The following is a 144179-nucleotide window of genomic DNA, read 5'->3' on the forward strand; positions in this document are numbered from 1 at the left end:
AAGAATCACAGTCTGCCTTCCCAGGAACTACCTCTGTGCTTTTGCTTCATGGTCTGTATTCTCCAAACTGCCTAATTTAGTTTTCCTGTCTTGAATTCCCAGGTAGCTGGATCTTACATTGTGTACAGAGATTGTATTTGTACAAAGTAGCAGCCAAGGTTTAACATACAGTGTGATTACCTGTATGCAAAACTATATGTAGTTACATATAGTACGCTTTAAAAAGACTGTAAAGCCCAAATTATCACCACTATTACTGGGGACTAGCAGGATTATAGTTTCCCCCTGTTTTCTATTTACTAAATGTTTTGTAGCACACCTTCCTCAACTGCTTCCAAATCTCTGATTAGCTGAGCCCTTTCTGAAGGAGCATGTCGTTTCCAACCACTGGAAACCATTAAACCCAGTTAGAACTGCTTTGAGCTGCAAGAAATGGAAATCACCAAGGCAGTGCTTCAAACAATAATGAAGGATATTTTCTCACATAATGAAAAACCGTCCCCGAGAAAGTCACGGCAGGGCTGGTTGACTTTATACCATCGCCTGATACCCTTCGGCTGCGCTTTGGGTTCAGGTTCTTTCTCTTCATGTTAACACAATGGCTGCCGTCGTTCCAAATAGAACTTCCAGACACCACAACACCTAGTGGCTGAGAACAGCTATCTCTTTCTTTGTAATCCTTAATGTTCCGTGGCTGGAGTATGGTTTCTTTTCTGCTGTGTGATACATGGTGTCCATTCTGAAAGTCATCCATGGACCACAATAATTGCTCTACCCCCAGCTATCACGTCCACATTCCAGGAAGCAAAATGAGAAAAGAAGAAGCAGGCGAAGAGCATGAGTCAGCTATCCCTGGCGAGCTTTACACACCACATCTGCCTTTACTGCAGGGGCCGGAACATGTAAGTGAGCTGAGAAGTGCATTGTGTTCTCGGTGCCCCTGTGCTCCTGTGACTTCATTGTAGTGGGCAGCAACCAGTAGTTACATCATATTGATGTGCCTCTCGATCACCTGGAAGCCACTAGCAGATTCCTCTTACACATCATTGCATGTGCAGACACACACACACACACACACACACACACACACACACACGCCTAAAGGAAGAGCACCATGGAAACAGCTCATGTTCATGTTACAGAGTTGGGCTAACCTCTTCTAAAGGACATGGTTTCCAGCAATAGGTCAGATGCTGAATGAGAGCAGAATTCTTAGGAAGGAGGGAGACACAGCGATGACAGGGACCCACAGGTGTTTGCCAACTGTATTCCCATTATACAGAAAACAGCCGTCCAGGTCCCTGACCCCATCAGGTGTAAATGTTTATCTGTGACATTCTTCATGTGGTGTCGTTTCTCTCCAGGTGCTATGACCAATGTGGATTTCCTGGGTCTGTGTGAGAGGGGTCAGAGAGAAGGAGTTGGAATCCTCACCTCAAATCTATGTACTGCTCCCACTCATTCAGCCTCTCCTACTTCACTCAACCCATTATCCGTGGGCAAAATCATTAAAGTGATGCATATTCCAGCAAAAACATAGCTGTCCCTCACTGGGGTTGACTAAGAAGAGGGTGACAGAGAAACAAGCCAGACTTTAGGATTTAGAATGTTTTATTTAGTTACTAGTATGCTTTTTGTGGCCTACATCTTTTTCAAGAGTGGAAATGAAGCATATAAGAAAAAAAAAAAAACGAAACAAACCCAAACAGATTCAGGGAACAGTGGTGAGTGGAAGAAGCAGAGAAGGGTGTGTGTGGCCCAAGGTAGGAGCGCTTGGGTCACTATTGTGCTGCTATGGTAACAAAACAAAACTGGGCTGCTCTAACTCTATGGATTTACTAGAAACAAAGGGCCAACTATGTGCAAGCCAGATGACAAGAGGAATCTATAGTGAACCAAAGGGACAGTCTGTTTAGACTGTCAACTGAAACCTCATTACCATCTCTGTAAGACTTCCTGACATGGGGCCATCTGCTAAAGAAGACTCCAGAGATACATACAGTAATTTTGATATTTCTTCCCATGAATTGATAATGAATGAAAACTTCACAATTATGAAGTGCATGGTCCACAAACAAAACAAAACAGCACACACACACACACACACACACACACACACACACACAGAGCCAGATTTTATGGAGGCATTTTCTCAATTGAGGTTCCCTCCTTTCAGATGACTAGAGTATGTCAAGTTGACATAAAACAAGCCAGCTCAAATCTAAAGCAGCATAAAGCATATTTTGGAGTCTAATTTTTGAACTCCAGTGTCCCCAAGTCAGAATACCTGTAAATGCCTCCATAATTAATTTAATTAATTTCATTAATTTCTCATTAATCACTGCTGGAATGCCTCACCTTTTCCCAGCCAGCCTGGCTTGTCAGCAGCACTGGCCACCTAAGTCTGATATTCCAGAAGTCCTATACACTGCCATGTGTCACACCCCCAACACAGTCACTGACCTCTTGTTTTTTACTGTGCATTTCATAGTTCTCTCTGCACTACTGTGACTTTTGTGCAAATCTAGATCACAAGATCTTCCTTGATCTTGTCAGCCTCCAGGCTCTTCTGTCCATTCTTCTCCACCTCCCTCCCAACCCTCTGGATAGGAGATTTGTTTCCCTTCAACTGTTCAAACACCCACAGTTTGCACCTGCTCTTGCTCTCTCTGCAGCCACTCTCTGACACACTCCTGACTCACTGGGAACACTCCTGCCTCTGGTAGCCATGCTGAACTATTTGCCAGGATCCCTTTCCTCCAAGAGTCCTTGGTGATGGCTGCCACTCTTCCTCCCCTGCCTGAGATCTTCTGGACAGAATCATCAGGATGACAGAGCACCTGCAGCCCTTTCTTGTGAATGGCTACCAGTCTTGTTTCACCATTGCAAACTCGTAGTGGGAGAGATCTGAATTGGATTCCAATTTGCATCCCATCCCCTGCTTTGAACCGGACATACAGTAGACCCTGATCAATACCACTGAAGGACAAAGGAAAGGATAAACAAGTCTGGAGAGCATACCTCACTGACTAGACTCTCAATGCTGTGAGCCTGCTCCCATCTTGCGGAATGGTCATTGTCTGAAGCACTCTCTTAGACTCTATCTTGTGAAAACATTACAAAGTTCTCATAAAAATGTGTTTACCACCAAAGATTCTGCTAAAAACAAAAAAACAAACTGTCCAATGTTTTCCTTTTGAAAGATGAAGAAACTCAGACCCAGCGGTTAAGTGGCTCACAGGCTCACACAGGTTCGATTTGATCTTGGGGCAGCTGGGATATAATCTAGGGCTTTTCCCTGGTGACGGGCCAGCCCATAACTGTATAAAGATTTGACTCAGTTTCCATGAGAAGTGACTAGTGTCTCTGAAGACACCTCCAACTGTATGTTTCACCTCTGTATAAAATGACTTTACTGTGTATTTCATTCAAGCACTGGGACTACAAATTTTGACTTTCCCTGGCCTTTCTTTTTCATATGCTTCAAAACCTCTCAGGAAGACAGGAGCCAGCTTCTCCTCTCCTCTTAGGGAGAGCGAGCACAGCCTTTGAGAAGAGATTCACTTGCTTGGGTCATGTTCCTTCCTAGAGGGTTTTAACAAGACCTGGTCACATGGACTACACAATACCTCAGTGTTGGATATTGAAGGTGGTACTGTAGATGCAGAGGTGGGGAATGGAAAACAGTGCTAAGTGCTAAGTTCTCCTTTCGACTATTTTCAAACTGAGCTTGGTTTTCACACTTTGCTTCCATTTCATCTTTCCATGTCTCATCGGCTTTTACCTGCAAAGTTTTCTTTCAGTGTATTTCCCTCATTAGTGTGCTTTCTGCTCGGAGATATTTATGTACACTTAGCAAGTTAGCTTGACCTGGGCTTTGTTTAGTAGTGGATATCAGCCAATTTATTAGATATTTGATTATTTCTGAATCATTGCCTCTAAAATACAATTTGGCTTTTATGTGGATCTTTAAGTGTTTTAACAGCCAATCTGTTTATCAAAATCTTCACCTTTTATAAGCTCTGAAGTTTTAATATCTTTTCTTGTGACGGTGAAGGGTGTTTTTCTGCTTAAAGAGTAACAACTAAAGTCATAAACCTGCACTTGGCAGGGAGCGAGTTAGCTCAGAGACGGAGATTTTCATCTTATTTAAGCTTTGAGGCTACAAGGTTTCACTGTGAGCCACGTCATGTCACCCTCGTGTGTAAGATGTGTGAATATGTGTATTTAAAGGTATGAATATCATTATGATTGCTGTATGAGCCCTCTGCAGCACCTTGTTAACAGAACTCTAACCAAGTTCATTACATAACCAGCTATTGCTTTCTTATGTCAGGCATTTTCACATATTTACACTGAGTAAAGAGGTACTCCAACTATATCTTAGTCAAGCCTACTGGGTATAGCTTGGTTGGTAGAAGAATTGCCTAACATGCACAAAGAAGTGGAATCAATTCCCAGATCCCACCCAGGCAGGCATTACACTCCTGTAATCCTAGCACTTTGAACGTAGATGCAGGAGGAAGGTCAAGACCATTCTCAAGTACCTAGCAAGTTTGTCAACAGTCCACCCTCAAAAGGTAAATAAAATATTAAGGCTGAGTCAAGTCTTGCACAGTTATGGTAAAGAATATTAAAATCGCCAGGCGATGAACCTGGCTTTTATAAAGACACAGAGGAAAGAAATGTTTCCAGCACTGGTATCCTTGAGCTCCCTGATGTACAGCAGAGATCTGAATGTCCTTATGATTCCCTTTCCTGTGTTCACACAACCAATCCCTTTCTGTAGGCGCTCAGGATGCCTGTCCAGGCAACCTCAAAATTCCAGTAGGGGGCACTGTTGTCTAACACAAAGTCTATTGTTTCGTTTGTTTTGTTTTTTTTTTTAATTTTTTATTGAGTTCTTTCTAAGCTTTACCCTTTCCCAAGATTTAATTTGTTTAAATTTATAGTGGTTATTTGCTCTTAAGTTCACTCTGAATTTGACTTCACATTTAGTACACTGAAGGCTATGCGATTTTTTTCCTACACTGATTAAGATAACTTTCCCCAAAATGTGATCTGACTAGGAAGCAATCTTGTTCAGAAACATGAATAATAATTTCATTGTTTTAAAAACAAGGACATATTTGATAATTTTAAAAAATATATGAAGTGAATTTTGATGAGGTTGGTTCTGGAATTAATCTGGGACTTTTGGAGAAATTGAATATACAAATTCTGCCTGAAAATTTATTTATTTTCTTTTTTAGCTGGGAGATATTCTATTTGCATTTTTGAGCCTGAATAATTTTAATTCCATATTTATTGTACGAGGCCAAGAGGAACATTTACTTTGTTTTCCCTGATTACTTATACAATTAATTCTTTTCGGCTACCACATGAGCCATGAACCATAATATTATATTCCTTGCTAATACATTTTGGCAAGAGCATTAGTATTTAAAGTATTTATATGAAAACACAATACATTAATGTAATAACTTTCTCAACTGCGTACCTTGTTTCCACAAAGCAATTGCCTTTATTTTAATACAAGTAAAATTCATTAAATGTTTCTCACTTAGCTGAGCAACTTTTCCAAATGAACTAGCAAAGAAAACCACTGCTTGTTCGACTCAAGGCAGCGGAGTTGCCTGCTGGAGAAGAGAAGAAGGCTTTAATCTTTATAGATGTGCTGCTGACTCCTAGGGATCGGGTGGAGTCCTGATACACTCAATGTCTCTTTAGTTCATTCCTAAGTGATGTTACATTGGAAAACAAAAACCTTGAAAGCAAAGGTTTGTGCTCAAGATGTTCTCGTGTTAAAACTGGAATTTGGATGCCCAGCTGAGTGAATCCTTTGAGTTACGAACTTGAACACAACAATATTTTATTTTTCTCCCTCATTAAAATTTTACTTCCCATTGTAAATTTAGGACCACATGAATTGAATTGAGTCCCATATTTCTAGGTGCAGATTAAATGTAGTGTTGTGGGAAAAATAGATAAAATTAACTTTGAATTCATATTTATGTAGCATAAATATCATATGGGTTTAACTTCTTTCTGAGTTCTACTATTGGCTAATACTAAAGGTGCAAATATATTTTTTAAGATTAAAAATGAGAATGCCCATGCGTACACTGAAAGACTTGATGTTCTTGATAATAGACTAAACCTGTTAATTATTTTACATATGTTGATGGGGCCCCTGATACCAAGGTGTTTAATATCACTGACTGTGTCCCTTAGAATATGTATTTAGCATTTTAGGTAGCTTATGTATGGTTACTTACTATTCCTAAGAGTATTGTGGTGTGTGTGTGTGTGTGTGATATGTTAGGTATATATTGCATATATATGGAACTCTAAATGTATTTTTATAACACTCTTTCATTCTACAGTTATTCTAAAAATAATTTACATTTCAGCAAGGATATTTAATGCCAGGTCTGTTTCACAGTTCTGATAGATTTCAGGAACTGGGGGACAGGGGTGCATGCATCATTGTGAAAACAGTTATGCCGCATGTGAGGCTTGCCATCTTCATGGATTTTGTTGATGGGGCACTGGCTGGGTTTGAAGACATCCGTGTTTGTGTTTGAAGCTGATCTTCATATGAAGGACGTGCATAAGCTGGTGAGCATAGGCTGGTCTTCATTACCTTTTCTATTGCTCTGATAAAATACCATGGATGAGGCCGTTTATAGAAGACAGAATTTATTTGGGCTATGACACCACAGTGATAAGAGTCCACAGTGGGAGAGCAGAGGCATGCTGGTTGGAGCTGGAAGCTGAGATCTTACGTTTTGAACCACAAGCAGGAAGTAGAGAGATCACACTGACGGTGGCACCTGGCCTTGAAACCTCGAAGCCCAACCCCAGTGACATTCAGCAGGGCTACACTTCCAAATCCTCTGAAAACAGCACCACTAACTAGGTACCAAGTATTCAAATGCCCAAGACTATTGGGGACATTGTCACTCAAACCACTACAGGCTGGAACTGTGGAGATATGTACGTGTGTGTGTGTGTGTGTGTGTGTGTGTGTGTGTGGTGTGTAACGTGTAACTCTGGTCATCAGGCTTGGTGTCTAGGCTCCTGAGCCATCTCACCAGCCCCTATTCTCTGACAATTTCATACATGTATACAACATAGATGTTCACTTCCCACCCCCAGGCACTCCCAACACATCTCCCACATTCATGACCTCTTCTTTTTCCGCATAACCCACTGATTCCAATAGTGCAAGTGTGTGTGGTATGGAGCCATTACCAACATTACCATTACCTGTAGCAGCTATACCCCAAAAGGAAAAAAAAACAAAACAAAACGATACCCTCTTACAGTGACCACCAATTGACAATGGCTCCTCAGCTAGGGATGAGGGCTCATGAGCCTCTCCCCTGACCACAATGGAATGTTGACTACCTTAATCCTGTGTGGCTTACCACAGCCACTGCGAGGTCATGTCCAGATCCAGGATTTCATCTCTCCCACCCCCATCCTCCAACTCTTACCTTCTTACGTTCTTTCTGCATCCTCTTCCAAGATGTCAGGATAGTGGTTTTGACATGACCTAGTGTGACATCATCTTTAAGTATTGTTGTTCTGGGATTCCTCTTGCCTTCTGAGTGTGTGCAATATTGTCCAATGGATTCTGAGTTTTCATCATCAGCTTCCCTTTCTGCTTTTCATGGGTGAAGGACTTTCTGCACTGGTTTCATAAAGACTGACACATATGAGCAAATCTGGGGGAACTTGAACCTCGACATAGGTAACTTAAGTGATATTTCGACTGAAGTCAGGACTCTAGAATTCCAGTTATCTTCTCTCACACTTTTCTGGCTTCCTGTGTTCCCCTTACCCCCAAGAAATGTGAGGTAGTTTGAAGATTTGGGTGTTTATATCTAGCCTATTTTGCTTCTTTGAAAAATTATAGATCTTTCCATTGTTTTCCAAAATGACATGTTTATGAGCCTGTTGTATTTTATTTGTTATGTTGGACATTGCAAGGGCCTTTAGAATGTGAAAACTCTTCACTTAGTTTCGAATTTTTAAAAGAATGTTTTATATATATATTTCAGACTTGCCTGGAACCCTCTATGTAGCCGAGGTTGGCTAGAAGTCATGACTGACCTGCCTGTACCTCCTCAGGTGTTCCACTCACTGCTCGAATGAGTGCTTTTCCTATTGGTAGTCACCCCTCCATTCCTCTGTCATGCTATAATTCTGACATCGGATCGTCTGTCTTCCCTCTATACTGTTTTGTGATTACTATCCCCAGCCTCTTTCTTGTTTCTGACATTATCTGGCTATGTGGTCTATATTGGTGTTGAGTTTTCAGTCCTTCGGCCTCTACTTTCACAAGAGCTGGGACCAGGGAGGCACAGACTAATGGGGGCTCCCCAGTGCACTGATTTTAGAAGAGTTCCTCATGTTTTCTTTACTGTACTTCTTGGGCTTTTCTCTTAGACTCTTAATCTTTTTTTTATTTTTTACAGTTTTCTGAATGCCCATGTTAATTAGACTTCCCATTTCAGGAACTTTGGGACAAGCAGGTTTTTGTTCGTTTTTTTGTTTGTTTGGTTTTGGTTTTCTTTGTTTATTTGTTTTTGTTTTTTGAGACAGGGTTTCTCTGTATAGCATTGGCTGCCCTGGAACTCACTCTGTAGACCAGGCTGGCCTTGAACTCAGAAATCTGCCTGCCTCTGCCTCCCAAGTGCTGGGATTAAAGGCGTGCGCCACCACTGCCCCACTAACACAGGTTTTCTGAGAAATAATTCCATTTCTCCTTTCTTATCACCTCCCATGTTGAAACTTGTTGTTTGTTTGTTTGTTTTGAGGTGGCTTTTCTTTTTTAATGCTTTTTGGGGACTGCGTTGGAAGTTTTTCTCAGACACTTAAGATCTCTTGGTGTCTTGTCTGTTTTAGAGTAGTTCACTTAAAAGCTTGGAAGATTAATGCTCCGCACGAGGAGCTGGTTACTGTCTGCCCATCTCACTACAGAGTGGCTGGCCTGGTCTTACTGTGGGGACTCAGATTCCTAGGTGTTTCCTATAGGTTGCTTTAGATTGTCAAAGAAGCAACTTTGTAGCTTCTGAGTGGTGTAGATGTCACTGTCTGCTTCCAGGAGCCAAACACAAGAAGGAAGATGGTAAGTGCTGACAGGAAGGTGAGCATGCTTCACCAGTCTTCTCTTCAAGAGAGTGTCCATTCCACTAACAGTTCCTAGAGCTATCTCAAGTCCACCCATCCATCCATTCCAAACACCCCCTTTCCCTCTTTTTATGGGAATTGGGCTCAGTTTCCCACAAGCTAAGAGAGATTGGAGTTAATGAGTTCCAAGTACACCCTAAGTAATTTTTCTAATGTTCCTCTTGGTTTCAGCTTCCTCTTCATATACATTTTCATAAGTACTGGGGTCATCAACCCGAGAGTCTTCGGGGACATGATTTCTGAGAACTGTGCTTCTCATCATGCTGCCGCCTCTCTACCCCTACCGATCTACTGGTGAGATGGACCAGCAGCCATTTCCTTACTTTAGTTTCCTTACCACTGTCCTTGAGCTGAGGAATAGTTTTAAAAGTATAGCTATTTTTTTACTTATCATTTATTGCGGTTCTAGGTATCAAACCAAAGGTGCTGAGCATGCTGGGAAAGCACGCCCTCTAATCCATAATCTAATCCTCTGTCGCCCCAACAAAACAACAACAACAACAACAACAACAAACCCACCGCAGTGATTACAGCCTCAAAACAAAATGAAACATTTCCTGCTGCTTCTGTGTTTGGATAATGTACTTAGGAGAAATTTGCATATCTAACTACTTATCTGCTCTTTCAGGGAAGGTAATCGGATAATAGGACTGAGATGCTCTCTTGGGTCATATAATTGAACCACCAGCCAGCTGCCTATTTCCTATAAATTAAAGCTGAATAATTGTTGTAATAATTTTGTCAGAATATCAAAACTCCTCTTATAAATACTGTATGTACTAAGATTTCTTTAAAAATATTTTAAATGGGCAACGATGATGATGGTGATAGATATGCACGAGCGTGTACACACGCGCGCGCGCACGCGCGCACACACACACACACATGCCACAGCATGGGTGAGAAGGTCAGAGGGCAACTTCCAGGAGTCAGTTCTCTCCTGACTTAGGGATGAACTTATGGAGTCTTGCTTGTCCTGCTATTATTGTTAGGTCTCCTTGGTAAATCTATAGTGAGGTCTTGTGATTGGCCTTCAACCTTTTAGTGTCTGACACGAGCAATCCAAGCAGCCAAGAAAAATTAAAACATATTGATATGAAATTATACAGCAAGATATTAAAACACTAAGGTGAAGAAGCAAGGCTGCCCTATCTAGGGATCCATCCCATCTGCAGACACCAAACCCAGACAATACTGCAGATGCCAAGAAGTGCTTGAAGAAAGGAGCCTGGTATAGCTGTCCTCTGAGAGACTCTGCTAGAGCCTGACCAATACAGACGCCGATGCTCACAGTCAACCATCAGACTGAGCACAGGGACCCTAATGGAGGAGTTAGGGGAAGGATAGAAGGAGCTGAAGGAGTTTCCAACCCCATAGGAAGAGCAACAAAATATCAACCAACCAGACCCCCACAGAGCTCTCAGGGACTAAACCATCAACCAAAGAGTACACATGGAGCTATCCATGGCTCCAGCTGGATATGTAGCAGAGGATGGCCTCGTCAGGCATTGATGGGAGGTTGGTCTTGTGGAGACTCGATGCCCCAAGGTAGAGGAATGCTGGGGTGGTGAGGCAGGAGTGGGTGGGAGGGTGGGGGAGCTCCCTCATAGAAGCAGGTGGGGAGGGGAAACTGGGAAGGGTGATAATATTTGAAATGTAAATAAATAAAATAACCAATTAAATTTTTTTAAATATTGGAAAGTAGCTGAAAATTTAACATACTGTTTGGATCAAGGAAAATATATTTGTGAACCCAGATTGAGTTGTAGTGTATTTGCCTTGGGTTCATATTTCAAGATCATATTGAGTTATTCTTAACTGTCATGGCTAACGAATAGAGAGAGAGAGAGGGAGGAGGAGTGGAAGGAGGGAAGGGGAGAGAGGGAGAGGGAGAGGAAGAGGGAGAGGGAGAGGGAGAAGCATATGCCTGCTCTTAGAAGGTGGAGGAGAGTGGATCTGGCACTTAAGGTCATCTTCCAATACATAAGGTATTTATTGCCAGTCTGGGCCATATGAAAGCTTATTAAAGAAAACATTACCATCAATAGATGCAAAACTTAAGTAAATTTAGATCTACTAATCATCCTTTTCATGGGGCAAAACAATTTTCTCCAGACTTGCTTCAGGTTCCTAAAGCCAACTTGTTTTTTTCCCAAAGTTGTGATTATAATGGATTCTGTAGCTACAAGGTTCTGGTCAGAATCCTGTAGTGCTCTGTAGCTCTACAAGGGCATGAGGAAGCTTCTACTATCGAGAAAGGATGTACAATGTTTGCTGTTCAAAAAAACATCAAGGCAAAGGACCGTATGTTTAATATGCTACCTTTGATGTAAAGGCGGGGGAAGGAATAGAGATATACCTTTATATATATTTATATGTGTATGAAGGATATTTTATAAGGTTACATTTTTAAAAGTTAAAGATGAGCTGTGAGGTGGGAACTTGGCAGATGAAACTCTGGGGAAACATTTTTGCTATATACATTCTTCTTATGATAGTTTTTACAAGAAAAGTTAAATTAGAAAATATTCAACTATACAAATCCAGATCAAACTAAACTGGATCTGCAAGAGTGTTTTGTTGTTGTTTGTTCATTTGTGGTTTTTTTTGTTTTGTGTTCAAAGTCCAGGCTCAGGACCAGCTGAGTAAGATGTGGCGAATGATATCTGAATTTTCATGTGCTCTGTTCATTTGTATCACCTATTCTCAGCTCTCTCCTGCATTCTGTCATGGAGCACATGGCTGATCTCTGAGGCTCTGGAGAAATGGCCATTAGATCCAATGGATCCAGGTTTACATTGTACTTATCTCTCCCCAGAGAGGAAGAGAAACCTTCTTTTCTTCTTCGGCAATAAAGTCTCAAGAAGGTTCTTACACCATCTAGGGTCACATGCTTAACTCATCCTTGATTCATGAACCAAACTGTGGTCAGGAAGCAGCACACTGTGACCACAGAGAGGCATAGGTCACATACAGATGTTATGGCTGTTTGAACTTTTGCCATGTAGGAAGGGGAAAGGTAGTCTCTCAAGCTAGGGCTGATGGGTAAAGATTCACATCTACTATAGAACCACAGTGCATACCAACTTTGAATGAACCATCTATATCCCTGACATCCATGGAACTCAACTTTTATTTTTATTTTTCCCAAGACAGGGTTTCTCTGTAGAGCCCTGACTGTCCTGGAACCCTATTTGTAGATCAGCTTGGCCTTGGACTCACAGGTATCTGTCTGCCTCTGCCTCCCAAGTGCTGGGATTACTAATCTAGACCTGCTGAGAAAACACTGAACTGCTGCTAGATGCCAGAGACACGTGAAGTGGTCACCCACTAAGACTGTGCTGTTTATTTATTTGGGCCTGAAAATTGAAAGAAAAGTATGACATCTTATTTTTTGACTCTAAAAGTTGTAATATATAGATCTAGAAACCCATTAAACCCCTTCTCTGAAACCACTGTTTATTCCTTCTGGGTATAAATAGTGTGAGAGGCTAGTCTACAACAAGGAGACAAAGGAAAATTAGTATCAAAAGAAAGCATAAGACACAAAGCTCTGACTTCAGACATGCTGAACTATTAATAACCTTGTGGGTTCTTTTGCTTTGGTTAGTTTTTCTGGTGCTTGCATGGAACCCGGGACCTCTTACATGCTGGGCACATTCGACACCACCACACTACATGTCTAGATCTAATTGAACACAATTTTAGAAAATGAAAAACTTATCTAAGTTTATTAACAAGTTATCTGTTGAAGACAGCAGGTTGAATCTTAAGAGGGACAGCTAACATTGCGTTTTGTAGCCTTTTCAAAGCCTGCAGAGCATCCATATTTTTCAAAAGACAGTTCAGATACACTCAAAGACAGCCATCCCTCTGCATGGCAGAGGCAGAAAGGTGAACCAAACCATTTGGACACCTTTAAATATACCTTTCCCCATCACCAAGATGGTGGCTTTGCTTTGCAAAGTGGCTGGAAGCTATGTTAGCATTTGCCATAGACAGAAGGTAGATGTTCCTCCCCAGAGTCATGTATTAGAAACTTTGAGAAGTGTGGACTTTAGGTGATATAGAGGCTGTGAAGACATACCACCGTGAATGGAAGTAATTGTTCTTCAGGCGAGGGCCCAGAGAGTTCTTTCTCTTTCTAATTATATGAGGTAGGTTGTTTTGTTTTTGCTATTGTGCCAAAATGACAGAAAATCAACTATAGGAGGAGAAAGTTTATCTTGGTGGTTAATGGTCACTTGGAACCATTGTTTCTGGACCATGGAAAGAGAGAACATCACAGTGCACATAGAAAGAAAGGTTTTTCTCTTCACGGTGACCTCAAAGCAAGGGCAGACTATAGACAAAACACCGCCTGAGGGCACACATCTTCTTACTTCTTCCAAGTAGGCCCCATTTCCTATAGTCTCTACTAACTCCCAGAAGTCAATGCACTTATGACTCCATCTGAGGATGAATTCATTGATGAGATCAGAGCCCCTGAGATCTAATTACTTCCCCACAGTCCCACCCATAAACACTGCCACACTGAAGCCAATCCTGAATTCAACACATATGCCTTTGGAAGACATTTCAGATCCAAACCGTATGTGAGGTTACAATGAAAAGCCAGTTCAGGTCAACACATTAGGAAACAGGTCCCCAGAAGACACTAGTGTTGATTTTCCATCTTAGGATTCCTAATTTAATGACATCTGCAAGGTCCTTGCCATCTAAGAGAACATAATCACAGGTTGTGGGTTTTAGAACATGCACATTTTGGGAGGCAATTATTCCGCCCACCACAGAAGTATAAAATGAAATATTCATGAAGACTCTAAGCATTGTGCTTTCTGATTTCTTGGACACCTGATAAATGTTAATATATAGTTTATTAGTTTTAAACATTCATATATACTGTATTTTAAACATGGACTCATGTTTAAAATGCTAAGTCCCCATCTTATACTATTTTACAATCCTGTAGAAGGTAGGGTGGGACCTGCCTGGCAAAAATAGATCACAAGAGGGCATTCCTTTGATGGTTATACCCTCCCCTGGTTCCAACTTGCTTCTTTGCTTCCTGGTTGCCACAACCCAACACCACAGATTAAGCCACTCTTCCGTCTTTTCCCCACTTAAGGGACTGACTGCAACTGTGAGTCAAACGAACCTTTCTTCTTTTAAGTCACTCCTGGAGAGGATTTGGTCACGGTGTCACAAAAATAAAGTAGAATGAGGTAGAATAGGCCAATTAATTAGATACTGATTTGTAGATTTATTTAGTGATTTACTTAAAGCACTGCCTGTACTGCCTGTTTGCCAAGCATGCGGTCACTTGCTACCTCAGAATGGCCTGGAAAAATGGCTGAAGCAATGGTCATTGCCCCTAACAATCTGCTGCTGACTGCCACGTAAAATTTCTCTAAAGTCTTGCTTGTTTCCCTTGATACTCTAACCCACCTTGTGATTTTAGAGTATACAAACCAGACCCAGTACCAAAGCCTCTCAAGAACTCTTCTGGCTTCAGCCCAACAGTGATGACACCTCTTCTGCTCTCCTCGGTGCAGGAATACTTATTATTCCAGGAAGATCCTACAACAAAACCAATACACATACTATCCATCATCAGTGTCCAGGTTGAGGCAGGAACACAATGGTACAGTTTCGTGGGTGCCAAGGAAAGGTTTTATACCTGTGGGCTTTGTGTATGTAGCTCAGAAGAAATGTTCTTGTCCAAAATTAAAAGACAATACACAAATGGTAATTACTTTAACCAGAAAAATCTTCAACATGTAAGTTGTCTTCATCTAACACAGACCAAATATAACACATATGGATTGCGGAAAGTTTTTAGAAAATATTCAATGCTCTGAAAAAACAAAACACTGCAGCTTGTCAATGGTGGTACATGGATTCGTTCAACAAGAAACATTGAAATGCTAGTGTTTGCACTTCTGTACCTTTCGGGGAAGGGCTTGCTGGTTCCAGCCTGTACTCAGCACAAGGCAGCATCCCAGGCCAGGGAGTGGAGGCTGATGATGTTTTTTTTTTTTCCCCCTGTTTACAATACTCCAACCCATTCAATGGCTAAATACAACTCCCATCACTTGGAGGGAGGTGTGTGATAACTATAGACAGCCTCTCAAAATGGTTGACGAAGCTTAGCTTTCACCTCTAAATAAGGGTACAGATTAAGGCTTTAGAAGTTCTAGTGAAAAAGAAAAAAGAAAAACCAACCCATGATACCTAGAAGGGTCAATCCCTGCAGGAAGGGAGTTTATATTTGGTATGGTGGGCCATCCCTGGTGGGTCAATCCCTGCAGGAAGGGAGTTTATATTTGGTGTGGTGGGCCATCCCTGGTAGGTGTTCTTTTCAGCTAATAACAGTCTTTGTTGAGTAGTCGCTTTCCTGGGAGGGAGTGCTAATGCAGAACTCACTGAGTTTTCTGCTGCTGGCTGGGAATTATCAATAGGTCATAAATAAACTACAACCACACAGAAAAGACAATAAGATTATAGGTCCTCCCACCACCTCCAATTACAGTAAGAGCAACAATTATAAGGCTGTACTCCTACAGCCGCCCTGGGGAGAAAATGAGAGGAAAATGTTCCATTAGCTTAATGAAGAGAGCGGCAGAGTTGCAGTCAGATTTCCTCACTATTAGCACCTATGGTGTGCCCAGCACATGAGAAACCTGGAGTTGCAGAGTAACAATTAAACTTTCTGACAATTAACCTCTACAACCCACAGCCCCTGTCCCCGAGGGAGACATTTCAAAGACTCACATTTACGTTGGTCTCACCAACATAAATCGACTTTGAAATTTGAGTGAATAATTTTGTTGTTGTTTGTGGGACTCAAGGTGACTAAGAGGCATCCTTGTCAGGGTTGCTTGGAAGCACACAATGGTGGGATGCTACCGACTGGGAAAGGTAGGGAGGGTGAAGGAGGAAAGATGGAAAGCTATGGCCACATTTCCTCACTAGAGCAAAGATGGCTGCAGACCAATGGGGGCAACGTGGTTCAGTGTCCTGTGTATTAGGAGGGTCACCCAGGGAAAGAGTAGATGTGAGGCTTCGCTTTGCAAATACCAGTGAGCTAGGTTTGTCTGCTTGTTAGGTGTTGTGTCAGATGCAGAAGAAAGGTGGCTCCCAACGCAGGTACAGAGGTTAGTTGTAGCATTTACCCTTCCCCAGCCCCACGGTTTCTCTTTTGTACAATGGCATTCCTGAAAGAATAAACTTTTTCGGGTGTTATTTGAGGATTAAGAAGACAGTACATAGGATTAGCCATAGGAACGGCTGAGCTGTCTATGGTACCCACCTCTTTTAGCTCTCTAGGCACAGAACTACCCCAACACACTGCATTTGTGTGGCATACATTAAACACTAGTTTAATGATTAGCAAGATGTCCTTCTGGAGACCAGGACTTAAAACTTTGAGTGGCATTGAATATGTAACTTACTTGGTTTCCACTTAATTTCAAGAGCAATGAGTGGGGGCTGAGGAGCTGGCTCAGTGGTTAAGAGCACTTGTTGCTCTTACTGAGAACCTGGGTTCAGTTCCCAGAACCAACGACATGGCAGTTTGCAAATCACGTGACTTTGACACCTTCTTCTGACTTCCAAGGATACCAGGCACACACGGTGCACATACATGCATGCTGATAAACACTTGTACAGATAAAAATAATAAAAATAAATCTTTAAAGAGAAGTAAAGGATATTATACTATTTGAGCATGTTACGTGTGTGAACTGCTGTACAGAGTATCAATACATATTCATATAAATATGGGAAAATAATGCATACACACACTCCCAGCATTCTATTATCTAAGCTCAAGAAACTTCTGACTCTGCTTCTTTACCCACATGACCAGAATCCTTATGGTTTTCTTCATTCATTACTGCTGTTATCTCTCATGGCTGAGCTGAGGGGCTGTTTGAAAGTGCATGTTCTGCTTACCCACGTGGACAATGTGATTCTTAGGCATAGCCTAGTGGGGCTGGTGAGATGGCTCAGCAGATGATGATGCTTGCTGACAAGCTGAGTACTTGGATTTGATTCCCTGGACCCACATTGTGAATGGAAAGAACCAATTACTCCTGCTGGTAGTGTCTGTGACGTCTGTATGATCATTGTTGCACGTGCATATACATAAACACACACATACAAACATACATGCATACAAACACACATAAAACCACACATACAAACATGTGCACACATACAAACATATGCACAATCATGTAAACACGAACACATATACAAACATGTACACACACATACACAACAAGTACAAACGTCGTTTGCTTGGTTTTTAAAGAAGCAGCCCAATGCTGCCACCTAATGCATAGCTCTTTCCATTTTGTACCCCATACCCTGCAGGGTGACAATTGACCTCAGTAACTCAGGATCAGGGCTGGTCCATGTGTCAGTACCTCATAGAATCAAAAACACTCTCACAGTTTCCTGAAGGCCTTCTCCAAGGCAGTTCATGGCTATAAATTTCCAATTTCTGACTTCCAGCCATACTAAATGACTGCTGAAGGAAACGGAAAACTAACCCGAGCAGGACTTTAACCTGTTGAGAAGTGGTCTTACCCAAAGTGCACTGCTTCAAGTACCATTATCCTTTAGCCCTGTGGACTTTCCCATTTCAGAAGGTAGGTTCGCTAGTGAAATTTAGGATTTCTGGTGTTTTGTAAAATTACAGCAGTTGTTTTAAAGTATGTTTGATTTTATCAGGCGAAGGATGGCTAGCTGCTCTTCCAGAGGTCCTGAGTTCAATTTGCAGCAACCACTTGCCAGTTCACAGCCATCCATTAATGTGATCGGATGCACTCTTCTGGCATATGCAGGCTGATGCGGAGGCCACGGAGGGGCGCTGCTTACTGGCTTGCTCACCCTGGCTTGCTCAACCTGCTTTCTTATAGAACCCAGGACCACCAGCCCAGGGATGGCACCACCCACAATGGGCTGGACTTCTCTCCACTCATCACTAATTGAGAAAATGTCTTACAGCTGGATCTTACAGAGACATTTCCTCAACTGAGTCAACTGAGTCTCCTTCCTCTCCAATGACTCTAGCTTGTGTCAAGTTGACACAAAAACAGCCAGGACAGTCAGTAAAGCTGTGATAACAAGCCCAGTGACAAACCTTTTGAGAATAAGGGTGTTCTATATTGGGGTGGGAGTGTTCTATCCTGGGATCTAGGGTCTCCATGACTTCTGCACACCACATCTCTGACCCCTGTCCATCCTGCTCCTATGGCCCATCCTGATAAGGGAACGATGGATGTTATTTCTTATAATTACAGATGGGGAATGAGGCCTCATGAGTTTAAGGGAGCTTCTGTCTGGATGAGCATAGACTATCGCATCTTTTTAAGGAATGGCAGGTTCTCTATCTAGAACTAAAACACAAAACCCCAGATTCAAACAATGAAAGAAACTGTAAAACTACATCACCTATGTAAATTCCCATACCTGAAGCAAATGGGAATGGGAGAAATGACTGTGTTCTCCCCATACACACCTGTGTGTGTGTGTGTGCATGTAGACGAAAGCATGTGTACATGCCACAGGACATGCGTGGAGATCAGAAGCCAGCATGTGCAAGCATGCATGTAAACAGAGTACTCATATATAAAATACATAAATAATAAAAAAAGATTCAAAGTATGTTGGCTTTTATCAAGACATTGGGTTTGAGAAGCAGAAATCATTATATTATTGTCAGTTGTGCTGGAGGACCGTGGTCTGGGTAGCAGGCAGGCAGGCGGGCGGGCGGGCAGGCGGGCGGGCAGGTGGGTGGGCAGGCTCTGACTAGCTCATTCCTTAGTGGCATCCGAAGGTGCTGTTTTACACCATGTTCAGCTCCTTTCTTGATGGCTATGTGGTCCCCTTTTGCCTCCTGTCACATCCCTCCATTGCTATGACCATGATTCATTATGTTGTAAAAACTACACCCACCTCCATGCCAAATTCTTCAGTCTTCTTTCTTTGTTAAGCCCAAAGAATTTATAAAGATAGTTCCAATTTGTCCTTTATTTATTTATGTCTTAATTTTGTATCTTCTACTGTAACCAAACTCCATGAAAACAGGAGGCTTTATTCTACCCTCCTTCCCCCAAGCCTAAAACAATGCCTGGCACTAGTAGGTGATAACATACTGTTATCACTTGTTAAATGTTTTGTGACTTACAATGTATGGGAGGGATTTCTGTGACTATCTTTTTCTTTCTGTTGTAACCTGTCCATAATCATACCACTGCTGCTTCTCCTGTATTAGTAATAACTTCACTCTTTTGCAAAACTATACAATTTGATACCTACATTGACAACAAAAGATATGATTTTAAGATGGTAAGAGAACCAGTGAGGTGGGTCTATAGGTGAAAGTACTTGCTGCCAAACCTGACATGAGTTCCATCCCCAGGACTTATATGGGAGAAGGCAAGAATTGCCTTCTACATGTTATCTTCTGCTCTCCACACATGTGCTGTAGCATATATGCATGCATTCGTCTACATGAAATGCTATGTGTAGGGAGAACCTAATCATTTCTCCCTTCCCCATTTGCTATAGGTATGAGAATTGTCATAGGTGATGTACCTTCTCTTGTTATTTGAATTTGGGGTTTTGTGTTTTAGTTCTAGATAGAGAACCTGCCATTCCTTAAAAAGATGCGATAGTCTATGCTCATCCAGACAGAAGCTCCCTTAAACTCATGAGGTCTCATTCCCCATCTGTAATTATAAGAAATAACATCCATCGTTCCCTTATCAGGATGGGCCATAGGAGCAGGATGGACAGGGGTCAGAGATGTGGTGTGCAGAAGTCATGGAGACCCTAGATCCCAGGATAGAACACTCCCACCCCTGTGGGGCTGTGGAACCCTGGAGTGTTTGGCCACGCCCCCAGAGACCTGACAGGAGATCTCCACATAACTTAAGGCCCAGGTAGAGGGCGGGGGGAAACAGGTCTCTGCCTCAAGATTTACCTAAAGGCCTTGGCCCTGCCCCTCTCCTGCTTTTAATATAAGGAGACCTCTCTTGGCATTTTTTGGGAGAGCTCATCACTATCCTAACCCACCACCATGTCAATAAATCTACATGTCTTAAATCTCCACATGTCTCTTGAAATCCTGGACTCATTGTGTAAGTCAAAACCTGCACAGCGGAGCGGGGGAAGGAGAGAAGCCTTTTCCGTCCACCCTTGTGCTCTTTTTACTCTAGCGGCCTGCAGGACACCTTCTCTTGACAACAGCGGCCTGTGCGCCGTGTACCACTGGATGCAGTGTCATGCTGGGTGCGCAGAGTCCTGGCATCTCTGCTCTCGAGACTCTGTGGTCACTGGCAGCGTATACACTATTCAAACCCCACCACGCGAACGAACGGCCTCGGAGCCTGCGCCCTGCGCCCCGGGTCTGCTCTTGCTCATGCCCAAGCCGCTGCCCGCGACCCCCGGGTGGAGCATTGCCCAACACACCCCAATATAGAACACCCTATTCTCAAAAGGTTTGTCACTGGGCTTGTTATCACAGCTTTACTGACTGTCCTGGCTGTTTTTGTGTCAACTTGACACAAGCTAGAGTCATTGGAGAGGAAGGAGACTCAGTTGACTCAGTTGAGGAAATGTCTCTATAAGATCCAGCTGTAAGACATTTTCTCAATTAGTGATGAATGGAGAGAAGTCCAGCCCATTGTGGGTGGTGTCATCCCTGGGCTGGTGGTCCTGGGTTCTATAAGAAAGCAGGTTGAGCAAGCCAGGGTGAACAAGCCAGTAAGCAGCACCCCTCCATGGCCTCTGCATCAGCTCCTGCCTCCAGGTTCCTGCCCTGTCTGAGTTATTGTCTTCACTTTCTTTGGTGATGAACAGCAATGTGGAATAAACCTTTTCATCCTCAACTAGTTTTTTTTTTTGGTCATGGTGTTTCATTGGAGCAATAGAAACCCTAAGACACCCACTCTATAATCCTATTTACAAAGCAAATCCATATGATGGACGTGAAAGGTTCCTGATTCTTTACTTGGGACACAAACTTTGGTGGCATCCCAGAAATTCTGGAGTACAGAACTGCTGAGAGCCCTGGGGAAAGAGAAGACTGGATATTAAGACTGAACTAATGCTGAGGGTCACTTAAGGACAGCTGAGTTTTCTCTGCATTAGATGAGTAAACAAGTCCCTGTAGTATTAGTGAGATTCAACTTGCAGCTAACCGGGCTGCATAACAGCAGTGGGAAGCATCTTGACCATGCACCGTGATCGGGCAATTGTTACTTTAGTGATTGGAACACCCTTGGATCTGCTTCGCACCCAGTGGATGCTGGTGAACACACAAAGATGGGGATGAGTCCAGCATACTTCTGTTTTTGCTGGTGGATGTACCTGGCACCAAACTATACTATACAAGGCATGTTTGGGGGCACAGATGAAAGTCAGTGATGTGTGGACACAGGGCAATCCCTTCCTGATGTAGAGGACACATCTGCCAGGAAGTTAACACAATACTCAAATGGTCATAAGTTGGCAGCTTTTTCTTCCTGCCTGCTGGCCTCCTTTTCCCCCTTCCCTTCCTTTCTTCTTCCTTTTCTCCACTTCCTTCCTTCCCTTTTTTGCTTTCCCCTTCCTTTCTTTTCTGTTTCAAAACAGTTTCTCACTGTACAGCCATAGCTGGCCTTTCACTCAGTCTCTATGTACACAAGGCTGACATCAAACTCACCGAGAGCTTCTGCCTCCCAAGTGTTGGGTATAAAGGCAAGTACTGCTATGCCCAGGTAGTTGGCTGCTTTTTGCTATGCCAGAAGTTATAAACAATGCCAGTAGAAAAACAATCCTCCTCCAAACTACCTCCAACTTAACCAATTCTAATCATTTACCCTTCAGTAAGCACTGTATCCTGCACATGTGGTAGCTTGGAGAATTACCAGTGGACTCTCCACACAGACTCTGCTGTGACACTCCTTTTAGGAGACGTTAGGCCGGGCGGTGGTGGCGCACACCTTTAGTCCCAGCGCTTGGGAGGCAGAGGCAGGTGGATTTCTGAGTTTGAGGCCAGCCTGGTCTACAGAGTGAGTTCTAGAATAGCCAGGGCTGTACAGAGAAACCCTGTCTCAAAAAAAAGAAAGAAAAGAAAAAGGAGACATTAACATCTGAGCAGCGTTGAAGGTTGTTTCCTGGGTTTTTATCTCCAAACTGCGATATTTCACCTTTAAAAAGCATATTTGACACAACAGTTTAGGTAGTGTCTAATTTTAAAGATGAGGAAGCAGAACCAGAGTTTCTTCTAGGTTACTGTATGCAGCTGACATGACAATGATGAGACAATCCATCACAGGAGGTGCAATGCCTTCGAGAAGTGAGAGTTTATCCCAGACACCAGGTCTCCTACTATCGTTGAAGAGTGCAGCAGGCAAACATAACCATTTGTTTTAAACGAAAACATAGCCCAGGAGAACACTGTTTCATCAGTGCTGTTGTTCAGGTATCTAAGTGGTCCTGATGTCCTGCAAGATGGTTTGATTTTATTAAAATTCTCATAACTGGTTATTATATTTTATTATAATGGGTTAATATTAGGTATAAATCCTCCTGTTGCCAAGACACATTTATGTGAATTACAAAGGCTGGCATATTTCCTTATTCTACAGTACACATTCCCTATTGGTACTAGCGTAGTTTGGGTTTTGTTTTGGTTGGTGGTAGGATCTTGTTTTGTAGCCAAGGCTATCTCGAAACTCACTACCTGAGGCTGGCTTTGAGTTTTTGGCAATCCTGCTTTACTATCTTGAGTGGTGGGGATGGCATGTGTGCCAGCACACATGGCTGGTAGCAGTATAGTCACCATAAACACCACAACAGACACATTTAACAAAAGACAGTCTTTGTTCTCCTCAATCCTTTTCTGGCTTTCAGTCTTGTCTCTTTAGCCATTAACTACTAAGAAACCTTTCGTTCTGTGGAGGTGATGACCATTATCTACCATAGGCATGCCACTAGTGTATGCTCATTGCTAGTACTGAATTCTAGACTCTATTCATGAGAGATGGATATTTATTAACTAGTCGCTATTTAGCAAATATGCTCTACACCTTGATTTTATGTGACTACTAAGTCATTGAGTTACATAAGACCAATTTCACTTCCATTTTTTAACTCCATTAAAAGATAATTCTTATTATTGTAATTACTTTGGCTTTACTGGTTAAATGGTAGTGTATGTAAGAGGATCTATTAGAGTTGTTCACAGGCTGTGGTCCAGTTAGTCCAACAATGGCTGTCTCCTCATGAAAGGGCTGGCTGTCTCAGCTGCTCTTCAGTAAACACTGGAATCCTGAACAAACAGTTTCTACTGCCAGGGAATGAATGCCTCAGTAGTAGGATAGATGAACTTGCCAACGAGGGTAGGCAAAAAGCAAAAGTTTCCATCTTCCATGTTCTTTATATAGGCTGCCACCAGAATCTGGGTGTGGTCCAGATTTAAGGTGGGTCTTCCCACCTCAAAGGATCCAGTCAAGAAAAATTCTTCACTAGTGTGCCTGGCTGCTTGGGCTTTACTTAATTCCAGATATAGTCGAGGTGACAGACAAGAACAAACATACCAGTAATGCACAATATTAATTTTCCTTCTGTGTGCTCAAACTAGTCTTGTCACAGAAGCAGCAGTCTAGCACAAAAAGCAATACAGCAAACAGGGAAATGCACACCTCTTGTGAGTCAAGACGGTAGCTATGTCAGCCTGACCTCATTTGTGGGTGAACAGCCAAAAATAATTGAAGAAGCCAGGAAACATTTCACATGAAATACAAATATCCACAGGATTTTTTGTAAGAATGGGCCATAAAACATAATGATGCTTAGTTTCTCTTGATAGAGTATTCTAATCAGAATACGAAAACATATGTGAAAATACTCTTTATTTTCTCTTGTTTCACATAGTCTCACCTCTCAGTTATACACTCCAGGTACAATTGCTGTAATTTTCCTGGCAAAATAGTTTGTTTAAAAGATCCCCAAATTACTATTTTCATTTTTAGAATTTATCTTTATGTTCTGTTAAACAGAACCTAAGACTCTGATACTGAAAATATTTTGGCTTCTAGTAACATATGGGATTATTGTGTACCAGGTGCGCTTATTGTTGAGATTCATTTAAAGCCAACCAACCAAGGCTGGCTGAAGGGCTCAGTGGGTAAAGATGCTTGTCACCAAGTCAGACAATCCGAGTTCGACTCCCAGGACCAATATAATAGGAGAGAAATGACCACTACAAGCCGCCCTCCGACCTCACATGTGTACACGGCTTCACAAAATAAATATTTTTAAAAAAGAAGAAGTTATAAGGCTCACTTTCTCCATATGGCTTCCAAAGTAGCTTCAAAGGCTTGTGCAGAAGAGTCCCCTAAACACTTTTATGGGAACCTCATCGGAATTACATCTACAGAAGACAAATCTGAAAGACATGTGTTTGAAAACATACAACTTTCAGTTGTTACTGTTTTTTTTGGTGGGGGGAGAAGGGGAACGGGTTTCCCTATATAACTCTGGCTGTCCTAGAACTCACTCTGTAGACCAAGCTGGCCTAGCATTCAGAGATCTGCCTGCCTCTGTCTCCCAAATGCTGGGATTGAAGATGTGTACCACCATCCCCCCAACTCTTAGTTTTTTTGCATGTATGAACTTGTCCTATTATGTGGAGACCTCAGGAGGCCAGCAAATTGCAGGGCACGTGAGTGTGAGTCACCACATCTGAGTTTATGTCATGTAGGTGCTGGAGATGGAACCCAGGTCTCCCCAGTCACTCTGTCTTTTAATAGTCCGACAGATTCTAGTGACATCTGACATGAAGGCCTGATTGATGGATAACGTATGTGTTTGGGCAAGAATGAAACAAAATCAGATATCTGACGGGAAACTTCATGACAAAATCGTATTTTGAATTTCTCTATGTCTTCTCTCTTAACTTGTGCCTAGCTCTTTAGTGAGCGGTGGATTCATGCCATTATTTGCAACAGTTATGGGACCAGGACAAGAGTGTAGCACAACAGAACACAATGGGACAAAATATATCAAGACAGACAGATGAGAAGTCAGAATAGTACAATGAAAACAATTTTTGCTGGGTGGTGGTGGCGCACGCCTTGTATCCCAGCACTTGGGAGGCAGAGGCAGATGGATTTCTGAGTTCGAGGCCAGCCTGGTCTATAGAGTGAGTTCCAGGACAGCCAGGGCTACACAGAGAAACCCTGTCTCGAAAAACCAAAAAAAAAAAAAAGAAAGAAAGAAAAAGAAAACAGTTTCTAAAAGCTGTTAACTGCATTCAGAGAGAGAGGACTCTTCACACCCTTAATAAAGGCTAGAATTTCAGCTCTCAACTTCCTAGTTAGCAAAACAGAGAGATTTATCAGTTATGAGGATACACATGTCGCTCCTTTCTCCCCACACCCTCTCCTTCACTTTCCCTTCCATCTTATTTTTGTGAGGTAGGATCTTGCTGTGTAGTCCAGAGTACTTTTGCACCTGTTATGTAGCCCTGGCTAGCCCTAAACTCATTTCCCCTGCTTTAACCTTCCAAGAGCTTTGACTATACAAAAGTCACTGCAACCAACCTGGGTTCATTTTCTGTGTCTGTGATTATATTAGTTAGCTTATTTGCCATTGATATAAATTCTACGTGTGGCAATATAGATTTGACATTTGGCCTTTCCCTAGTTTACTAGAACATTATCAAAAAAATATGTGGAATGTAAAAATGATGTGACCTATTTGCAGCTCAGGCTATGAACAGTGCAATCTCATTTCATCTGTACACATGTTACGACATATACTATTAGGAAACCCAGGACTGTAGACCCAAGGTCTGCTCGAAGAAAAACGGTGTTTTGAACTGTGCTCAGCCTAACTTATCAGAGTACATCCTTCACTATGATGCTCATTAGCTCTTCAAGTTTCACTGTAAATCTTAGGCAGCATGGTAGTTCCTTCTATTATAAATTCCCTAAGCATCAGTCTTTGAGTTCTATGAAGGCCCTAGGTTACATTTTTGTATTCTGAGTTTCAACATCTATATTAGATATATAAGACCTGAATAGTTATTATTCAACAGTTTTCTTTTTTTTTTTTTAAGAATTATTTATTTTATATGCATACACTGAAGCTATCTTCAGACCCACCAGAAGAGGGCATCAGATCCCATTACAGACGGTTGTGAGCCACCATGTGGTTTCTGGGAATTAAACTCAGGACCTTTGGAAGAGCAGTTAGTGCTCTTAACCACTGAGCCATCTCTCTAGCCCCAACATTTTTCTTTCTATGAATTTATTTTTTTAAAATTAGCAGAAGTATTTTTTTAGAATTGGATGTACCAGAGTGTCTGGCTGGGATAACCATGACAAAAAAATACACTGGTGGTAGTGGTGTAGATCTCTGTGAGTTCTAGTCCAGCCTGGTCTGCATAGTGAATTCCAGGAAAGCCAGAGCTACATAGTGAATCCCTGTCTCAAAAGAAAGCCAAAACGAGCAAACAAAAACACAAAACTCAAAACCACAAATAAACAAAGAAAGAGAAATAACTACCAAAAAATGTATGCACATTTCTTGGGCACTGACAACTGGCATGCATACCTCCGTTATGGGCACAGGGCTCTCCTGGGCAAGACCTGACGTTCAAAGCAGCCTGACAGGACTGAGGTGGTCTGCAGAAGTTCCTGACAGCCTGCCTGAGCCTCAGCGTCCGGTTGTTCCCTTTCCCACTTTCTGAAGTCAGTTGAGTCTGACACTGAGATAGAGATACTGTTGTACATACAGGATTGTGTCTTCTGCCACCAAAATCTGTGGCTTCACAGCACAGCGTAGAGCTCATGTGGGCAAAAGGGTTGACAGAATTAGGGGAAAGAAAATTTCCTTTATTTGGGATTTTCCTTGATTAGGGATTGTTTTAAAAAATTATTAGAATACATTCACTGTACAAAACAATGGATTTTTCATAGGACATTTTCAAGCACATATTGTGCACTCCAATCAACCCCTCATTTGCCTCACCCTCCTTCCACTGGTGTCTTTCCTCTTCCCAAGGAGATCCTCGTTTTCTTTTGTGTCTTGTATAAATTAAAATCTCTCTTTTAAAAATCTCACTTATTTGTTGTCATTTGGGTGCTTTGCCTGCGTGTCTGTGTACCGTGAGCATACCTGATACCTTTGGAAGCCAGAAGAAAGAGGCAGATCCCCTGGAACTGGAGCTACAGTTGGTTGTGAGCTGCCCCATGGGTGCTGGGAACTGAACCTGGATCCTTTAGAAGAACAGTCAATTCTCTTAACCACTGAGACATCTCTCTAACCTCAATCTCTTTTCTATGATTACTATTTTCTCTTTAGCATAAACACCCTTGTTCTGAAACATACATACATACATGCATACATACATACATACACACACACACACATACACACACACATACATACATACATACATACATACAGGGTTTTGGAGGCTAATTTTATAACTCAAGCAGTGACTCATTAAATCTAACAGGCATCTGACAAACATTTGTCAATTAAGTCTCTTTAAACATTTACATTATCAAAGATGCAAGAGGCAATAATTGGCACATTTAAGCATTGTAGATTGTGAGAAAGCAAGCCTTTAGCCTAATACTATTTTTTTTCCTTGGGCACAGGATGGCATAATAAATATGACAGAATATTCACAATATAGTCATCTCTACTAGAGAGCCAATTCACATTTAATCAGTGATTCATCTTATCACAGTGACTTCCACTCCTAAGAATTTATTATGAATGACACTTTAGTATAAACCTGTAAAGCGCTCCAGAAATCAACTGAGCTCATGGCTCCATGAGCAGACATGGCTTATGTCTGAATCTGTTCAGTGTTCCTGTGGGCAAATTTTACTTTTACTCAACCTTGCTTTTCATAAAATATTTTTCTTATATGTGAATTTTGAGCAAAAGTTGTTCTATGATTCATGATGAAATTTTCTAAAACTTTCACATCCACTGTTTTACAGTGGTTCTCTTGACTCTAAGGCCCTGACTAGACGCAACTGACTAGGTATTCCTGCAACATAACATACAGCTGCACATTCAAAACCATGGGCATTTAAAAACAGACAGGACCACGGAAAGGCTGTTACAAATCTTTAGAAAGGAATGGGCGTTGAATACTTATGCACCTCGAATTTGGTGTCATTCAGTGTTCACAGTAACCTCAAGAAACAAGAAACCAAAGACCACAAAGGTTAAATAACTTTTCCAGGACCACCCAGCTTGTAAAGAGCAGCATTAGGATTTGAAACCAAGCCTTTGTGACTTCAAGGACTATTCTCTCTTTACCACCCTGGTCTTATGGTTAAAAGAAATGTTTAAAATATCAGTGGAGGCCGGGAATAGTAGAATACTGGCTTAGCATATGAGCAAGGCTCTGTATTCCATCTTTAGCAACACACACACACACACACACACACACACACACACACACACACGGGCAGGGGGAGAGAATAATCACATAAACCAGCATCTCAGTTTCTTCATCACTATACAGGGTTGAATGAAAGCTGTGGCTTGATGGAAGGGTGACTCCCTGATCATATTTTAGCAAATCAAATCAGGTTTGCCTCTGGGAAACAGTGATCAGCCTACAAAGCTGTTTCTTGTAGAGTTAAGTTCCAGAATGGAATTTCTGAGGTTCACTGAAGCAAAGCCAGCACTGTTGAAGGGCTGCAGCCTTAACTAAACTTAAGTCTTAGCAAAAGCTGTGTTAGAGGACTGAAACCTGCTTTATTTTAGATTTATAAAAATTACAGAAAAATGATTTTTACTGATTCCAAACCCTGAAATAATAAATGTAGGATGTTCCATGTGTTACAAAAATAGTGAATGAAATAAGACACTGACAATCTGTCCTGACGAATCTAAGAGTCCATCAGAATTTAGTCAATTATTATATAACGAACTTGCAATCAACACCACCTAAAAGTGCTTTAATTTTGTGGGTGTGCGCATGCACACATTTGTTCATGTGCTGTTCTTCAGGAGCCATCTACCTGGTTTTCTGACTCTTTGCTGGGATGTGGGACTTCCTACTCAGGTTGGCTAATGTGCTCCAGCGATCTGCCTGTCTCTGCCTCTCTGGCCCTGGGATTATGAGCGCGAGCCATCACTCCTTAGCTTGTCTTGTGGGTACTGGGGATTCTATTTAGGTCCTCAAGCTTGTGCAGCAGGCAATTTTCACTGATTGAGCAATCTCAGACCCCAACCCCGTTAATCCTAATGAAATATTATACTATTTTTACAATCAAAAAGTAATTTATATTGCTTATATTAGAAAAAAATCAGTAATGTTGGGCAGCAGTGGTGTTGCAAGCCTTTAATCCCAGCACTTGGGAGGCAGAGACAGGCGGATCTCTGAGTTTGAAGCCAGCTTGGTCTCCAGAGTAAGTTCCAGAACACCCAATGCTACAGAGAAGCGCTGTCTCAAAAACTGACAGAAAAGATTAACTGAACTTGCTGTATTTTTTATCAACTTTCCCATTTTACTGTTACAAATACTATTATTAGAGTTTCAAGCATCAGGTTGGCATGTTATACAGTGTCTCTTCCATTCTTAACTTCATTTGTATGAGGGAGAGCAAGATAAATGTAGCCCCCAAGAGTCCCACACTAATCTGGAGGTAGCTGTCCAGAACACACTCAACTGGACAGCATGTCAGTAATTTCAAAATCACTTACTATTTTGGTCTACAGAGTGAGTTCCAGGACAGCCAGGGCTATACAGAGAAACCCTGTATCAAAAAAAAGGAAACAAAACAAAACAAACAAACAAAAGAAATAAAATAATTAGTTAAGCATCTAGTTTGTGAGAGGACAGTCACATAAAAAGGACTTGGAAGTACACAGATTGTGTATGAGTAAACGAAGGTCCCTCACCCTGAATGGGATACACTTTTGAAGCAATCTCCCCAAAAACAAGCAAAAATACTATTCTGTTTAAAAGCCATCTGTCTGCACAATGTAGTTTTCACTATCAGCCATGCAGTTTTAATCCTCCGAAGAGCAGCAGGCTGCTTGGAGAGGCAACACATATACTTTGAACACTTCAATAAACACAATGTAAACGTTCACTTTGATGATGCTTCCTTTGTCAACCCCAAGCAGTGTGTGTTTCCCTTGCCTCTGAGCCCAGACTGGCAGAGTAGCAACAGCAGAGCGCTGGAAGAATTTTCAATACTCATCTGCCTGTTGTAATTTACTTTTCAAGGTGGATAATCAGAATCATTACACTCCTTGAGCACCCCCCCCCAACCTGTTTCAATGAATTTCAGTGAGTCATTTCTCTTGTTCAGCTTCACCAGCAGCTTGGCTAAGTTCATTGAACCAGAAGGGCCAGTAGCACCCCAACTACACATTGTCACACACAGATGGACTATATGGGAGAGCTGACTCTGCCAGTCCAAAAGAAGGAAAGTATAGACTAACGTGAGGGACTGGCATATTCCACACGGTGTCTACTTCAGCCCTCAGAGGGGAAATGTTGCCGTCAATTAAAAATACTTTTATTAGTTGAAAAACCTATAGAATAAACAATACCAAAACAAGGTCTACTGGGTTCTTTTACAAATTGACCCTTAAAATGACATCACCCCCAACTAGATCACTTGTATGACTTTTAATTTAGTCATCATTTAAACTTTATTATTTAATGGTTGTAAATCCTAAAATTCATGTAATCTTAACACAAACTGAAAAATCAAGGCTTGATATTTCAAATGTATGCTTATAAAGAGATTAATGGGAAAATAGAGCTCTTCTCAAAGTATTTGAGATATATTTAAATCCTCCCCATATTTTCTTTCAGTAAGGAAATGTGTACTAATATAGGTCTAGAGTCCTAGAAAAAAATTCTGCCAAGTTCACTGGTGTGAAATTCCTTGTATTAAACTCAACAATGAAAGGAATCTCACACTTTAATCACTGATAATTAATAGTTAACAATATAAACAGAATCAGCTTTTTTGGTTGAGATTTGAAGTAAGCAGGTGATGCTTTTAAAATAGAGAAAAACCAAGGTTTGAAATTACAGTCATTAATTATCTACTTATAACCTGCAGAGGGCACTCAAGTCCCTTGAAGAAAAGGTTAAAAATTTTAAGGATTAACAATTTTTGATTTTTAAAATCATCATCTTCATTACCAGTATTTATCAAAAACAATTTTCTTTTTGAGAAAAAACTATCATCTAAAAAAAGGACATTTAAAGGAAATATATAGTTTTCATAATTTTACTTCCTAATAGAAAAACCTATCTTTCCATTCCTGGGCATTCGGCATCTGTTAAGGCTGGAGCATCATATACTAACACACACTGATGTCAATTACACAAAATATCCAGGATCTACAAAAAATCAACCCAGACCTCAGAGTATCATACTTCTGAGATGGGAAGCTAGTGAATAAGTTATGCCACAGTCCTTATCCAGGATACCAACGGACAATGTGTTACATCAATAAAGTAGGTGGTGAAGAGAAAGAAAGGCCGGTAGAAAGCCAGCAGCTCTTGTCTAAGACAAATCTCATGGGACTTTTTTAGCAATTTTCATTTTAATGAATTTCTTCATTATTATGAACTAACAAGACATGTAGACATATCTGAAGAGATGTCACAATATTTTTCTTCCCCTGAAACAATGCTGGAATGACTCACAGGTAAACTCAGCTGAACAGGCATGGAATACACTTCAGAAACACACAGATACCTATGTTGCATCTATGCATATTCCATGATGGCATATTTTTAAATAGTGAATATTTTATTGCCTAGTTATTACATGGGGAAAGTAACTACTAAAAACATGTTTCTTGGCAACATAACCATGGACTCTTGCCCTTTAACAGTATCTTCTACATTTTTTCTGATCCCCCAAAGTATCTGAAAACTGATGGTTAAATTAGGACTATAGGAGGCTACTATGTCACAAATTTATGTATGTGTTTCTTTGAGTTATTTTTATTTATAAATTAATTACAAAATTGCAAAAGATTTGAGTAAAAAAAGCATAAGAAATCATTTAAACATTAGGTTTTATTGTAGATTGCTACTAGAATAATGAATAATTACATAACATTTTATGTTTCTTCCTATTTATAAAGTGAATCATTAATAAAAATCTGATAATTAAAAACAAATTGTTCCAAATAATTGTGTGTATATTATGTATCTTTATATTTTAAAGGTCATGAAGTATACTTGAATAAATCTTTGACATCTTGCAAAATAAATACTAATATTGATAATAGTTTTAAAAAGTGAATTCTTTGAAAAATAGTATGAAACATACCTGAATCCTGATTTTCTTTTCTTAAACTGCACAGACTATTTCAAAATTTAAATATATGAGAGAAAAGATAAAACAAAAGGCAGAAATAGTTAACAGAATGATTATCGAGTATGGGAAATGAATGCAGTTATTATTTAATGAGACTATGAGGCACTACTTCTTCAAGGAAAGAAAAGCTAATAAGATTGCGTGTTGCATGTTTCCCTAACTGGAATTCTGTGCTATGCAACGTGTTTTCCAGTTCTGCTGGGGATGTCTGGGGAGACAAGAAGACACTGCAGTCTCATGAAACACAAGTGTTTTCTTGGCATAACTGTAGCCACTCCTTTGATTCTTGGGTTATCTGGGGGCAGTAAACACGCACAGGAAACAAAACACGAAGTTGTATTTGGAAGATAGCCTTTGTTTTTTCTCTTTTCAAAGCCCATGATTCTTAATATCATTGTTATGCAGTGCAAAGAAGAAATGTTTGTTCTTTTACGTAAGAAATACACTTCATTCGGTATTCAATTGACTTTCTAACTTAGCAGACAAGACTTTACATCTTCAAAAACTGAGACTAAATTGCATTCTTGGCCCTTGCTTTAAAAGGTTATAGAGAATAGACACACAGGCTGGGAGTGTTCTAGTGATCTCCCTAATCTCAGTTGCACTTTGTCAGAACGAGGTAACTGGTGGTTAAGGGAAATACCCTAGATCAAAGGGGGATTAATCAGCGACCGAATCCTTGCTGAATCAACCTGTCATTCAAGAAAATTATTTCCACGGAACTTAGCAGAGGATTGAAGGTATTTGCATAACAGCAACCAACATACTTCAGCCAGGTTAAAAGGTTCAGAATTCATCCCATGTTTAGCTTTTTGCCTCCTTTTCCTTTCAGCAGCCTGGTACAATGGTTTCTAATCTGATAATACAGCTAACTATCTCAACGATGTCAGAACAGGAAAGTATTCCAAAGTTTGGATGAGGGATGGATCAATTTCACTTTCAGCAGCTCCTAAATCTGATTTGTTGGAATTTAAGATGTAATCCTAAAAAGTCCCTTAAACCTGAGGGCTATTTATTAACATCCCTTTTTGACCTTTGTCTTAGAGACAACTTCTGTGAGGGGCAGTCCAGGCAGAGGTTTTGGGTGGCAAACCCACCTATCCACCTCCCAGGGGTAATGTAAGAATCTATGAATGATTGTTAAGGTTTTTAAATATGGTAACAACAACAATAACAACAACAACAACAACGACAACAAAATTAGCAATGGTTACTATGCCCAGAATGTCTGCTGTTAACACAGCACAAGAGATCTAAGACCACAATATTTTAACGTAGAAATACTGAGATGGCATGAAAGAAAATGATTCTGAGATGGGCTAAGGTTTAAATAAAATTAACTGCTCCAAGAATGCCCAAGAAGCCTATTTGCTTTCGAGTTGACAGGCTCCATTATTTAATTGTATAAAACATCCCCAATGACTAGCTGCTATAGTGTGCGTTTTAAAACAGTGCTTAGCAAAAAAGTGGAGAACAGGCTTTACTCAAATCATGACCCATCTTTTCTAGAGTTCATTCTCAGATATTTGAACAATTTTTTAACCCTTTGGGTTGAGTAAGAATACTTACAACACAGGTATCAGATTTTATAATCATATTGTGTCACTAAACGTGAATTTAGCACTACTGCGTCTAGAGCAGGTCTCACAATGTCCAAAGCGCTCACTGGAAGTCGACACTCATATTCACTGCACATGCAAAACACCTTTCAAGTTAAAAAAATGCAAAGAATAGCTATCAAAGAAAATGAATAAAATCCATAGTGAGATAATTTTTTAGAAAATGATTGAAGTTTTAACCAAAGAAAGGACTCTTAGAGTGTCTTATAGCTTAGAATAAGAACTTGTCAATCACGATTAAGCTTCTGGAATCGGAATCCCTTTGAAATGCAGCTGTTTCTTCTTTAATTGTGGCAGTGGACTCTGAAGAAAAGAAAGGTCCAGCCTTAAAGATGAGTAAGGAATACAAAATAGCTCAGGATTAGTTGTGGAGTTCAAAGGTCGCTAATTACACTAAGGAGTTCCCAGACACAGGGAAAACATTAAACAGGTCACCTACCAAACCGGGAACAAGCTTTGTCTTCAGAAATTATCCTGAAGTGACAGGTTTCTAGACAAAATCAGAAGCATCAGTGTGGCCAGCTGATCTCAATGGATGAAAATGTGGGCTGGCTTTGAGTTCCACAGTGTAGTGTTAGAACGGAATGGCAACAGATGGCATTGGTTCCCCATCACCCCCATGCTTTTCTAGTAACCCCTAGATTTTCCCCAGGTTTCTAGAAATGTCAAATTAGAGGTCACTGGTTTTTCTAATTTGTTTATGAAGAGTTTGCCTCAAGGATTACACATTGAATCTTTCCTGCTCATTCGATAAGTGTGTCTTGTCTACCATAGCCCGATTTGTTAAGCATTTGTACAATCAAAATTTCCAAACAGGCCCATTAATAAATTAAAGTGAAATGTTAAGCTTTGAGTTGAAGAGTGATAAAAATCCATTACAGAACAGTGTTTTCTGACAAAAGAAGTTTTCATCACGCCCTCCCTCTGGGTAGGTCAGGGTAGCTAAGTCCTGGTCAGACAGCTACTCTCTTCCCTTTACTCTGGAAGACCCTGAAATAATAAGCTTCAACAGAGTAAAATAAGTGTTAATATTTCAAAGTTATTACGATGAGGCTTATTATTTATTCTAGGATAATGTTTTGAAGGCAATAAAGGTTTAGAATGAGTAGGAATGACTGTAAAAATTGTATTTCAAGTCCTAAGTTTATATACTTTCCCTTCAACGACTAACTTTACTTCTAAGAATTAGCAGCTTCTTCTAAGCCTTTAAAAAAAAAAAAGACTCAAGAGAAAAAAAAAGACAAAAAGAAACAGAACCCAGAATAAGTTTAATTAAATATTATTCTGTAATTCATATTTTTTCAGGCTTCTAAATTTGGCATCAGTTAAATTCCTAGGATCTTTAGATTTTTTTTTTTAAATAGTCACTTAAAGTTTAATTTGATGACAGTATGCTGCTCTGAAAAAAGAATATGACATGTAATTGTCAAAATGGGAGAAGATAAGGAGCACAGCTAGACAGTTTGGAAGGAGGCAAGAAAACAGTAAAAAGAAAATCATAGGGACAGACTTAAAGAAAAAAAGATTGCTATATTAAATAAGTCTAAATGATAGCCTGAGTTCATTCATTAACAGATTTTAATTAAACAAATGCCATAATACCTGAAATTATTTTTAAAGCCTTATCCAAGGGCACTAAATGATCATAGATCATTAGGCTTATCTTCTGAAGTTACTGCAGCCTGACATCTACTGGCATCCCAAACACAGGCATTCTGGCATATTATTAAGTTTGTTACAGCAGCCCTAGAGGGGTTAGGGTCATAGCTCAGCTGGTAGGGTGTTTGCCTGGCAAGCATGAAGCCCTGAGTTCAATCCCTAGAAGGGCACAGGATAGGGTAGTACAACACTGTAATCCTAGCACTTAACAGGGATCATCCTTAGCTACACAGTGAGACCCATGCCAGCCTGGGATTCGTGAGACTCTGTCTCAGAAAGTCAGTAACTCTAGACCATCAAATAGAATTATGGAGGTTTATTAGCTAGCAGGAGAGATATGATAAAGAACAGGTTACTATTTGAACATTATCTCATTATTTCCTACTGGATGCTTTGAAAGAAACAATTCATGATAATTTTAACCAGACCATGGGTATTCAGTAATAGCACGCTGTTCATACTGAGGTTTGGACAAGCACACAGTTTTCTTGTAAATCAACTACAACCCATAGGATGGCTGCCTAAACCTGCACTAGGAGAATGCTGAACTCTTAATTGAAGGGGGTCTGGTTGATGTACTGTCTTGCCATGGGACAGGAAGAACGTGTGGCACAGAGACCCAAGACTAGTCTTAAGCAAAGCCAATCACTGCTTTTATATATTCTGAGTCATACTGGCATGAAATCAGAGGATAACAACAACAAAAAAGGAAACGTTAGCCTTAAAAATATTCTTTCACTGTATTAGACTAAAAACATAAGATACGAATGTTTTCATAAAGAAATAAGTAATATTTTAGTCACAGGTTATGTGAATACATGCAAAAAATTAAAATACTATGATTCTACTAGAGAATGTGACCATCATATGAATCCTTTCGAATATGAAAAAAAAAATCATGGTAACAGTGATACATATGTTACTGGAGCAGGTGCTTTAGAATTCCAGATGTAATAATCAGAAGAAACGAGTTTCCGATCTACAAAAGGAAAAAGAAAAGAAATTAATGATAAAAATGTTTAACCTTAGCAAAAACCCAATAAGAGAACAAAGCCATTAGTTTTTTAATTTGTAGAGTGCAGTCATGATGTCATAATAACTTTGAAATATTAACACTTATTTTACTATGTTGAGGCTTTATTCTCTTTGAACCAAAGTTTTATAAGCTATAAAACTAATACAATTATGCTTACTTGGAAACATACACATTTTTATTACTGTATATTATTGACTATATAATTTAGCTTTTTAAACCTTTCTTCATGCTTTTCAAAAAGTACACAATATAGGCTATATTATGCTCTTTTTTCTGTTTTGATAATATTGGGAGGCAGCACAGAATACTGATAAAAGAACAGGCTCTGGTGGCCAGCCACCTGTGTTGGAATCTCAGCAATGACAATTGCTACCTCGATGGTTATCATCTTGTCTCTGTTCCATCGGTATCTCTAGTCATAAAACAGAGTTATCAACACTTAAGGTGCTGTGAGGCTTGATGACTTAAGATGCATAAAACAAATAGAAATTATACCTGGCACACCATAGGTGAAAAATGCTACTATTAAAACAAACATTTTCACTAAACTATTGCAGAACCAACCCATATATTCAGTGTGAGGCAAGATGGAGATTTGAAGGGATGAAAGGACAGGCAGCGGTTCATCTGAAATGAACTCTTCATTCAGTATTTGTATATAAAGGACAAGCAGAAGCTGTGTACGGCAGCATGAACCTATCATCCTCAGTACTTGAGCATCTGAGGCAAGAATCTGGTGAGTTGGAGGCCATCCTGGACTATACTGGTGAGACTCTGTCTAAATGAACAAATAAATAAATAAATAAATAAATAAGTAAATAGGGTATATTACTAATGTATTAGACAAAAGAAACTTTCTAGTCTTAACTATGCTTTCTAAAATTATATTCGGAAAATACTAATAAAATACTTAAATATATTTTAGTTATTATCTAAAGAGATAACATTTCTCATACGAAAATATTCATTTGTTTGTATTTAGACACTATAATGATTGTTTAATATTACACTTTCATAAAAGCACATACATGCTATGAACATGCCTTCATCAGTTTCAGCACATATACACTATGGACATGCCTTCATCAATTCATCTCAAAACAGCAGAAAAACGCCAGAGAAAACACAGGAACGACATGGAGGTAAAGAATACTGGATTATTCTGATTCCATTCCACAGAATTGCTGCCATTTAGAGACTGCTTACAGTTCTGTAGTTCAGAGTTTTCTATTTCTTCTGAGGCATTCAGGTATAATTATGGTCTTGTCCTAGCCTTCCAATTTTTAGGGACTTTAATCTTTAGCTTTAGAAATCTCAGTCTGAAACCACGCTGTAGCTCAGTGATAGAGCACCTGCCTACCATGCATGAGGCTTGAGTTGCAACTCAAGCACTGCCCAAACCAAACAACAAACAAATGTACCTAACTAGAAGAAGTTTTGTAAGTTGGATTATTCCTGTATAGATTTAAGACATTCTTCTCTCTGTAAGGGGGACACACCCCCTACTTTCTCTAGCTACTTCATTCTAGCTGCTTTTCTGTGCCACCTGAATGTACTTAATCTAAATTAAATAATTTTAAGTTCTGTTTTTCACCGAGTGATATATTTGTCTAAAAATATATACATATTTTTACATAAAGTAGTTGGTACATACAAGTGTACTTTACCGTCAAGGTCAGTGAAGGCAGAAAATCATCTCCTATTGTCTGCCCATTAGTGAAATAGAGAAGGCCGGGCGGTGGTGGCGCATGCCTTATATCCCAGCACTTGGGAGGTAGAGGCAGGCGGATTTCTGAGTTCGAGAGTTCGAGGCTAGCCTGGTCTACAGAGTGAGTTCCAGGACAGCCAGGGCTACACAGAGAAACCCTGTCTCGAAAAACCAAACCAAAAAAAAAAAAAAGAAAAAAAAAAGGAAATAGAGAAGATGCTAAATAATGTCTACTGGCTATGACATTTACTAAATATAACTGAAAATAGACATATATTTTCAAACCTATATATTAAGCTAAATGCTCAATAAATACAATTATTTATAAAAATCATAAGGTACATAATATTGCCATTTCTACTTCATTAACTTTTTTATTACATATAAAAAGGGTGCATGTGTTCATGAGTGTCACAGGACAACGTTTAGGAGTAAGTCTCTCCTTCCACTGTGTGGGTCCCAGAGATAGAACTCAGGTCATCAGGCTTGGCGTCTTTATCCACTGGGCCATCTGGCTGGTCTGCTGGAACATGGTCTAAGAGTGGAGTTGTATGGAACTTTGAGTGCATGTGAAAAAACCGCAAGAGAGCAAGACAAAAGTCTTGTGATCTCAGTTTCTTCAAAAAGATGGAATTGTTGTTGGAATGTGCTTTCATGTCCTTCCCAGGAGTAGCAAAATAGGAGTGACTTTACTTTAGATTGTTCATTACAACTGGATATTGTTATTGTTTATATACCTCTATGAAAATACATGTTTTTGCCATGTGTGGCTTGACTACCACACGCAGCTTGCCCTTGTGATTGTCACTTCATTCATGTGACTCCTCTTAACACTCAGAGTAAAAACTGTCCGATGCTTTGGATAAAGCCAGCTACTGCATGAAAGTTTAGTCAACCTCATGTTTAGGCTCCATTCCCCCAGGTCTCATGGCCTTTAGAGCAGTAAATAGTTCTCTATCACTTTTCCTTTATAAGTTAAGAGACTAAAACTTTAAGAAGTTCATTAGCTTTTCAAAAGATACACAGAATAAGACATTGAAGCCAGATAAGAGTTTAATATAACCAGAGCAAGGCAAATCCACATATACTTTATATACTAAAGCCCACACCAATTGGACTCTGCTCACCCAGACTGTATTCAAACAGAAGACAGGTAGCAAGACAAAGTTCACAAAGGGTAATGCGGGAGTGGATCAAGTCACAGAAACTTTTATAAACCATGATTATTCTCCTATCTCCAAGTTTCATTACACGTTAATCTTACCTTAGGCGGTGACAACATATCCCCATTTTAATTCTTTAGTTTGAATCTATATGACTTACATGCACTTATTTTTGGTTTTCCTGATGCAAAAACTTGAACTGAATGCTGATCTGCATAACATCCAGTGAGTGTATAATCTGCAATCCTAAAATTAAGCTGGGGAGATTAGAGAAATATTCAGTTGAAGTGATATCATGTCCATATTTTTTCTTTCACCACTTTTAAAGCTTCACCTGATAGTTCACAAAGTTTATACACAAATATTAAACTACAATCATGAGAACACATAATAAATGTGTGCATTCCCCCTCTGTACTAGCTCTGTTCTTTCTAAGTGCTTAACACATACCAAGTACTCCACCAATGTGAACCGTGGGCGCACAGTGAAATATGTTGAATTATCAGTACTCAGTATGGTGCAGTAGAGCTGGCATCTGAACTAAGAACTGCTCTTTCTGCTGTACTGTCTGATATATTGCATAGTCTTTTCTCCCTAGCAGGCTATCAGTGATAAATTCAGATCATACTTTTAAAATTAATTAATCAAATTCTATGTGTATAGGTGATTTGCCTGCATTCATGTCTGTATCTGATGCCCTCAGAGGTCAGAAGAGGGAGCTAGATCCCCTGAAACTGGAGGTACAGATGCCTGTGAGCCACCATGTGGGTGCTGGGTATCAAACCTGAGTCTTCTGGAAGAGCACTCTCAGCAAGTGTTCTTAGCCACTGAGCTATGTCACAAGTCCCAATCATATTCCTTAAATGGCGGAATGTATACGCTCTTTAAGAAAACACAGAAATGCAATCACAACAAGAAGCAGCAGTTTACCTCACGCTTGGGGAAGTGGCCTGCTGTTCTTAATTTCTTTTTTTTTTTCTTTTTTTTTGTTTGGTTTTTCGAGACAGGGTTTCTCTGTGTAGTCCTGGCTGTCCTGGAACTCACTCTGTAGACCAGTCTGGCCTCGAACTCAGAAATCCGCCTGCCTCTGCCTCCCAAGTGCTGGGATACAAGGCATGCGCCACCACCACCCGGCTGTACTTAATTTCTTGATAACCAAAGTCTAACTTTTATAGACTTGTTACCAAGTTATCCCTGCCCTCATCTAGAAAACCCTTCTAAAATGAAACTTACAGCTCTGGGGTCCATTGGTGATGTGAGGTCCCCATGGTATACACCAGGTATTCAGCTGAGCTGTAAGAGCTGACACATTTTTTTGTGTGTGCATGTGAGTGTACTAATTTTTAGACCTCAAGAATCTCTTATAGCAATTTATTAAGAACAAAGAACTTGTGCTTGCTTCAGTGTTATAATTTTCAGTGCTGGAGTTTATGTAGACAAGGCTCATTTCCATATTTACTATATGATTTTAATCAGATTGGAACTGGTTAAGTAAAATAAAATGAGAAAATTTTTGAAAAACTATCTGTGGTGCGCATACAATGTAGTAACATTTCACATTTTTTTCTAGGAAAAAAAGTAGGAATTTTAATAATCCTTAAAACAAAATAGTACACAAAGTCATAGCACACAGAGGCAAGACGAGCTCTCAGCAGTATACAGGAGAGAGACCCCACTACTGCTGCCTTTGTGGATCTCCCATTACTGGCTTCCCTGAGAGTACAGTGTTGTGTTTTCCTGTAGCCTTCCTGGTTACTCCTGCAATTTTCGTTATTAATGCCTCTGAATTTTCCCTTATTCTGTTTTATTTATTCTGATCTTATTCATTTCCTTGCCTCAACCTTTTCTTTTCCAAGGGTACTCCTAAGTCCTTATATTTGGCTGCTCTCTCAAGTGAATCAAGTTCTATGGTTTTAGCTGCCTATTAGACACTTACATTAAGATATGCTGGTATTATCAGATATACACAATACATATATCGATACACACATTCAGCAAATATTTATGTACAACAAATATTTATGTACTAGGCACTGGACTAGATGTTGAGAATAAAACAAATAATAGTAAGACTCACACAGCCTCGGTCCCCATGTACTTTCCCCTCATCCACTGCAGACTAACACTTATAAGGGAACCATTCTGAAAAACTAAAACACCTACCAATGGAATAAAAGATGCATATCCTCTCTGTTCCAACCTGAATTACCTGCCCTTTCTATGTAGAACTTATATTTCTAGCACAGGCTTCTGAAACCTTGACTTCTCTTCACTCTCTTAAGTCACTTTAGAAAATATGTATTATGTTTATGTAAGCATGTGTACTATGTGTGTTGTTGTGAGTGTGTAAATACAGGCATATGTGTACTATGTGTGGATGGCGAGGTCAGAGGACAATGTTTGAGAGTTGGTACTTTCTACCCTGAGTTTTGACCCACTGGGCATCTTACTGTCCCTTAACTTTCTTTTCAGATGAAGGCATTAGTCAACTTTCATGCGTCTCTTGTCCTCAGACCTGCTTTGGCCAAAGGGACCCGTGCTTTCTCTGAGACACCAAAAGCAATTAGTACTAATACGTCACTAAACCACACTGTTGGAAACGTCCTAGAAACCAAGGGCTCTATCTTATTTTTGAACACAAATCCAATTTGACAACTAAGAGTTGGGTAGTTTAAACTGTAATGTTAAGTTATTCTTAACTACTTCTCTTAAAATTTAAGTATTTAGTGAAACATAAAAATGACTGCTACTGGCCAAGTGTGCTGATTCGTGTTTATAATCCCAGTGTTGAGGACAGGCTGAAGCAGGAGGCTACCCAAGCTTGGGCTATGGTAGACACCCTGTCTAACAGCAAAAATAGAAGAAAGAAAAAAAAAACCAAAACAAACACCACAGAACTAACACAACCTCCACAAATGTTTCTTGAAAAAGACTTAGCTACACAAAAAGCACAAAAAATTTTTAAATTTCTGGAAAACAGTAAAACTCAAATATATATGCAGTTTAGAAAGAAAGGTCATGGTTCCAACACACTGTTTTGGTTTTTTCTTTTTTTTCTTTTTTTCTTTTTTTTGTTTTTTTCAGACAGGGTTTCTCTGTATAGTCCTGGCTGTCCTGGAACTCACTCAGGCTGGCCTGGAACTCAGAAATCCACCTGCATCTGCCTCCCAAGTGCTGGGATTAAAGGCGTGCGCCACCACTGCCTGGCCCAACACACTGTTTTACATATTTACCTTTATATATGCTGTATTTCCAATACATATGTGATCAAACGGCTGCTTGTTATGGCCCTTAACTCCAAAAGTTACAGTTCCTGAAAGACTAATTTCCATTGATTTGGGGAACTTCTGGCCTAAAACCACAAATGCACTAATCAGTTATTCTAAAACAAAAAATTCTACAGGAAATGAGAAAAAAATTAGTAAACAAAACCTTGCTCACCAATAATCCAGACCAATAAGCTTTTTTCTCGAAATACCTCAAGTTGACCAAAACTAGCTTTGTATTCCAAATGGGTAATTGGACCTCTTTAAAACAAAACAAAAAACAAAACAAAACAGAAAAAAAAATCTCAGACAAGGTTTTAAATAGATGAGTCAAAGCTTATTACTATATTTACATCATAAAAGCAGATCTGTATTCTAATTGTAGAAAAGAATGAATAAATGCAGATCTTAGAAAACAGCAGAAATCACATGAACATTCACAGTAACTGTATATTTTACATTAGTATTTCTAGAGACAACTATAAAATGATATGGATTACATTCATATCACATGCATGGGTGCAGCATTAAAATTATGATTTTATTATTTAAGTACACTTTGTAAAGAGCTAGTCTGTAGACTCCACTTTAAAAGTAGAATGGATCGATGTTATAACTGGCTAATTTGCCAGGTTGTTGTTGGTTAAGACTGATTTATATGTACAGTTTGGAGAAACTGAGAGGACAGCAATTATAGTGTCACATTATTTATTGCTACCTGTTGTAAAAAGGTATGTGAGCTTCACAGATTTCAAAATTATTTCTCACACTTTCATGTAGTTTTAAATTAACTGTTATTTTTAGTTGTAATCCTTCTTCATTCATGTGGTAAGCACCCAATATTGGTGGGACAGGAACCTGAAAACAGACAATCATTACAGTCAGGTATGGCTTTAGTAGGTAGAGGGCTGTTCTACACTGCTTTCACAACAATGGTGGATCTACACACATCCTGAAGGTGGAATCTTCTGCCTCTCTGAACAGATATGAGAAAGGTTATCTTACACACTTGCTTCTGCTCTTGCTCGTCATGATCTCAGAACTGCAGCACAGGTCATACTCCACAAACACTAACTGTTCTACCCACAGTTCTAGCTGCTCCTCTCCTACCCTGTGACTGCTGTTTCTCCTCTCCAACCCCTCCTCAGGAATGGCTTAAATGGTCAGTAATGATTGAAGAGGAAACTGTCTGCGTGCTGGTGTGAGTTGTTTGGATGTTGCTATTTGGTTTTTGGAGACAGAGTTTCTCTGCATAGTTTCAGCTGTCCTGGAACTTGATTTGTGGATCAAGCTGGCCTTGAATTCATAGAGATTCGCCTGCCTCTGCCTCCTGAGAGCTGGGATTAGAAGCTTGCTCTACTTACTGGTGCTTTTGAAGCAAGACACAGGGAGGCTCTCCTGTATATGCAGGTCCTAGAGCTGCAAGAGCATGTATAAGCAGAGAAACCCAACAGACAGACAGACAGAAGCACAGACGAGATAGCAGAGATTGTCAGAAGAGAAGGATTTGACTTTGGTTCTAATTCTCAGGTAGCCTAAATCTATTTCTTCTCTTGAATGATAATGAGAATTCCTGTTAGCCTCTCAAAATAAATGACTTCTAGTCAATCTACCTTGAATAAGATTTCCTAATATGCTGGTTGATAATTAGGACAAGAGACAAATGACACAATATAGTAGGAAACATGTTAGGCTTTGAGGGATCTGGCTTCAAACCCAGGCTTTGCCACTATCAGTCAGAGGACTCTGTGTGGGTCATTCCGCTTCTCTAAGATTTTCCTCATATAAAAGAGAGGTAACATCTACTTTAAGATTTGTTGAAACTACTAGAAAAAGTTACACAAAGAGCCTAGGACGGTTTACCTGAGAAGTGTAGTGGCATAAGTTGAACGACTCTAAAGGGGGAGTGAATGGAAATTTATATGGCCCACTAAATGCATAATCGTCCATTGTGTCAATGCTACTAGAGGTCAGAATGGCAGAATCCAGAGAAGTCACACAAGGATGAACAATAATATCTTGAAGTGGAGACCCATTGGTGGGGAGATTCAAGCTGATGGTAACATTTGGCATGATTCCTTCCAAGTCACACTGTAACACAAGAAACAAGTATTACCAAGATCTTAAAACGAGGCAGTTTCTCTGAGGGCTTACTGAATTCAAGTCACTCCTCTTAATTTAACTTCTCTCTCTAGGCATTCTTCTGTCTTCTGATTAACAATTTGATATCCTGTTAATCAAGCCAGTGGTCAGAGACCCTTCACAGACCCCTTGGCTCACCTTTTAGCTCCTATAAAAGCTAGTTTTCTCTGGTTTCTCTCAGGCTCCTTTGCAATCTTATTTACACAGGCCCTCCCAACTTTTCAGCTCAGTAGCTGTATCTAGATTTGCTTTCTCCTAGTCCATCCAATCTTCATCAGTGCCAAGCACACTGATAAATTGTAATTCAACTTCTGTTATACTGAATCTGCATCCAGATAATTCACTGGTTCCTTCCAGTGTTTGGTTCCCATCTAACTCTCATCTTCTACCCCTTGACTTAAATATACAGAAATATACAGGATATTTCTGTATATTTACAAATTCTATTACAAATATACAGAAACCTTCCATTTTTCCTGAATAAACCATACTGTTTTGTACTTCCACATACACCGTAACACCTGCCAGTTCTTGTATTTTTCCCCCTTAATAGCATTTTGCTAGTCTGGTGTAACAGCTTTGTGGGTAAAAGCACTTGTAGCATAAACAATCCAAGCAGTCTGAGTTTGATTCCGGGACTCACCCGATAGGAGAGAACCACAACTCCTCCAAGTTGTCCTCTGATCTGCACATGTGCATTGTGGCACCGTGCACCGACACTCACCAAATAAACATTTATAAGAAACCCTTGCACTCTTTACACCTAGCTCACTTCGTGATGTGTAAGCCTTACACTGTGCTGTCTTACTGATGGTATACTTTTGCATGTAGACACTCCCCTGTGTGAGTTAGGTTAGTTTGATAATGGTAGGGTAAGCATGAGGGATTTCATTATTCTTGGGAGGTCACGGAAGGCAGGTAAGACAGCTCCAAAGGTCTTTCCATGAGTTCCTGTTATGGCTACCAGGGCCAGACAGGGTACTTTCACAGTCCTTGCCTTAAATTCCTGCTTTGAGGTTCAAGAGGCTGAAATGACAGTTCTCAGACTTCTCTGTGAACTCTGATTTCTCTACCTATTCCAGGCTCCAGAATGAAGTATTGAGTGACTTGTTTCTGAAACCAGAAGAAAAGAGTTATTCCCCAACTCCTCTGGTACTTGAGGTTTACCATCTTTACCTCATAAATGACACCAGCAAATCATACTAGTGTAAAATGTGGGTGCAGGGAGAGGGGTATAGTCAGGATCTTCCTTTGTACCTTAATTCTAACTTGACATTTACTTCCTATTTTACTTTTAATTATGTTTATGTGTTCTGTGGGCAGATATGTACAATGAGTACAGAGTCTGTGGAAGCCAGGACCAGAAGACAATGAATCCCCTGGAGCTGGAGTTACATGCAAGTTAGTAGTGAGCTGCCTGGCATGGGTACTGAAAACCCAACTTGGGTCTTCTGCAAGAGCAGCAAGCACTATTATTCACTGAGCTACCTCTCCAGCCTTGATTTACTCTGTAAAGTACTGGATCCAACCAGCCAACTGATCCATAAAAGTGGTATTGTTTGATTAGACACGGCATTTAACAGCAGGCAAATACTTAGTCTGGTTGCTATATAGTCCTCCCCATGCACGGACTACGTGTCGCCAGCATGTAACAGCAGGCAAATACTTAGTCTGGTTGCTATATAGTCCTCCCCATGCACGGACTACGTGTCGCCAGCATGTAACTGCTCATGCTTCTGTTTGTGTCCCTCTTGTAGCTTCTGTGCTTCTTCATAAATCCACTGTTATTCATAGGGGAATCCTAAAAAGGTTTGCAGTTTATACCCTTTTCTAATTTCTTATTTTCCCCAATATTAATATAAAATCTTTCACTTTGTGATGTTTTAAATGTCTGTTTAATTTTATGTCATGTGTGATTGCCTGAGTGTATGTATGCACATCACATGATGTACCTACCCATAGGAGGTCAGAAGAGGTGGCAGATCCCCCGGAACTAAAATTATAGTTGTGAGCCATGATGTGGGTACAGGGAATCAAACCCTGGTCCTCTTCAAGACTAGTGCTCTTAACCACTAAGCCATCTCACTTTGTAAAGTCTGATGTACAATTTAACAAGTATGAATTCATTAGTGTTTCTGTTTCATATTTAAGTACTTCAATAGTACTGAACTGTGCTGGGGTACAGGTAGTAGCTTAGGAAGGTCTTTTTTTCTTCTTCTTGTAACAATTACAAAAATATCAAACTTCAAATTTGAAAGGTAAAATGACAACTATTCTTACTAGAATTTTAAAATATGTGCTTTGTTTGTATATTAGTAAGAATCTAGGTGTGCTTTTGTTATTTATGAGGGAATATACAAATATTTCATAGTAAAGGATATTAAAATTTAAAACACTATTATGTTCATCAAAATTTTCCCTAGCAATGTATCATTCACAATGAGATTAAAAATGGTACCATTACAGAAATTCTCAATAAATTTCCCTCTATCTAGTCACTTAAAAACTATAAGTACAGGATGAGGACTGCCAAGCTAGACAGAATCTGCGTACTCTTTTTAAAAACCGTTTGGCATATACAAATCTGAACCTCAGAATTAGGAACTACAAGAGCAGAAGGCAAAGAAAAGGTTATTTTATTTAAAAATGATAAAAGATTTGCAAAATTATTTGACTTTGGAAAACCACAGAACATTTAGAGGCAAAAGACAACATGAGCAAAATATTTAGTGTTAGGTTGAGGTATACTGCATTCTCCCTCCCCACTTTAAAACATATTTTAGAAAATTACATAAATTTATTTCAGTGTGTGTGAGGATGTATGTATGCACGTGTATAAGCATGTATGCTACAGCACACATGTGGAGGTCAGAGGATAACTTGTGAGAGTCAGTTCTCTCACCATGTGGGCAGCCTTGGTGCAAGTGCCTTTACTGGCTGAGCCATCTTGCCAGTCCCTCCTTCTTTATTTAAAAAAGATTTCCATTGTGGTAATTTGAGCCAGAACTAAGGATAAGAATCATCTACACTTCCAATAAAAACAACCCCCCCCAGTCAACTTATCAGTAAACAGAGAAATGTAAACACCATGCTAATCACAACACATCCATGATGAAAAAAACATGACCTTCTCTCATTATTTCACTGTGCTCATGAGAAAGAGACTCAGATACTTTAAGAGTGATGAATTAGATAGTTTATGATTTTCAAACTTCTTAAAGTAGTTCTTCCTAGTAAGATGGATAATTTGAAAGCAGTTTTGAGCATGGCAGAAATTTTTAGCATACACAAAACTTTTAGGTTACTTTAATTCAAAAAAGTCAATTCCCTGTCTAATTCTGTTCTTAAAATTTATTTTATTCATAGGACTTAAAGTGATTAAACATTGAAGTTACCAAATATATATAAAAAACAAAAAAAGATTTTTGAGAATACTATTAACACATACATGTAGCGTTTAATTGGAGGACTTTGATTTTTGATCATTATTCAACCTGACATTAATCATTGTTATCTGTATTGAAGTTTCCAACTGTTTTCTTACATTTTCTAACTTTAAGACAGATGATGACTCTACTATTGAGTTATTTAAATAAACAAGAACCCTTCTTGGTACTTGATGTAAAGTCAGAGAACTTGTCAACTTCATCTCCTAGAAAATGCAAATTAGATGAATTCACAAGTCCTCTGAAACAACTCATGTTTCATAGTGGACCCGATCCCCTGTCCTGATCTGAAGAAGCCAATCATCAAGCTGTCAGGACATTTCAGCAGCGGGTAGAGACGGGAATAAGAGTGGAACCAAGGTCCCATCAGCCAGCACTGACTTATCACTCATGTGAGTGAGTCATGTTGCAAGCTGATATTCCAACCCAAGTCATACCTTCAGATAGATGACAATGGCCCAAATCAGCACCTTGACTATGGGGGCTCATGAGATTCTACACTGGAGGTTCCAGCTAAGCTGCTCCTAAAGTTTGGACGCACATAACCCTGAAGATAATGTCTATTTTAGGGCAATGGAAGGATTCATTACATAGTAGTCATTAGGTAAACAATTTGCAAGAAATACAGAAAGATAACATAAAATGTCATGGCTGTTGCTAAGGATAACAAGCATATAATTTAAAAATGTAAAGTGCAAGTTGCAAAATGTACTGTTCTTCAGTGTTAAATGGTAAAAAACAAAACACATCCTGGAGAAAACCTCACCTTGCAAGTGACTGTTCCAACAACTTGCCATGTGTCTGCTATATCCTGTTTACCATATTGCATGCATTTTACTTTTTCAGTGATAGAAATAGAAATTTGTGCTTTTCCTTTGTATGTTCCAACTTTCCAGGCTGGCTGTTTTTGCGGCTGAGTCACAGATACAAAATTAATGCTATTCAGTGAATTCTGCAAGTTAGCATCCAATAAAGTACCCAAAGGACAAGCTTGTAGAAGCAAGTCAGGCAACTGACTCAACTTTGTGTTTAGGTCAGTGTCATTTTTCTGACTGGAGTAAAGAAAATCCTGTACCCCCAAAAGCAGTTCCAAGCCTTGTGAAACCCCACTAATACTAATTAGAGGTGGGCGAGGGGTCAGAGCTTGTTCAACTAATGGAACACTTGCAAATATCATGTCATTCCTCAGGAAAGCAATGACTGGCCAGAGCTCTTCACCTCCTACTGAAAGCCCATAGATGGATGTTTTATTGATATGTGAACAGCCATCACGCCTCTCCACGAAGTCCTTATCATCATCCAATAATCTAAGATGAAAGAGTAATGCTTTAAGAAAGGGACCATCTTCAGGTACAGGAACATAATTCATTCCATTGAAGACTTTGGCTCGCTTTTCAACAGTTGGATATCGTCTGCATTAGGGGAACAAAAACATCACAAATGATTTTTTCAAGTAAAATCAAAACGGGAGAATTAAAAGGATTTAAAACACAAGGCAAACAGTCATGACAGTAAGACATAAAGCAACAAATAAATAATACACACTATCAAAGAAAATAACCTGAATCATTAAACCTGTTCCCTTCTGACTGGAGCCAAGTACTTCATGTTTAGTGTGTTATCTCAAATGATAAAATGTACTACATACTACTGAAAATTACTGACTCGATTTATTTAGTTTTTTAAAATAGGTGGAACACATGATTCTAATTCAAAACCTTTGGATTTCAGATACTCAGATTCCTTCTTGGTTGATGTCATGGTTAATCTTGATGGTCAACCCAATGGGATTTAGTCTGTAGAGAAACAGATCTCAGGGTATGTCTGTGGGGCTTTCTGGATTAGGGTGAGGTTGGAAGCCCCACCCTAAATGTGGATGGAATAAAATGGAAAGAGAGAGTGGGCAGTAGCACTCATTGCTCTCTGATTTCTGACTGCAGAAGCAATGGAATCAGCTGCCTCAGGCTCCTGGACTATGACTTCATTCTAAGAGACTGTACCCTCAAACTTTGAGTTAATATAAAGTCCTTTTTTCTTTTAGGTATCTATAATAAGCTTAAAAAAATCCATCCTAGTAGATTAGTCACAAAGAATCGGTTATATTTAACCCTCTAAATTTTTAGATTCATTTATTGAGATGATACTAAGTTTATATAATGAAATAACAGATGTCCTGAAGTTCTTACCAATTCTTGAAAAAATATGAAAGATCATTTTAGTAACAATGGCTTATCTCTCTAGCCCTGGAAGATATTTTGAGATAAATAAAAAAGAAAATCAAATTAATCCTTTATGGTTTAAATGTTCTGGGTAGAATGTAAATTTACTAATTTATCTTCCCCACCACAATACAGAATATGCTTAGGCGCGTTCAGTCATAAGGATCTGTTAGTGACATTGCATTTCCCTGACCCCAAGGTCTTAGCAAGCTCTCTACCACTGACCTAAATCACCAGCTCTTAAATACAGTTTTTCACTTCCAACAAATATATTTTTCTTTATTCCTTTCTATGTTTAAGGTCCAGAATAAAGTTACCCACTAACTACTCAGTTTTTGAGTATATAAATTAACTCTCTGTGATGGCTATTCTTGGTTATCAACTTGACTACATCTGGAATTAACTAAAACCCAGGTGGCTGGATATACCTGTTAGGGACTGTTTTGTTTGTTTCTTAATTAAACCATTTCAAGTGAGAAGACCCATTTCTAATCCAGCTTTTTGAGGTGGGAAGATCCAATTTTCATCTGGGCCACACCTTCTGCTGGCATTCAACACAATGAACATGGAAAGAGGAAGCTTGCTTTTTTTCTTAGTCTGCTTTCCTTCACTCCCACTGGCAACTTCATGCCTGCACTGGCATTAGGAACCTACATCTAGGGGATTCCAGTGTATATAAACACCAGCTGAGAAATCCACCTTCATGGACTGAACAACTGATTCTAGGACTTTCCATTGCTAGACAGCCATTGTTGGGCTAGCAGGACCACAGCCTATAAGCCACTTTAATAAATCCCCCCCCCTTCTCTCTCTCTCTCCACATACACACACACACACACACACACACACACACACACACACACTCACTCACTCACTCACTTAAGCCCATTTTCTTATTTGTGAAACAAATGGTAGGTCAAGGGGTAAATCACAGTAGAAGAGTATGTATTTAGCATGCATGAAACATTGGGTTGAATTTCCAGCATCAAAACAAACAAAAGCCTAGCAAATGGATAGTAACTATAATGTAATTTTTAAAATAATGTTCATAACAATATTATTTAAGATATAAGAAGGAAAATGATCTTAATACAACTATCTTGATTATAATATCAGCTTAAGTACAGCTCAGGTTGGTATTATACCCCATAGCTATAGGGACACTTAAGGCATAAATCCTGTCTTGAAACAAAACCTAGATTAGTTTTCTCTAATAAGATGCTAATGTTTGATAATAATTCAAAATAATGTACTATAATGATTAGATTCTTATGTATTTTTCTGATTGAATAGGGGAAAAATTAGGTAGTACACCATTAGTGACTTCTATTTTTATAGTTACCTGGAGGATAAAATTCTTAAGCATAAAACCCTCTTTTGCCATCTTATATTTTAAATGATAGCCACTATTCTTTGGCATGTATATAGAGAATATACAGTAGTGTGGCTGTTTTGTTACAGGGTATTTGATTACTGTACATACCAATTGTTAGCAAAATATAAAAGCTTAGATACTGTGTTTGACAGATGCAGTTAGCTGTGTCCTAAAGAGACACAATTTGGCAGCAGAGTGGCCTTGAGCTACCCTACCTTAAAGGTGAAATGGTTCAGCCCCTATTGTCTTGGCTTGGAGGTCCCCACCCAACCCATTATGGTGACCTGATTCAGCAAGCCAAGGGTGTAGGGGAGGAGCTAGAGACTTCTTTTATAAGGGACGGACCTTTGATCGAGAGCCAGCTTGCTTTCACTCTGTCTCACTCTCTCTTAGCTTGAAGAATCTTTATGGAAGGAGCTCTGGTAAGAGATAGGGATTTTCTCTTTGGGCTTGCAGGAACAACAAAGAAGCAGCTGGCTGGACACAGGTAAAACAGGATTCTAGGAAAGAGATCTCAGGAGATCTCTTGGGTTTAGAGGAGCTCAAGAGTAACGTGGACTAGCTTGGTAGTATGACACAGATCTCTAAAGACCTAGCAGTTTTGTTGTAAGGAACAGGCTTTTAAATAGATATTTTGTATTTAGTTAGGAAAATAAAGTTACCTTCCCTAGCTAGCAGGTTTTTTCCTCAGTTTAGGTCTCCTGCCTCCCATGTCTTTATTGGTTTAAATATTAGATCATTTCAACGGTTACATTGTTTGCTCAGTGTTGAGGAGAGTAACTGTGATGGTTTGAATATTGGGAGTAGCACTATTAGGAGGTGTGCCTAGTTGGAGGAAATGTGTCACTGTGGGGGTGGGCTTTAAGACCCTCCACCTAGCTGCCTGGAAGACAGTCTGTCCTACCTGCAGTCTGATCAAGATGTAGAATTCTCAGCTCCTTCTCCAGCACTGTGTCTGGCTGGATGATGCCATGCTTCCTGCCATGATGTTAATGGACTGAACTTCTAAAACTGTAAGCCAGCCCCAGTTAAATGTTGTCCTTTATAAGAGTTAGTTGCCTTGGTCATGGTGTCTGTTCACAGCAATGAAACTGTGACTAAGACAGAAGATATTAGCCAGCTGAGACCCTGAAAGAACCTCTCCAGGCCTTCTCTCCTCAAAACATCAACTACTACCATATAACAGGTGAACAACTGACTCAGGTGACTTTGGAGGTGTATGTCTTCTTGTGAGTCATTCATGCTCCTGTAAGTAACCCCAGTAACTACATTGGTTTGCCAAGCTCAACTTGAATAGATTCCTTTGGTCTGTTGCTGTCCTTTAGATCTAGGGCTATCATACATTTCTTTACTTCTTTTTATAAAAGGTTATAGAACATGTGTTAATTCATATCTATTAGCCTTAACATCAGCTCCAAGTGGTCAGAATCTGAAAATGTAGAACTTCACAAAACTAGGAATTCATTCAATACAGAATTAAAGTGACACAGAGATGAATTATGTGGCCCCAACTTGCTACCTCCATAAGACATAGTGAAGTTCACCTAAATATATCTGAATGTATCTTCTAAAGTATATCATATGCATAACCAGGAAAGCATTAAAACTAATGACTTGTCTTTTAAAATATTTTTGTTATTTTTCAATTATGTTTATATATGTGGAGAGGTGGGGGTGGGTATGTGCATTTGATTACAGATGGCTTTGGAGTCCAGAAAAGGATGTTGGGTCTACTAGGGCTACAGTTAATGGCGGCTGGTGAGCTGTCTCACATGGGTACCGGGAATAGGACATGTTCTTAATTACTGAGCATCTCTTCAGCCCTGCATGACTTCTTCAGAGAACTTACTTTTTCAATTAACAAAAAGTCTCACTTCTATTACAATGTTAAGATACAAATACATGCACATAAAATCAGAACACTGGCACAAAAAAAGAAAGTAATAGAACAGAGACAGACCAATGTTTATATGAAGAAATATAGCAAACATCAATAATGCGTCAATGAGGGAGAGTTTACATATGTCAGGAAAACTCAAATAGTATAAAGAAAAAGTGAAATTCCTACTTAACACCATATTCAAAGGCATACTTCAAATGGACTTAGATCTAACAGATAAAATTATACAGAATGGATAAAATGGTATCTTTGGAAAGTAAAGGTAATTCACAGAAAAGGTATTCCAAGAGTATAATGAATATTGTTACAGAAATGTATACAAATAGACATTGGATCTCTTTTATTGGTAAAATTAGAATAAGAGTCAGGGAAGTACAGAAATTCACTGATTTCTAATGAATGTGTTAGCATTCAGGGAAGTTATTTGTCAGTATTTTGTCAAATCAGTACAGACATGTCCTCAGGCCCTATTTGAGGATGTCTCCTATAGATAGCACTGTTCTGAATGGGAGAGGCAATTTGGATCTATCATTAAGGAATGTAAATAAAGAAAACCATGTATTCACACAGATCAAGTGTCTAGACCTGCACTGTCCAATATGGTAGATAGTAGGTACATGTGCTATTTAAACTTAAGCAGAACTAACAACCAATGTGGGTCATGGTGGTTGCATCCCTTTAATCTCAGTACTTGGTAAGCAGAGGCAGGAAGATATTTATGAGTTTGTGGTTAGCCCGGTCTACATAGTGAATTCCATCCAGGTCAGCCCGTGCTACACAGTGATTCTCTGTCTCACAGCAACAAAAACCTAATAACTGAGTTCCCCAGTTATACCACCAATATGCTTACTGGTTTACGTTCTCAGAGATTTAAAATTGGTCCCTTTTTCTATTACGCAGGAAGTTGTATTGTATGTTGCTGCTTTCCAAGATCACACAGCTACTCACTAACACTGAGGCTTCTCAAAAATACTGCTGAGAACAGGAAACAACCTCAAGAACTGACAAATGGGATCACATGAAATTAAAACATTTCTGCAAAGCCAATAAAACTACAAGGAAAGTGTCAAGCAGCAGCCCATAGATTGGGGAGGGGGAGAACTTAGCCACCTATACTTTATAAAGGGGTTAATATCTAGTATAAAGAACTGCATAGTCCTCTCCATAGAATTATTTTGCTAAGATATGGCAAATTCTAAAAGTGGGACCAAATCACATATGTCACCTAGAAAAAGAGTGATTGAAGTTTAATTTTTCATATTTCCTTTTATTTTGCTCACCCACTAGAAGCTGCAAACTATAACGATTTTTAGGAATCATTTTTGTACCAATCTTAAACAGATGGAATTCATTTTAAAGACACAATAATATTGCCGGATATCGTGGCCCACACTTTTAATCCCAGCACTCTGGAGGCAGACACACAGGTATCTGTAAATTCAAGGCCAGCCTGATCTACATATCAAGTTCTAGGATAGCCAGGTATATATGAATCTTGTCTCCAAAGAAATAAATAAAAATAAGAGATACAATACAATAACAGTAACATTAGAAAACAAGTAGCAACATGTGTCAAGCAACTCATTCTTCTCAACAATGTGAGAGAAACGTAGAAAGCTTAACTTGCCCAAGAGCACTCAGCTAGCTGTTCCTGGTGGGAGAGCTGAGATTTAAGGCACCCCAACTCCTGCATAGATCCATCCTTGGACCCATCATGTGTGAGGATCCAGACTTCAATTACCTGGAGAATCTGACGGTGCCACCAAGTGGAGTTCCTGGTTCGTGACGTATGAGCCACACTGCCCGCAGAGCCATGGTTAAACCACCGAAGTATCAGAGCAGTATAGAAACTAAGGTCGCCATCCAGCCAGAGTAGACTCCGCCTTCTGGATGACTATACCAGGCAACGTCGGGGTTCTCCTTGAGCCCCAAAAGCTCACCGGAGATGCTCGCTCTTCCCGGTGAGGTGACTCAAGGCTCCTGGTTCCTCCAGCAGGTTAAAACACACCTCAGAAGGTCTTAAGAACCAGCACCCTGAATCTCAAAAGACTGGAATACTCTTATCGTCCACTTCCGGGATGGCGGCCCGCGAGGCTCAAGGCGCGTCACTCGCTCGCAAACGAGCGCCTCCGCGGCCCGCCAGCCGCACGCTCCTCTCGCCCGCCCCGCGAAGTCCGCCGGGCGCGCGCAGCTCCACTTCCGGCGTGCGAGGCGGTGACAATGGGAGCGGCGCGGGCGGCGCCGGGAGGCAGCTGACAGGCGTCTGCGGCTCCGCTTCATGGCCGCTCTCCCGCGCTGCCTTCGCTGTGCGAGGACCGGGGCAACCCGCAGCTGTGCGAAGCCGGGGCCGGAGGCGGTAGGCCGAGTTGGGACCGGTGAGCGGCGCCGCTAAGGCGCAGCATGTGAAGCGGAGACGGCCTCGAGCGCGGGGCGAGCCTCTCAGCCGGCCGGCATGGCCACGACGGCCGAGCTCTTCGAGGTGGGTCCCGGGGCTCCGCGGGCGGTAGCGGGGGAGGGGCGGGAGCGGTGTGGGTGTTGGTGGGACCCTCGGCCGGCTCGGGTGGCAGGCCGGCCTGTCGTTCTGGCCACGGGACGGACAGTGGGCAGGGCTGACTCGGGAGCTCAGGTCGTGCGAGCCGGGTCTTGCTGTGCGGATCCTCTTGGACGGTGCTGCGGTGGGGTCCTGAATTGAGACTCTGAGGAGCTTCTCCCGGCCAGCGTTCCAACAAGCTTAGAAGCGGCATTGGGGTGCCTGCCGGCTCACCTTACAGTGGAAAAGACTGGCAGGATTCTTTTTAGGACAATAAAGGCCTACTTAGCCTTACCACCGAAGGGAAGCGACACATCTTACTGACTGCATTTAATTGCTCTGGAACCATCCCACTGCTAGTTAGAGGATCCTTGGGGCTGTGGGGGCGTTCACGTGCATTTCTTGAGTGTTTCAATATTTAAACTTGACAGTTGGATTTTGTGGCGTGTCAGTGTCCAAAGCTGTGAGGTTTGAGATAATGGAATGGGATTACAAGACAATGAAACAGTATCTCCTATGTGAAAAAAAAAATAGAAGTAGAGATATGAAGAGAAATGCAGGATACACCATCTCCCCCTTTGGGGCGTGATTACTTCATAGCAACAGAAGTGTAAGTTGTAGAGAACACTGCAGTTCACAGTTAAGAATTTCACCATAGGTGAAAATTGTATCCATTTGGTTTGAGTATTAGCATATTCTGTGGCTTGAATTTTTAAATGCCATAGTTTCCATAAAAATATGTAACTTTTCACTGTTACTTTTTTTTGTTACTGAACCTTGACTTGCAGTCATCCATAGCATAGATACTGCATTTGTTCAGAGAAATAGCATGCTTAAATTGTAAATTGTAATGAAAGTGATTTGACTAAAGGGTTATAATTACACCTAAGAAAATTTTTTTGCTGTTCCTCAGATGTAAATGTCTGGAGGTATATAACATTAGCTTCTCTAATCATAAAATTCTGCTATCTGTTCATGTACACTAGGTCAAGGAAACAGTCTTAATACTCTGAACATTTATTGTGTATCCTTGGTCAAGATACTAGGTAATTCTGTAATTCCTTGTTTCAATTTTTACATCTTACAGGTTTTGGGATCTTTAAATACATTTCATGATAAGCTACTTATTAACAGATAAAACATATTATCCTACTGTTATAATGAGTTCTTTAACATTCACAATTTTCTCTTAGATCATATTATATTTTCTTCTTTAAACATATGTCCAAGATGTGTTCAGTAACTTATTTGAAAATGTATTTTCTTTCCCAGGGATGAAGAAGGGGGAGGGGTGAAGAAATTTCTGTTTTCTTCTCTAGGTCTTGTCATTTAGTGTGTTGTTAAAGTTGTTTAGCTTAGTGACAGCAGTTTTGTAGGAGAGAAAGCCAATGATGGTACAGTAATTGGAAGATTAGTAGAACACACAGCATATTGATAGGTCTCATAACTGTAGTGATCCCACCCCTGTCATTTTGTAGTTGTTTCATCAAAATTAGAAACATAATAGTTACAATGAAATAGTACCAGTTATGTATAATTCTGTTTGTCTTTCCCTGGATGGCTGTGAGTCTAACCCTGCAGTAGGCTCTGCTTGTGAATAAACTTTCATTCTCCAAGTGAAAAGTTGACTTTTTTACTATAGAGAGGAGAGAAAGAAAAAGGCCCCCAGTGTCTGCTGCCATTTCCTGCAGCTGCTGCCAGAAATGTGGGCTGCAGATGAAGTCAGGCAGCCTTTCTCTCCTACTTCCCATTCCAAGTCACAGCTGGAGAACTGGGGAAACGAGCAGGATGTACTCAAGGATATTTTGTTTTTATGCATCCTGGTTTTCATGCCCTTCTAAATAGAATTGTACCTTCATTTTCCACATTAGAGAAATTAAGTGGAAACAAAGTTGAGTTTTGAATCTTATGAAATTTCATTGCTAACTCTGCTTTTTATAAAATCTTATTACTGGTTTGGTGACTCATCTTTTTTTAACAGACAACTTCTGACAATAAAATAAAACTGTAAATCTTTCCTCAGTTGACAGAATGATTTATTAATAGGTGACTCAGTTATTACAATAATGTATATCCTGGAAGTTGCCCAGAATACCTTCTTAGTTTCATTCATTGCTGACAGGTCTTTCTGAAGGAATCTGTCTGTGATGTTTTTAAGTAATAAACTCAGGCTGGCCTATCTGAACTGAGATTCTTCAGTGGTTTGGATTAGTGACATATTTTATTCAGCATATTAAAACATGGCTTGGGTGGTAAATTCTTCGGTTGCTGCCTACATTGCTCTTTTCTACGTACTACTGAAGATACTTCCCTCTCCTTTGTTGACTGTCTCTCCTGTCATTCTTACTGATTCTTCAAATTTCTTTTGGCAGGTTACATTCTATAGGAGAGTTCTTTGTTAAAAACTAGGGCCAGTTATTCATTCAATAAATATTTTTGAGTATCTGTCAACTTCAAGATAAAGTGCTAAAATTAACAACACTGAAGGTCTCATTAGACATGCCACAGAAAAGTCTATTCGTTGGTTAAAAAAAGATCTTGAAGTGAAAAATGATAGGGTAGACAGATGAGTTAACTGGTGGACATGGTGCAGAGGAAGGTCAGACTCTTTCTCCTGGAGTAATTAGGGAAAGTTTCACATACTAATAGTATTGTGAGTTAGCTGTTAATAGATGAGTAGAAACTTCAAGCAGGAGAGTAACTGCAGCTTATAAGGGGAAGGGTATTTAAGAAATACTGAGAAGAGAGTACAGTGTGTGTATGTGTATGTGTGTGTGTGTGTGTGTGTGTGTGTGTGTGTGTGCGCGAGAGCATGTGTAGAAAGTAGTGGCTCAGGACAAGTTTTTGACATGAGAGTAGAATTTGAGGAAGTTTTAAGAAAGCTTTTGTAGATCATGTATAAAGGAGCTGTTGACTTTTTTCTAGTAGGCTCAAGTGAATCATATGATTTTAAAGTTAGTGTGAAGAAGGACTTTCAGTAAGGATTATTGATAGTCTGTCATTGTTACTAATATCTGTTCTTGTCATTTGGCAATCCTTCCAAAATGTCTGTTTTTGATTGTTTAACCTAGAACGTAAAATTCTTAAACTAATTTAGTAGAGACAGAAAAATCAGGATTTGGGAAGGCATTTTGGAAAAGAATGAGGAGAATTTGGTTACCGAGAAGTTTGTGTGTGTGAAGTTGGGAAAGGAGGTGGTTGATGATATCTTAACCACAGCAAAGAAGACTCGTAGGACTCTTTCAGGGAGAAAAAAATGATATGACAATTTTAAGTGTGTGTTAAGGAGAGAAGGAATATGTTTTGTTTTGTTGTTTTAAGTATATGTTAGGCTGGATCTAGTGGGTGGTCTGTAATCCCAGTTAATTTAGAGACCACTGCAGGATTGCTAGTTCAAGACCATATGGGACAACTTAGTTTCTTGTCTCAAAATGAAAAGCAAAAAAGACTGAGGTTATAGCTGAGTTCTTGACTAGCTCATAGAAGGCACTGAGTTAAATCCCCAGTGTTGCAAAAAGGAGGGAAAAATCTATAGATTAAAGCCAGGTGTTGTAACACATACCTGAAATCCCAGGCTTGGGAAGTGGGCAGGAGAATTAGGGGTTCAATATACACTTGGCTAGAGTGAGACCCGTTTTCAAAAACCTAAAAATAAAACTACCCAACTAGTTTTAGCAGTTTTGAAATTACTACTTTATATGGATAATAATTTAGACTTGGGAATGGATGGCATCTCTCACTATGTGTCTCAGTAGCTGTATGGTCTGAGCAAATTACCTATTTTCTTTGTCCTTGTGTTCTCTAATCTGTAGAATGGCCGAGAGAATAATTGTTTCTACTTCAGGAGAAGATTTTGAAGATTACTTTATGTTTCTACCTAAGGGTAGAGAGAATGAAGATTTATCTTAAATTTGACAAACTACTTAGAAGAATACAGTTAAAAGAATGGTAGCCACTTTGAATTTAAGTGGATTAATAGGAAGGAGGGACCTGGCAGGGTAGCACATACTTGTGACTCTGGAATTGAGGTTGCAGAACAGGAAGAGTGTGAGTTTGAAATCAGCTTGAGCTATGTGGGGAGTTGTTTAAAAAAAAAAAAAAAAGAATGAGATTGAGGGTCTCTCAGCTTTTCAGAGGAGAACAAGAAGTCATCCTAGAGAGAGTGGTAGCCAACTACAGTGAGAGAGAATTGCAGAAAATGACTGGAAGGTTATAGACATGGTGTCTACAAGAAGATCTTTCACACCCTACAACACTTTTCCTTATGGATCTGTGCCTTTTCATGAACTTGAAAGTTGAAGACATGAATTTCTTGGGTGAGAGGAAGCACACACATGGCAACAAACACAGAGAAAAAGACTTCTCAAAGCAAAGGCAGGACTCAGAAAGCCAAACCTCCTCCAAGATGTTTTCAAGCTCAGTAATAAAACAAACTTGGAGCTAATTTCTCTGATGTTCTCATTTTTTGGAATTGAAATAAGATGAGATGAAAGAGTGGAACTAGGGTGATATTTAAAGAATATTCTTGCTTTAAAAATTTAAACCAAAAAAAAATTTAAAAACGAATTCTGTGATTCTCTTCAGTCATGTAAAAGATACCATTAGATTCTTTATTATTATTATTGGAACTTGAAATATCAGATACTTTTCAGAAATAAAGCACATCCTCTCATGGGAAAGAGATTTTACTTAATGTAAAAAATTGATACATTTTAACTACCACTGTTGAGTCGTTTAAAACATTGACACCTTCTTAAAGATTGAATCTTGTATAGGTAGTTTCCAAAAAACGTTTTGAAGTTTGTCTTGATTTTGTATATTAATGTACTTTATTTTTCTGCCTTACCATATTAGTTTGAGATCCATTTTTGTAGTCTGAGAAGGATTTTATAGTGCTTTTCAAATAACCAGTAATTAATAGACTTTATTAATTTATAGAAAATATATAAAGAATATCATTAAAATCAAATGGAAATAGGACAAAATCATTCACTTATAGTGTTATTGTTGATTAGGCTCATATTTCTAATATATCTTGTATATTATAGATTGTATATTATAGCATATATATATATACATATACGTACGTGCGTGTGTGTGTGTGTGTGTGTGTGTGTGTGTGTGTATAGGTATGTATCTCAGGATGACAGGGTTATTTTTCAGGAGCCTTTCAAGGGGATTTGCATATACCCCAAGTAGCTAGTATTTTGATTTGTTCAGCATTGTTCTGTTGTACCACAGCTGGAGATCAAGAACAGCAACAGAGCTTGCCTTTGCTTTCAGTTATAATATGAAGAAAAGAGTAAAATAAATAGGAAAAAGGGTGTTCTAAAACAGTAAGTGAGACTGAGCCTTGTGTCACAGGACTGTGATCCCAAGCTACTTAAGAGACATGATCAGGAAGATTCCAAGTTCACTGCCTGGTTGGACTACAGAGTGAGTCCAGGGCCAGCCTGAGCAACCTAATGAGGTATTGTCTCAGGGTAAGAGAAGGGCTGGTAGCACAGTTCTGTGGAGAGGGCTTATCTAATGTGTTTGGATCCCTGCATTCAGTTTCATTAAAAGGACACAAAACAAAAAGGAGTAAATGACAATAAATTGCATTTTGAAGGGGCGTAAGAATGAAGAAATGGTGGTGATCCTGTGGAGAAGAAGTAGAACCCTTCAGAGATCTGAGCTAGGCTTTGAATCATTGTATATTATCTTTCTCCTTTTTGTTTGCTTAGTTTTTGGGTTTGTTGTTGTTGCTACTGCTTTAACAGCAGACTGCCTAATTTTAAAAGAAATTCATTTTTATCATTGCTTGGAATTGTAATATCAAGGTGTTGACATCTGGAGAAGGCCTTTTACTTTATCCACAGTAGAAGGCAAAAAAGGAGACAGAAGAGAGACTGGAGTAAGCATGTAATATTTAGTTAATGAACTCACAGCCTCAAGCTCCTTTATAACTGGAATGAAGGTAGTTTTCATGATCTAAACACATTCTATTATAACTCATCCCACAGTACTACTTCATAGGGGATTACATTTCCAACACATTGGGAAACATTCAAAGCTAGAAGTTGTGTTAATAGGAAGAAGGCATCTTGTAGAATAAGAAACATGACCTTAAGTTAGGTAGCTGGAGTGGCATGAGTTGGAGTCGGCTGAAAGGGCGATGGGAGTGTGGCTATTTGTTTGGGGAAACAGAAGTCAGGGTAAGTGGCTCAAGATGAGCTCTAAAACTCACAGAGAATATGAACTCAATTAGGGAAGTTTCTGAATAAAAAGCACTGTTTTAATGGTTTCTTGGCAGAAATAAGCATTGTAAATATAAGAGAAATAGACAACAGGTAGTAGTTGACTTTACAGTTTTTTTGGCCTAAAAGAATACAGAAATATTTGACTGAAATTTTTTCTACTCTTTCACCTAAATTGTGGGGGAATTACTCTAGTTTCTTTGAGTTTGTGGGTCATTTGCACACATTATATTGATCTATTTTGGGGGCAGTAGTATAGGAAAATTAGAGTTGGTTAGACTTGTTTCAGTGGATTTATATTCTTAATTAGAAGAAATAATTTCCAAAAGGTTTTCAGTAGGGATGAGCAAAATTGCCTTGCTTTATTTTATCTTTTAGTTGCTAGTATTTAGAGAATGTGAAACCAGTTTACACAGTAGCCAGTTATGTGGAATTAAATGTAACATGATATGGTGCTTTGACTTTTGTTGGAGATTTGCTGAATCAAAAAAAAATTACTATGACCAAACAAAGGATGTAATATAAACCTTTATTATGCTTATGAAATTCTAAAAGGTTGTTTGCTTGTTCGTTTGGTTTTGTGAAGAAGCCTTTTGAGAAGACTTGGCCTGTTCTTTCTCTACAATACCAACCTGTCTTTTTAACTACATGCTTTATATTTTACTCTGACACCTAATGCATGTCTGTAGTATGATACATGCAGAACAAAACTCTTGTTTTCTTACTCCCTTACCTGTATGTAACAGCCCGTTCTGCCCCACGTTTAGGGGCCTCTTTGTCCGGGCCCGAGCTGCTGCTCCGGTCCAAGGGTCAGGGTCTAGCAAGAGAGAGAGTGGGGACGGAAGGGCAAGAGACTCGAAGAATGAAGACAAGACAGAGAATCTATTCAAGTCTTCCTTTATTGAAAGAAAATCATGGGTATATATAAGCACAAGCAGGGGAACACAGCTGAAGACGCTTTACCACGTGTGCCTTGCAGCTGAGGGCACTAAACAAAACAAGATATGGGAGAAAAACAAGATGTTTATCAGAGTGTGCTCAGCTGTTGTGAGCTGTTGAAAACAAGTCTCTTGTCAGGGTATATGGCTCGAGATGGCTGCAAAGATGATAGCCGCTTTCTGCTAGGAGTCGGCTCCCAACACTTACCCATCTCCTTCTCTGGTCTTTAACAACTCAATAAAAAGTACCTGCATAGTTGTTCAGGCCATTAAGCCTTTAAGAAAATTCTATTTCCCTTTTCCTCCTTTCTCTTTACTTCCATCCCTTCAGCAGTATATAAATGCCTTTCTTAAAATTACAGGAAGCCATTTCTCAGAACCTGCTTTCTGCCGCTTTCATCTTTTGGCAGTATTGTTGGTTGCATCCTCTTAAAAGCAAATACTGAGACATTTATTATGCAGCACATTTATTTGGAGGTGTCCTTGAGATAAAGACGTAGGGTGAGGAAGTAAGGTAGGACATATGGAGAAGTGAACATCTGTGGCAGTGTGCTGTATTGGTAACACCTGTGTGAGAAGTTACAAAATTAAAATGACCTGTGACTCTGTCTGGTTTTGACCAGGCAGTCCATGCCTTTATCTGCCTTTCTCAGTAATTGGAATCATATTACAGTAAGAAAAGTATATATTTAGTGAAATGGCCCTTAGCAGCTGAGGGAATCTCTGAGACCACCACCGGGTAAAAAGTACTTCTACCAGCTCAAGCAAGTCCCTTTTTTTCAGGGAGAGCTGGAGGACAGACACATTATTGTCCACAATAGGCCACTCTTGTGTTACTAGATTCTATACCATATTCATTTAATTAACAGATCCTCCAGCATTCTAATTCTGTCTCATTATGGAGGAAAACTACAAGATTATTAATAGAACAAATTTCGGGTCTCCTTGTAGGTAGGTGGCTTCAAATTACATCTGAGCCTATATCTTTTCTCTGTGATCATTCTAATTCCATCTTACTTTTAGACAATATTTATACTAGTTTTACTGTCTAAACTAGTTGATATAGTCTTAGGCTATTGTGACATTTATTGATTGAGGGAATTGATCTTCCCTACAGAACTGTTTCTGTGACACATAAGATACTACTAGTCTCTGCCTTAGTGTAATAGAACCTCTGCTTCCTTTTGAGTGCCATGATGATTGCCCCTGCCATGGAGGCTGGAAGGGATCGTCAGATGGCTTGGAACTAGAGTTACAGGCAGTTAGTTGTGAGATCCCTGATACAGAGTCTAAACTGAACTCAAGTCCTCCGGAAGAACAGTAAGCACTCTTAACTGCTGAGCTGTCTTTCCAGCACATATAATGCAGTTCCTACTTCCTTTTTTGCTTAGGGAAAAGCATTCTTCCTTTGGTACCATGATCTCTTTCACTTCAGACATGAGACATGAACAAATTAGCAGATAGAGTAGGCAGGACAGTTTGTACTTTATTCCTAATCCTAAAAATTAGGTCAGCATTAAAGCTTTGTTTGTTTGTTTTGTTTTTTTTTTGTTTTTTTGAGACAGGGTTTCTCTGTGTAGTCCTGGTTGTCCTGGAACTTACTCTGTAGACCAGGCTGGCCTGGAAGTCAGAAATCCACCTGCCTCTGCCTCCCAAGTGCTGGGATTAAAGGCCTGTGCCACCACTGCCCGGCGCATTAAAGGTTTTTAATTTGAAATATATCCTGCAACTTAAGAGACAGAGTACCACCTCTAAACTGGTGCTTCTGTTACACCTGCAGTGTAGGTCATCTATTATAATAAATCTAAGTCCTCTGTTCCCTTGTTTATCTTATCTCTTATCTGGCCATTATTGAGAGAATATAATACAACACATTAAAGATAAACCTCAGAAGCTGTGTGGATGTTTTATTAAGGAATAAAAATAGCACCTTCTTCTTAATTTGACCAAGAGTGAGCCCAAATTTCAGTTCTCTGCTTTTCTCCCTGTGACTGTAGTCTGGTTACTGGCCTACCTATCTGTAACCTTTCTGTCACTGTTACTTGTAAGTTGTGCCTTGTGACTGTTTTGTCCCCGAATCTGCCTTTCCCTAACAAGGGGCTTTATTCTGTATTTATTGAAAAGCACAGAAAACATGGCATGTGAGCAGAATTAGAGATACTTTTACAGAATAACAGTTTCACAAGAGAAGTTATTTTACCGGCCCCAGCTGACTCTTGAATAGCAAACACTACTGCAAACAGACATCATCAAGCTATATCCAGATTGCTTCCAACATTTATGGTGATTATTGGATGCTTCCAACCTCTTAGCTGCTTTCAGCAAATGATTTCCACAACACACATGCACAAATATATCACTTTGGGTCAGGGTAGTATACTTCATAATTTAAGATTAAAACTATGTTTGACTTAGATTGTAAAATCTGATTGCATGGGTAATCCAAGGCAAATTCTTAAATGATCTCAAGGTCTTTACTGCTTTGTTTTGAGGGCTGCCAAAAGTTAAGCCTTTTTGAGTTGAGATATTTTCATAAAAATATATCACTACAAAGTCAGTGTTGCTCATATATTTATATGTGTTTTCTTATTAGGTACTAAATGTTTATAATTGTTGTATCTTCTTGGTAACTGGAACCTTTATAGTATAATTGTCTCTTGTAACCTGTTTTAAATTCCAAGTTCTCTTTTTTGATTAAGATTGTATTTATATGGAATAGCAGTTCTCGTCCCTTCACTGTGAGTCTATTTTAAACAGTGTGTAGTTAGGTCATATTTTTGGTCCTCTACCAATCTCTGGAAAGTTACACTTACACTTAAAGTAGCTGCTAATGAAAAAGAACTTCTATAATTTGCTGTTTGCTTTCTGTATAACCATATAGCTTTTGCCCTTCATTTCTGGCCTATCTTAGTTGAGTTAATAATTTGTTGTGAAACATTTAAATTCTTCATTTATTTTTGTGTGTATTCTATAGAATTTTGTTTTTACTATGTGAGGCTTGTGTTTGAGTTCTTATCACACTGTAGTTTGAGTTTATATCATCTTAAACTCAATAAATTACTAACAGTGTTCTACATTCATCTCATTTATTGTTGATATCACAAAATTACCTTTACATATTGTATGCCCCAAATGTAAGCTTATAACCTTTGAAATATATTAATTTCTTAACTTTTGTATAAAACAAAATATCAAGTTGTACCCAGAGTTATTATTGTTTAGAGTACCTACCTGTTAACTTACCTTTATTAGAACTTTATTTCATGTGATTTTAGGCTATTAGTGCCTATTCATTTCCCTTATATTCTGGTCTGGTCTGGTGGTAATACAATATCTATCTATCTATCCATCCATCCATCCATCCATCTACCTATCTATTATCTACATATCTATCTATCTATCTCTATCTATTAAATCTAGGAACATTTTTTAAAAGATTTATTTATGTGTTTGAGTACACTGTAGCTGTCTTCAGACACACCAGAAGAAGGCATCAGATCCCATTACAGATGGTTGTGAGCCACCATGTGGTTGCTGGGAATTGAATTCAGGACCTCTGGGAGAGCAGCCAGTGCTTTTAACTGCTGAGCCATCTCTCCAGCCCTTAAATCTAGAAACATTTTAATTTCTCCTTGCTTTTGAATGCTGATGCAGCTGGGTATAGGTTTCTTTGACAATTTTTTGTTTAGCACTTTGAACTGATTGGCATCCACTTGCAGTGTGATAACAAACCCTGCTAATAGTCTTAGAAGACTTCGTGGCCTCGTTCTTTCATGCTGCTTTCACAAGTCCTTGCCCTTCAGAGTTTGAAAGTGCTGGGACTGCAGGTGTGCATCATTGCCTAACATGCATATTGATTAGTTTGATTGGATCTTCTACTTCAGTAACTTAAGCAGTTGTAATATAATAATGCTTTTGCTGAGAAAATTTATATGCTTATCATCAGTATATACATATTTTCTCCTTTCATTGAATGTTGCTTTATGAGAGTTTTTAATAGAACATAGCTTCTCATCTAAGTTTACCTACTTTGTTAAGTACAGTTTCATTAAATATTTATGTAAATTGTTTTCAGTAGTACACACAATGCATAGTTACCCCAGAATCTTTTGTTTATATATGCATTTCCTTCCAATTTTATTTTATTTTTAATTTTTGTTTTAACATTTTGAGACAGGGATTGCTATGCAGCCAAGACTGGCCTTGAATTTGTTATGCTACCTCAATCTCCAAGTGAGTGGAGAATAAAATTATGAGATTAAATCTCTGAGCGTTTGATTTTACCAAAAGAGCTGCCAGCTGTCTTCTTAAAAGGTTATATCTGTTAACATTTTTGACAGTAATGAAAGTGCAAATTTCAGTTACTTTCTTTTTGCCACATTGAACTCTGTAGTTAAAATATATTTCCTGCTTCTTAGGTTAAAAAGATAACAACTTGCTGGATGTCATGTGGCATGGGTCTTTAATCCCACCAGCACTTGGCACAGCAAAGACAGGAGTATCTCTGCGAGTTTAAGGTCAACCTAATCATCATGACAAGTTTCAGACCAACCAAGGCTACAAAGAGATATGCTATATCCCCCTCATCTCTGCTTCTTCTTCCCCCACCCCGCCCTTGCCCCCTTCATTGGTTTTGTTTTTTAATAAATTACCATCTGTTTTCCTCATTTTCTATTTGGTTCCTCCAACTAGTCAGTAATGCTGTTCTAGTATTTTAGTATCCTATTTTTCTTTAAACAATTGGCTTTATTTATTGAAGTTTTTAAACAATAACAAAATCCTTTTAAAAATATGTTTATTCTGTGAACCAGGAGCCTTTTGTGGCTGATGAATACATTGAACGTCTCGTGTGGAGAACCCCAGGAGGTGGTTCTAGGGGTGGACCTGAAGCTTTTGATCCTAAAAGGTAAACTTAAAAAAAAAATTCATAGTCCTAATATAGTACTACAAATTGTGTTTAGAATAATATTGGGATTCCTTTGAGTATTCATATAAAATGACTTTAATTAACAGTTTGTTCCTGCCTCAAAAATTTTTCTTAGCAGCATTAGAAGTCTGAGATTGTGTTTTTCCTTAAGCACTTTAGCTGATTAGATAAAAGGATTTTATCCTTTATTAAAAATTTAATTTTTCCATTTAAATTAGCATTATATTAGAAAAGGCTGGTTATGCTTCTGGAGATACAACATGACTGGGTATGGTATTATATACCTGTAATCACAGTACTCTAGAGGCTGAGGCTGGGTTATGAGTTGGAGGTTAGCCTAGAACACATAGCAAAACCCTGACTCTGAATAAGCAAATTAATAACTATGTTCTTTTAAATTTAATAGCTATAAATCAGAAATAGAGTCATTAAAATCTATAATGTGTACAATTTTTGTTGTACATTTGTGTTCTTGAATTTTAAACAAAGTAGAGCTTGTTTGGATATTTAATGGGGATTTATTGAGGTTTTTATTTACCTTAGAGATAATCCATTGCACAGTCAATAACAACTGGCTGTATTTCAAAATGCTATGTATTGTTGAGTCATGTGACCTGTTCAAAGTGAAAAGAAAGTTATGACATTAAAGAAATTGCAGCAAGATGCTATAAAGAAAATGAATATGCGGATCCCTATCTCAGAGGACCCTTGTTAAAACCTTTGTAAAGCTGGTCTGTTCCTCATGGTTAATAGTAGGCAAACCGATTGTACTGTTACTTTCCTCTACTAGGTTACTAGAAGAATTTGTGAATCATATTCAAGAACTACAGATAATGGATGAAAGGATTCAAAAGAAAGTGGAGAAATTAGAACAGCAGTGTCAGAAGGAAGCTAAGGAGTTTGCTAAGAAGGTACAAGAGCTCCAGAAAAGCAACCAGGTACATAGTTAGCTAAGAAATGAGTAGTTTATATAGACTATAATAACATTTTCCTTTTTCTTAGAGTATAGTACCTTCATTTTTTTTTTAACTTTAGGCCTTTCATTAGTCATGTTAAATTTTATTAACTTCTAACTCTCTGGTCCTGTGGAAGAACATATTAATGTCTTGTTACTGTTTACTGTCAGCATTGTCGTTGGCGTTGGCATGCTACTAGATGGGTTCAGAATCCCAGCACTACCCTTCTCAGGTTAGGATGTTAGATGCTTGAGAGTGACCCTTGTTTCAATTCTTAATGGAGTAACCTTTCACAAGACTGGCTAGTTCATAGCCCTGCATTTTGAGAAATACCTTATTAGTATGGATATTTAAATAGTCATTTTAATTCTATTTAATCATAAATAAGACCAGAACTGGATTACATTATTCCCTAGAGTAGTAGTTTTTAACCTTCCTAATGCTGTGACCCTTTAATGCTGTTCTGACCTCCAACCATAAAATTATTTTGTTGCTACTTTATAGCTGTAATGTGGCTATTGTTAAGAATCATAACGTAAATATTTGATATGTCAGATATCTGATACATGATCCCCAAAGGGGTTGCAAACTGCAAGTTGAAAACCACTGCCCTCAAGAAATCTGGCATGAGTAGTTTCACAAAAGTCATTAGGATATGCCTCAGTGAAGATTCTACTTTAACGGTGAGAAAAACAGGTGTACAGTTCTCCTCAGTCCACTTTCCAGTAACACCAAACCACTAGTCTGCCCCAGGGATATGCTTGCCAGACCTCTTAGCTCTTCTTAGGTCCTAAAGTTCACCTGAATGTCAGAATCTCTTTGACTGTCTTGGTTTAATTTGGAATTTATCTTTGTTAAGTGTAGTTTAAAGAACATTGTTGAACTTTGTTTACTCTCAGGGGCTGTTTTTCAAATTCTTTGGAATTAGCAAACTCGTTTCTGCTAAAACGTCATTTTATGTATTTGGTTAAAGAAGTCAGTAATTTATGTATGTTAAGTGTGTTTTTGAATAACCATGGTGACAGTTTCCATATACTTCTAATAAAGCTTTGCCTTGAGTAATAAAAAAACAACATTAATAGTTGAGGTTACAAACTGGAGCTAGTCTGCGTGAGTTTGAATTGTAACCTGTCCACTAAGCTAATTGTATAATTTCAAGTAATTTGACATCTCCAAGCTTTGTGTTTTTATGTGTAAAATGGATTGTGATAACTAAAGAAGTAAATATATTAGTAGCAATATATAATTGATAAGTGATATATTTAGAATAGTATCTAATGCAAAGCAAGTCCTCAATAAATGTTTCATCTTTGCTCCTTTAAGAGTAGAACAAAAGGTGCTCTCTTCGTCAGCGCATATACTAAAGTTGGAACAATACAGAGAAGATTAGCATGGCCCCTGTGCAAGGATCGCATGCAAATTTGTGAAGTGTTCCATATTTTCAAGTGATTATGGGACTCTATTTATTGTTCTACTTGTTCTTTGACTGTCTGGGTTTATTGTCTTGCTTGTTCCTTGAGTATTTGCATCTATTGTATTGCTAGTTCCTCAACCTAGAACTGATCTTAATACTTGCATGTAATTTAAATGGCATAAAAGCAGAAAGGAGGAGGAGGGATGGGATAGAGGATAATGGGGAGGAGGAATAGGGAAGAGGGATAACATCTGAAATGTAATAAAATAAAATATCAAATAAAAAAAGAGTGGAACAAGAGAATCCTATTGAATTTTCAGCAGTTATCAATTGTCCTGCTATTGGCAAGTCTGAGGAATTCATTGCATTGTTTTTAATGTGTTGTAGGACAAAGGAAAGAAAATGCTGAAAGTAATACAATTTTGCTTTAGTAAGACAATTGCTATAGCCTATTCTGTTTTCAAAACTTGGAAAGAACAATTTTATCGTCACTGCGTTTGGAAGGAAGTATTAAGACAGAGTCTTGCTGTGTAGCTCACAGTGGCCACTCCCTTGCATTGTTTTCCTATCTCGATGTCCCATGTGCTGAAGTCATATCACGTACCAACACACCCAGCTTAGCATTGCTTTTTAGATACCTTCAATATTAATTTTTTTAATCAATATACCGTTTAAGCTTCTGATACATTTTTAAAGATCTTTCCAGTGTGGTAGCAAGTGTTCTTTAAAAGTAATTCCATGAGCTAGAGAGGTGGCTCTTGGGTAAAGTACTTGCCATGCAAGCATGAGAACCTGAGTTCCTAAAAAGCTGGGTTCAGTGTCTGCATGTATCTGTAACCCCAGCAACGAACAGGGATGAGATGAAGAGGTGGAAAAAACAGACAAGATTTCTTTGAGCTTGCATGTTGGAATGGCAGCAAGCGCTCTAATTTCAGAGAGTTCCTGTCTCTCGGTATAACGTGGATCAATAGAGGAAGGCTCCTGATGTTGACCTCTGACCTTTACACTGCATTGCATAGGCACGTGTACCTCCTGACATGCATATTTGCCCTCCTCCAGAACTAGTCCTTGGAGGTTTAATTGTTTTCACAACCATTTAGGGCTTTTGGGTGCCTGCAGTATAAAAGTTAAGACTTTTTAGATTGTGTCATGCTAGTGAGTATGAATTGTTTTATGGTCGTCTTATATAAGTTTTGGTGAGGTTGGTATGTGATCTACCATTAATGTCCTGATCTGGTAGTTTACTTTTAATAGGTATTATATTGCAAACTTAATTCTCTGACTGTATTGTCTCTGTGCACAAATTCCTAGGTTGCTTTCCAACATTTTCAAGAACTAGATGAGCACATTAGCTATGTAGCTACCAAAGTGTGTCACCTTGGAGACCAGTTGGAAGGGGTAAACACACCTAGGCAACGTGCAGTGGAGGCACAGAAATTGATGAAATACTTTAATGAGTTTCTAGATGGAGAATTGAAATCTGATGTTTTTACTAATTCTGAAAAGGTAAGTATTGTCAAAAGAAATAATCAAATTTTAATTGGTTTGCCTTGTATTTTTAAAAAGATCTATTTATATGTGGGGGATGCATACACCTGTGCACAGTTGCCTTGCATTTTCATGAAGTTACAAATAGTTTATAAATGCTGAGGTAACTGTATTTTTAAGTATTTCTTTATTTAACTATTAATAAAATGTATATAGTCTTTAATAGTTCTATATTATTAGGTGATAGATCTGACCAAAAGTGGTGATGAGTTGAAATGGCTTTCTGTAAAGGAATTTACAAGCCCTTGCTTTTATTTACTTGAATAAAGATCCCTTATAAAGAACTAAAGCAGCTTAGATCATGATCATTGAAAACTCTGAATGGTTGTTATTCTCATAACATAGTCACCTAATTGTCATCTAAAGATATATAGTGTTGGTTGTTCTACAATCTTGAGAGAAGGCAACTTGGCTTGCTTTCCTCCCTTTAGAGGGAAAACTCAAACTGTATGAGTAAAAAAGGTATCCTCATGAATCATGTATCCTCCTTGTACTTTTACCCACTCATGTGTTGAATACAGTCTTACAGATTTATTCCAAATTTACTGTATAGAACATCAGATTTTAAGATGTTAAAAGCTAATTATTAAAGACCTTTGCTTTGAATTAAGCAACATATTCTTATGAGTAGGACTCTATAAAGCCAAAGGATTTATAATTTTTAGATGTAAAAAAAAATGGTTACATGTCTGTAGATAATCCCTCTAAAGAAAAGATAGCATTTAAAAGATTGAATTTCAAGAATTATAGAATAGTCCTGATTATATCATTAAAGTGTGATGCTTAAGGATTTGTTAAATACTGGTAGTATTGTTTTATATTTATTCAAGGGTATATATGGACTTGAACAGTAAATTGCATGTCAGGATAGGTCTGTAATTTTAAAGCTTTTTTTCCTAAATATTAATAAGTATAGCATGAAAGGGGCCTGACCTTAAGAATGGTGTATATACCCAGTGAGACTCCATTAGAGAAAGGTAATTTTTCATTTGTAAGCAATTATCAATTGAGGATAGCTTCTGAGTTAGGAATCCCATCAGACCCAGACCTGTGTAGGCCTTGTATGTGCTATCACAGTTTCTGTGAGCTCACATGTAGATTAGTCCTGCTATGTTTAGAAGGCCATGTTTCCTTGATGTCTCCCATCCTCTCTTGTTCCTACAATCTTTCTGCCTCTCCTGCAGGGTTCCCTGAGCCTTAAGAGGAGAGAAATGATGGAGACATCCATTTAGGGCAGTTCTCCAAGGTCTTTGTGGGTATTAGTTGTCATCTAGTGTAGGAGAAAGCATCCAGCATGATGGCTGAGTGAGGCGCTGTTCTACTGTTTTAGCTGAACATCATTAGGCACCATTTCATTGCTATGTTCCTTTTGAAGTTCAGGATGGTAATTTAGAAACTTAGAAAGAAGTATCTATATTTAGATTGACTGATTTTTAAAAGCTGGATTTATACTTACTTGAATGTTTACTCTTTAAACTTTAAAAATTTTAAATTACCTTCAACTAATCACATAGCTTTTGATGTTACTGTTGTCTACTAATCTCTTTAGGTTTTAGTTGAAAGAAAATAGCCTTTACATTGTTAGTATCTTTCTTGATTACTAAGTGGTCTGTAATTGGAGACTCACAGTATTAAGTCAATTTTTCTCCTTTGCTTCACTCTCATTTGTATCCTGGTTTCTGTTGTTGTTTATCTAGTGTGCTCTATATTTTATTCTGCTTTTCCCACTTGCCTTGTTTTCTTTGTCTCTTGGTTACTGTTTAATAATGAAGAGTCATCAGTTTTTGGCTTGGAACTGTAACAGCTAGCATATGTTAAGAATGTATATGTGGGGTTGTGAGAGTTGCCTTAGTGGTTAAGAGAGCACATAGTTTATCTTGCAGAAGACAAAGGTTCTGTTCCCAGAATCCACATGGGTAGTTGACAACTATTCATATTTCCAGTTCCAGGGAGTCCAACACCCTTTTCTGACCTCTGTGGCCACCAAGCGTACATGTAGTACACATACATACATGCAAGCAAAGGACACACACATAAAATTAAGTAAATAAATAAATTTCTAATTCATGGTGATGTTAGATTGAAAATTATCAAGTAAATTTCTGGCTATCTCAGTTTTAGGATTTTTGCCAGCCATTTTCCCAATGGAGAGAAAAGGAAGTCGCCCACATAGCTCTAGGAGGTTTGACTGTAGGAGGGATTAGAAGTGGATGAAATGTCAAGCACATCATACTACTTTTTTCCTTCTTGTCTTCGTGTGTGTGTGTGTGTGTGTGTGTGTGTGTGTCCCTTCCTTATTCTTACTGCATACATTAAACAAAGTGTGCAGTCTTGTAAGGACATTGTCATTTTTGCTCTAAAAAAACTGTTTTATGTTTATTTCTATCTTTACATGTGTGTATACACGTATGTATGTTTCCTTTTCCTTTCTTAAGACAGGTTCTCCTGTAGTGCAGGCTGTCCTCAAGTTCTATACATAGCCAAAGATGACTTTGAGTTTCTGATCTTCCTTCATCTCTTAGGTGCTGGGTACAGGTGTGCATCAGCACACTGGTTTTTATAGGATGCTGGGGGTAGAACTCAGGGCTTGTGCATGCTAGGCAAACACTCTACAGACTGAGCTGCACTTTATTCTTACACTAGTATCTTAGTGCTTTTTTGTGTATAAGACCTGATAAATATTGTAAACTGTTTTAAACTGCTTAAATGCAAACTGTTTATGAGGTGTTGTTTTGGTACCTTTTTGTATTTATTGATGCATATTTTAAGTGATATTGAAATCTCAAGGGCTATATATACTTTAAACAATTCTTACCAAACAATTAGCTCTGAGGATTCAATAAAAATACCTTTTAAAAAACAGAAGTGTGGTTCTTCTACTACTACATCAAGCAAATTTCCGAACAGCATACTTCCTGAAAGAAGTAAGAACAAACAAAACCCTGATGAAAGCAGAGCTGGGTATTAGCTGTGTTCTGAAGAGGAGGCTGCTGAGGAAAAGTGATGTGCGTCACTAGTCAGACTGCATGGCATGGAGGATAGTGAGACTGGAGGACACCTGTACTCACCTGTTAGGGTGACATTGAGTGACCTGCTGAGTCAGACAGGGAGAGGTCTGAAGCAGGAATACCACTGTGCACTGTCATATGGAATGAATGGAATAAGCAAGAGCGAGCCCTGCTGCTCTCCCTTGCCAGGGATAGCATGAGCATGTGGAGAAGTCTGTACTAATGTTCTTAGCCCTTATTTCTTGGTTATGTGACTCTTCTTTTTATCTGTAAGAATATGAATCATCACAAAGAGTTATTAAATTGTGCCAAAATAAAAGTACTAAACTGCAAGTTAAAGGAAGAAGTAGCTCCTATATGACTTCCCTGTACTGTTTCATAAATAAGCATAAATGTCTACACTTAAAGAATTTTAGAAACCTTGCCTAAGTTCCTTTGTTCAACTTGAAAATGAATACTTGAAATTGTATTCACATTTCTGTACTATATTTCACTCAAGATACTATATTAGACTGCTGTCTTTGCTTTTTTGTGCATGTGTTATAAGTTCATATGGGTAGTAACCAATTTGTTATCATTATGTTCATTCAGCTTAATATATGGAGCAGCATAGTCTAGATCTTAAGTTTGCCTATTCTGTTTTTCTGTTTGACCTCATAAACTTAGTCAAAGTTTGCTTTCGACAAACAAGGATTTTTAATTTGTTCAGAGTAAAATTGAACTGCAGATTTTGTTGGGAAGAATTATGATATCAAATTTTTAAAAATCACAATGTCTTAAGTACCAAAAGGATGCATGCTTAGGTTTTGTGTTGTTATGGTATTACTCACAAAGTTTTAAAGGAAATTGTTTGGGCCCAATGTTATGATTGTATGTAGGAAGGTATTAATCTTTTCAGCTATACTATTAAATTTTGAAATGTAAGAGATTTTTTTTATTGTTCCTTTTACTTATTTTTAATAGATAAAGGAAGCAGCAGACGTCATTCAAAAACTACATCTGATTGCCCAGGAGTTACCTTTCGATAGGCAAGTTTATATCTCAAGAGCTTACTTGTAAATATGATTTATGGGATAAAATTGTATTTTGCCTGCTCATTGAGGCAACAAGAATTTATTGAGCACCTCAGTTGTACAAGATACAATGTAATGATAAACCTTGAAGCAAAAGCATTTCTTTGCTTTTTGAAAAAAAAAAATGATGGAAATCTTTTAAATTGACAAAGTGAGATTTTGATTTTCCTGTTTGGAACTTTAAGAACCTGGCTGTACTTGGCTATCCAACTCCATTTTTGTTTTTCCTATTACTAAACCAGGGTTAAATTAAGGGATTCTGATCATCTTTGAAAAGCTTGTGAAAACTGTATAGTTTTGTCAAAAAATTAAGATGTGTACAGATTGTTGTATATAATTGTATAGAGTTTTAGAGTACCCATAGAACCTATCCTAGAGAATTTAAGTTAAGAACACTCTTTTAAATGCAAGGTCCTGGGGCCATCACTAGATTTTACCCTAAAATAAAACTGTCCACTGAGAAAGAAATGTTCTTCATGATTTTATCTAGTCATGGAATGCTGAACTCTTTTAGTGAAATCTTAGAAGAACCAGTCTCTTCAGGTGGTAGTCTGAAAGAAATCCAGCTTTCCACATAACAGAGGGCATGGTTTTCTGTTGATACTTAAAGGTCTTCAGATACAGCTACAATATGACTATATGTTGTTATACTTAAAACTTGACTGTTTTTCCTAGCATACAGTTAACTACCTCCCATATATTTATTTTACTCTCAACCCTGTACCATAACAGATGAGCAGTAATCACCCAAGAGTTGGACCATTGCTTAAATAGATAAAGTGTCTAGGTCAAGATTAGGTGGATATTAATAATTGGCTGTATTCTCTAGTCTGCCTTACATTTTGGTTTTCCCCACTAGACTGTGACTGTCGTGCCTGTGTTTATCTTGTTTATTCCATGTGTGTGTGTGTGTGTGTGTGTGTGTGTGAGAGAGAGAGAGAGAGAGAGAGAGAGAGGGAGAGGGAGAGGGAGAGGGAGAGGGAGAGGGAGAGGGAGAGAGAGAGAGAGAGACAGAGAGACAGAGACAGAGACAGAGACAGAGACAGAGACAGAGACACAGACATCTGAATGCTGGTGAATCAGTCCAGACTCTCACACATGTTAGACATGCCTCTCTGCCAAGCCTTAGAGGGGTGTGTGTGTGTGTGTGTGTGTGTGTGTGTGTGTCCTAATCAGATCTAATGTATTCATATAGATAATGTAGCCTTTCTGCCCTTTCTGTTGTCTACCTTGACTCTGGTTATAACATTTTCATATAGCACTATAAAAGTTTTTTTTTCCTCACCTGCTTTTAGAATCTCCTGTCCTCAAATGATGAATTTATATTATATCTTTGAAACACACTTTTCTTTGATGCTTAATATTAGAAATGTTTTAGTGTATGTTATGACGTTCAGTTTGTAAAAATTGATGGTTATTCTCATAGGCTCATCACTGAATTCTTTTATGGTCTCTTTCATTTTCCTAGTTTTAAAATAATTTATTTCTGGTTTTTATCATTTGTGATTACTGAATTATCATATATGATCATTTTTAACAATAGCCAAGTGAATTTAAAACAAGTAAGGCAAAATCGAGCATTGAGATTGGCTGAATTGTTAGTGCCTCAAGTGGAACTGTTCCTTTAACAAAGGAGTTGGTTATTCCATGTAAATTTCCTAAATGAGAAATAGCGATTTCATTTGACCTGCCTAATTTCAGTACCTAGCATGTTTCCTTCAATATTCTCTTCCACAGCTTTATATTTTCTTTTATAATGACAATTATAAAAGAAATTATTATGATAAAAGATTATTATTATGATAGTCTTGTATTTAAGAAAAGTTAGAAAGCTAATACAGAGTCCCCATATATCCCTGCCCTAAGTTTCTCTCCACTTTGTATGTCTTCCTCATCATTGATTTTCTGCTTTTCAGGTTTTCAGAAGTGAAATCCAAAATTGCAAGTAAGTGCAGTATATTTATTTAGCACTTACTTTAAAAGAAGCGAGGATGACACGGTTGATTCTTCCCATCCTAGAGTTTGTGTCCTTTTCCCTCAAAACACCCAACTTCTGCTGTATTCTTCCAGGACCTTGTGTGTGTTGATGTAGTTTTCTATATTTTAAATAATTGGGAACAGGTAGCTTTAGAGTTTCTTTCTTTCTTTTTTTTTTTTTTTGTTTTTTTTCGAGACAGGGTTTCTCTGTGTAGCCTAGGCTGCCCTGAAACTCACTCTGTAGACCAGGCTAGCCTCGAATTCAGAAATCCACCTGCCTCTGCCTCCCAAGTGCTGGGATTAAAGGCGTGCGCCACCACCGCCCGGCTGCTTTAGAGTTTCTATATTTAGCTTAACTATGTATTTTTAGAGATAGTGTTCAGTTATATATCTCTGAAAAAGGTTTTTATTTTTTTTTAATTGCAGAGATAGGAGCATTTAATTCTTATTCAGCTATTTGACTCCTTACATGTTTATAGTTTGTATTTTCTGGTTTGTTTTCTTGAGACAGGGTCTCACTGTATTTCTCTGGCTATCCTGGAACATACTATGTAAACCATAGTATGGAACTCGCAGAGATCTGTCTGCCTCTGCCTCCTGAGTGCTGGTGGGATTATGTCAATCTTTGGGTTGTGTTTTAAGCTATATCCATGCTTCTGAGAAAAAAAAAATCACTATAATTTTACTAGGCTACACCTGTGTTAACTGGCAAGCCATTTTGCAAAAAGCCAACCACGTGTGTTTTCAAGTCTTAGAATAAGGACACGTATAGGTATTTGAATTCTCTAAGAATATTTTTAATCACTGTAAATTAATGCAAAGTTCAAATAGTAAATAAGAATTTTTTTTTTTTTGGTTTTTTTTTGAGACATGGTTTCTCTGAGTAGTCCTGGATGTCTTGGAACTCACTCTGTAGACCAGGCTGGCCTCGAACTCAGAAATCCACCTGCCTCTGCCTCCCAAGTGCTGGGATTAAAGGCGTGCACCACCACCACCAGGCCAAGAAGTTAATCTTTGTTTTTTTGTTTTTTGTTTTTTTTTTTGAAATAAGAACTTTTAATAGCCTTGAGAATATGGTTTTAAATCAAGGACCACATACTATGGTAGGACAAAATTTGATAGTGAATTAGCTGTTATTCACAAGAGAAGTAAGTACCTGAGTTCTAGTAAAAGCTTTTCTAGTTCTTATTACTTTCCAGAACTTTAGATTAAAGATTAAAGAATTTTTTCCCTATATTTATTGACATATCCTTTTTCTTTCATTTAAATATGTAGTCACCTTTTGGTTTAAGTAATAATTATAAATGGCCATAATAATCTGAAGAGTTTGTCAGCTCTTACCAGTTTAAATACAGATTTGTGTACATTAGTATATTGTATGAGCTAGAGTCACTGTTTATAATCTCATGTTTTTGGAATTCTTCCAAAAGAAGATTGCCCCATAACTACTATGAATTTGTGTAATCTTTGTAGACTTAGATAGCTGTGTATAAGTTGTATACTTAGATTGTCTTGATGCAGTTGGATGTTTTTCTTTTTAGGTAAATACCACGACTTGGAATGCCAGCTGATTCAGGAGTTTACCAGTGCCCAGAGAAGAGGGGAGGTCTCCCGGATGAGGGAGGTGGCAGCAGTCCTGCTTCATTTTAAGGTAAATGGTTAAGATTTTTAACTCAGGATCGGCTTCAAGGTTCTGAAGATTTCATATTCTATGTCCCTCAATTTCCCTTAATTATCGTATAACTATGTTATTTAATATTTAAGGATTTTTATGGTGATCTTAATGTTATATTAAGGAATTTAAAATAGTTGGGGAAAGGAAATCATGTCATCTGCCTTCTTGCTTTTTAATGTATTGTTCTCAGTCTGAAATACTTGTAAGTAAAAAGAAAACCTGACTAAGTATCAGGTGGAAGATAAGAACCAAAGACTAGCTGCACTGTGAGTAGGAATCTGCGAGATCTCAGGTGTGGAAGACAAATACGTGGATTATGGAGCTGTCTTCCTGGAATCTGCTCTGGAAAGAAAAATCTCATTGAAAATTCCTATCAATTTAATCATGGAAAATCGGACAAGATACCTATGTTAAGTTACTAGATTGCTCTGTAGCATTAATTTTATTTATGTCTGATGATTGTTGATCATTCACTGGGATACCAGGCATAGTTTAATTACATATAGCACTTTTGTTGAGATTGTTATTATAATAGAACCAAACAATGATAACATTGTTTCTTCTTTATAGGGTTATTCCCATTGTATTGATGTTTATATAAAGCAGTGCCAGGAGGTAATTTTATAGTATACTTTATTACATTTTATTTTATACTAATTTGTATTTTGAAGCCATTTAAAAATAACATTAACAATGTAAAATAACTCTGGTGTTTAGGGTGCTTACTTGAGAAATGATATATTTGAAGATGCAGCAATACTCTGTCAGCGAGTGAACAAGCAAGTTGGAGATATCTTTAGTAATCCAGAAGCAGTACTGGCTAAGCTTATTCAGAATGTGTTTGAAATCAAACTACAGGTAACTTTAAACACTAATGAATTAAATAGTTCTTAGGGTGTATGTGTTCCTACAAGATTTTAAAATTTATTTTTATTATTTTTAATTGTTTTTGTGTATGTGTTCATGCATGATGAGTGCAGGCACTCATGGAAACCAGAGGTGTTAGATCCCCTTCAAGCTGATTGTGATCCACCTGATGTGGTGCCGGGGATTGACCTTGGGACCCACCACTGAACCAGCTCTGCAACCCCTCTACAGGATTTCTTTTTTAATTAAGCTTTAGGTTAGCATATCAAGAAATGGGTTGCATTATGGCAACTTCATATCATATGTGCCATTCTACTTCTCCTTTGTTCTTCTGCCAGTGCACCACCCTGTGCCCCTTCCTCTTCATATAAGCCCTCTGCTTTCATGCCACATGGATTCTGTCACCTTTTCCATTTCTCACCTCCCCTAAGATCTCGTCCCCTCTATCTTCCTGCTAGTGTTATGACGTACACACAACATACTCTTGTAAACTTAACTCCAGACTTCACAGACAAGAGAGATTGTGCTATTTGTGATGTTTCATTTGTTTAACATAATGATCCTGAGAAATTATACAATTTAATATTTGCTTAACCGAATGTTTTTATCTTTTTAAGAGTTTTGTGAAGGATCAGTTAGAAGAATGTAGGAAATCGGATGCTGAGCAGTATCTTAAAAGTCTCTATGATCTGTATACAAGGTATATTGTTATCTCATTACTTTTCTGGAGACAGAGTCTCACTGTACCTAGCTAGCCTGAAGCACACTGTAGATCAGGCTGACTTGAAGCTCACTAAGTGGCTCACCTGCCTCTTCCTCATGAATGCTAGGTTTGCACAGCTCAAACAACCGTGTCTTCTTAAGGTATATTTTTAATTACTAAACAATAACAATATAGTTCAGATTTTTTTCTCTCTTTTTTTAATTAAAATGGAAAATGGGAAGTATTCAAGTACTTTGTCAGATAGCAGTATTTCTTTTAGCATTAAATGCTTCCTTGAATAGATTGGAGTTGCACACGAACAGAATTCTTACTGAACTGACCTTGCTTAAACTGACTTAAGAATTTTGTTTCTAATTTGTGAGCTAGCTTTTGTAAGGGTTTTGGTGGTGGTGTTTAAGAATTAGGACAGTTATATTTATCTGCAGCCACTTTGTTTTGGGAGAAGTTCATCGTAATAACAGCATCAACACTGTCTTCAACAGTGCGAAGTAAAAACTTAGAGTTCGATCCTCACTGACAAAGACAGAAATGATGAACAGACAGAAGAATTCATAGTACCATTGGGGACCTTGTAGATGAAGGCTTTAGAGCATACATTAGGCTGCTCTCCACTCTTGCCATTTCTACATTGCTTCACAGTCTTTTTTCCTAGGTCATCTCTACTATTTAATGACAATTCTATAGGCTATAATGTTATTTGTATTTTCTATTGTTTCATATATAGATTTATAAGCTGTTCTCTATATCCTAAGTAGTCTCCCAACATTTAAGAAATGATTATTTGATTTAAACAAAAGTTTGATATAAACCATTAAAGTCTCTTTTTAAATATATATGATCTTTAACATTATTGTTGTATCCAAAATACATATTCATCGTTTTCTCTCTTTTTTCCATGAAAAGAACAACCGGTCTTTCCAGCAAATTGATGGAGTTTAACTTAGGTACTGATAAACAGACTTTCTTGTCTAAGCTTATCAAATTCATTTTCATTTCCTATCTGGAGAACTATATTGAAGTGGAGATTGGATATTTGAAAAGCAGAAGTGCTATGATCCTACAGCGCTATTATGATTCAAAAAACCACCAAAAGAGATCCATTGGCACAGGAGGGTAGGTTTCTATAAATTAAATATAGTTGAAAATGTTAACAACATTCAGTTTGGACAAATGTAGTACATATTAGCTGTCATTAAGATTTCCTGTGAAGAGCTCTTCATATTATATGTGCTATTGACCAAACCCTCTCTTGAATCACATGTGGAAATGACCTAAAAAACATGATTAAAATATAAATCAAATGCTTCTCAATCAAAAAAAAATAAAGATAATACTTGTAATATAAAGAATTCTGTAGTTTCAGTTTCTTCACCGAGTAAATTATTCTGAGTTATTAACTAAGATTTACATCATTTGTATTGAAACTGTAAAGAGCAGCTCGTTTACATTTTAGGCAGCACTGAGTTGAGCTTTTTTTTGTCATTTTACATAAAACTATTAAATTTATGCTTTAAAGGCTCAGATAATTTGCTTATGAGAAGAAAAGAGTTTGCTGTAAAGTTGGTGACATTTAGTTATCCAGATTGTCTCCCGATTGGGACCCAGTAGATCCGAGGAGGAAGACTAGCTTCTATGGTGCCTTGCGGACAGTAGAGTCCACATTTGCACACCAAGGTCTTTCTTGTTATGATTAGAGGATGGAATAATAAATAAAGGTAAGATCTTAATGGCATTGAAAATCTTAAGCTGGTGACATGGCTCAGCTGGTAAAACTACTTCCTATGTGAGGCTTGATAATCCAGGTTCCATTTCCAGAATCCACGGTAGGAGAATTGACTCCTAAAAGCTGCCCCCTGACCCTTGTGCACCTGCATGCATGCACATATCTAATAAATATACATACTTAATAAATTTTTAAAAATCCTCGAGTTGTTCTTATGCCAGATCAAAATCTTTTTATTTCAAAAAGCTAAAACCTAAAGAATAATCATAAGGCTTAAAACAAGGAGTTCATAGTAGCCTGAGCTATATGTTCTAGTAGTAAAATAGTTTAACCAAGCGATAGCTACATAATAAATGTTCCAAGTGATCCTTAGTTACTAAGAAAAGCTCGGGAATACTTAATAAATCTAGTTTAATAGGGTGAAGGCATGAACAATGTATTTAAATGGTTGTGTTTTTAAAAGCACTGAAATTTTTAAGTTTTTATGCAAGACTACTTTTTAGTAAGTAGTTTTGTAGTTATTTGTTATGTAGAATAGCTTTTAAGCTGAAATTCTCAAGCTGCAAAATGACTTTAAAGACCATAACTTTAGAGGCTGGAGACATAGTTCAGTGAGTAAGAGTGCTATTCAATCTTAAGAACTTGAGTCCAAATCCTTAGCACCTGTATAATAATGTGAGCACTGGAGGAGGGAGCAGGAGCAGGAAGAAGGATCTGTAGGGTGCTAGCTAGCTCTCATGCAATTAGAGACCCTGGTGAAGAATGACCAAGCAAGATTTTCTAACATCATCATCTGGCCTTTTGGGAGCAAACAGGCGTGTGCACTCAGACACGCTTGTGCACATACTCACCAAAGATGAGCACTTCAAATTTACCCTTTTTTGATGAAAGTCATTTAAAAACTAATACTTGTAATTAGAATTTCAGTCTCTTGGTTATTGGTTCATTTGGGGTTTTTCGTTGTTGTTGTTGTTGATATATGCTAAGATTGAGAGTATTTGCAGTTAAAATCTAAATATAGTAACCTCTGTTTTTCATTTGTCTTTATGGTGTACTAGTATTCAAGATTTGAAAGAAAGGATTAGACAACGTACCAACTTACCACTGGGGCCAAGTATTGATACACATGGGGAAACTTTTCTCTCTCAAGAAGTGGTAGTTAATCTTTTACAAGAAACCAAACAAGCCTTTGAAAGATGTCATAGGGTAAGAATAATAAATTAATTTTGAAGATATAGTGGTATAGTTCAAGTTTTACCTCATTTATGGAAAAAATGTACTTACTGGTTAGGATCAACTAATTTTTTAATACTAATTTTTAATTAATACAGTTTATACAAATTACATATACTTATAGTTACCATATGAAGTTTTGATAAAATTATACATCAAGTAGTATTCTGATCAGAATGAGCATTTGTATTCTCAAACATTCATCATTTCTTTGCGGTAAAAACATTTAAAATCTATTCTAACATTTAAAAGGATTTGTAGTGTTTAAAAGTATATAGAACATTGTTAATCTGTTGTCATCCTACTGGTGCAGTAAAACACCAAAGTCATCTCTTCCCTAATTCACAGTACTGTTCAGCAGCCTTTTTTCATTCTCTCTACCTCATCTCACTCCCTCCTCAACCGCTACTGACTGTATTCTACTGACCATGAAATTCCCTTCTTTAGATTCGGTATATGAGCAAGCAGTATTTGTTGTTCTGAGATTGGCTTATCTCACTTAATATGTCTTCCAGTTCCTTCCCATTGTGCAAACAACAGGATTTTAATGGCTTTTTATGACTGAAAGCTGTTCATTTGTGTGTGTGTGTATATACCATATTTTCTTTATCCACTATTTAATGGATACTTAAGCTGATTCTATCTTTTGGCTGTTGTGAATATTGTTATAATAAAATTGGAATGCAGAACCCTCTTTTTTAAAGAAGCAGATTTCTTTTCCTGTTTTGTATACCAAGTAGCAGGACTATTGGCTCCTTTTTGAGGAGCCTCTACACCATTTTTCATAACAGCTGTTTATATTCTCACCAACAGTGTAGAAATGTTCCCTTTTTTCCATATCCTCACCAGTGTGTTACCTTTTATCTTTTTGCCTTCCTAACTGAAGTAAGATGATGTTTTCACTCTTAGTCCCTTATATGTTCTCCATATGAACCTATAATAGATTGTATAACTGCACATATTTTCTCCTTATTCTGTAAATTTTCTTTCATCCTTTGCTGTTTCCTATACTGTGTAGAAGCTTTATAGTTGAATGTAATCTTGTCTGTTTTTACTTTTGTTTCCTTTGCTTTGGGAGTCTCATTCAAGAAACTTTTATTCATTCCAATGTTATGAAGTATTTTAACTGTCTTTTTTGTATTTTCATAATATTAGTAGTTACATTTTTTTTTATTCTAATCTTCATTGTTTTTTATTGGATATTTTATTTATTTACATTTCAGATGTCATCCCCTTTCCCCATTCCTCCCCCAGGAACCCCCTATCCTATCCCTCTTCCTCCTTCTTGCTTTTTTTTTCTTTATTAGTATTTTAAGTTAACATACAAAGTACTGGGTTTTATTACAGCATCCTCATACATGTGTCATTAGAGTTCTGATTTACTTCCCTCTGCCCCTTCCTTTTCTTCCTCCAGCTAGTTTCCTCATCTGATTTCCTGTCACATATATTCCATCACCCTCCCTCCTCATACTTTTTTTTACTTAGTAACTTTTTTTAAATATTAATCAAAGGCTTTATAGATTTGGTAATGCTCAATAACAAGATGCCCATACAATCAGAAGTGTAACCCAATACCCAACCTAGATATACCAACTACCTTTGACTGGCGGAGACACGCAAACATCCGCCTCCATGTTCCCCCCACCCCCGCCCCTCTTTCACTCTCATCTCCTAGCTCCTCCTCTCATTCTCCTTTTTCTCTCATTACGCCTCCTCTTCTCCTTACTCTTCCCACCTTAGCTCCTCCTTCATATCACCCTTCCTGTTAAAATAAGACTTTTCTCTCAAAATACAATTAGAGCATAACTATACCAATTTGTATCAGTAAGGTGCAAGATAGACCTAGGTGCAAGATAGACCTAATATCCAGTCCAATATTTTGTTGACTAACCAGAACCTCTGTCATCTCTCCTAACTAAAAAGCTTAGTTCTGAACCTGGCTTTTTCCTTGGCTTTAGAATGAATGTCAGCTGAAAATCATCCTCTCAAATCTTTTCTCTCAAAGAAAATAGCCGGGATTGGCTATGAGACTATAAGTCTTCAACCCTGTCAGAAATCCAGAATGACTGAATTAACTGAAATTATGGGAAGCACAAAGCATAGCTTCTAAAACTTAGCCAATTTATAGAGACCACTGAACACCTGGACAGTCCCTATACTACAAAACGTTGGACCATCTGATCTTCAGCCTTCTGGCCCAGGATCATCTGACAGACCTAGTGATGCAGAATTATTAAGGGCTGATTACTCTGTCTTGGCCGATATAATCAGTCGACTATTCCGCAAGTGTGTCCTTTTCAGGACAGTAATTTGTCTGTAGATGAAAAGAGGCAATTCTTGCCTAGTGGCTGTCTCACCACAACTGGAGTAACTCCAAAGACGCTTGATTTCTTCTTAGAATCCAAGACAGGAAGCTGTCAGGAGCAGACAGGTCTCTAATCAAAATGAACATTAATACAGAAGTGTTTGTAACATCAAGTATGTGGACTTCTGACGTTTTGAAAACAAACTATCCATGTAAGGCAATCTGGACTGTTGTCTGTTAACTCCTCTCAGCTATTTCTAAATAAAGTATAGAAAACACCCTGTCAATAAACTCAGAGCCATGAATTTGTTATAGGCCCTTAACGCACAGACTAACCATCTTGACTCAGTTAAAATAGTTAAAGAAGGACTGGGTCTAAGCCTTGTATTCCTAAATGTGTTATATAGGCACAGTGCCTATGAGTGTAACAATATTAATCTCACTTTCATATCAATTAGAAACGTTTAAGGCTTTAATCTAATTTGAGTTTATTTGTGTTTATGATTAGAAATAGTAGGTACCTGCATACTATCCCACATCATCTGAACACAGTCTTTCTCTAATTTGTATTAACATTTTTGTCAGATCAAAAAGAAACTTCTTGTAGCCAAGCTTGGGGCAACACTAATCTATGTATATAATGTAACTCTTTAAGGGGTAGTTTAATAATGTGTTTATTTAGCCACATAGAAGGAGTAGGTTCACCACTAGGGTCTGTTACCTTGGCCATGGGCCTTTGACCAAGTTCAAAGTACTAGGCCCGAACTGACTCATGTAAAACAAGCTTCAGATCCCATTAGAACCTAGTTGGTTGCTTCCATAACAGTCATACCACTGTTCTACCAGCTTATTATTCATTCCTGATCAGTTTAGGTTTTCTGCTCCTTTATGATAAGATATGTCCGAGAATTTACCCATTTCTTCTAGACTATCAAATTTGATGACATACCTTTATTCATGATAATCTGTAATCCTTTTCATTTTTATAGTTTCCATTATAATGTATACTTTTTTATCTTTGATTACTTATATAGAAATTTTTGTTTTTCTTTTTTCTGAAGGGTCTTATTCTGTAGCCCTGGTTGACCTGGAATTCACTATGTCACTATGTTGACCAAGCTGGCCTGGAATTTACAAAGACCCTCTGCCTCCTGAGTGTTGGGATTAACACTGTTCATGACCATACCTAGCTCTTAGTCTATTTGTTTTCATTGTTCTTCTATTTATTTTGAGATTATAGTGTAATTACATTGTTCCCCATCCCCTTTCCTCACCCTTCTTTACTCTTTTAAATTTATAGCCTCTTATTATTATATTCTTAAATTCATGAGTACAACCTTCTCAGTCTGTATAATGTTACTCGTATGTATATTTTCATAATCAAATTGACATGCCATTCCCTGGGGAAAGCTGTCCCACCTGTCGTCCTCAGCATTCCTTAGTTGCCTGTAGTCTTTTGTATGGGGCTGAAGCCTCCAGTTCTCCCCCAATCCCATGTTACCATATATATTGTTGTCCTTTTTCAGCTCATGTGTTGTTGTGGATTTTATGAATGTAGCTTCTGACATTTCTAGGAGACATACTCTCATAGCAAACTTGAAATCTAAAAATCAAAAGTAGTAATAACTAAATGTGAACTGGTACATTTTTAAAAGTCCATGTTCCTCTGGCTCTTATAATCTCTTGCCCTCTTCCATAACCATCCTGAGCCTAAGGTGCTTAATTAGAACCTAGGTGGTTGCTTCCATAACAGTCATACCACTGTTCTACCAGCTTAACGCACAGACTAACCATCTTGACTCAGTTAAAATAGTTAAAGAAGGACTGGATCTAAGCCTTGTATTCCTAAATGTGTTATATAGGAACAATGCCTATGAGTGTAACAATATTAATCTCACTTTCATATCAATTAGAAACATTTAAGGCTAATGAAACATTAGCCTTAAAACATATCTTTCCCTTTAAACTTGTTAATATTTGCATATTTGATTGTTCTAATATTGGGTATTTTCAGTTGTTAATTCCTTTTTGTTGAATTAATTCTATCATTATATAATGACTTATCCTTGTCACTTTTTAGCTTTTATCCTAGTTAAGTGATTCCTGCTTTTCATTTGGATTTAATCTCTGTAAGATCCTTTCCTTTTCTTTCTATACTATACAATTGTCTTTAGAGATAAAATGTGTTGGATTTTTTTTTGTTTATATAAGTAGTATATAGTTGAGTCTTTTTAATTTCACTCAGCCACTCAGAGAATTTAGTCCATTTGTCCATTTACATTTACTATAATCATTGATTGGTAAGATTTTACACTGCCATTTTTTTGCTTGTTGTTTTTGTTTTTTATAATTTTCCCTTTTACAGTTTTTCTTTGTGATTAAATGATCTTTATATACAAGTGTATATTGATGCTTTATTATTTTGACATGTCTATTAATAGGTCTATGTTTTATATTTTTGATGTTACTTAATGGTTTTCGATTATAACAACCTGTTTTAAACCAATAGCAATTTAACTATTGATTATAAAGATAGGAGCAAAAAAAAATAAGAATAAAAACCCTGCATTCCATTTCTCTCTACATTTTCAACTTTTTAATGTCTTACTTCACTTTTAGTGTAGTTATTACTCTTGTATTTTAGATTTTATGAAAGTGTTATGCATGTTTTACGTACTATGTTTATAGTATTAAAGCTTTCTGGAATTTATTTGTAGTGTCATCTCTTCCCAGAGAGTTTAGTACCTTTAGGTGTTTTTTTCATCTTGTCATATTGTTCTAGTTTGGAGGACTCCATTTAAACATGTTTGGGGTTTTTTTTGTTTTGTTTGTAAGAGAGATGTGGTAGCGATAAATATTCTTAGCATTTGTCTGAAAATGTCTTAGCTCTTCATTTCTAAAAGCTAGTTTTGCTGAGTATAGTATTCCTAGTTGGCAGGTTTTGGTTGTCGGCTTGCTTTTGTTTTTGTTTTTCCCTTCAATGTGTGGGTATCAAGTTTCTGTCACTCTACAATTGAATGACTGAATAGAGTTTTTTTTTTTTTTTTTTTTTAAAAAGACTCAGATACATACTACTGCAAGGGAACAGAAAAGGCCATATTTCTCCTCAAAAGGCAAATGTATACTATCAATCCTGTTACCTGCTATTTTGTTCCTTTTTTTTTTCCGTGTTGCTTTTAGAATCTTCTTTTCTTAAACCTTTGAAATTTGGTTATGACTCTTTATAGTATAAACTCTCTACTCTTCTTCCTTGAATCCCCGTAGCCCAGATATTAGCTCTTTTAATGCTTTCCCATAGTCCTGTATGCTTTAGATGGTCTGACTCCTTTTTTCTTTTTCCTATCTGTCTGTTTGGGGAGTGGGGGTGGTGGCTGATTATTCAGCTTCTTTCTGCTATTTATATTTCTATTACTTTTTCATTCTACTTACTATTCTTTTAACCTCGGATTTTTTTTTTTTTTAGTTATTGGAACTTTCTTTGGCAAATTGCAGAATTATTTGCATATATTTTCTTGAGGTTTCTAGAATTTTTTTTAAAACATCGACTTTGAGTTTTCTGTCTTGAAGGATCACATACGTTGGGTGATTCTGGTGCCTTACTTTTGTTCTTTATTGGGTCCCTGAAAACTCTGGATGCTTGTTGACCTACAATAGTGCCTACATGTTGAAAGGTTAGGTGTTTATTACCATTGTAGTAATTTGCCCTTGTCATGTATATTCATTCTTCCAGAATAATCTGTATATTATTTTCACTAAGGCCGTCGTCACTGTCTCTGTTTTAGCACTAGATGGCACCCTAAATAGATTTTTACCAACTCTCTGCTCCCCAGCTGTCATCATTTCAACAGTAGAGAGTGCCTCAAGCCCAGGTCTGTTACAAATCCATAAGCATCCTTTAAAGCTGACAGTGGCAGGATATCAGGAAAGACCTAGATATTAGGAGCTCCTTAGAAAGGTAGGTCATGCAGTTTCTGCATCTTTCTCCTGAGGTGAAAGGGTGGGTCCATTACTAATCCAAAAGCTGTTTCTACAGTTATTGGTCTGTTCAGCATTGCAGGGTTCTTTCCTAGCACTCCACAGCCTTGCTCTGGGAAGCCTGGTCCATACCTCCAAAGTAATAACTTGCATTCATCCTTATCTTCTTTCTCCAAGTGAAGTTATCTGTCTTTGCTGTCACAGAAATCATAATACGTGGTCTTACTCAGAGTTCATAGTCTATCAAAATGAGTATAGCACAGGGATAAGACAAAGGCTTACACTTGTGGTGTGCCTAGTGCTGTGGTCTACATGTAGCCTCTGACCTCTGCAGATCTGGCCCACTCAAACTGTCATTTCTACCTTGTATGCACAGGTGTTAAGGCTCCAATTGTGGGCACTGGGCTCAAGAGAAGGCCTGCTGGGTGGTGTCTCTTGTTAACTTTTACCATGGTAGGCCTGGCGTTCATTTCCAAGGAAAACTTGTATGCTCGGTTTCCTGTCCTTCTCTTAGGAGATGAAATGTTTGTACACATTGTGTTGTTCAGGTGTGTAGTAGCCTGATAAAAACCCTTGGTTGCCATTACTGATCCTAAGCTGACCTGTACCTGAGACTTGTGGCTGTAGAGCCTGATATTCATTATCTTAGAAGTTTATTCAAGGACCAAGCTGCAGCTGGTAGTGGTGTGGGCCTGAGCTCAAATCTGTCTTGTTGCAGGTTTCTGCTTGGCCAGTCCAGAGGCTCCATCTATAGATACTGGCTTTGGGCAGTAGTAGCAATGAGGCTTTGCTTGGTACTGTATTTTATAGTATATTCTGCTAACTAATCTAAACAATTCAAAGGTTATATATTAACTCAATCATCATAAAGACCTGGTGATGATTCTTAGAGTTTTACGGTGGAACCCCATAGCTCTTAAATACTGGAATCAAGTATTTAATTCCTCCATAAGCTGAGGAGAATGTAGTATTTTATTTATATGCATATATTATTTGTGCATTTTGAATGCCAATAAATTAATATAAATGTTAGAAATTTTCAAAGAATATACACTGACTCTGCATTAGTTTCCATCAGTTGCTGGGTGAAGCCTCTCTACTGACATTCATGCTAGACTTCTGTCTGCAAGTATAGCAGAATATCTTTAATAGTATTAGGAGTGGGCTCCTTCTGATGCCATGGGTCTCATTTTGTATTTCATGCAAGTCTGTTAGGTTTCTAGGAGAGAAAAGTCTGGTTTTGATTGGAACGATAGTGAATCAATAATTGTATTTGGAAAGAACTGATATGTATTTTTTATTATAAAATAAAAGATTTATTTTGTTCTTGTGTCCTGTTGCTCTGGCAGTGTGAAATAGAAAGAAGTACAGAGAATAAACACTTGTCATTATACCTGACATTCAGGGTACAGCATGTAGTCTTTGATCACTAAGTATGATGCTGACTATAGGTTTTTTATAAATAATGTCTTTTAGTTTGAGCAGTCTTTTATACTAGTTTATTAACGTGTAGTATTAAGTTTAGATATTATTTGATCCTAGAACTCAGGAAGTGGATTGGGAGATCTTGAGTTCAGCTCTCCCACATGATACAAAGGTTGGTTGAAGCCAGCACTGGCCACAGGAGATGCTGTATCACACAATAAGCAAAGCAACAAAATAAAACAAAGAATTTGTTATATGCTTTCTTTTTATTATTTGGGAGAATCACGTTAACTGATATTTCAGATATTAGGGTTGCTAAATTTAAAAAACAAAACAAAACTTTTTAAAAACTGCGTTTATTTATAGTTTGTGGCCACACCTTTTAGAGGTCAGATGAAGACTTAAGGAAGTTGGTTCTCTCTTCAAAGTAGGTCCCAGGAGTTGAATTTGTTTTATCAGACTTGGCAGCGAGCTTGTTCAGCTCTGAGCAATCTTGCTGGCCTGTGTATGCTAAATTTTGTTACAATTTTTTGCATCAGTGTTTATGAAGGCTGCTCACCTTTGATGTTTTTGCCATGTTTTAATAGTGAAGATAGTTCTATACCCGTAGGATGATAAGCAGAGTACTTCTGTTTCCCCTTTCAGTTGTTTGTGAGTGTAGATGATGACCCTCTGTCTTAAATGTTTGCTGTAATTCACCAGGGAAGTGATTTGAGCCTGTGGTTTTCTTTGTAAGGATTTTAAACTAAAATTTCAGCTTATTTATTATATACAGAAATGTTCAGGTAATCTAATTGTAAGTGAGCTTTGGCAGTTTGTATCTTCATTTGTCTGTCTGTCTGTCTGTCTGTCTGTCTTTCAGACAGGGTCTCACTGTGTAGACCAGGCTGACCTCGACTTCTAGAGATGCATCCACCTCCTTCTGCCTCCTGAGTGCTGGGATTAAAGGTGTACACTATTCTGACCACCTAGTTTATATCTTTTAAAGACTTTTATATTTTATAGAAGTTGTATTTATTGGAATAAAGTTATCACACTTTCTTACTGTCTTACCAGTTTTTGTGGAAGCTATAGTAATGATTAGCTATTTTATTCCCATTATCAGTAATTTGTTTCACAGATTTTTTTTGAACAAATCTTGATAAATGTATATTGATATTTTTAAAAAAGGATTTATTTATTTTATATATGTGTACACTATTATTATATGTGAGTATACTGTCATTGTCTTCAGACACACCAGAAGAGGGCATTAGATCCCATTACAGATAGTTGTGAGCCACCATGTGGTTTCTGAGAATTGAACTCAGGACCTCTAGGAAGAACAGTCAGTGCTCTTAACTGTTGAGCCACCTCTCCGGCCCCCAAGGTATATTGATTTTATTGATTTTCCCCAAGAACTACGTTTTTATTTCATTAGTCCCCCCACCCCTTGGGTTTCTCTGATTTTTGTTCTTTATTGTTTCCTTCCTTCAACTTGCGTAGGTGTTTTTTGCCCCTTTCCTGGTTGTTTTTGTCTTGGTTGGTTTTTAGGTAAAAACTGAGGTGCTGATCTTTCCCAGTGTGTGCATTTCACTACATTTCTCTTTTAAGTACTGTGTTAGTTGAAAACTGAGTTTTAAAATGTGTCTTAATTCATTTCAAAATACTTTTTTAATTTCTCTTTGACTTTTTTTTCTGGCCCTAATATGATAATGAAATTGTGTTATTTGGTTGCCAAACATTTGGAGGCATACTAAATGCCTTTCTGTTAATGATTTTGGATTTTATTCCATTGTTGTCAGTGGAAAAACTTTACATCATAATGCCAATCCCTTTTAAGTTTATCGAGATGATTTATATGACAAGATACAGCCTGATTAAGGTTTTCTGTATACATGAAAGAATGTGTATATTCACATTGTTGGCTGAAGTATTCTATAAATGTCAGGTCTTATTCTTTGATATTTTCTCTACTTTTTAAATCAGTTTCTGATGGATTTGGGGATATAAGCAGGAGAAAGGTGAAAACTTAGGCTTGACTTTTAAGATTTATGATAAAGGTAATGATACCTGTTGAACATCAGAAACAAAAAAAAAAAAGGAATAGAGAGATTGGTAAGAATTAAAAGTTGGAGTAGCAATTGAGAAGTCCTTACAAGTGGGGATGTATAATCACTGGGGTTTTAAAATGACATAGGGAATTCTTTATAAACTTAGTTTAAACATCAGGCTTATAGTATTACATTAAGATTGAGTGTCCTTAATTTGAAACTTAAGAATCTTCATGCTCCAAAATAAAAACCTCTTGACCACTAATACAGTGGCACATTGGAAAGTTCTACTCATGGCCTTAAAGTTTAGTAAAAAAATAATGTATTAAGTTGTCCTTATGCTGTTTGTATAAGGTATTCAAAAAACATTAATAAATTTTCTCACTAAACTTGACCTCATTATATATTTGTAAATATTTCAAAATCTAGGAAGTTTAACAGTATTACCCTGAAAGTTGGGGCAATACTATATGTAGTTTTGGCAGAGGCAGAAAGCAATTCATAAATATTATAGAAAGCAGTTAATAGAGGTTGGCAATCATTTACTTTTTAAGAAGAATTCATTTTTCTCTGCATAACTGCTAACATTTCTTTAAATAGTCTAGTAGTAGCAACATAAAAGTTAAAAGTGTGAACTTAGTGTAAATTAAGTTTGCAAATTTTCCTATTTTATTCCAGCCTTAAGACTAAGGAGAAATGTTGTTAATGTTAGATCATCTTATATGAGGCTATAATGGCTTGGTGAAATCAAGTAACATTCTAAGGACTTACTCCACCAGGATTATGATGAGTTAAATTTGATCTTACTATATTCTTTATTACTGTGTATATTAATTGATTTCATAGCCTAATTCCACAAGTATATTTTTGCTTTGAGTTTTACTAGAACAGCCCTCTCTACGTTAGAGGCTCTCAAATGTCTTTGACTGTGATCCCAGCAATTCAGAATGCATGCTACATTGTTATCAGAGTACACACATATGCGTATGTGTGTGTTTCTTGAAAGTATAATTGGGTTTAATTTGAAGATTGCAATCTAGATTTGAAAAAACACTGCTCTAGGTCAGGAGAGTTACAATCCAGAGGATTATAATTGTGTGGATATTGAGATAGGAACAGTGACATTTTGTTACCTGAAATAGTGTTCTATACAAAAAGATGGCTTTATTAAAAGTTGGGTTTTTTAAAATGTAGACTTGAAGAGTAATATTGTTTTTGCTTATTTTTAAAGCTTTCTGATCCTTCTGACTTACCAAGGAATGCCTTTAGAATTTTTACCATTCTTGTGGAATTTTTATGTATTGAGCATATTGACTATGCTTTAGAAACGGGGCTTGCTGGTAAGTATACTTCTATTTCACTTTTTGTTAAACTCTTTTAGTTCTGCTTGGTTGAACAATATTCATAATGCTGTTTTATCTGTGACTTCTATGTGATGAATTCATGTCAACGCAATGGATTTTCTCTAATAATAGAGTGTGCAGGGTGCTAGAAACTAACAGGAGCATAATTTTTACCTATTGTTTACATCCAGTAAAGAAAGGAAGGCCATAGACTATATAACTCAGTATAATATATTGGCAAAATTCATAACAGTGGTCTATGCTATAAAATGTCAAGGAGCATAAATAGAGGTAAGAATAGTTCTGCTTAGGAATTGAGTAATAAAGTTTAGAGAGAAAAATACTCAAAAATAAATCTGGAAAGAAATACATTTATATTAAAGTTTTCAGCTTTGTTCTTTTGGGTTTGCTACTTTATATCTATAGTATAATAACAACATATCCCCTGACTTCCAATCTCCTTAACCTAGTTGATAACCTGACCCTGTAACTTGTAAAATGGGAATCTCAGATTTAACATTTCAAAAATGAAATTCTTTAGCCAGGCATGGTGGTTCACGCCTGTAATCCCAGCATGCAGGATGCCAAGGTAGGGGTCACTATGAGTTGGAGGCCAGCCTAGACTATATAGTGATTTTTGAGTAACCTAAAATAATAAGACAAAGAAACTATCTTCCTTGAACAGTGTTCTTCTCTTAGGTTTTTAAAGAAATTGTTAGTTACTAAACCCAGACACTGCTTTAACCTTCCTGTTTTCATTGCTAGTAGCCAGTTCATTAGCAAACACTGTAGATATACATCCAAATATAGTTTTTCTACTTTGTTTAATCTCTACAGATATAATCCCACTTTTAATATTGTCATCTTCTAACTGGTTCCTGTGTTCATTTTTGCCTTGCCTTCCCAAGTTTCTGTGCAATAGCCAGATTAATTATTATTTTCTTATTGAAGACTCCTAAGTGATTATTACTCTTGGAGGGAATAAAAACAAAGTACTTAAAACAATATGATCCATAGTGCGCCTCTACAGGTTTCTCACCATATGCATTTCCTACATTGTCCCAATAACCCTGGTCTTCGTTGTTTTCCTATTAGGCTTTTTGCACTTGGCGTTTGTCCATTGCATAAAACTTTCCCTCAGCTCTTTACATTTGTCTTTTCAACTTGACCTCAATTAAGATGTCCCCTTTTCAGACACTTGTACTGATTACCTGAGATGCAGTAGTGTTCCTGTTGCCGCATAGTTCTCCTTTGTCCCAGAGTTGAATTTGACATGTTAGTGTCTGTCTCTTCTCAGTACTTACTCATTTAACACATACTTACTACATGACTAATTATTCAGTTTGTGTTCTCGTAAAAATGATAGTCAAATGATTAGGAAGTATAGTAAAGGAAAACAAAACTAGATAAAGGATAGAGAATACTAACCAGGAGGCAGAGTAGAGGATTTACAGGCAGAATTTTTTTCTTTTTCATTATTTATCATTTATTTTGTGTGTGTTCACGCATATAGAGGTCAGAGGACAACTTGCAGGAGTTGGTTCTCTTTTTCCACCATGTTTGTTCCAGGGATCGAACTCAGGTGGTCAGGCTTGGCAGCAAGCACCTTTACCCACTGAGCCATCTCGCCAGCCCCCCAAAAGCTTTTTATGAAAGGGTAGTCAGAGAAGGCCTCTGAGAAGACACATGAACCAGAGAACTCAATAAAGTGGTGAGTAAACTGAATCTTTGGAGTAAGAATATTGTAAGTAGAGACAGCAGCATATAAGTCCTTAAGGATAGGAATCTCTCTAGCATGTAGAAAGTCTATACAGTTCAGAAAGTCTCTATTGGCTGTGTAAAACACCAGCCTAGAAACCTTTAATAATGAACCAGATTTAGCTGTAGATCTGTCACTGACTTAACTCTGTTACCTTCATAAGCAACAGTTTATTAGTGAATTTTAACTTAATTAGACTATCGACATCAAGTATTTGAACTGTGCTGGTAGAAAATGACTTAGTGTAGTCATTTGTATTGGAATAATTTAAATATTTTAAAATTTGATTACAGAATAAGATAATGAATAAGAATAAGGGCCAGCAAAATGGCTCAGCAGTAAAAGGCCCTTGCTGCCAAGACTGACAACCTGAGTTCAGTACCCAGATCCCATGGTGGAAGGAGAGAACTGACTCCTGAATGTTGTCCTCTAAATAACACACATACACAAATAAAATGAAGTTGTTCACTAGAAATAACAAGAGTAAAGTATGAAGAATTTATTGTTCATTTAGAATGAAAACTTTCCTATTGATTTTAATAGCAGTATTCTGAATTTGAAATGTTTAAGAAAATTTCATTTGGCCTGGGAATATTCCTCATAGTCATGAGCATGTTCAGTGCAGTGGTGTTGATGGTCATTGTTCCTAATGACCACATAAAACTCTGCCTGGAGATAAGACACACAGGAGTAGCATTGTCGAGTTTACTCTTTACTGAAATGATTGTCTTTAGGTAAAGTCCCAAGTCAAAGCACACTATGCATATACATTTCAAAATTATTTTCATTAATGTACCTTTTTTCTAAAGAGTTTATTCTGTACAACTTACATTCCTTCTAGCCTGTATGTATATACAGGTTTTTATATATGTTAGTAAATAGTTTTCCATTTTTTTTTTTACATTTTATTAGTGAAATACATCCACTAATACTGTTTTAATTTCCATGTTTTATGGTGATTAGTATTTTTTACATGTGCTTCAGGGTTTTTTTATTGTATATTTGTATTGGCACCTTTAATTTTTCTACCAACAATTGTGTCTTTTGTAAAAAACGATCTTTGCTTTACATTTGTAAAGCTACTCTAAGTCGTAAGAACTCTAGGTAGTAAGGTTCTATATTATCATTAGCTGTGGGTGGACTTCTTAGTCTTGTCTTAATTTTAGATAGAAACACTGACATCTAGAGCTAAAATGAGAAAGGATCCTTGAGTCCATCTATTTCTCTTTATGAAAGGAGGAAGTGGATCCAAAGAGGGTTTCAGGTCCGTCTTTTGGGGTCAGAATGTTGATAACTACAGAGTATTAGGAAATGTTGAGGAAACAAGTCTCTGGGTGTTGAGGTTCTGAATAGCTTTGAGGAAAGAGTGGAGAACACAGTGAGCACAGTGTGTAATTGACAGGCGTCTCTGTAGGGTATAGGGTAAATGTGATAGAAAGCCACAAGGAAAGCCATTGTAACTGTCAGAGAGGAAGGCCTAGCTCTAAGGAAAATGTTTGGAATGTATTTATGGATCAAAGTAGGAGGTTTTGGGATAGAAGGAGAGGGTAAAGACCAGGCACTTTGTTAATTGATTCATTTTATTCATTTTTCATTTTATCTAAACAAATCATGAAGATGATTAGCTTTGGGGTATAAAATTAGCTGTGGATGAATCTCGTTAAGCTGCTTAATCTATAAAATTATTGCTGGTTTATGTGACGTTACTTTTATTTATGTGGTGTATATATAAATCTTTTTTTTCTTTTGTTCAGTTTCTTTTAAGGTTGTTCTCACTTACCTATGCCTTCCAATTTTAGGAATCCCATCATCAGATTCTAGGAATGCAAATCTCTATTTTTTGGATGTTGTACAACAGGCCAATACTATTTTTCATCTTTTTGACAAACAGTTTAATGATCATCTAATGCCACTAATAAGGTTAGTTGCATTGTCATATTTTCATTGGTATTCAATGACTACTATATTTTTATTTTATTTTTTTTTTACTAATACATCTTCATGTAAGCATCAAACAGGACAGGAGGTTTGAAAAGTCTTTTCTTTCTTCCTTGAGTTCTTGTTTTCTCTTCCACTGTGCTGTTAATTTTGATATATTTGAAAAGTTTTAGCTATCATGAACCAAAATCTGAAGTCTAATGTGAAAAGGGCCTTCCAACTGAGAGCAGCTCAGCAGTTTACATCCTTTGGAAGACACAGCAGATTACATGTAATCTTATCTACTCAGGAGTCTGAGGCAGGAGGATCTCAAGTTTGAGGCAATCTATTCAACATAATGACTTCTAAGTCAGCTTGGATAGCTTAAGACCCAATCTCACCCATGGTTTTATGTTTGCATGTTTGTGTTTGTCTTTGTCCTTCCGTACCCGCCTAAGGCATTCTCTTCTGATTTGTTTAATATAGAGCTGATGGCCTATAGCTGAGGCAGGAGAGGAAAGGCAGAGTTTCAGGCAAAGGTAGGAACTCTGGGGAAAAATTGAAAGGCAGGAGATTGGCCAGCCAGACACAGACAATGTCACATGTACTGGAACTGAGTGAAAGGTAATGAGCCACATGACAAACGTGGACTAGAACAAATGGGTTAATTAATCAGGAGGCAGTCAGCTAAGGCTTAAGCTTTAATAAATAATAAGTATGTCATTATTCAGCAGCTGGCAGGTCTGAGACAGTCCAGTAATAAGTTGGTTTCCCTTTTCTTTTCCTTCCCTTCCCTTCCCTTCCCTTCCCTTCCCTTCCCTTCCCTTCCCTTCCCTTTTCTTTTTCTTCCTTCCTTCCTTCCTTCCTTCCTTCCTTTCTTTCTTTCTTTCTTTCTTTCTTTCTTTCTTCCCTTCTTTCCTTTTTCCCTCCCTCTCTCTCTCTTTCCCTCCCTTTCTCCCTCCTTCCTTCCTTTTTCTCTTTTAAGGGCTTAGGCTAGGAGGGGTATATAGGATTTTCAGGGAAGAAAGGGAATGGACAAATGCTGTAATTACGTTAAATTATATGCATGCACATGCACACTAATAGACATGATCCACTTGTGAAGACGTATAGGAAATATGAATGAGCATATTTTGATAAAGCATTAGGATTTGGATCATATCTTCATATCAATTTATGTGGACTTTGAAGGCATTTGAAAATTAAATAGAATTATATACATATGAACATATTTCATGAAGTTGTCTTCTTAGCACTGTTATCTATGCAGGAGATGTTGAGATAAATGAGTTTGATAGATTTTTATAAACAGTGTTATGCCATGTCTAGACTAGAAACAAGTCCAAAGATCACTTGTGATTCCCAAATCAGACTTTGAAAGGAAGTTTACTATTTTTCTGTGTAACTCAGGTGGGTATTATAGACATGAGCCACCAAGCCTAGCTTAGAAAGTGTTCTTATTAGTTTACTTTTTAAAGAACTATTATGGCACATACCAGAGAATCATAGGAGTTTTAGTGTTGTTTTTTCTTTAATATTTTGAGTCTTTTGGACATTTTAATGGTATTCAGAAGGTAACCATGATTATTAGGGTTTGTGTCTTTTTATTTAAAAAAGCTAAATGTAACTGGATTTACTTACTACTGTTCACATTTTTATTAGCTGGACTTATTGTATTTGTAAGAGTCTGGTGATACCTGTAACTTTTAGTTATTACTATTATATCAGGTATTTAGATACACAGGAAACTAATTTCAAATTCAAAGCTGCATGATTATGTTAAGTGCTATTTCCTTAGAGATCAGAATAACAAGTCTGTCTTTTCTTAGCTTTAAATGGGTTAATTTTTCTAGTTTGAATGGATTGAATATATTAATGCACATAATTGCAAGTAATGATTTATTTTGTAATTATTGGATTTATGAGCAAATGAAAATAATTGGTGTTAGTATTATTTACAAATATGAATACATAAAATATAGATCAGAAACTTGTCAAATAGGCTACTAATGGGAGGGTTTTGTTTTCCCTTTGTAATAAACAATAGCTCTTCTCCAAAGTTATCTGAATGCCTCCAGAAGAAAAAGGAGATAATTGAGCAGATGGAGATGAAGTTGGATACTGGCATTGATAGGCAAGTAAACTGTTTTTTTATCTCCTGCATTTTTAAAAATTGTAGAATCCCCTTTGCATAGCAGCATGAACAGAGTTTTTAGAAAAGAAAGTTAGTGATTTTTATTCTCTTGGTGTAAAGTTGATACTTTAACATACTGTTCTCATCTGTAAGAGATTTTTTTTTTCCTGGAAATCAGTATGGTTTTTTTTTTTAAATCAAATCATAATTTTGACTTATTCACACAGGGGTTATAAACACAAAAAGGTAGGATGTGGAGAAGGGGATGACACTGGAGTGTGGGTGTTCAGGGGGAATATAGATATCTTTCAGAACAGGGTATCTGCTGGGTGAAGGTTCAGGGGACAAGTCACTATGACTCTGCCTATGATTCACTAGTCCTTATTTACGTTGGTATTATCTGCCAAGGCTACCTATTTACAAGGTCTATGACTACTCAGGATGGTAAATTTCCACAAAAACTGCCTATTTATAATAGCTTATAGCCATCTGTTTCAATGTTTTTCCACAGAGACCCAAGACTAGGTGTTAGTATACATGTATGACAGGCCTATTGCTGATTTTAGGCCTATGGCTGATTTTAGGCCTTCAGTGTATAAGCAAGATTGTCCCTGACAATAGAAGGGACAATAGAAGGGCTGTGGTGATTCTAATCTTTCGAAGGCGTGGATAGAGGCCTGACCTCCAGTAATTGAAGGGGACCTTGTAATGGCTCCGGTGGCCCTGTCATTGTCCAGTGAGGCATGAGGGCCATACCCATCCCGATGTCTTTTTCCTGGAGAGGGGATACTTTTGACATCAACCCCTATGCAGTCAGGCTTGTCCTTCAGGGAACCCAGAGAGATATTTTTAACTTTTATTTATATTCCCTTGCAGTGCTTAGCCTTGCAGCCTAAGCAAGAATTCAGGTAGCCTGTCAGAGGGGGTTCTGGGTGGCCCCTCTCTGCTTGGTCTAGGGGTGGAAGTCCCCTCTTTTAGGTTGGGTGGAGTTGGTTGGAATAGAGTAACAGTCTCATCTTGAGTCTCGTGGTCCTCCGTAGCTAGCTTTTGATAATGTATCTGAATAGGTTTTACTACCAAATTATTTATCTGTTGTTTCACAAAGTTAGTCAGCCTATTTAAGGCCCAGGGACCAAAAGAAATAAGCAAAAAAACCCCAATTAATGGTCCCAAGATGGGAGGGAGTAGGGTTGACAACCACGGAGAGGTTGAAAGCCAATTCTTGTACCAGCTCTGATCTTTCTCTTTCTCTCTCTGTCTTTTCTCAGGGCCTTTTCTGACCTTTTTCATGCTTTCTTTAGCCATCACTGCCTTGTATATGTAAAGGCAACATTCTTCTTTAAGGGTTGTACACAGTCAAGAGCTGTACAGTCTTTTCTATTGTAAAAGAGTAAATCAAGTCCAGTAAAGTCCTTTGAAATTTTTGGAGGTCTCTCCAGACAACGAAACGAGGGATTTCTTCAGATTAGTGATGTCCATCTCTAGCTGTTTGATGTTCTTGTCAATGGCCCGTCAAAGGTCTGAGTAGTATAAGTTTGGAGGCCAGCATCTGGATTAGAACTTCTAACAGCAGACATCATGGATGATTCATTTTTACCTGGAAAGGAAAAAGAAGGGAATTCTCAGGGAAATTTCTGTTCCCTGGATGTCAATTGTTATTCATCTTATTTATGGTTGGGCCTGGCTTTGAGGGGGTATCTGTTTGTTTCATTATTCTGTTTGGCAGCCATTTAGCTGTGCCTTCTATGATATCAAACAGGCATATCAATCCTCAGCCCCATAAGAGAACTGAGTCCTGGCCATTCCCTTTAAGGGTAAGAGGGTCCTTCCACATAGCTGTGGCATAGTTTTTATTAGTCTCGGTGATGCCAGAGGCAGTCAGCAGCAGATTTGCCATGAGCTTTCAGTTTTAGAGAGTTAGAAGTAACAAGGCATGATGGAGAGTGTTTTGGGGGACTCCTTCTGGGGGTGGGGGTGCCGTTCCCCCTGTTTTGTTTTTAAAGCCAATTTTTCAGAGTTCTTATAAAATTAGGGCAGAAGTGCCAGCAGCTGTTCCTTCCACACTCAGAGAGTCATGAAGACACTATTTAAAGAAATATAAATCTATATTAATAATCTCTTTTATCAAAGGACTGTTATAGAACAGCCAACAACTAATCAGACTATATAATATATCGATTAATAATAGCTTCTTCTACTTTTTGTGAGATTACTCCTCTTTTGTCAATCAGTTGTTGAGGGAAATTAGGATTTACATCTCTCTTGAGAATATTAAACAGAGACTTAGATTCTTTTGTGGAGAGCTTAAAATAAGATCTTAGCCAATTAGCGTCTCCAAGAAACTTTTGAAAATAATTTGAAATAAGTAAATTCTCTCTTTTTTTTTCCAGACCCATTATCTGTGTTTTTTTTTTTTTTTTTGGATATTTTGTGTATTTACCTTTCACTGTTATCTCCTCTCTCATTCTCCCCCAAAACCCCTTATCCCATACCCCATCTTCCTATTTTTATTAGGGTGTGCTGTGAACATCCTCCCAGTCCCATCCCCCTTCTCTCAAATTCCCCAACTCTAGGGAATCCAAACTTTTGGGGACCATGGCCCTCCACTTCCACTGATGTCTGACAAGGCCACCCTCAATTACCTTTACAGGTGGAGACATGAGTCCCTCCTTTTGTACTCTCAGGCTGGAGGTTTAGACTTTGGGAGCTCTGGTTGAATCTTTTGATACTCCTTCTAAAAAGGACCAAAGCACCCACACTTTGGTCTTCCTTCTTCTTCTTGAGTTTCATGTGGTCTATGCATTGTATCTTAGGTATTGTGAGCTTTTGGGCTAATATCCACTTATCCGTGAGTGCATACCATGTGTGTTTTTTTGAGATTGGGTCTCCTCACTCAGGATGATATTTTGCAGCTGGGTCCTCAGTATGTTCAATTTTCTGAGGTACCGCCAGACTGCTTTCCATAGTGGTTGTATCAGTTTACAATCCCACTAACAGTGGAGAAGTGTTCCTCTTTCTCCACATCCTCGCCAACATCTGCTGTCACCTGTGTTTTTGATCTTAGCTGTTGTGACTAGTGTGAGGTGGAATCTCAGTGTTGTTTTCATTTGCAGGAAATCAGTATGTTTAAATATATTTCAAATCAAATTCAGATTTTAAGCCCCACTCATCTGTGTCATATATGTACAAGCTACAAATTCCTTTAAGAACTGAGATGCCAAGCTGGGGGTATAGTCCAGGGCTAGAGTATTGTTAGCATGTGGGACGCCCTGTGTTCACTCTTCAGTGCCACTGAAACAACAAACGTTTGCAGTGATTAGGATTGTGTTTCTACTTAATGGCTTCAGCCTTACCTTTGAAGTATTGTAGTAATTGTACTGGTTTTGTAAATTTAACTTCTATTAGATGAATTTTAAAACTTTTACTGAGGATAATTACTTTTTAGGTTTCTGTTTTGAGAATCTGGTGTTCTTATATTGATGGAAATTAGTAGAGCTCCCAGTTATCAAGAACTCGCTACATCCCACAGTCTTTTGTTGGCCTATTGTCATTTTGTAGCTTGACCTCATTATTGTTGTGCTTAATTATGTGGTCTGTCTCTTTAATTTAACATGAAACATCTTTTGACCACTCTGTTTTGCAGTCCCTTAACTCTAAATTAGTGTAGTCTTTTTATTTGCATAAGATGAGTGATTGGTCATTATTGAAGAATCACATAGGTTAGATATTACTGGTGCCTTGTAACCAGTTCCTTTATTGTCAGTTGGAATCTCAGTACTGTCTTGCTGATCGCCTGTTGACTATGGGATTCAATATGCCAGCTGCCACAGCCGTTCTCTTCGAGCCGTTTATCCTTCCAAAACCTTCCTAAGTATTCCTATGCATGGCTTTGCCTCAGGATATCCTTAGTTGTAAAATAAATGATTAGTGCTAGGCTATAAGATCTTTTCAGAGGAGAAAGAGGATAAAACCAGGAGTTTGTTGGTCACAGAATGACTTTTTTTCCCCAAAATCTAGTTTGTTAATTCCAAAGTGATTTTGTGATGATAGGCAATTAAATAAGTATAATACATAGATAAAATTGAGTGAGTTAAATGAGTCATATATACTGTGTTCTCAATCTTTAGGACATTAAATTGTATGATTGGACAAATGAAGCATATCTTGGCTGCAGAACAAAAGAAAACAGATTTTAAGCCAGAAGATGAAAACAATGTTTTGATTCAGTATACTAATGTGAGTGGAACTAATATATTATCTTCTTTCTTAATACTTGTACACTCAAGTGCACCTGATTGTGTTGTTTTTAAAAACAAAATACCTAATGTTCAATTTTACCAAATGAAGACCCTGCTAGCTCAGAGAGGCACAGAAAGCACCCACCTTACCTTCCTCCTCAGCCGAAAAAGCTCCTTCCCATTCTTCACCTTTTAAATACTGTTCAACTCCATGCCCCTCCTTTCTATTTCCTTGTGTTCACTCCCTGTCAACTGGTTGTTTGCTCTGCCTCTTAACCTGTCGTTATTTAGCTCTTGTTTACAAAAAATTCTTAGATCAAAGGTGATTGCTAAGACTGAGCCACACCTCAACTACTTCTTATAGTAAACAGAAAGCTCTTGGGTTAAAGGTGTGTGCTAGGGCTGAGCCACACCACAACATGAAACAGATTTTTCCAGTTCACAGTCTTGAGGTTCACAGTGTGATCAAATATCCTGAAACATAATTGTGCTTTAAGTTTTTTCTCTTGTACTTAGAAATTGAAAAACTGTATTTTTCTTTCTTAAGATGATATACATATCTGTATAATAACTGTAGAAAAAAATTTTACAGGCATGTGTAAAAGTTTGTGTTTATGTAAGAAAACAAGTTGAGAAGATTAAAAATTCCATGGATGGGAAGAACGTGGACACGGTTCTGATGGAACTTGGAGTACGTTTTCATCGTCTGATCTATGAGCACCTTCAGCAATATTCCTACAGCTGTATGGGCGGCATGCTTGCAATTTGCGACGTTGCTGAATATAGAAAATGTGCCAAAGACTTCAAGGTACATATAAACAAATAATAATTGAGCATGCAAGTAAGATCAGAAACAGAAGCCGTACCATTAAAAGCCTAAACTGGAAATGTGTGATTTCACTGACATCATAAGGAGAAAGCTCTAAGATAGCTTACCTAAAGGCGAGTTATTACAGTTACATTTTAATATGAACACTTTCCCCTTGGGGCTTTATTTTAGATAAGGTCATATTTCAGCACATTCCATCGAGATGGTCCTTTTAACACCCACGATGTTTATATCACATATTAGGAAAATAATACTCCTTTTTCATGTATGTTTATCTGAAATCAATTTTCTCTAATATTTAAATTATTTTTAAAGGTATTATACTAATGATAATTAGTTCTACTGTACCAAGTTACAAATTACTGAGAACACTGAGTAATATGAATCTTTTTAATGATTAAGACTTTTAACTATGGAAACCTTTGAGTTTTGGCTCTTTAGAAGCTTTTAAAAAATTCTAACATATGGAACTTCCCCCGTATCAATTAGTTCTGAATACAAGATATGAGCGGACTTTGCAAGGCGTATAGGAAATAAACTGCTTTGGTTCAATGCTTTCTTTTCCCCTCTCTCAATTCAGATTCCAATGGTATTACATCTTTTTGATACTCTGCATGCACTTTGCAATCTCCTGGTCGTTGCTCCAGATAATTTAAAGCAAGTCTGCTCAGGAGAACAACTTGCCAATCTGGACAAGAACATACTCCACTCCTTCGTACAACTTCGTGCTGACTATAGATCTGCCCGCCTTGCTCGACACTTCAGCTGAGTTGAATTTACAAGGGAAATGGATTGGTTTGTTTTTTTTTTTTTTTCCAGAAGGCCTCCAGTAATAGGAAGCACAGGAGATTCCTTATGACATCGCCAATATTTTATGGGAAAAAAAAATGACTGGAAGAAAACAGCAGCCATACTTACCCAGGAATTTTATTTGAAATTTGGACACCTCTAGCTGTATTTTGTTTTTTATCTTTTCCCTGTTAAATTGAATTCTATACTTTAATTTATAAATTTCAAATTCTATAAACCCACATGACTGTTATAATCCTGAAAAATGTTGGTGTCAGAAAATGAATGAAATTCACCAGTGTTCTGGTTCTTGGTCTTTAACATATTCTATTTGGAAATTTTACCTTCCTGTTTTCCATTAAAAAATAGGTGAAGTGCAGTAAACCTATATTTCTTATTTATCAGTTTTTCAGTGAAATTTTCAGCACTGGTGATTATTAATCAAGCTATTAGGTTTTCCTAAAGAACTTCTTACATCTCAAGAGAATCACAGTTGAGCACTGTTTGTATAGGTGGTGATGTGCTTTTCCTGAGGTACAGCAGCAGTGCTGGTCTAAGGAAAATCTCATGAGCTAAACTAGCTGTTGATGAACCATTTTAAGTAGACACTAGGAACAGATCAGGATATATCTGCTTTCTGGGTAAAACTTAAAGTTTACTATTTTTTATTTGATAAATAGATTTTAAGTCAATTAATTAGCAAGAAATTAATGAAACTACCTTTTTATATTTAACTTAAGGTGGAAGACTTTAAAGGACCATGTTTGCTATTTTAATACTCTTACGGGAGTAAAAAACTTGATGTATAGTGTAAATGGTGTATATGAGAAATAGCACCATGTTTAGCAACAGTGCAGTCAGTCCGTTAAGACTAACCTTGAATGAGATGGGATGGCTAAACATGCAGGAGTCTTCTATTTTAAGAGGCACTAAGAATTTTAGATAATGAATCGTATATATTCCAAGTTTGGAGGCAAGCTTGTACCAAAAGCCTGCGTTTCAGACCTGTAGAGTCTGCCCTTCTCCATTCTCATTCTACAGTCTCAAGGCATCTCTAAAGTTAGTACTCCTTGGAGATTATTAATTGAATTGACTTAATATGGCAACATAATAAATCACTCACAAAATTTTAAATATCAAATAAAGGCCATTGCTCATAAACCTATCAACTAACTCTGAGAATACAAACTAGGTTATATGGCATCCATTATTCTAAGTTATATGTAGTTTATAGCCTTCTAGGAACCAGATAAACTGTAATCTTTACTTCATTCATAGCATTTTTTTTCTTTCAGTATAGGATTTTGGTCTAATTTGGAGGAACCGTTTTTCTTCTGAGAACCTGACTGAATAGTTATCCCCATTATCAAACTGCCTAGGTCCAGAGCTAACCACTATACAGCTGACTGTTGACTGAATTTTCACTTTCTGTTTAGCCCAGTGTTACAATGGTAAGTGGGGGACAGTGAGCATGCCAACTTTTGTCACTTTTACAAGACATGGTGGCAGTTTTAGAGGCTTTCCAGATAGCTGTTCTCAGACAAGAGAGAACCAGAACAAGTTCTCGATACTAGAAAAGTTCTATGCTTGTACTGTTGCCACTTAGAAAGTACTGATATGAACTCAAATTATACCTCTGTTTACTTAAAGCCAACAGTTTAAGGCAGTAGTTTTACTGGCCATTTGAACTCTTTGTACAGTGTCAATTTGTAAAAAAAAGAAAAAAGAAAAGAAAAATATCAAATAAAACAAGAGATAACATTTTAAGACTTCCAAATCAGAGAAGCACTTCAAATTATTTTGTTTGGATTAATTTTTAAAATGTAAAGCAGTTACTTGTTGCTTAGATTTTTTTTTGTTAATTATTATTTCCATGCTTGAGTTCTGTGCAATATTTTCCATTATGTCTACTGACAGGACAAAAAAAATTCAAAGTGAATACCTTATTTAGAAGTGTTAACTTTCATGCTCAATAAACAAGTTCCCTGTAATTGTTTTTATTTTTTCTTTCACCATATTTTTACATTTTAAGGACATCTATAATGAATTCTGTAAACAATTTTTACTTTAAAATATTCCTTATTTTTCATAGCTTAGGTCTCCCTTTTTTAGTAGAAAAGAACATGACTGTGTAATCAAGATTTAGAAATCTAGCTAGAATAGATGAGGTATTTCTCTAAAGAAATAAAAATGTTGCATTGTGTTAACCAGTATTCTTTGCATTTTACTTTTAAAATATTTACATATATGGACATCATAACATTTAGTTCAAAATATATAACTCAAAAAAAGGTTGTCAGTAGATAAAACGATTTTATATATACATGGGAATTTTTAGTTAGACATAATGGACACAATGGAGCTTAATAACTTTTACCAAAATTTAAACAAGAATCTTCATAATGTTCCACAGTTCTGAGTGAACTACATGCAATATTTAGGTATCAATATTTAGTTTACAAAGTGCTCTAAAACACAGAAAATTGTCTAAACTTGAGTGTCCTAATATGACATGCTGAATGAGCATAAGACGAAGAAGGAAGACCAGCCTTTACGTTACAGTGATGAGAGCACATGACATGTCTTTATCCATAGGCTGGGAGGAAAGACCGGTCCCTCCAGAAGATGATAGAGTATATAATGAACCTTTATCAAGAATTATTAGATAATAGTTGAGTGGATGGATTTTTAGAATATGACCATGTAACCATTCCAAGACAGTTACTGGCCTCATTTAGGAGTGCCATTGTTGTGAGTCCCTAGGGTCTTCCTTGTTTTAAAAAGTGCTGCTAAGGGAGGTTAAAGGAGGTTAAATTAAAGTTTAGTTTAAAACAGGCAATTTGTGTTATATTTTCTTTGATCTTTCCATTTTTCTTTCCTTATAAATATTTTACTTTCTGCATACTATCTTACTTTTACACAGTGAAATAATTACCAGCCAATATATTGATTCAAAATAGAGAATTTACTGATTCCTTGAGGCGCCTGTATCTACATTAGTATACATCCAGATGAAGAGATCTTGGCTTCTAAAATGCTACTGCACCTCAGAGTAGTCACATAAGGCTAAGACATGCTTGAATTGTTGTGCAAGAGTAAGGGTCACTCAAATACATGCCTGGTTGGTGACCAGAAAGTCTTATATCTCCTGATTAACATGTTTTTTTATACAAAAATATTCTGTCATTGCCTACGGATTTTTAAGGAATGTGAACTGTTTCTCAGAAGCCCCCTGGACTCTCTCGATTGCTAGTGGAGACTTTGGTATGCAAAGCACTCTGATTTATCAAGTTCATTTAATGACGTTCAGTTTCTTTACTACTCTATTTGAGAAGGCTTATCCCACAGTTTACTATATATTTTGAGAAAAAGACCAGTGCATATCATGCCAAATAATTTTCCATGAAGTAGACACAGCAATTTAAAATTTTAATGCATAATCAAGGTAATTAATTAGTTCTACATTTATTGGACTTAAGTCTCATGTACTGTGCTAAGTCCTTTGCATATATTTTTGATCCCAGAGTAACTCTTATCATTTCAGTGCTACTATTTCTGTTTGACAGGTGAAAAACCTAAGACACAGAACAGGTAAGAAGACCTTCAAGGTCTACAGTTGACACAGTCTCAGACTTATATCTAATATAATAGGAGTGAACAGTGTCTTTTTTTTACAGTATATGTTGTATTTTTCTTATTTGTGTACCACTAAGTATATTTTTTATTTTGATAACCTTGTTAGTTTTACCCAGTTTTCTTTTCTCCCAGTGTTTGGTCCTCATTGTGAAATATAGATATGAGGTTGGAATACAAGGTCTGTATCAAGCTACTGTAAGTTTTTTTTTTTTTTCTTAAATGTCTCAGTGTGCGATCATACTTTCTCATTGGGTGTTTAAAGTTATATAAGTAGTTATGAAATTTTAATTGAATATTAAGTTTGTATTTAATGGAAACCTGCCCATCACAGATTTCCCATAGTGAATAGATTAGATAATCATGGTAATTTCTGCTTAATTTTCACAATAGAAAGAATAGATATTTCATATAATTTTTAATTTTTTGATATTCTAATTACATAATTTCCCCCTTCCCCTTCTTCCCTCTGAACCTTCCTATATGTCCCTTCTTGCTTTTTTTCAAATTCTGGTCAGCACTGAAATCATATGTACAAGTAACATTACATAGACTGAATAGATTATGTATTTAGGAATATGTATATATACGCATGTGCATATGTTCATATAGTTTATTATAACATGGGAGAAAATAACTCTCCTTTAGAAGGTACAAAGAAATCAGTATTTTTACATTGAAAAATAGAATACTTTAAATGTCATAGGCTTGTTGATTCTATAGCTGTTTAAGACAACAATAGTCTTGAAACGGCTACGTCTAGAATGAAAGTGGGGCAAAAAGTAGCTTATTGATAATTTTTAATCATTAGAATTTTTATTGGTGAGTGGAGCTAGTAACTTTGGGCTCAACTAAGTTTATAGTTTTAAACTAGGCACTGCATATTTTATCACTGCTATTTGGTGTAAGTATCAATAAACTTTCAGTCTTATGATTAAATATTCATTTGGAGCAAAAAGGACACACAATTAAACACAGTTGCTCATTTTCTCAGTGGCTTAGAAAGTTGTCATTTGTCTTATCATACAAAGCCAATTTAAATAGGAATATATCGCATCATACTCCAAAAAGCAAACAACCTCAGAAGAAAGGCATTATTAGGAAGGCCTCAGTTTATGCTGGACAGCAATGACGCGTTACACATGAATAATTGTTTGCACTAATACTTGAGCAGATGGAATGGATTAGAATATGGTCAACATAATTCTGCTGACATGTATTTTTCTGTTAATTTGTACTGTGCAACATGTGTTAAAGCTGTCAGTAATTCATTTTAGTCAGGATACTAGTATTTGTATTACTGTGTTTAAGAGGCAGTATCCAACTGAGCCACTTTTAATTTAAAAGTCTGAAACCAGAATTATGTTTACATTCCAGAAAGCACTTAACTTACTTTATAATCAAAAGGTCAGTAAAGCAGACTTACTAGTAGTGCCTGCTACTTACTAGGAGAAAATACATATCTTTCTATTAGCCAGGCAAAGATTGGATAGAACCTGTTCTAAAGAACTGATTTCCTATGGTGGACTTCCAAATTGTAGGGTAAACTTATGAAGTGCGAAACCTTGGTGCCTCTGTCATCTTAAGTAGGTGCTGCCCTTCAGTGAGGCTGTTCTTTGTGCCTGCCTGTCATTTTCTATCTTGGTTCCATGGTTCTTTGAACTCTGGCCTTTTGTCGTAGCAGTTGGGTCAAATGTGCAGCTTTTTACAATAGAGATACCCAACTAAGAATCCAGACACAGTACTGACCTAAAGAAGACTGAAGCTACCTCTGCTTGTATCGTTTGTAAACACTCTAGGGGACACACAGGAAAGTGTGTGAAAATACTTTATAATAACTATCTCTCTAAGTGCCTATTAGGATTCTCCAGTAGAATGTATTTTCAGATTCTTACCACAAGGGGGTGATGTTATTTTTATAGTGATAACATTTTTATTTAAAAAACATAATTCATATAACTTTACTGAAAAATATCTATGAACACTACTGTCATGCACTGCAAGGATGGGTGTTTGTATGGGCACGTGAATCAGAAAGTCATCCATGAGGAAAATTCTGAGGAAATTAAGAATATAAAACCCAAAACATGTTTGTATACAGTAGATGGAGAACATGAACCAAATTCACAGCTAAAATTGTGTTTTTAGAATTTTGTATATTACATAAAATTCTCTTGTCAGCTTTTTAAAAATAAGGACATTGATTCATTGCCTGCTTTTACTCTTTCATGGGAAACTTTTGAAATAAGCTCAAGTATAAAGAGAGGGTATTAAAAACCATACAAAACAAAACCTGTCCCCTTTAAGGGTAAGTTGTTCCCATGATGCTGTTGTCTTGCAGTTCTTTTGCATTTTCCAGTAGAATTCTGTCTGACCAGACAGCAGTCACACTCAGGAGTGTACTTTGACATGTAACTGATTATCATCCTCAGAGCCTACTGTAGGTTTACTGGTTCGTCTCAGTCATGTCTTACTCTAGGATCCAGATGAAAACCCCGCAGCTGCAAGTTGTCTGCAGCTCATTTGCTTGAACGTCTACAGCCTCTGGCTTTCTCAGCCCTCCATACTGTGTGTGTTACAGGCTAGCAATGTGTGCCTGAGTTTGGATTCCTGTTTGCTCCTGGCTAGATCCCAGTCGTACTTCTCAGTGCTCCCTCTTATATACGTACAGCTCTACCTCACCCACTTCCGAAGTGCTCGTTTAGCCGCTTGTTAAGGAGACAAGCTTCTCCACTGTGTAAAGCTACCATCGTCCCTTTTAAAATTATATTGTAGGAAGTTGCTTTGTGTGTATCTTCCCTAATCGTAGTTTCAATCTATTACCAATTTTCTATTCAAGGTCCGTGAGGATTGTCTCTGGTTTGGTCAATGGAAGCCTTTTCAGGTTGGCCCATGTGCCCTTTTGGCATTCCCATCATTTTAAAGCACAACAGAATTGTCCAAATTCATTTTGTACCTATCTGTCCTAGCTCTCCCATCCAAGAACTTAGACCAGACCCAAACATGCTTCACTGCCGAGATGAAATGTAATTGGGCATCTTCAGGGTGGTGTAGCTGTAGACTTGCTCCAGTTCTTAAACCAGTATCCTAGATTTTAGTGGAAATTGATACTTGGAAGCCAGGGTTGTGCATCAGTTTTACTTATAATGGAGATGCTGCTGCTTCCAGTGCGTGGTGCTTGAGATTTTGCGTGTTTATATACATAAGCACATACATGTGTTTATATGCTCATTTTAAAAATCCATATTCATGTGGATACACTCCTGTGTACCCCCTCCCCCTTTGTCATACACAGCCCCTGTGAGTTTTAATGCCCCTTACTGGATTCCCCATTCCTATGCAGAGCAGGGCATCCTCATCCTACTTAGCTACTGAGTATTGACTTTAGGACCAAAATGGAAGAATGAGAATGATCATTTTAGAAACTAATGTTTGAATGTTGTCCGTCCATACAAACCTTTAATCCCAGCACTTGGTAGGCAGAGACAGGTAGATTTCGGAATTCAAAGCCAGCCTAGTCTAAGTAGTGAGTTCCGGGACAAACCAGAGAAACCCTGTCTCAAAACAAACAAACAAAGGAAACCACATAAAGATTTTTAAATTCTAAATAAGTTACTCATAACTTTACCACTCAAACAACTACATGGGGAGAGGGTGCAGTATAATGAGGGAAACAGTGAAGCTGGAATGCATGTAAAATGTTAGGTACACCAAAGGGGTTCAAACTTGAAATGCACAGCATGTTTCTATCTCTTTACTACTGTAATTGCTTATTTAATGATAGACTGCATCATAGGAACTGTGAATGAACATTTAGCTGTTAAGTACTGGATAAGATTTTTGCTAATAAATTTCAAAGGAAAAAATGATTATAGAATTGTTGGTTTTGTAGGCCCTTAAAAAGTACATGTTCAGATGAACTTCATGTGAGATAGGAGTCTATCAGTACTGGATCTCATATGTCTTGAGGTCAACTTCATGTTAAGTGATAAGCTGAAACACAGCAACCAAGTTCTATTTCTAATGAGACCAGCATTTTAGGTACTTGGTTGTATTACCCATAGAAAGAGTTTGCAGAGGTGCCCATGTTTAACCTGGGCTTTTAAAATGCAAGCAGCATTTTACAAACTGAGGCAGGGGAAGGAGCAGAGTGACTCCTTAGACATGTAGAATCTGAACCATTGCTGTGTTTACCAAATGGAAAGACACCTTGAGCATGGCGTTCAGTGTGCCTGGGTGTGTGCTTTAAGGCAAAGCTGGAATGGTTTGGGTTAGCTTATTCAGGGATGGGTCAGTTGATTATTATATGAGCAACAAGAAATCATTAAAGATGAAGTAGGGGACTTGGTCTTAAACAACGCAGTACAAACTATATGCAGGGAAAGAAGAGCACGGAGCCAGGCTCCTACATTAATGTGGTGGAGAAGACCTGAATTCGGGCTGTGACACAGGAGTGAAGGGGTCTGGGGCTCAGAAGCCAATGAAGGACTGAGCTAGCAGGACCTGTGTGTTGATGTCCCAGATGTGGGAACTAAAGGACATCAGAAGTGATTTCTGTGTCTATATCTTGATAAACACCAAACTATCGTCTCGTTTATGCATGTTAGGAAACATAGGCTTAGGAAAAAGATCCGTGTGTGCTGAGAGCAGACCTCCCACCAGGACCTGGTTTAGAGTTTGTGAAGAATTTAAACTTTTTAATTTTCACTTTTCAGAGCAAAAAAGTTCAAAACAAATCCATTGCTTTTGTAGCTTTGATAGGGAATGAATTTTGAAATTTCATTTGATAGCTGTGTATGTGCTTGAGATTTCCTGTACTTAAAAAGGAAAATAAGTGCCCCCAGTATTTTCGTATTTCACTGCTGTCTGTTGTAGGGCCTGATGGGATAATATCAATGTGTTGAAGTAACTGCCCATACTTCGTATGTTTGACATCCTGATTCCTAATTCTAAGCCCAGATCTTCTACTTTTCCCAAGGTCTTTGGTTAGTCCATTCTGGAAAGACAATCCAGATTTGTAACACAAACCTGACCCTCTGTACTTTAGCTATAATCCCAGTGGTTGCATCTAAGAAGGTCGGCAAAATGAGCCCTTGGCACCAGTACATGGAAAGTGTGATTACACAACTCACTGTCCTCCATCTTTCCAGGCTGTATTGTGAAAGCATATTTTGTGATTTGAAAATTTGACATACTGAGTTAACTTCAGTTGGACTGCTAGTTATCAATACAGTGCAGATACATTGTAATCTGTTGTGAGAATTTTATTAACCCAATGAAATGAAATAGATTTCATTCTGATTTCTAAAAGCTTGAACCAAAAGCTCATTAGCAGACTAGAGATTATTTTAATAATTTATATAATTTTAATAATTTATTAATTATAAATACCCTCTTATTAACATGAAATTTCATTTAGTAAGTAGGTTAGTGCCTATAACTTTCACTAGTGACTTGAAGACATTCTAAATATTTTTTTCATGAAGGATATTGTAAAGCACTAAAAATCGAATGTAACAACTAAATGTTTGTTTCAAGTGCACATGGAAACTAACAAAATTACATGTGCTAAATAAAACATGACCCAGTGTTTTCAAAAATGTGAAAGTGTGCTTTGTAACTACAGTAGCACTAGATGGGATATTTACAAAAAATAACTTAGACTTTTGAGAAATAAAGAGTGAAGTTCTGTCTGATCCAAGGGTCAGGAAGGTTACAATGTAATGAAATATTTAACTAAATGTTAAACATTCATCTTTCCTAAATGTGGAACACATACAGGTAGACTCAGCTGGGAAAAAGGCTTGCCACCAAGCCTGAACCTAAGTTCAGTCTTCAGACCCCATGTGCTGTAAGGAGAGAGCTAACTCTGACCTCTACATGGGTAAAGTGGCATGTGTACCTCATACACACACATATGCACATCTACAACTGAATTTTTAGTTAAAATTTAATAAACCTTATTATAAGAAACTTGTAAGTAAGAACCATTACATACTAAAATTAACCAGATTCAAAGTCTGTGTATCTCAGAGACAATAGCCAGCCTGGGTTAAATGTGAGACACTGTCTAAACAAACAAGCAAATCCAACAAGAATTTAGACTCCAATGGCATCCTTGAAAAGGTCCTTCAAATATTAAAAGAAATGATACCAATTTTGTACAGACTTTCCAAGTAGTAGAAAACTGAACATATAACCAGTATAACCTTTTTCTGGTGAAAACTAACAGAAGAAATAATAGAGTATCTCTCATGCATGTGGAGAAAAAAAATCCCAAAGGACTAGCAGTTTAACCTCAATGATAGCTAAAAAGGAATCTACATTATATCTACATCATATTTTTTAAAAAACTCAAAATCTACTGTTTATTGAACTAAGGTGGACATCGTCTCAAAAGAAATCACAACCAAAAACAGGTTAATGAAATTCAGTCATTTTTTTTCAGTTACTCAACCTTTTTTTCCTTACTTTTTATTGATCCTTTGTGAATTTCACACCATGCACTTCAATCTCAATCAAAAAATAAGTAATGAACATCTCACCATGGAAACTATAGTGTGTCCCACAGTATCCCCTTTTTCCACACATCTTTACTTGAAGATGCTCATTGCAGTGAGTCGTTGATCTGGTTTGAGGCTTATATTTTCTGCTACACTATCAATTCTGGATCCACACTAAGACTCCTCAGATAGCCTGTTGTTGCTCTGTTGTGGAGATCCTACAGCTTTGGATCTGTAGGTCCAGCCCCTTCACACTCCAGTAGTTCGTAGATGGGGGTAGACGTTAGGGTGGGCCAACTCAAAGCTCTGGATCTGGGCCTAGGTGATAGCTAAATTGCTCAGTTCACTAGCTCTCCCACACCCAAACCACAAAGGCTAGCTCTCCTAAGTGCTACAACCAGCAAGGGGCAAGCCAGCAATGAAAGCTCTCCAGCTTTCCTGTCCTCAGAGCCAGCTCTGCTGTGTTTCCCGAGAAAGGTTCAGGACCTGCAGCTCAAGAGGGGCAGGGTCATCTCTTCCTTCTCCTGATCTTGGGGCCAGCTCTCCTGCCTGTCAAAAGTGGCAAGGGGGAAGTCATTTTTTTAAAAAGCAAATTAGGAATAAAAATTCCTTACAGTAGTTTCAAAAAGTAGCAAGAATTATAATAGTGATAAATGTAGAAAACTTACTTTCTGGAATAAATGAGACAAGGAAACATGCTATCATTTCTGTTTAATATATTGGAGATCTTTGCCAATGTAAGAAGACAAGAAACAAAATTGCATTGTTTGGGAATGTGATTGTGTACACAGAAAGTCTAAGAATCTAACAAGATTGCTGGGCACAAAATCAATATATGAGAAATTAGTTTTCTTTTACACCAGCAATAGCAATTAGAAGATAAAGATTTTAAGACAACACCAATTACAAAAGTACCAGATATCTAAGAGTAATGATAGTGAGGAAATCTGTGCCTAAGACTTTAAAACTTTGAGGGAAAATAGAATACAGGGCCATCATGGACCTGCAGGCTCTGTACTTTAAAGTGGTCTCTGCATCTAACAGAATCTTAACCTTAAGATACTTGAGCTTTGAGCAATCCATTTTTCTGTGATAGAATTCTGGAATTTCATCTTTTGGAATGTGGGAATAAGCTTGGACAGAGCCTTTCATCTGGAAGGAAGGAAATATTTCTGAATTCATTGTGCTTTTCCATTACCTCAAATCCTAAAAGAACTTTCCAAGAACCTGTCTAAATCCAGTCTTCCGACTGCTTGGCCTCCAAGAGTGAGTCTCTCCCATCACCATTTCTAAGTCCAAAATCCATTCACTTTCTGTGCAGACCATGAATAGGAAAAAATACCTGTGATAGTTAATAAAATTTATATATGCAAAACATAGGATGAGCATCTACATATCCTTAAGAAAAACTCAAATAGGAAAACAGCGAAAAAGTTTTGAAACAGCTACAAATGAAGACATTTAATAACAGAAATAACAAAAAAGTTCTCAAACTTACTGGTCACTAGAGACTTATCCTATAGGAGATTCCACATCCAGAATCAAGAAGCCCAGGCAACTCCATCTATAGCAGTATGAAGCGAGTGGAAGGCACACCTCTCTGATGGGGGTGGATATATCATGATTTAGGTTATTTTTTCAGCTTCCTATGCATATGTAAAAGTTCCATCCTTGCCCTTAAATAGGCAGATTAGTGTCTATGAATGAAAGGGAGCACTGAGCACAGTAAAATGAGTGCATTTCTTGCTTTTCTTTTATATTTTACTTTATTTTTTCTTTTACTGAAAATAGAGAGTTTTTCAATACAATATACACTACTACTTATGGTTTCCCTTCCTTCTGCTCCTCCCAATTCATTCCCACCTCTCAGCCCATCAGAGTCCAACCCCTTTCTGTCTCATTAGAAAACAGGCATACTTATCAGGCAGGAGAGATACCCTGATCATGAAGGTGGTTTTCCCGGGGTACGTTCCAGATTTTCTGACCCCTGCAACACCCCCGTAAAAAAACAGAAACAAAAACAAATAGGTAATTCAGGGATAATAATAAAATAAGATAAAACCATTGGAATGGGACAAAACAAACACAGAAGGAAAGGAGCCCAAGACAAAGGAAACAGATATAGACTCAGAGACACTCCAGCACTCAAAAATCTCCGTAAAAACACAAAACCAAAAGCCATTTTACACACATACACACACACACAAGACATGTAGGGTAAAAATGAGAAATAGATTTAAAAACATTAAAAGTTTATTTTTTTTTTAAAGAAAATAGAAAGCTCTGAGAATGATCCGCCAAAGACATTGAGTTTGTTTTCTGTTGGCCATCTACTGCTGGGCATGTAGCCCACCCTCAAGAATAATTTGTTTCCTCAGTGAAACTCTCTTGGAGGAAACTAGTTTTTGATTTGCAAGTGGTTATCAATTGGAGATAACTTCCAAATTAGAGATGGGGGCATATGTCCTCATTTCCTTGAAGTTCCAGGACTCCATTAGGTCTGTAAATACTACTACATATACATATACATATGGTTTATGGTATATAGTATATACAGTCCCTGTATATACTACTTAAGTTCCTTTCATATGTGCGCCGATCCTGTTGTGTTCAGAAGGCCTTGTTTTCTTGGTATCTTCCATCTATCCCTTCTGGCTTATACGCTTTCTGTCTCCTCTTCCTCAGTGTTCTCTTAGATCTTAGGGAACAGGATTTGATGGACACATCCCATTTAGGACGGGTGTCCCAAGATCTCTCACTCTCCATATTGTCTTTCTGTGAGACTCTGTATTTGTTCCCATGAACTGCAGGAGAAAGCTGCCTAGATGATGGCTGAGCAAGACACTGACCCATGAGTATGGCAGAATATGATTAGGAATCATTTTATTGCTACTTTCCATTAATAGAACAGTATTATTTGGTTTTACTCTAGGTCCCTGGACTATCTAGTGTCAGGGTCTTTGTTACCCAAAAAGCATTAGGTATGGGTTCCATTGCATAGAATGGGCCTTAAGTCAAATCAGTTATTGGTTGGTTATTCCCACAATTTTGTGGCCACTATCTTGCAGTCAGGACATTATTGTAGATAAAGGGTTTGTGGCTGGCTTGGTGTTACTGTTTCTCTTTTGGTAATATGCAGAGTATCTTCCAGTACCAAGAACACTAATCCATAGGGGTGAAGCTCTAGGTAGACACCAGCTCAACTTCTCTGTGTTCAATGAGTTGTGTAGGTGTTGTCTTCAGAAATAGGGTCTTGCTGTCAGTTTGTGGAGAGCAATCTACAGTCTTGACAACAGCATGGGTTATTCCAGGATTCCTGTGGAGCCCCTTTGGCCAACAATTTAATTAGATGTAACCCAAACCCAGTCCTGGAAGGTTCATTGAATGACAAGAGATAGCCAATTGGGGCTTGGTCTTCCCCGTTATTTGGTAATTTCATCTAGATCACTTAACATACATATAATGTATTTTAGGAAGCTTCTACTATATTCGGCTACAATAACTACCCCTAAAATAGCCCCTTCATTTCAGCTGTCTCTCCCTGTATTCTCTTCACCTTCTTGCTTGATCCTACCACTGCAGTCCCCAACCACCTCATCAGTTCACCTATTTTCTCTGTCCTAGAAAGATCAATCTGCCTGTCTCCACCCCCAGTAAAACATCTGCGATTCTATAGGTTATAGCCTGGTCATCAAAAATCTAGCAGCAACTATCCACATACAAATGAATACACAGAATAGTTTTCTTTCTGGGTCACTAAGGTCATTTTTTTTCTAGTTCCATCCATATTTATCCGAAAATTTCATGATATTTTTTAGCAGCTGAGTAATAGTAAATGCACCACATTTTCTTTATCCATTCAGCTATTGAGGGACATCTAGGTTACTTCCAAGTTCTGGCTATTATGACTAAAGTAGCAATGAACATGGTTGAGCAAGTGTCTCTGTGGTAAGATGAAGAAGCATCCTATCGTTTGGGTATATGTCTAAGAGTGGTAGAGCTGGATCTTGAGGTAGATCAATTCCTATCCTCCTGATTTCCATCGTGGCTGTACAAGTTTGCACTCTCCCTATCAATGGACTAGTATTCCCTTTATGCCACATCCTTGCCAGCATGAGTTATCACCTGTTAATGAATTTAGCCATTCTGACAGTGATAAGATAAAATCTCAAAGGACTTTTGATTTGCATTCCCCTGATGACTAAGAGTGTTAAACCAGACATTGGTGGCCCACACCTTTAATCCCAGCAGAAGCAGCCTGGGTCCACATAGTGAATTCCAGGACAGCCAGAGTTACACAGAGAAACCTGTCTCTCAAAAACAAAATAAGAGAGAAAGAGAGAGAAGAGAAAAAGGAAAGGAATGTTAAGCATTTTAAATGTTTCTTCAACCATTTGAATTTCTTCTGAGAATTCTCTATTTAGATCTGTACCCCATTTTTTAAATTATTTGTTTTCTTAGTATCCAGCTTTTTTGTTTTGTTCTGGTTTTTTTAGTTCTTTATAAATTTTCAATATTAGCCCTCTGTCAGATGTGTAGTTGAGGGTGAAGGGAAATTTCTCCCATTCTGTAGGTGCCTGCTTTGTCTGGATGATGGTGTCCTTTGCCTTACAGAAGCTTTTTCAGTTTCATGAGTTCCTACTTACAAGTTGTTGACCTTAGTGCCTGTGGGCACTAAGGTGCTAATGGTGTTCTATTCAGAATGTCTTTGCCTGTGCCAAGGAGATTAAGGCTGTTTCCCACTCTCTTTTCTATCAGGCTCAGTGTGTCTGATTTCATGTTGAGGTCTTTGATCCATTTGGAGTTGAGTTTTGTGTAAGGTATGGATCCATTCAGATTCTTCCACATGCAGCCATCCAGTGTGACTAGCACAACTTGAAGATGCTGTCTTTTTTTCCAGTGTGTATTCCTGGCCTCCCTATCAAAAATCAAGTGTCTATAGGTGTGGGAATTTATGTCTGGATCTTCAATTAGATTCCACTGATCAACATGTCTGTTCCTGTGCAATAACATTCTGTTTTTACTACTATAGCTCTGTAGTACAATTTGAGGTTGGAAATGGTGATACTTCTACTTCCAGTAGTTCTTTTACTACTCAACATTATTTTAGTTATCCTTAGTGTTTTTGTGTTTCCATATAAAGCTGAGAATTGTCCTTTAAAGATCTTGTGAAGAATTGTGTTAGAATGTTGATGAGATTGTGTTTAATCTGTAGATTGCTTTTGGTAGGATGACCATTTTTACTGTGGTACTCCTACTGATCCATGAGCATAAGAGATCATTTCATCTTCTGATATCTTCTTCAGTTTCATTCTTCAACATCTTAAGGCTTTTAATCATACATGTCATTCACTTGCTTGGTTAGAATTACCCCCAAGATATTTTATATTATTTGAAAATAATATGACACTTTTATGAAAAGTGTCATTCCCCTGACTTCTTTCTTGGTCTGTTAATTTTTTATAGGAAGGCTACTGTTTTATGAGTTAACTTTGTATCCAGCTACTTTGCTGAAAGTTTGTATCAACTGTAGAAGTTTCCTAATAGAAATTTTGAGGCCACTTATATATACTATTATATCACCTGCAAATAAATATATTTTGACTTCCTTGAGATGTCTCTTTTTCCAATTTGTATCCCTTTGATCACCTTCAGCTGTCTTATTGCTAAGACATCAAGTTCCATATTGAATAGGTATGCAGAGAGTACACAACACTGTCTTATTCCTGATTTTAGAGGAAATGGGTTGAATTTCTCTCTGTTTAGGTGATGCTGGCTGTGGACTCAAGGTATATCACCTTTATTATATTGAGGTATATTCCCTGTATCTCTAATCTCTCCAGGACTTTTATCATGAAAGGGTGTTGGATTTTGTCGAAGGCCTTTTTCTCCATCTATTGAGATGATCATGTGATCTTTTTTATCTTTCAGTTTATTTATATGGTGGGTTACTGATTTACTGATTTACAAATGTTGAATCATCCCTGGATCTCTGGAATGAAGCTTATTTGATCATGTTGGATAGTTTTTTTTAATATGCTCTTGGATTTGGTTTGCTAATATTTTATTGAGAACTTTTGCATCTATGTTCATAAGAAAAATTGGTCTTTAATTCTCTTTTTTGGGTCTTTATGTGATTTGATATCAAGGTAACTGTGGCATCATAAAACAAACAGAGCAATGTTCTTTCTGTTTCTGTTTTGTGGAATAATTTAAGTTGTTCAAGTTCCTAAATTTTTCATTTCCAGATTCCCGCCAGTTTGGGTTTTCTTTATTGATTCTGTTTCCACTTCCAGGTTTTACTCCTTTTCCTCTTTCACTGCTTATTTCTGTTTCCATAAATTTCTTCCAGGGATTTATTAATTTCCTCTTTAAGACCCTCTATCATATTCATAAGGGCTGCTTGAAGTCCTTATCTTGTGCTTCAGCCATGTTACACTTATCAGGACCTACTACTATATGTAGTAGGGCTGCTGGGCTCTATCTAGTAGGGACATATTGTCCCAGCTGTTACTGTGTTTTTATACTGGCAGCAAGGCATGTGAGTTTGGGATCATTATAGCTCTAGGTGCTGATGTCTGTTCTTGTCCTTCTTGGGTGGCTATTTTTTTCCTTGGTTTTTGTTGCCCTCTCTGGTTCTTAGGAGGCTGTGGGTGGCTGTGTGTTGCCTTGTAGGGAATTATTCTGGGATCCTGCAAGGTGATGCCACTGGGATTTGTGTATAGAATATGTTTCTATGTAATGGCAGCTGGCACTGAGGAATAGGGATGGGCTAGGGGGGGGGCACTGAAAGGGGCCCACAGGAAGGATGAAAGCAAGGTGTGTCACTAGGATCTGCTCAGTCCCTGTGGAATGAGGGTAGACAATGAAGAGAAACTACAATAGAGAGGCTGTTCTGGAGCTGAGGATGAGAGTGGGTGTTGGGTATGGAGGAGAGTGGGGATCTGAAGCTCTCCTACCTGCTCCCCTGCCCTACTTGCTTCTCTGGCAGTTTGGCCTGGTAGTTTTCCCAGGGATGCCTGCTGGAATTAGGACTGGAACAGCAGGATGAGTGGAGAGAAGGTTGGAGGAGAAGCAGGGGTGGGGGGGAGAGGCACACACAGCAGGTGGTCTGCTACAGAGCTGGGGATGAGACTGGGAGACTGGATTGGAGACAGAAGAGACAGAAGAGAGCAGTGAGAAACTGTAGTTAGCCTATGTGCTTTCCTGGCCACCTTGGTGTTCGGCTTCCCAGGGAAATTGTCTATTTCTTAAGAGTACATTTATATGTGCTTTTCTGAGTCCGTTATATCCTAATAAAAATGTTATTTAAAACAATAAGTGAAATGTAATTCCTTCGTTTATTAATTCAAAATTCTTAATGGTGTTGGTAAAAATACCACACAAGACACAAGCCCATTGTTAGAACCTTCTGGATATAATACAACTGTAATCGTATTGGGTTTGTTGAATAGTTAACATAATTTAACATGAGAATTTAAGATATATTATAATAATTTCTCTATATATGAATTCACATGTATGTATGACCCATCCTTTTCTTTTTTCAAATAACATAAACATGCTATAAATACCCACAACAGAATTATACAATATACCATGAGCAACAAAATAGTCTGTCATATGTTACTTTTTATATTGGCTGGGCTAAAAAAAAAAATAAATGACCAACCTAAAAAATAATACACTAGCTTAACTCTAACATCAGGTCTGACTAAGGTCATAGCAGTTACTAAAGCCTTATTTCATGCTTAGTACTTAAGCCCCACAAATGATTTACTTTGATGATTGCAGTGATTTTTCTCAAGTTCATGAACCCCAAAACTCAGTGTCAACAATCCCGTGAGGTTTTTTTTTTTAACCAGACTCCAGCTATTGAAGCCAATTTAACACTGTTCAAATATTTATGCTCCCAGTCAACTCTTGAAGAAGTTATCCCTGCTCCACACCCTCGCTCCTGACACCAAGGCTCATTTACCTTTTCTGCTCTAAAATAATTGAAAGTAGAGCAGGTCAGTCACAGGTAACATGAATGTTTCTAGTCCAAGGTTAGCCAACTTTAACACTGTCACTAGGAACATTGATGCCTCTATCTGAATCTACACATAGGAAAGCACTTCTCTAATGCTTAAACAGCCAGCGCAGCCAATCCCGTATTTATGGAACTCCTAATGCTAAGAGCTAACAGTCATAGGACACACCTGTGGTAGATGCGCCTTTAATCTGTACATGAACTGTACAGCTAATATTGCTGATTTTTTTATGTATAAATGAATTGAGGCCTGGAGAAAACCAGTGGAATTTCACACAAGTCAAGGAAGGTAGAGCTTGGGTCAAACAGGGAAACTCCCTGTTGGCATCTATACTGTTCAGTACTCATGGCACATTTCTTAACAAACAAACACGCAAACAAAAAACCAGCTGCTCAGATGATATCATCTGGATTTGTATTTTTGGATTGCTTCACACTCCCAGGATCAGTAGATGAACTATTAGAGCCTCCTTCAGGGTTATTTTCTCTGTAAGGAAATGCCTGAAAATGTAATGAAATCATCTGTTGTCAGGAACCCAAATTATCTAGCATCCCCCTCCCTGGCCGCTAAGAAACAGACCATTTCATCAAACACACCAGAAATCTGCAAGAATGAAAATGAATTTCAGTCTACCCCTCAGATCAAAACCCCTGCATATAAACCAGCTGTAGGTTTTTATTAGCATAGCTTCGATTCACTTGATCTCAAATAATCTATGCCTTTCATGCTTACTTGTGCAGCAGAGAACATCACCAATATGGACTTTCACTGCCTGAGTAAGGACTGAAAACGCCTACACCAACATGTCAAACTTAGGTAGTGTGCTGCTTTGTAATTCTGAACAAATAGGTAAACATTCAAGAGTTAGTTGATGCTAATGTTGCTTGAGCACTGGGCTAGGCCAGCCCCACAGCCTGCTGCAGAGTTTGCAGTAATAGGCTACTAGATTGCAAAGCTTGATTTAGGTTCACTGATGAGCAATGAAGATAATGTGAGTCTGTCTATAGGTTCTGTGTGCCCAATTATCTAAGCCGGTAAGTGGCAATAATACAAATTCGAGACTGGCAAGTCTCCCAGTGTCTGCTGTGCTCTTTTTAGAGGACAGGGCAGCATAATTTCAGGGAAGAGCCCCTACAGATTCTACCCCCACGAAGTTTGAGCCCCAGGCAGAAGCCCAAGCAGTATTGAAGGCTTCGTCTTCTCATTCATCAAAAACAATGAGCACCTAGTAAGTACCAAGCATTGTAGGCCACCCTGTTGAGCTTTTGTTCCAGCCACTCAAAGTCAAGCAATGGAATTAGTAAATAAACTCTGCAATACATTAAAAGATGATAAGAGACACAGGAAAATCCTAGATCTGACCATAGGGAGAAAGGAGAGTTAGTGAGGAAGTGCTTCAGTTTAAAAACCAGGGTTCAGCATGGCACACTAAGTTTTGTGTGCATTAGACCTGCACAGCTGCCCTGAACCTGCTCTCAAAAGAGCCTACACTTGGTTCAGTATTCTGTAGACATAGTATTGAAATTCTCCATAAGCTATCCCTTGAACTTGTGTTTCTAAAGCCAGAACAGGAACACACATTCAGACAGAGGCTAAGTTTATTGAGATTCTAATCAAAAAGTAGCCTTGGACAAGGTCAACAGTGGTCATGGCAGATTGTCCTGAGTGGATGTCAACCAAACCAGTGAGAAGTAACCAGAAAGGGCAAGTCCACTGACTTGTGGACTTTCCAATGGACCAATAAGGAATGAATGCAAATAACAGCCCAAACGAGGGCCGGTGGGATGGGTGCTCCCTTTCTGACGTATGCAAACCAGAGGAAATGAATCTCATGCCAGATCCAAGCTTATAACCCTTACTGTAAACTACAATGGATACATTAAGTCAGAACATACAACTTCCTAATAATGAATCTCATGCCAGATCCAAGCTTATAACCCTTACTGTAAACTACAATGGATACATTAAGTCAGAACATACAACTTCCTAATAATAGTATGAAACATGCCCATGTCCAGAGATAGAGAAGCTAGATTGAAAACTAAGAACAACAGAGTGAAATGGCATACGTACATGAAGATGTCACAATGAAATCCACTGCTTCATATACTAATTTAAAAAATAAAAAACAAAGGTGGCTAACAACTCTCTGCAACTCCCATTCAGGGCTGATGTTTTCTACCTGAAAGTTCTTTACAGTAAAGTTTTTTGGGTTGTTGTTTTGGTCATTTGTTTGTTTGTTTGTTTGTTTGTTTTTGAGACAAAGCTTCTCTATGTAGCCCTGGACAGTCTAGAACTCACTCTGTAGACCAGGCTGACCTTGAACTCAAAAATCCACCTGCTTCTGCCTTCTGAGTGCTGGAATGAAAGGCGATCACCACCACCTCCAGGCTACAATGACATTTTAATTATTTGTTGTAATAATAATAATCAGAGCAATAACTTGATGACTGGAAGACATGGACAGAATTCTGGACTGAAATGGAGTGAGCACAGAGATGTTTATGATGCTATGACCCTTCAGCGTTCTGCTGGAGAGACTGTAGCTTGTGGAGGGTGATCAGCTCAGCAACATTGTTAATAGACCCAAGCAGAAAGAAGGCAGGAAGGAGTGACTCAAGTCTAGATCCGAGACTGTGGCTCTATACACTCTGCATGAAGAGTCCTTATCCTTAGGGGAAACACGATGAGTGTACTGAATTAGTTGTGCCTGCCTAAACTGACCACGTTAGTGGACCTAACATCATTTGCTCATATACACGTCCCTTACCAACTCATTCCTTTTTTACAGTGATCAAGGAAATGTACATTCATTGTTAAAACAAAGGAACCTTCTGTGCCACTGACTTGAGAGTGACACTGAGTTCCTATCAGGACACAGGTCTATCAGACTCAGCAAAGAAGATCCCTACCCTTTATTTGGTTTGTGGGGAGGGAGTGGGAAGCTATTGTTTCGATTCAGGAATGGGAATCTATACTGGAACATTCCTTCTCCACATAAGCCCTGAGGGAACCACAATCCAGGAAAGAGTTAAGTCAGAAAGAGGAAAATATCTCACCAGCATAGCTTTTAAACAAAAGACACAAAAATGGAGGCTCCTCTGCGTATGGAAAAATTTCCCTTTTCATCCATATTGATAGCCAGAGGGGGTTATTATTGAGAATATGGGTAAAGTCACTGCCAGTTTTTGCTGCTACTCCTGTTTAAAAAGAAACTATGGAAACCAAGAGAAGAAATATTAATTAAGTTCAAATTTGGAGTGTCTTTGCCAGACGTGGAAGAATGAATTCAATGAAGCAACCTGTTGGGTTGAAACTCAGTGTTTTGTTTGCAATTACAAGAGTGCTGAACTTTTCATAGATTAACACTTTTTGCAGTAATCTTATTAAAAGGTTATTTCTTCATGAGATTAGTTCTGGAATGTGATTTTTTTTTCTATTTAAAGAGCCAGTACATATTTTCTCCCCCCTCCCCAATTATAAATAACTGCATTACTAAGTATACCCCCCAAATTTTACTGTGCTTCAAATGTTAACGTGTCTACTTGTTAAAAATAACATCAAAATGGCACAGACTAGCAAAGGCTCTAACACCCCACACTTGGAGTCCTCTCCCACCTCTAACTGAAGAAACCTGATACCAGTCTCGTGGATCATTCAGAGATTTGATTTGCAAAAAATAACTTCTCTTATCTGGAAATCCAAGCAACCTACAAGTTACTGGACCTGTTTTAACTCCCCCCCACACACACACACACCTCCCAAGCTCCTGTGGTTCGAAAAAAAAAATGTAAACTTTCCAAGTCCTTGGATAGTTACATATTCGAAGAGTTAATTATAGCACGTGACTTTTCTAAGACTATTTCCATTACTGAAAGACAAGAGGCCCAAGTGGATAAACGCTAATGAGCAAATCTGAAACGGGGCAATTATTCACCTAAATAAATCTAGAATAGCCTCATTGGCCGCCGCGGGTATCTAAAGGATGCTCCCACTTTACAACGTGAATAAGTTGTGGTCGTCTTAGTTCTCGGACTAATTTGCTTCTTTCTGGTAGAGGGATAGCAATGCTGAGGAAAACCTCGACGAAACTGGAAATCAGCTCGGTTTAGGAAACGGGAAGCTGCGTTCTAAACACAGGCAGCGTCCTAAGGGCTCTGCTAGCACGCACGTTAAGCCGCGTGCCAGGCTGATGGGCCGCCGCAGCTGCGAACAATGCACTTCTCATGGATGGTAGGAGGGAGGCAGTCTTGTTTCAAGTAATACTATTTCTGGGCGGTAATCCAAAATGCGCAGTAGGCAGAAGTTAAAAGGAAGCGCTTGCTTTTAGGTTTTTAAAATATATCCCTTAATCCCGGGTGATGATTGACAATCATGATTTAGAGTATGAGGGGCCGCTCTTTAATCCAGTAAGTTTGATGTTATTTGTGTATCTAGTAGGGCTTTTATTCCACTAAAACTAAGTGGAAGCCTATGCAATTGATGCCGCATTTCAGAATTGATTCTTGGCCTGTGCTCTATTTACAGATTAGTAAGCACGCAGGATCCGGCCTCCTCATCTTTTTGAAATTTAAAGGTCTTGAAAGGCACATTTACAATTAAAATGTTTCTTGCTGTGTACGAGTGTGACCAGGAAGTGACGTTTTCCCCTTGTGATTTTTTTTTTCTAAACCAGAAAAGAAGCAGTTTGTAAGATTTTCTAATATAATTATCAAAATGTAACCTTAACTATTCTGTTTACCGATGGCTGAAATATTGTCACTGATGCCTTTGTGCAGTTTGTTGGAAGCACATTTGAGACATTTTACTGAACAGCCCCCAAGCCTTTTGTTCCCTCTGTAGATCTTCACTGAGGCTTTTCTGGAGACTAGATCACTGTGCAGCCATTGTACGCCTTATTGTTTTCACTGGCTGTGACAATACTCTTATTAAAAGGCTCACATGATTAAACTGTCATTTCAGAATCAAGAAGTCTAAAACTAAGATATAAACAAACAGAGGGATCAGAGTGAAGGGTGCTTTCTACAGTAAGAAAGGGACATGGTTCTTGGAGTTCCTCTCACTGTCCTTGCTGTCCTTTCTTCAATCCTTCTGAATAAAACAAACTGGCCTTAGAAATGAGAGGGGGTATCGAAAAGCCCAAGTGACAAAGTTTTGTCTGTATTCTGAAGTTTCTAATTGGGAAATTCTTAAAGTAGAACACATTCATTGTGGAGCATTTGGAAACTATTGAAATGGAGAGAATGCTGACATCCCTGGTTCAGAGCAGCCCCTGTGACAGATACAGTCTTTGTTATATTTGTCTTGTTTCATCTCAAGGTTCTGGACTTCAGGCCTAAGACACTTCCCAGGAGGCATAGCAGCTTCTGGGGGCTGTGTGGAAGGGTTTCCTGAAGCCTCTGGAATGAGGACCTGGGTGAGACAAAGAGCCATGGCTCTTTGTATTTTGTAATTGTGTGAGCAAAACTTTCTGTTATAAAAAGAAAGTGATGGATCCTTTTTTGTTTAGAATATATTCTAACATGATAAGTAAACGTTTACAGTACTGCTTTCTGTTAACATTTCCAAAGGCTCTTGGGGGGGCAGGTGTTTAGGGAATTGTGTATTTGTTATTTAAAGGCTAATATAAAAGATCCAATTGACAGGAAAATCATGTCAGAATATCTGCTGGAAACCAGCTATCAGTCCATATCCTTTTGGCCTTTAGACTTTCAGGCTCTTGTCATGAATGGCTGAGTAACTATTATAAATTGCTACTTGCCTCAGCTCTGGCCAATTGATTCATAAGAACTGCGTAGAAAAGTCATCAAATCTTAATGAGAATTCCTGAGACTTGTGATAGGTGGAACTAAATCTAAGCTCAAGGATTAAATCCAGACTCCGTAGACTGCCAGGGAAAAGACAATGATGGCCTTTATACTAGGAACCAGACTAGACACGTGGCTTTTCCTTTGCCCAAAGGATACTTTGTCCCCCTGCCTTACATTCTCACGTCATCTTCCTTGAAGATGTCTTAAGTGTCACCTTTGCCTGTGAGCTGTAGCCACCGAATCCTCCAAATTCATAACATCTTTCTGCATACAACACACACACACACAACACACATATATAACACATACACGCACTCATATACACACACACACATACACACTCATGGACATACACACATAACACACATATACACACACACATACACACAATACACACACACTCACACATACACACACACACTCACAAACACCCCTTCAGCTATCATCACCTCTAGTTTCATTATTTGCTTACTGTCTGCCCTTCCTCTTACCTGTGAGCTCTCACAGGCTAGCACGTGCTATAAAACAATCTACTGACTAAGTGAGTTGCTAACCAGATGCCTAAATAAAGGAATGGATTGTCTTAATGAGATAAAGGCACAAAGTATTCAGAACCCAACACTCATCTAGCACATAGTACTTGCCCGAGAAGTAACAATCCCAAACCTTTCCTACTCCTGCTAAAGACTCACCAAGTTTGTGTTCAGTGTTCTAATGAATTACTTGCTTACGGTGACCTTACTTTTATCCACATTTTACAGAAGCAGCAACTTTGAAGCTTGGAAAGAATAAGCACTTGTCTAAGACACGTGATCAGTACCCACAGGGCAGGCATTCAAACTTAGACCATCTCATTCTAAACCCATGTGTTTACCAAAACCAGACACTGTTCTTTCTCTAGCAGAAAGCTCAGTCATTATATGAATGAATGGGTGAGCATAAGTGCTAGATGTGTAGAAAATGCCAACAAACAGTGATGCTATTGGCATATATACACACATATGTACACACACACACACACACACACACACACACACACACATATAGCCTGCCCAGAAGCAACCAACCCTAATGACATCAGTAAAAACCTGGTTTATATTGGAGCTTGGTTGGGAAGGTTGCTGAAAAGAGAAGTTTAATATCTAGTTAGTAGGAATGGGTCAATCTTGCAAGGATGCTACTTTCTTCTTCCTTTTAAATTTTTTCTGAAGCCAGATGTGGTGGTGCATGTCTTTAATCCCAGGACATGGGAGACAGAGGCAGGCAGGTCTCTTTGAGTTCAAGGCTAGCCTAGACAGCCAGAGATACACAGTGTGACCCTGTCTCAGAATAAAATAAAAGTAGATAAGTAAGTACGTAAATACATGAATAGATTTAAATAAATGAATGGATTTTATCTGAAAGATTGTCCACAGTTTGACTGTTTCTAATGTACTTGTGCCACAGGCATTTGTGTAAGCTTTCTGCCTTGTAGCTGCCCCTATGTGAAGCGATGCTACTGTAAGAGTACTGACAGATGTCATCACCACAAGACGAGTCACATAACACAGCAACCCCCAGCCTCAGCATAGAATCCATTTACTAAACTGCTACCCTGAGGCCCATCCTGAAAGAGAGAACCAGCTTCTCCCCAACTCCCTGGAACCTCCACCAGGGCCCCTTTCTCCCTTAGTGGAAGGCTGAAAGTCATGGACAACTGTCTGAGTCAGGTCTCAAGGAAAACAGTCTGACAACAGGAAAGTCAAACCAGAATGACTGGAGGAATGAGTGTTAGCAACAGAAATGCCAGACAAAGCTTCGTGTGTGGGAAGCCAGCCACAGAGGGCTAGGATAAAGTCAAATTCAGGGTCTGAAAAATGCTCCAATAATTGGGCCACAGAACTCATTGATGATGATAGTGGTGATGGTGGTGGTGGTGATCACTATCATCTTCATCATCACCATCGTCATCGAGGCAGGAGGATCGGGAATTCAAAGTCACTCTCAGCTACATAGCAAGTCTGAGGCAAAGCTACTTGGGTTAATACCTCCAAACCCTGCAAAAGGAATCTCCCTCCCCAGGGGGCAATTTCAATACAGGGGTCATTCCTTGCTTTACTGCCTCCGTTATGCTGCATCAAGCTCATAACCTGCCTGAAAATCCCACTGTTAAGGCTTCATTATGGTATTAAAAAAAAAAACCCAAGTATTTCCAGCAAGTGTAGCATAATGAGCCTTTCCATGAATGGATATACTATGACTTTCAGCCCTGGCTGCAGGATGGAAATGCAGGGAGTACTGCTATGTTGGTTTTATTCTCTACATACCTATACCACTGTCAGAGACTCAGGCAGCTGGTCAAGGATGGGGTGGGGTCGAGCCCAGGCATGCATGGCTCACGTGCGTGTGTGCGTGCGTGTGCGTGCGTGTGCGTGCGTGTGCGTGCGTGTGCGTGCGTGTGCATGTGTATGTGCGTGTGTGTGTGCATGTGTATGTGTGTGTGTGTGCATGCGTGTGTGTGCATGCGTGTGTGTGCATGTGTGTGTGCATGCGTGTGTGTGTGTGTGTGTGTGTGCGTGTGCGTGTGTGTGTATTTTTAAATGAAAGGTATCTTTAATGTGCGGCTCAAGTTGTGCTCCATCGGTTTGAGTGTGAAAAATTTGATCATCTCCTTTCTGGAGGGCAAGTTTTGATTGGAAAGGCCAGAAAATGGAGTTTGGCTGAAGGGACGCAGGGAGAAGCACCTGAGGTGGTTATAGGGGAGTGGGGGGGGTGCAGATTAGGATGGGGAGGTGCTGAAAATAAACTATTTGTCAGCTTTGCCTAGGGCTGGCTCTGACCCAGGACGTGAGGGAGATAAGAGGCGAGGAGGAGGCTGAGCTTAGGACCCGCATCTTCATAAATACATATTTAAAGCTCTCTCCCAGCATTCTCAACGCCACTGGGTCCTGGAAGCTGACCACCTTGAACAAAGCCATTTTAGTTCCTGCAGGAAATGGTTCTTTCTGCCTTAACCCTAAAGTAAAAACTTCAGCCAAAGTGAGAATTAAAGTCTATCTATGGGTCCTGGTGAATGAGGTGTCCGCTTACAGATCCTGTGGGATGGTTTAGGCAGGAAATACATTTCACTGTGTTACTGGGAAATCGCTGTACAAACGGGTTTTTTTTTTTTTAATTGATTTCTTTATATTGTTTTTCTTTGCTCCTCCGTGTTCGTGGGAACAGCTTGCCCCTGTTTTTCTGTTGTTGCATTTGGCAAGAATGTTGATGAGCTGTACCTCCACCCTGCCACCTCTGAGAGGCACTGTGGCATTGTGCATTGTGCATTGAGCTCAGCCTGGTTTGAAAGCCCGCTCCCTACCTGAGATGAAGCTCATGTGATGTCCATGTCCCATCTGTAAAATGGGAACCATATCACTTCTAACACAGACCTGAGACATCAGTGGTCCCATCTGTAAAATGGGAACCATATCACTTCTAACACAGACCTGAGACTTCCATGGCGACACACATAAAATTGCTTTGTCAGCATTAGCAGCATAACAATGAAAAGAGTGGGTTATTAGGAGATGATACAAGTTGCTCTTGGTTTGTGCACCACTTTAAAATAGATGTGCTGATATGACCTGAGGCCCAACTGAGGTCACAGCTTGAGGTCCTCATCATGGTGCCTGGGAACACCATTCATTGGGTGTTCGGCATCAAGGTCTGGAGCAGGCAGATTGAAATAATGGATTGCTGAACTTGTGTTTCCATCCTTGGTTATCAGACTGGAGTTCCCTCCCAAGATCATCATCATAACTGTAGGTCCACCAATCTCTGAGCCCTTTAAGGAACAGTTTCTTGATTCTTCACTCTTTGAGGATGTGAGAGTCTCCCTGTGCATACAATCACTGCAACATCTGGGTAAACCAGATCTCCATTGTTGGGCTTATGGTTGTCTGTAAGAACTGTGTGAGGATTCTAACCTGTAAAAAGAAAGAAAAACTGAATAGTTTTTCTTCGTTGTCTCTTGCCCCAAGATGACCCTACTTTTGTACTCTTCATTCAGGACGATGGTTCTCAGAGTGGGATCTCCAGACCAGCAGCATAGGCATCAACATCACCAAGGGAAGTTGTTTAAATGCTAAGTCACCAGTAGCTACACCCCAGAACTCTTGAACCAGAAGCTCTGGGGATAGGGCCTAGCAGTCTGCCTTGAGCAAGGCTTCCAGGAAATTGTGATGTTCCTAACATGAGAGAATCATTATTTCACAAGGAAACTACCCAGAAAGCCATGCTCACCAGTTTCCTTTGGCTCCACAAGAAATACAGATGATAAAGGCTGGGGGTGCCCCAATGGAGTAGTGCGTTCTTGACAGTATACAACGCTAAGAATTCAATCTCCAACAACAGAGAGAGAGAGAGAGAGAGAGAGAGAGAGAGAGAGAGAGAGAGAGAGAGAGAGAGAGAGAGAGAACGCAGAAGGGATGACCTTCAGACACTTCTTTGAGGCATTGCCAGTATAGTCATCCCTTGTGGGAAGAAGGCTTTAAACTGTTTTCACTCACAGCCTGGTTTCATCTTAGAGTCTGCCTCTAAGTTAATGAATTTAGGGCAAAACTCTTGGCCTAGTGGGTATTAATGAGGAAAAGAGACAAGATTTGGAGAAAAAAACGAGGCAGCCTTTGGAATTCTATAGTCCATGGGTAGAACCGGCTCCAGGATGATGGCTGCGAACATACTCAACTCCTGTCTAGTCTGAATGCTACTTCTTTCTTCCCTTCCTGAACCAGAGGGTACAATTCAGGTAAAAGAGAACTGACCTTGAGTGTGTGACCTTTTATTCAGTCCCACCTCACCACCAACTTGCTATGTCTCGGGCAAGTAAAGCATCTTTGTTCCCACGAGCATAAAAATGGAGGGGAGGCATTGTAAGGTGATGACGTGATTTCTTAGGACTCTCAAAAACTGACTTCATAAAAACTCCTAAGTTGACCTCCCATCCCAAGAGCATTCCATAGTATCTGTTACTTGCTCCTTCCTAACCGTCACGTGTCACCTGATCTCACCGTCATCATTTCTCTTGCAAGGAATCGTGCTCGCTATAGAGTGGAACAGAGCCTTCCCCAGCACCTTGTGTCTTTCAGGGTTGGTTTCACGACAACAGCCCTCAGTCGAGCTGACTACGGGAGCCCAAATAGCCAGTAAGAGTTTCACTGGCCTGGGCTTTGTGCGCTGAGGGCAGGAACAGCTGCCTCCCTCAAACTGTGGGTCTCCTGGAACTTGGCTTCACTCAGCACCTGGACTCTGCGGCTTTTACTTTCAAGACTCACAACCTTGGGAAGAAAAGCTTGTGATTTCTCTTCCTGGGTAAATGTGCATTTTGTTATCTGACCTCAAGAAATAGCATGAAATTAACTTATTTCCCCTACCCTTGGTTAAAAGAAATGTAATTTTTTTCTGTGGCTCTCCCCACATTTGGTAATATCTGACCATAAATAGTTTTAGGACTAGAGAAGGCCAAGCAAATAAAACAGCCTTGCCCATGGGCTGGAGGAAAAAAATTCTACCCAACAAATTTAAATTGCCTCTCCTTTGATCATAACGCTTATTGGTGGCCCGAAGGAGGGTAGCACCAGTGGGCTGAGGGCTGAAATTTCCATTTCTATCACTTTTTCTTTGCCCACTGGCGTGGCTATCTGAACCATTGGTCATGTTCTCTAAGAGGGTTGTGTCGATTTCTGATTCCGATTTGTACAGGAGAGCTATGCAGGCCAGCACTTTCGAACCAACGGCAATTAATTCTAGCTTGTTTCCCGTAGGATCACCATTATGATATTAATGTCTGAGAAGTCCCATACAGAAGCACGGAAAGCACACTGTCCTTACCTTTTATTGATTTTTTAACCTGAAAAGATGATGTCTTAGGTTCTAATGGATAAAGACAGGAGACTCACAGGCCTGTGAGCCCAAAGCTGTTTTCTTGATGTTCCTCAACTCTGGGGTTGTGTAAATCCAGGACTAAAGCACTCCTCTTAAGCTCCTCCCACATTTAGCTGCTCTACTTCAAGGCAGTAAGCCCTTCCCAAGGGAATGGCACTGGTGCCTCCTTATCACAGAGGACTTTACAGGAAGGCAGTGATGGTTTCCCACATCGTAAGTCCTTCTTAATCTGGATGGCGGGGGTTGAAGAAATTAAAAGGTTGTCATAAAGAATGAAGTCAGGTCACTTGCAAGAAGAGGGATGTGCTTGGGATTAATGATGTCTCAGAGAGACTATGCCATCTCTCATATGTGAAAACGAGTGTATAAAGACCATTGTGTATATATGGCATGAAACAGAATCAAAACTGTTTAGGGAAACAAAGGGAATTAATGAAAGGGGGCGGGGCGGGGTGGGGCAAAGCGGGGAATACAAGAGACCATTGCTCAACGTGCAAGATACACGTGTGTGAAAATGTCCTTATGTAACACTGCGCCATGAGAATAGACAATGAAAATGTTAAAGATTATAATAAAATTAAAATGAAACAAGATATAAAAAATGACAATATAACAGTCTTAAAAAACAAACTGGCTAAGATATGAGTCACAGACGAAAGTGAGCACCACAAGCTTGTTCCCAGCCACAGGGGGTGGGAAATGAGTCGGCCATGCCCATCCCTTTGCCTACCTCACTTGTTTTCCAATAACAATAATTTCAAAATTCCCCCCGATAATTGAAGACAGGCAGCTAGGAAGAGACAGGATGTGAGAAGTTCCCTCTGCATCCCAGTGTTTCTCCCGAAATCTTGCCCCCTCACACCCAGCTCCACCAGAGAATCAAGCTGGGGAAGGGATTTCCAGTCTTGATATCTCTAGATTATTGGGGGCATTCTGTAATGAGCCTGCTTCTACACTCAGATTAGGACAATACTCAATCATATTTGATTAATTAAATAAAACAGAAGTGGCACACATACCCTAAAAGAAAAAAATGCTTATTTTAATTATTATTTTTTTAATTTTATCCTCAGCCTCTTTTTTTGTTTTGTTTTGTTTTTTTTGGTTTTTAGTTTTTTTGTTTTTCGAGACAGGGTTTTTCCTCTGTGTAGCCCTGGCTGTCCTGGAACTCACTCTGTAGACCAGGCTAGCCTCGAACTCTCGAACTCAGAAATCCACCTGCCTCTGCCTCCCGAGTGCTGGGATTAAAGGCGTGCGCCACCACCACCCGGCTCTCAGCCTCATTTTATCAGTGAATATCAGTGAAGCTTTTACATCATGGTACATTGGGCCGTGTGTGTGTGTGTGTGTGTGTGTGTGTGTGTGTGTGTTTTCTAATGAAAGATAGAGGCACAGAGAGGTCAATGATTTGCCTGAGATCACACAATGCAACAGCAGTAAATATGAGGTCTCATTGCAAGTTGGGATGCCCAGCCCAAAACTGTTTCTTCCTGTTTCTGGAAGCACTAGTGGCCAGGTGGTGTGTCAGTTCCATTTAGAGATGCTTGGAGCCTCGTTCTCCTTCCCCAGCACCAGTGCAGAAATAGCAGTCTAGGAACTGTAGCTCGGTAGATCAGATCCCTTGCCGGCCACAAATGAAGTGCTAGGTTCACTCCCCAGCCACACACAAAAACATCTAGCATTAATAAAAATAGAGACACCTTTTAAAAAAGAGAATGAAAATAAGCAATGTGACACCCGGACTCACAAGAAGACAGATCCTTTACATTGCTTCAGGTTTAGAGGCAGTTTTACTCATAGGAATGTACCAGGTACTTTTCTTTATTAACTTTCCAAGCTATGGTTCAGTGTTGGTATAGTGTGGCCTGGGAAATTTGCTTGTGTATCCTCCTTAAACTCATGAGTAGTGGTGCCTATTTTGAAATTAATTTCTCTGACTGTATTTAGAGGAGCAGAAACCACTTTTAGATTTCTCTCATTGTCCAGCCAAATGTATTTAAATAAGCAATTGCTTAAATTCACAGTGTATTTTTCCTCTGAAGACACATAACATTTTTTTCTTGAAATTGAATCTCATATGGCCCTGAACTCGGTATGTAGCAGACCTTAAAGGTGCAATGCTCCTCCCTCAACCTGCCTCATGCTAAGATTATGAATATAGCCCACACACACCCAGCTTAGCAATTCTGGATTTGAACCCGGAGCTTTATGCATGCCGAGCAAGCATTCTGTCAATCACTCTCTATCCCTAGATTCAATACAGATAAAGGAATTCTTAATGCTATCTCTTTCCCTGACTCACCTGTCCCTGCCCCACAGAAATAGAGACTGTGCGGTCGTTCACCTTATGAGGTACTTTCCCCCCATTAGTCTTCATTGAAATCAACCAGGTAGACACATATTCTGGCTGGTCTAAGATAAGGGGAGTAAAGAATTATGTTTTCATCTTGTAACTTCAATATCTGCTGGTAAACATGTCTTGGCATTTAAGTTCAAGGTTTCTTTCCATGATCAAACCATGAAGCATGTTTGCAGGAAGTGACCTGTGGTAAGAGGGCTACTCTGCATTTTTTTACGACACATGTGTTCTCTTTCCCAGCTTCTGGGTAGATCTGAATGCATGCTTCTTTTAGGAAGGAAAATAGTAATGGTACAGAAGCAAGGAAGGATGTGACTGCTCACCTAGAATTTTAGCTACAGAAGTCAGAGACAGGGGTGTCTGGGAATTAACTTCCTAACAAGAGTAGCCAAGTTGACATTATCTAGGTTTGACCGGGAAGACCTTGGCTCAAAGAGTAAGGAGGATTGTGGGGATTGTTACCGAGACTGGCTCACCCTGGGTGGATAAAGACATGCAGGTGCCTCATCAAAATGTCCCAGGTATGACATTTGATAGCAACTGTCAAGGGACACAGGTGACTGTTGAGTTAATTTGCCTGAGCCAAGAACTTGTCTTTACCAAATGAGGCCCTCTCCTTAAAAAATAAGTAAATAAATATTTTAGCTCCAAGTGCCAGGAAGACTCTTGTTCCCAAGGAGAGCTAAATTTCAATCTTAAATAGCCAGTTTAGGACTCGGACCATAGAGACAGAAGTCTCCAAACATGTAGCTAAGGCACTCACTGAGAAAAAAAGATGAGTTTCTCATGTGGCGAGGTTCTTCCCTGGTTTTATCATCACTCTGGATGCAAATTAAGAAGAGAGAGCTAAGTCCCAATTAGAGGCTTCCCTACTCATAGGGCAGGCTCAGGTGTGCAATGGGTTTGCAATAAATTTTCATGGGGGTGGGGGGCCCCAAAGATTAAGGCAGAGAGTGATGGAGGATCATCCCTCACATCAACCTCTGGCCTTCACATGTGCACGTACACAAGTATGAACATTCATACACGTATACATGAAAAGGAAAAAAAGGCCACGCTGCAAGCTGTGGCCCATAGTATTTAGCTAGGATGGGACCTGCAGCTGTGTTCTAAGATGGTAAATAGAATATGTTTCTCAAACCATAGCATCTGCCAAGGTACTCAGCTCAGCTCATGTGCTGTATCAGGAGCTGTAGACAACTTGTACACACACACACACACACACACACACACACACACACACACGAGCATATACGGCTCTGTTCCAATAAAACCTTACTTACAAAGACAGCCGTGTGGGCTATGGTTTGCTGACTTCTCTTTCTTCTCCTTCTCCTTCTCCTTCTCCTTCTCCTTCTCCTTCTCCTTCTCCTTCTCCTTCTCCTTCTCCTTCTCCTTCTCCTTCTCCTTCTCCTTCTTCTTCTTTTTGGTATTTCGAGATAGGATTTCTCTGTGTAGCCCTGGCTGTCCTGGAACTCACTCTGTAGAGCAGGCTGACCTCGAACTCAGAAATCTGCCCACCTCTGCCTCCCAAGTGCTGGGATTAAAGGCTTTCACCACCACTGCCTGGCGTTTGCTGACTTCATGTCTGAAAGCTTCTTGAAATAAATGTACTGCAGCGGGCCGTTGGGGACGTTAATCACAGAAGTGGGGGAGGAGGCGGTCATCCGGACATAAGGAGCTCTCTCCCATGATGCCCACTCATGTGGCTCCATGTCTAGAATCATGCTTTGAAGAAATGTCTCTTGTTCCTCCAACTGGGAATCAGGGTGCGTTAGTGAGGGAACTTGTAGCGCCTTGTTCTAAAGCACAATTTTTAAATGAGATATGTTCCTCAGGGAAAAATATATACAACATGTACATGGTTCCTGAATATGGTGTATCTATAACTCTAAACTAAGTAAGCTTGTGTAGCCATGGTGTGGTCCCATGAGGATTGCTTCCCAATGTGGATGCTCAGGTCTCTTCTATGTAGGAGCAGTGTTTGCACAGAACCTAGTACAGCCTCCTTCATGGCTTACATCATCTCCACCTTACATAAAGAGTTCATAGAAATATGAATATTTGTTATACTGTAATATTTAGGAAATAATAACAAAAACACCTATGTATTAAATTAAAGGCACACATATATGTGAATGTGTGTGTGTGTGTGTGTGTGTGTGCTGGAGACTGAACCCAAAGCCTCATCAACACTAGGCAAACACTTTACCACTAAGCTGTAGAACCAGCCCTCACGTATCTCATGTATTTTTCTAAGTTGGATATATCCACATATATAAAACTCAAAGATGGATCTAGACACTCAAATGTATGCTATGAAATTCAATAGCCAAACTTCATTCTCAGTAGTTACTTTCACAAATAATAAAACTGGGCTCTTTGTCCAGTGGAAACAGTCATCCCAGGTCCATGCTGTATCTGTTTGCAATTCAAAGTTGGTTTATCCTAGCTGAGAGTGAGCCACAGGAGGAGGGAGGGACTTACGGCCCTCTGACTGCCTCCATCAGAGGGACTGTCTGTCAGGCTAATAGAAAACGACAGAGGGAAGGTCATGGAGCCCAGGCAGTGAAGACAAGGGATGGAAGCTGAGACTGTCATCTTGATGGGTTTGGTAGGTGGAAGAGAGACATTTCATGAGCTGAAGGAGAGAGCATGAGCCATGAGCCATATAGCAGACAAGAGAGTAGCTCAGAGGTGAAGTCTGCGAACCTGGGACGTTATACTTGTCAGGATGCCCCTTCCAAAGTCCATCTGACCCCACCTCCCAATTGTAAGCAGCCTCTTGCACCGGTTAAATTCTGTGTGTTGTACAGTGACCTATTCTGGGGAATCTGCAGCGTGATCAACTCACCTTGGCTCCCACGGCATAAAGTAGACTGCCCAAGAGGGTCAGTAAAACGGCCACCATGCCAGTGTGAAACTTAAAGACTACTCTTCACATGTATATCAGCAGTGTTTCCAACATGAGGTAAGGGTTGATTGAGAATCCTTGCAAACAGTCAAAGTTGAGAGCCAGGGCTTTGAAGTTCATCTGCCAGGTACAAATGCCTGCTACCTCATCTGTGACTTTGTAATGGCTTTATGTAAAATGACCTAATCTCTATAAAAATCATTTTAGAAGATAATCTATTCTTCCTTCTGGAATACTGCAGGCACTCGCCTGCCCGTCCCGCCTCCCCACTCCCCACCCTAAATATTTTCCTCTGGCTGTCATAAATGGTGGGTGGATGGAGTCAGATGAATTCTAAATTACTTTTAAAAATTGACATTACTTTGCTGCAAGCCAACTACGTTGTAAGCTGTGTCAGCTAAAGGTCTCCCACCAGTTACTCTGAAGAAGTTACTGCTGTCATATCTGTCCTGCTAATTTAAGCAGAAACCGTAATTAGATTTAAGTGGTCCTGTTTCCACAGAAGTGAATGGCAGCATCTGCAGAGAGAGCCAACTCTTCCAAACCCTTTTGGCTACCGGCACTCTACAAGTTAGCAGTGTGGAGTGAGGCCCAGTTCCAGACTCTGTCGGCCTAATTTCATATCTGTGGATGCACAACACTAAATCCTATCTTTTAAGGCCTTCCTGGGCTGGTTGCAAAGCCAAGCACATTCCAACTTTTATGCTGGTGTTGTCTCCTGAGAAGGGCATTGTGTGTGTGTGTGTGTGTGTGTGTGTGTGTGTGTGTTTTCTCAAGCCCTTACCATTAAGAGGAAAAAATAAGGATAAATTTGAGCAGAAAACAATCAGAAAAAGTAGAAAGCTATGCAAATAACCAAACAATGGAAATGCAAAGATGGTTTTGATAAAGTTTTTGTTGTTTCTTTGTTTACTACTCTGAGAAAGGTGTACACTGCTTGTGTCTTGAAAGTCTGATCGATGATAGTGCCCTGTATGAGAGTCTCCTGATAGGAGGGGCTTTTTTTGGGGGGGGGGTGTAGGGAGCTGTCTGGGCTTGTCTGTTCCAAGGTAAGGAGCTGAAGACATTGATTTTATGACTGAGAGGTCATCCTGTGGGCAAAATACTTGGAGCAATAGCCTAAAGACCTGAGTCTGATCCCTTGATTCCACATGTTGGGAGGAGAGAGTCAACTCTACAGATTTGTTCTCTGACCACTACATGTATGTATGCATGCATCATCATCATAAAAAATATTGAGATATCCCATCCTGTATTATAGCTTGAACAATAGAATTGGGAGTCCTTGAGTATCAACCCTTCATCTCTGTCCTG

At 38.5% G+C, this 144179-nt stretch overlaps 2 protein-coding genes and 1 non-coding gene across 7 annotated transcripts; 2 read left to right on the forward strand and 1 right to left on the reverse strand.

Moving 5' to 3' along the window:
- Positions 1 to 35463: 35463 nt before the first annotated feature.
- On the reverse strand, positions 35464 to 56190 carry Ap5m1 (adaptor related protein complex 5 subunit mu 1). Of its 4 annotated transcripts, none has more exons than XM_028758659.1 (8): positions 55872 to 56190; positions 49403 to 50048; positions 44912 to 45139; positions 43767 to 43906; positions 43224 to 43309; positions 43016 to 43134; positions 39943 to 40039; positions 35464 to 36854 (listed from the first exon to the last, which is right to left on the reverse strand). In XM_028758659.1, the coding sequence occupies exons 1-8, from the start codon at positions 55943 to 55945 to the stop codon at positions 36772 to 36774; spliced, it is 1473 nt and encodes a 490-aa protein (XP_028614492.1). In that variant the 5' UTR covers positions 55946 to 56190; the 3' UTR covers positions 35464 to 36771. The 4 variants fall into 4 exon arrangements, with proteins under 4 accessions (XP_028614492.1, XP_028614495.1, XP_028614493.1 ...); XM_028758662.1 differs by having other exon boundaries at positions 36729 to 36854; positions 39943 to 40028; XM_028758660.1 differs by having other exon boundaries at positions 36742 to 37689; positions 39943 to 40028.
- Positions 56068 to 109919, forward strand: Exoc5 (exocyst complex component 5). Of its 2 annotated transcripts, XM_028758657.1 has the most exons (18): positions 56068 to 56609; positions 68649 to 68743; positions 69555 to 69702; positions 72446 to 72640; positions 76654 to 76718; positions 78680 to 78708; positions 80282 to 80391; positions 80986 to 81030; positions 81133 to 81273; positions 81900 to 81982; positions 82910 to 83119; positions 84788 to 84935; positions 95932 to 96040; positions 99602 to 99722; positions 101767 to 101853; positions 105981 to 106089; positions 106684 to 106899; positions 107501 to 109916. In XM_028758657.1, the coding sequence occupies exons 1-18, from the start codon at positions 56583 to 56585 to the stop codon at positions 107687 to 107689; spliced, it is 2127 nt and encodes a 708-aa protein (XP_028614490.1). In that variant the 5' UTR covers positions 56068 to 56582; the 3' UTR covers positions 107690 to 109916. The 2 variants fall into 2 exon arrangements, with proteins under 2 accessions (XP_028614490.1, XP_028614491.1); XM_028758658.1 differs by lacking the exon at positions 80986 to 81030 and having other exon boundaries at positions 56528 to 56609; positions 107501 to 109919.
- Positions 71059 to 71163, forward strand: LOC114613382. Its single transcript, XR_003710172.1, has one exon. It is a non-coding gene; the product is annotated as a U6 spliceosomal RNA (small nuclear RNA).
- Positions 109920 to 144179: the final 34260 nt, after the last annotated feature.

The sequence above is a fragment of the Grammomys surdaster genome, unplaced genomic scaffold, assembly GCF_004785775.1.
Source record: "Grammomys surdaster isolate TR1022 unplaced genomic scaffold, NIH_TR_1.0 126198, whole genome shotgun sequence".
NCBI classification, from domain to species: domain Eukaryota; kingdom Metazoa; phylum Chordata; class Mammalia; order Rodentia; family Muridae; genus Grammomys; species Grammomys surdaster.

Bases quoted from the DNA above. Each gene is read 5' to 3' on its own strand.
- Ap5m1 (XM_028758659.1), bottom strand. From the start codon at position 55,945: ATGGCTCTGCGGGCAGTGTGGCTCATACGTCACGAACCAGGAACTCCA. The intron at 43,907-44,911 runs GTAAACCGTCCT...GTCTGTTTTCAG, and splicing joins TATGCCACTACACTTCTCAG to GTTCCTGTCCCACCAATATT. The intron at 43,310-43,766 runs GTAGCAATAAAT...TTTGTTTTAAAG, and splicing joins CACATACCTTTTTACAACAG to AGGTCCAATTACCCATTTGG.
- Exoc5 (XM_028758657.1), top strand. From the start codon at position 56,583: ATGGCCACGACGGCCGAGCTCTTCGAG. The intron at 99,723-101,766 runs GTTAGTTGCATT...AATAAACAATAG, and splicing joins CATCTAATGCCACTAATAAG to CTCTTCTCCAAAGTTATCTG. The intron at 106,090-106,683 runs GTGAGTGGAACT...AAAATTTTACAG, and splicing joins TTTTGATTCAGTATACTAAT to GCATGTGTAAAAGTTTGTGT.